Source organism: Anabrus simplex, chromosome 1 (genome assembly GCF_040414725.1).
Source record: "Anabrus simplex isolate iqAnaSimp1 chromosome 1, ASM4041472v1, whole genome shotgun sequence".
NCBI classification, from domain to species: domain Eukaryota; kingdom Metazoa; phylum Arthropoda; class Insecta; order Orthoptera; family Tettigoniidae; genus Anabrus; species Anabrus simplex.
In genome coordinates, this window is record NC_090265.1 from 589,107,242 (window position 1) to 589,239,934 (window position 132,693).

The 132,693-nt window shown below is 38.6% G+C and overlaps 1 protein-coding gene across 1 annotated transcript; it reads left to right on the top strand.

Annotated features, from left to right (window-relative positions):
- Positions 1-2,893: 2,893 nt before the first annotated feature.
- On the top strand, positions 2,894-109,638 carry LOC136857164 (sodium-coupled monocarboxylate transporter 2). The gene is made up of 14 exons (XM_067135595.2): positions 2,894-3,019; positions 34,275-34,488; positions 46,409-46,568; positions 50,654-50,719; positions 50,818-50,869; positions 66,679-66,746; positions 69,501-69,655; positions 71,800-71,940; positions 85,885-85,993; positions 87,045-87,154; positions 96,264-96,447; positions 103,437-103,523; positions 107,736-107,911; positions 109,293-109,638. The coding sequence occupies exons 2-14, from the start codon at positions 34,283-34,285 to the stop codon at positions 109,558-109,560; spliced, it is 1,782 nt and encodes a 593-aa protein (XP_066991696.2). The 5' UTR covers positions 2,894-3,019; positions 34,275-34,282; the 3' UTR covers positions 109,561-109,638.
- The last annotated feature ends 23,055 nt before the right edge of the window (positions 109,639-132,693 follow it).

Consider the following 132,693-nt stretch of genomic DNA (forward strand, 5'->3'; position numbering starts at 1 on the left):
AGAGAACAAATATTCTTTTATAGGAAGTGGAGTTAGAGATTGGAATAACTTACCAAAGGAGATGTTTAATACATTTCCAATTTCTTTACAATTATTTTCGAAAAAGCTAAGAAAACAACAGATAGGGAATCTGCCACCTGGGAGGCTGCCCTAAATGCAGATCAATGGTGATTGATTGATTGATTGATTGATTGATTGATTGATTGATTGATTGATTGATTGATTGATTGATTGATTGATTGATTGATTGAACGAAAAGAAACTTATAAACGGGATTACTTGTAAAATACAAATTTTCCTAAGACCGGCTCGAATTACACGGAACCTCGATCCATCTAGGATCTACTGTTGTAACTGTAATTTTGTCTGGTTGCCTCATACTTGATTCTTATATCGGATTAGGTATGTAAAAGTCGAAAGTAGGTTTCACCTGTTTGTTTGTTTGTTTGTTTGTTTGTTTGTTTGTTTGTTTGTTTGTTTGTTTGTTTGTTTGTTTGTTTGTTTGTTATGACAGCACAGGAATACGACAGAACACAATTTCTTGAAACTCAGAGTTCACTGTCAGCTGCTGGTGTCTCTCCAGAACGCACTCAGATAGCTTTTTACAGAGGGCAGCAGACTTAGTATCACAAGGCCGCACCTATATAACGAAACTGTGCTTGGGCCGGACTTTGCATAAGGAAGTTCTTTGGCCGTAACTATGAACTTTGCTATGTATAAACAACATTGAAATCCTGAAAATGTAAATAAAATCTGGAAGCTCAGGCAACCGCAATGTAATACATTAGTGTAGTCTTTTAAGTTTATGAGTGTTTAATAACGGTAAAGGGTTTAACCCTACACTCAGTATTTACGTTCAGGGTTGGCTGGGCTGTGCTCCACGCTAGGTATATTATTCGATTGTTAGTGGGATGTAAAAGCAGAAACATCATTATTATTATTATTATTATTATTATTATTATTATTATTATTATTATTATTATTAGTATTATTATTATTATTATTTATTATTATTATTATTATTATTATTATTATTATTATTATTATTATTATTATTATTATTATTTCTTTCTTTCTTTCTTTCTTTCTTTCTTTCTTTCTTTCTTTCTTTCTTTCTTTCTTTCTTTCTTAATCTGCTTACCCTCCAGGGTTGGTTTTTCGCTCGGACTCAGCGAGGGATCCCACCTCTGCCGCCTCAAGGGCAGTGTCCTGGAGCGTGAGACATTGAGTCGGGGGATACAACTGGGGAGAATGACCAGCAACTCGCCCAGGCGGGCTCACCTGCTATGCTGAACAGGGACCTTGCGGGGGATTGAAAGGGATAGACAAGGAAGAGGGAAGGAAACGGCTGTGGCCTTAAGTTAGGTACCATCCCAGCATTTGCCTCGAGGAGAAGTGGGGAAACCACGAAAAATCACTTCCAGGATGGCTGAGGTGGGAATCGACCCCCCTCTACTCAGTTGACCTCCCGAGGCTGAGCGGACCCCCTTCCAGCCCTCGTACCACTTTTCAAATTTCATGGTGGAGCCGGGAATCGAACTCGGGCCTCCAGGGGTGGCAGCTAGCCACTATACCACAGAGGCGGACATTATTATTATTATTATTATTATTATTATTATTATTATTATTATTATTATTATTATTATTATTATTATTATTATTATTATTATTATTATTATTATTATTATTAATTGGTTACTTTATGGTGACGTAGCAATATTAAGGGGCTCAAAAGAGATGTTACACTTCTCCGTTCATACTGACTTAATAGAAGAACTGTACATAATAAAAATGCAAATTTGAGTTTTTACTACCGATAAACTTTTGTCATGGGAGCAATGAAAACGGAATAGCCTCCGTGGCTCATGCAGCAGCGCATCGGCCTCTCGCCGCTGGGTTTCGTGGTTCAAATCCCGGTCATTCCATGGAGAAAGCGGAGGTGGGGCAGGTTTTTCTCCGGGTACTCCAGTTTTCCGTCATCTTTTATTCCAGAAACACTCTCCACTATCATTTCATTTCACCTGTCAGTCATCAATCATTGCCCCAGAGGAGTGCGACACGCTTCGGCAGCCGGCACAATTCCTATCCTCGCCGCAAGTTGAGGGCTTCATTCATTCCATCCCTGACCCGGTCACTGACTGGAAAACAGGTTGTAGGTTTTCATTCAGCAATGATAACGGAGATACTAACGATTTGTTTTTCTAAGACCCCAATGGTGAGCATCACTGACATGGATATATTGTTCAGAGGTAATGACGAGTTAACTGACGATGGTGGTGGATGATGTCGTTACTGTTTCTATAATGTGCAAAACCATGTGATCATCAGCTCTTTAGAAAGGTGATGAAGATGACTGTGGAAATCAGACAGAAAACATAATGAAACGTTCACTGGAAGAACGCGTGAGGAAAAAAATATGGAAGTGTAGAAACATGACAAACTCCGTAGGCCTCAGATGGATTAATATCGTCAAGAAGGTAGACATCACTGATGGGGGTGGGGGGCGTTAGAAAATATGACGGGAGAAAGTAGAAGCTAAGGCAGACCTTTCTTGATCCCTGTGGACAACGTTAACATTACGTTGACTACTGTAATTTGTGGTGTGCTCTGTTTCTCTTAGCACCACTCATCTCCGCTAGATTATAGTGCATTACTCTTGCAAATATTTAAAAAAAACTAACCCGTCAAGGGCGGGTATATTGTTAACGAGTCACGGTCACCTTGCCCTCTACAATGGCATCAGGCTTGTCTTAGACTGAACGTGTAAAGGCAACCGACGCCCAGCATGTTGACTTAACACAGACGACGTTCTTGTAAGATTTAGCTGCTGGTATGTAAAGGTATGAACTAGTTACCTTAAAGGTCCTTGTTACGAAGAGTAGTACTATAAATCATTTTGATAAAGACTAGAAGAAGTGGTGTTCTACGTATGGCATGGCCTTGTAATTTTCCATCTCATTTAAATGTAATCTTCCTCAGTGTCACAGTCACTGTTATCAGCGAGAGACACCTGCACCAGGTAAGGTCCATTTTCTAATGAATGAATAAAATTTAATATTGGTAGGGCTGTATAGTATAATGAGATTTATTTTATCTCCTTAAAATATTTTATTTGAGGAATGTTTTTTTTAAATTAATTAATTAATTCATTCATTCAAGTTACCTGTCATACGGGAATCTTCTCTTGAGGCAACAATTGCTTGCAATTCAGACGTTAAAGGTAACAAGACTGCATGCATTAACGAACCCTATGTACAGGTAAAATACATAGTATTGACTTTATGCAGATTACTTTAACTCACAGTCCCGATACTTGTCAAAGTGAATCCTTTTAACAGTTCACAAGACATCTATCTCGGAACAGAAAAGTCAAGTTTCAAGAGTATGACATTAGGGCACGATAGGTGGCTGAACTTCACTGTTGATTCCCAATTCCCTTCCACCTAGATTGATCTGCAATGGTCCAAAAAGTTGGATATCAGTCTATACCAGGTCAGGATTGGGTGTTACAGTTAACACTGCTTTAAATGAGTTAAATTCTTTGCTGGTACTCACCTTACTTTAGGATCCCTCATAAACTCTCTTAAGTATAGTCGCTACTTCGTCACTACTCCATTCATTCCAGTGAAAGACCTCTCGCATTCAAATGTAGAAATAGGAATTGTATGAATAACTTGCAGTTAAGTCCCCAAGTTGGTTTTTGTTGTTGTTGTTGTTGTTGTTGTTGTTATTGTTTGTGTTAATGAATTTCCTCAAATCATTAATGTGTTTTCGTTTCTTGGTTTGTTGGAAGATTTCACACAAGTTACTTACACTGCAGTCACCACGTGTCATGCTGGTTTCCGCTGGACATCCTTCAGTTAAAACTTTATATCCTCAAACAAATTTTCCGATTTGTGATCATTCTTGGCTACCGAACTTAGATGAGATGCCTCACTAACTCTCAACTAATCTAAGTTTCCGGTTTTCAGCCAGACTTCTAAGCGAACTGACCACGTTCGGATGTACAGTTTTACTATCAAAATCCGTACGTGATCAATAGGGAAAGGATTTTAAGGTGGAAAGTATTGTCAGAAAAGGGTGGAAAAAAGGTTCTGAAAATACAGTACATACAAAAAGGTTCAAAAAAGGTGTTGATGAAATCACGTTATTAAGGTTTAAACCAATTACACGAACCTTCCTTATCCCATTTATTGGATTCGAATTATTAATAAACTTGTTGTATTGGACTGTACACAACATTTCAATGTTTTTGACAGTAAGTCGCTGGCATTTTGAGCTCGGTAGTTTCTTATATATATATATATATAGAGAGAGAGAGAGAAAGAGAGAGAGAGAGAGAGACTCCACTCGACATCTACAGAAACCAATGGAGCATATCGTGTCAACACTCGTAAAGGGAGTTTCTTCAAATGTTATTCGAATTTGTCTTCAGCAAATTCATCAACGTTCTCCCAAACACTCATCAACTTCTTCCAAACTCTGAATCACATCAGGCAAATACTTGTAGCCATGCGCTGCAAAATGTTCCAACTCTAGGTCTTTGTTGTTGAGTAATTGTTGGGCCTGCCTGATGACTGTTAAGTCTAGGGCACAAATTAAGCATTCGATTCTATCAAAGTTTTCGCCCAAGCAAATGTGTTGAAGAAGAGAAAACCTATTCTGTATAATCTAAAAAAAAAACCGCAGATAAAAGTGTGTGTGTGTGGGGGGGAGGTGTTGATACATGAAATAGAAGGGAAAAGGTGGCAACATGTAGTAATCTCACAAAAAAAGGTGCAAAAGGTGCAACAAATTGTGTTTATTTCGCTTCTTCATATCCCCAAATGCATATATTGGCCTATCGGTATGAAAATAGCTATAGGCCTATATTTGGAAAGGTGCTGCACCTTAAAATCCTTTCACTAGTGAACAATATAGATAAAAGCGAAGATGCTGCACCTTAAAATCATTTCACTAGTGAACAATATAGATAAAAGTGAAGATGCTGCAGAAAAGAGAAATAAGATCGCCTTGAACAAGTATTTTAAATATTTTTTTGAAAATATACAAATGTACAAGTAGCCTGTATCCAGAATATTTTGAGATTCGATATGACGTAGCGGTGGGTATTTTGACCCTGTACTGTAAAGCAAAAATATGCTATATTTCCCGATACATCATACCGTTCCATATTGCTTCGCCTAAAGCGATGTATAGTAACTCCTAATAGTAGCGTGGCAGTAGGTCGTATGCTGTTAACTGTGTGGTATTCTATTATCGTGCGGCAGTACGACGCCTGTTCTCAACAACGTCTCTCGGTTTTTTCGACGTTTTCTGGTGTTGAGGTGTTATTTAAACGTAAAAATCTGATCACACTACGCATCTCAATGTCTGACAATTTCTTTGCCAGCATCGCCATCTTACTACTGATGTTGGGAAATAACTTGAAGATAACACAAGAAACTGCACCTATCAGCAGCAAAGCTATCAGAGAAGAACTCAGCAATAAAGACTGAAATTGAGTCATCCACCGAAGAAAGGCACAAATATCCATAATAACCAAGATATATTGAAAAATCTGGCCTTTCAACATCTGAGTGGATCGAAAGCATAAAAATGATGGCAGTACGAAGCTTGCACGGCAGGATCAAGAGGACAACCACTGCAGGCATGTGTGTAGTGAGGTTGAAACATTATCACATGTCCCCTCGGCCATTCGGCTCTCTGCTTAGACCATATCTTCTTCTATATCTATACAATCAAAAGTAAGTTCAACACTGATGCTTTCACGGCCCGTACTTGTAGACATGATATAGGCTTTTGGACTTATGCCGTGTCAAGAGAATCTCGCTCCGCGTCTCTGCGAAACGTAACGAGTTTCACCTTGTTTGGAAGATTTGGAGAAAAACGTGGAAAGTCCTTCTAAATTACTACTTTAAAAAATCATTTCACTTGCTTGTTGTGGGTTGCACAACGCTCGATAATCATGTTCAATTGGTGGGCGTAACAATGAACAAAGTGCGCATTTTTATACATCCTTCATTCTTGTCTGTACACCTGTGTGTTGCCCGCTTATCACATTCGAACCATCATAGCTCTGAGCTATTACTTTCCCAGGGGCCCGCTTATCGCATTCGAACCATCATACCTCTGAGCTATTACTTTCCCAGGGGGCCCGCTTATCGCATTCGAACCATCATACCTCTGAGCTATTACTTTCCCAGGGAGCCCACTTATCATATTCGAACCATCATACCTCTGAGCTATTACTTTTCCAGGAGGCCCACTTATCACATTCGAACCATCATACCTCTGAGCTATTACTTTCCCAGGGAGCCCACTTATCACATTCGAACCATCATAGTTCTGAGCTATTACTTTTCCAGGAGGCCCACTTATCACATTCGAACCATCATACCTCTGAGCTATTACTTTCCCAGGGAGCCCACTTATCACATTCGAACCATCATAGTTCTGAGCTATTACTTTTCCAGGAGGCCCACTTATCACATTCGAACCATCATACCTCTGAGCTATTACTTTCCCAGGGAGCCCACTTATCACATTCGAACCGTCATAGTTCTGAGCTATTACTTTCCCAGGGAGCCCACTTATCACATTCGAACCATCATAGCTCTGAGCTATTACTTTCCCAGGGGACCCACTTATCACATTCGAACCATCATAGCTCTGCGCTATTACTTTTCCAGGAGACTTATTTGTCTTCAGTGTATCTAGTTCGGCAAATAAAGCTTGACTAATTCCGTATATGCGTAATTTTCACATCAGATTCTCAGTGATGGAGCAAAGTTCTCTGCGAAACATAAAGAGTTTCACCTTGTTTTCTTGACCCGGCATAAGCCCAAAAGCCTACATCATGTCTAAAAGTAAGTTTGTTCATTCGTTATACAAATCTACACGCATCCACAGATCAGTACCAAAATTCGCACCAAGGTTCATGAGGCACTCGGAAGGGTCGTAGAGGCAGGTATGACTTTGAATGTTTAATAAAATAAAATGGATGATAGTATGTTATATACGGGTAAAAGGTTTTATGTGTTGACGCCATTTTTATACCAAAACTCTGAACGGATAAACGGGACAAGTAAAAAGCATGGAACTTAAAATAACAAAGAAATGAATATTGACCCACTGACAACTACACGGACCACATTCAGACAGAAAATCAGTTCACATAAGTTCACATCCAAGAACCCAGCAGCCAGGAACTTGAAACTCAAAAATGCTTGGACACAAGAGAGAAGACAAGCCCATAGTGAAAGGATGAGGAAGTTTTGGGAAGATAAGAAGAATAGGAAGACCAGTGTTAAATAATGGTTCTGCGAGCTCTTTAGAGGGCTAAACGCATTATACTCTATATTATCCTTTCACACCCATCATTCTCCTGGGTTTGGCTTTCTCTACTACTCAACAGACACTCTATGAAAATCCACAGCCTCTTTCTAGTCATTTGAGCGCCTCAGGAATGGAATGAATGAAGCCCCCATCTAGCGGCGAGGATTAGAATTGTGCCGGCTGCCGAAACCTGTCGTACTCCTCTGGGGTAATGATTAATGACTGATAGATGAAATGAAATGATATTGGAGAGTGTTGCTGGTATGAAAGATGACAGGGAAAACCGGAATACCTAGAGAAAAACCTGTCCCGCCTCCGCTTTGTCCAGCATAAATCTCACATGGAGTGACCGGGATTTGAACCACGGAACCCAGCGATGAGAGGCCGGCGCGCTGCCGTCTGAGCCACGGAGGCTTTCTTGGATTGTGAGTCCCTTTCCATATTCTTCTTTGATTTCCTTTACTGCCTGTTGAAACGGAGAGGGGACAAACTACACCCCTGCCTCACTCCTTTCTTTCTGGATTACTGGACTTTTCATAGCCCTCGGTGACTCCACGTGAGATTTGTGCTGGACAAAGCGGAGGCAGGACAGGTTTTTTCCGGGTACTCCGGTTTTCCCAGTCATCTTTCTTTCCAGCAACACTCTGCATTAAAATTTCATTTCATCTGTTAGTCATTAATCATTGCCCCGAGAGGAGTGCGAGAGGCTTCGGCAGCCGGCACAATTCCTATCCTCGCCGCTAGATGGGGCTTCATTCATTCAATTCCTGACCCGGTCCAATGACTGGAAACAGGCTGTGTATTTTCATTCACAATCCAAGAGAGGAAATCAAAACTCTGTGATTCGCCGATGATATTGTTATTGAATCTGATTCTGCAGAAGACTGCAGAAATAGCCGAATGGTATGGACACAGTCTTGGTGAAGAGTACAAGATGAAAATGAATAAATATTTTTAAAAAGTAATGGAGGGCAGTCGAACGAATTGGGGTGATGCAGGAAATATTAGATTAAGAAATGAAGTCTTAAAGGAAGTAACTTAATATTGTTATTTGGGTAGTAGAATAACTAACGATGGCAGAAGTAGTAGTAGTAGTAGTAATAATAATAATAATAATAATAATAATAATAATAATAATAATAATAATAATAATAATAATAATAATAATAATAATTGTACCGGAGGTACACCCACCCCGCTCATTTAAAAGAGCTCCTTTTAGAAGGCAAGTTATATCATAAACTTTGAAACTGCAATCGGAAGTAGTTTGAACGTTTTTCGGCAGAGGTCTCTACTGTCAGCCTAGGTACTCCCTCTGATGAATGGACGGACAATTAAAATTCAAGATAAATTTGGTATTCATTAGTTGGTAAAACTGAACTGTTTGTAAATTGTTTTTGGTGCTTTAAAGTTATCGACCCTTCTATCTCTTGTCGCCAACTTAATATTTCAGCCACCGAGCTCGATAGCTGCAGTCGCTTAAGTGCGGACAGTATCCAGTATTCGGGAGATTGTGGGTTCGAACCCCACTGTCGGCAGCCCTGAAAATGGTTTTCCGTGGTTTCCCATTTTCACACCAGGCAAATGCTGGAGCTGTACCTTAATTAAGGCCACGGCCGCTTCCTTCCCACTCCTAGCCCTTCCCTGTCCCATCGTCGCCGTAAGACCTATCTGTGTCGGTGCGACGTAAAGCAACTAGCAAAAAAATACATATATTTCAGCCAATAATAAATTTTGATCATTTATTTAAATAACCATCAGATTTTTGGTTATTTATTTGATTGTCCACTGAAAATTGGGGGTGTGTCAGGGTTTCGGCCCAGAGAAATCTGGAAACTTCCTCTCCGCTATAAAAGCTGGGATATTTCGGGCCATATTGTCTATGTGATCGCTCCAGTCAAGAGGTTTAGAGCGTGTTCGTAACGGAGTCATGGGGAAGGGTTGCCTCGTCCATCTCCGGGAGGTCCACCAGCTCAAGGTAATGGCAGACTATGTGTAAACATGTAATAGTCTCAGAAAGATAGTTTGAGAGGAAGGTTTCAAATTTTTTGTAATGTAACTTTTATTTTCTCAATGTAAATTTCAAATACGTCTGAGGACTCTAGTCTAACCAAGGGAATAAAGAGTAGTACCACTTGTATTCCCCTCTAACTTGATATTGAGGTGACTATGTTTTCATAAAACTTAAACTGATCTAGTCATCTCCGTAGTATAGGTCTAGCCTCTGTATAATCGGACTATGAGCCCAAATAGGGTTTTAATTATTTTCGTGTGAGTTTCAAGGAGTGCAAGAATTCCCCTCCTAACATTTTGATTTTCGACCAGTAAATTTAACCTTTTATTTTTAACAACGGCCACGTAGAATTGATACTTGTTACCTCTGTTAAAGTCAACTTCTTTGATTTCTTTTTAAGGTAAATTAGACTGTTGAGCATACAAGACAGTGCATACTGTTTGTTTTGTTAAAAGTAGGTTGTGCCTTTGATAGGTCTGAAACGTGAAAATTTTGGAGAATAGTCTCCTAAAGAGAAAATGTGTAGAGTAAAGACGCTCTTCTTTCTGATGTCAAATTTGGAGATCCGTCTCCTGGAGTGTGGGTTGAAGGGAGCAGCAGTGCTCTTGTTAAAGTTGTAACTAGGGAGCTTCAAGCTCAGGTTGTTAAATGGTTGTTATATTGATTGCAGCCTCCACCAATGCTATTGACGTCGCCCAATACTGGGCAAGCATCATCTAGCTCTCGAATATTGTTGCTCTATCTGTGATTGTATAATAGACTTGTATATTTGTATAGTAGGAATGTAGATATCTTGTTGCTTTTTGTTAAATATCTGTAAGTAAAGTTGATACTTCTGAGACGGATAAGGAAAGATCTCATTATTCGAGATTTTTCTAACATTGTTATTCAAACTCACGAACTAAACTTTGTACCTGATTTTGATATTTGCTTAAGCAAAGTGTAAAGGTCGAAAAGAAAAAGAAAAAAAAAAGGAGGAAGAAATATTATTATAAATTTGAAAGTTTTAAATTAACCTTCCGCCTTTCATATATCCACACATTCATGCCCGCACCTTCTTTCACCTCTGCGTTCCACAGAATCCCCGGAAATAATAATAATAATAATAATAATAATAATAATAATAATAATAATAATAATAATAATAATAATAATAATAATAATAATAATTACTTCTCGGTTTTCGGAGACGCCGAGGTGCCGGAATTTCGTCCCGCAGGATTTATTTTACTTGCCAGTAAATCTACCGACATAAGGCTGACGTATTTGAGCACCTTCAAATACCACCGGACTGAACCAGGATCGAACCTGTCAAGTTGGTGTTAGAAGGCCAGCGCCTCAACCGTCTGAGCCACTCAGCCCGGCATTGGAAGAAGTAAGGAGGACATAAGATGCAAACTAGCACAAGCAAGGAAGGCCTTTCTTAAGAAAAGAAATTTGCTCACTTCCAACACTGATATATATGAATTAGAAAATTTTTTCGAGACTTTCGTCTGGAGTGTGACACTGTATGGAGGTGAAACATGGAGAATAAGTAGCGAAGAAAGAAAGAAAGAAAGAAAGAAAGAAAGAAAGAAAAGAAAAGAAAAGAAAAGAAAGAAAGAACGAGAATGGAAGCTTTTGAAATGTGGTGTTACAGAAGAATGCTGAATGTGAGATGGGCAGATCGAATCACTAATGATGAGATACTAAATCGAATTGGTGAGAGAAAATTGATTTGGCTAAATTTGACGAGAAGAAGGGATAGAATGACAGAACACATCTTAAGACACCTAGGACTTGTTTTTTGAGGAACGTGCTTTTTTCTACAAGTTGCTGTATTTTGCAATGTCACAGATAGGTCTTATGGCAAACGATGGGATAGGAAAGGGCTAGGAGTGGGAAGAACGTTGTCGTGGCCTTAATTGAGGTGTAAACATGGGAAACCACGGAAAACAATTTTCACGCCTGCCGACTGTGGGTTTCGAACACACTCTCTCCCGAATGCAAGCTCACAGCTGCGCGCCCCTAACCTCACGGCCAACTCGCTCGGCGAGGGAAGTGTATACGGTAAGAACGGTAGACCAAGGCATAAACTTGACAAATCTATTAGAGTAGATGTAGGATGTGTCCGCCTCTGTGGTGTAGTGGTTAGCGTGATTAGCTGCCACCCCCAGAGGCCCGGGTTCGATTCCCGGCTATGCCACGAAATTTGAAAAGTGGTACGAGGGCTGGAACGGGGTCCACTCAGCCTCGGAAGGTCAACTGAGTAGAGGTGGGTTCGATTCCCACCTCGGCCATCCTGGAAGTGGTTTTCCGTGGTTTCCCACTTCTCCTCCAGGCAAATGCCGGGATGGTACCTAACTTAAGGCCGCGGCCGCTTCCTTCCCTCTTCCTTGTCTATCCCTTCCAATTTTCCCATCCCTGCACAAGGCCCCTGTTCAGCATAGCAGGTGAGGCCGCCTGGGCGAGGTACTGGTCATTCTCCCCAGTTGTATCCTCCGACCAAGAGTCTGAAGCTCCAGGACACTGCCCTTGAGGCGGTAGAGGTGGGATCCCTCGCTGAGTGCGAGGGAAAAAGCCGACCCTGGAGGGTAAACAGATGATGATGATGATGATGAAGATGAGATGTAATATGTAGTGGGTTACGTAAAAATGAAAAAGTTAAAACAGGATAGGGTTGCTTAAGAGATCTGCACCAAAGCAATCCATGAACTGATGACCCAACAGCAACAAGAATAGACGAACACGTCAAAACACTGCAGACAGATCTGGGTGGTGTTGCAGTATTGTGCTATGTAAATAAGATGACTCTGAATGTGAACAAAAGTAAATAAATAAGACTAAGTAGGACCAGACAGCCTTCTACACATGGCCCTTCACTGTGTGGCGGTCCAGCTCCTTCGGGTCCCGGGTTTGATTCCCAGCAGGGTTGGGAATTTTAACCATCATTGGTTAATGTCGCTGGCACGGGGGTTGGGTGTATGTGTCGTCTTCATCATCATTTCATCCTCATCACGACGCGCAGGTCGCTTGCTTACGGGCATCAAATCAAAAGACCTGCACGTGGCGAGCCAAAGTAGTTCTCGGACACTCCCGGCACTAAAAGCCATACGCCATTTCACACTGTGTGGCAAAATTCCACCTACGTGCAATTCACTGAGAATGCTGGGAATACACTTTTCTAGCAACTTGAAGTGGAAAGGATACTAGATCTTAAGTCTTTAGGATACGATAGGATTCATCTATCGTATTCTTCAAGGGTTTAGAAGCCGTGAACTTCGAGCGGTGAATATTTCAATGATACGATCCGTTCTACGAACTGGCCTCACTGCCTGGCATCCGACCAGTGAGCGCTGTCCAACATCGAACGGAGTGACTCATGTTCATAAATGGCAATGAAGATGCAACTAAACTATTAGCATCTATTGACGACGTATGTAACCAAACAGATCTACCCAATCTTTCTTCGAAAATGTCTGGCTGACACTGTTAAACCATCCCCTTTTCAACGTTTCCAGCTACCATATCGCTCAGTTTTGTTTTATCTTTCGCTAAATTACAGGGCCTCTCAGGGTGCATGCACCGGTGCGTTGCACGGCGCAAGGTGAGGGAGATCAATTCACTAGGTTGATCAGAGTACAAAGCTCCACTCCTCTTTCGCTACATTTGTCTCACCCGTTCGACCTGGCTCCCCCTCCTTCACCTTCCCCGCTGATTCTCCCGTCACTACGAAATGCTTACGTGTGGTGAGCGTAGACACTCTGTTGTATGGGACAATGTTACCGGTGTTAAGGTTAGTGTGCTGGCCTTTGGTCACAGTGGTCCCGGGTTCGATTCCCGGCAGGGTCAGGAATTTTAACCATAATTGGTTAATTTCGCTGGCACGGGGACTGGGTGTATATGTTCTCATCACCATTTCATCCTCATCACGACCCGATGTCGCCTACGGGTGTCGAATCAAAAGACCTGCGTCTGGCGAGCCGAACTTGTTCTTGCTTGGACACTCCCGGCACTAAAGCCATACGCCATTTCATTTTCACCAGTGTTAAAAAACTCTTCTTTCAATTCGGTTTGAGCAGACAATTTATTTTCTCTAGCTCTTCTTTTCCTTTTCCTTCGTAATTATACCAGTAATGCCTGGAAGAAGGGATCGGCTGACAGCAATTCTGAGAGCGTTCTTTAAATTACAATAAGAAGTACTCGCACGCAAACTAGTTTTCGTAAAAGTCAAAAAAGAAAAAAACTTTCACATATGCATGTGGAACCGAACATAGAAATAATCTTAGCTGCTTCTCGATGCAGCTTAGGAAAATCTTCCTTCGACAAATTCTCGTAGAATTTGAGCAAAGCCTTTGTATTGAAAAACATACATTTCTAATGATCACGTAATTATTGTCCCACAGGTTAAACGTTTCGATTTATCGTCTCGACTGAGAAAAAATACGAATGTTCCCAGTTCGATTGAAATGGACTTTCGGAAGTCTTTGCTTTCTTCGAAACAGGTTGCTCCATTATTATGTTGTTGTCTTGCGCTTATCTATTTCACAGATAAACACGCCGACTGTCACTGAACGCTTCGTCGCTCTCAGCACACTACACCATCCGAGTCAAGCCGAGTTTAGCCGAGTCGGACCGATGCACAGTGTACGGAGCCTCTGCGCCTTGGTTTGCACGCGTGAGATTTTGTGCATTTGAGAGGCCCTGCGCTAGAACAACAGGATACCAACCCAGGATTTACAATCGCTCTTGGCCATAGGACCCTCCAATAAAACCCATGGGACTGCTAAAGAAGCGTACTAAGTCAGGGGCTAAATAGAGCAAAATGACCAGTTCCTTCCAACTACGAGATGTATACGATAAAGTACCCTTATCTGACAAATGCTTTGAACAGGGTTGAATTACTTGGCAATATCAGCCAGGATGTCAATCAGAGGTCTATGAGTAATTATATTTTGAATAAATGAATAAATGAATGACGAAAAGTACCTAACGAAAATGAGAGGATAAATGTTTTTTTTTTTCTTTCTTTCTAGGTTTTAGAATGCTAATGTGCCCATGAAGTTTCCTTTTATCGCCCTTATTACTGTGGCCTTTAATGATAATAATAATAATAATAATAATAATAATAATAATAATAATAATAATAATAATAATAATAATACCCTTCCTGTTACGTAATGCTTTACAGAATGTATTTTTTTTATTTTTAAGTACAGTGAAGATATGGCCTTAGTAAATCTAAGAGGAATGATAGTATTATTTGCTGATGACTCTTCTCTGAATTACACAGGATTAAATAAGGAGCTTGGTAAGACATGATACCGATTTCCATGAAAAAATACTTAACTGGTAATGCTGTCTACATAGACAACATTACTATACACATGTTAAAGCGTGAGAGTTGAACATCCATTCCCTTTTTAATATCCCATAAATACAGTTCGTTATCCAACAAGAAAAGCAAATGTTATGAAATATCCTGACCCTGCTTTAGATAACGTAATAATCTCCTCTTGAACGATCGTAACTGTATAATAAATTCAAAGGAAACGATTATTGGTAATCATCATTTTCCCAAACATTGGTTAATTATTGATCTACTAGCAAAGCAGAGCAAACCAAAGTCATCTCCGTACAGGCCATGAATGCCCTGGCAGCTATGGAAGGTAAAGGCATCCACTATCCGTAACCTTTGCACTTCATGGGGTAGAGTGGTTAGCTCTACGCCAGGCCGCCTTTGCCTGATACATGGTACTCGTTTTTGGTGTAGGCTGAGTGTTACTCTACTACACAGTAATTATTGCTCTGCACTATGAAACACTAAAATGGGCCTGTTTACATAGTCTGTAATTAGTAGTTTTTATTATTATTATTATTATTATTATTATTATTATTATTATTATTATTATTATTATTATTATTGTCGGCAACCCTGGAGATGGTTTTCCGTGGTTTCTCATTTTCACACCAGGAAAATGCTGGGGCTGTACTTTTAGGCCACGGTCGCTTCCTTCCCATTCCTAGCCCTTTCCTACCCAATCATCGCCATAAGACCTATGTATGTCGGTGCGACGTAAAGCAAATTGTAATATATATCTATAATGTCCGCCTCCGTGGTGTAGTGGTTAGCGTGATTAGCTGGCACATCGGCTCTGCCACGAAATTTGAAAAGTGGTACGAGGGCTGGAACGGGGTGTACTCAGACTTGGGAGGTCAACTGAGTAGAGGGGGGGGGGGAGGTTGTCTATTCCCTCTTCAGCCATCCTAGAAGTGGTTTTCCGTGGTTTCCCACTTCTCCTCCAGGCAAAAGCTTGGATGATATCTGAGCCAGTGTGTCTTGTCTATTACCAATTAGTGATGAGATATTCGATTCATTTTACTGAATCGATTCATTTGATTCTGTTCATGTTAATGAATCGATACAGTGATCCGATTCACGACACATGGGAGTCATTATCACATCTGTGCAGACCGAGCTCGATAGCTGCAGTTGCTTAAGTGCGGCCAGTATCCAGTATTCGGGAGATCATGGGTTCGAACCCCACCGTCGGCAGCCCTGAAGATGGTTTTCCGTGGTTTCCCATTTTCACACCAGGCAAATGCTGGGGCTGTACCTTAATTAAGGCCACGGCCGCTTCCTTCCCACTCCTAGCCCCTTCCTGCCTCATCGTCGCCATAAGACCTATCTGTGTCGGTGCGACGTAAAGTCAATAACAAACAAACAAACATCTGTGCAGTATGTAACTGAAAAGACAGCAGCAACAATATTCAGTGCTTGCTGCTGCCATCTGGTCTTCTTTCAATGAACTGCTTTCCTATGCGTCATCTAGCTTCCTGTTCAGGTTTCTCCTGCAGCCTCCTCTTCACGTCAAGTTTTGATGTTACAAAGCCTTTCGTCCACAATGACAACTCCATTAAATAAGTATATAGAATTAGATAAAAAATATTCTGTACACAGAATCATCAATGATCTGCATTTAGAGCTGTCCCTATCAGTTGTTTTTCTAGTCTTTTCTTAAATGATTTCAAAGAACATGGAAATTTCATTGTACTCACGGTAAGTACATAATACAAAACAAATAAGTTAAAAATGAATTGCACGAAAAAATAGGTACTTGTGCTTATCATATCAGAGTATCAAACTTACATAGCTGTTAATAATAATAATAATAATAATAATAATAATAATAATAATAACTGTTCCGGGGATTTCGTGGAACGCAGAGGTGTAAGAAGGCGGGGGCGTGAATAAGTGGACAGAGAAAAGATGAGAGCATAATTTAAAACACTAAATTCTGATATTTTATTTCTTTCCTTTTTTTCTGGTTTTAAAATTTGATAGATAATTTGAATAATCAACAACAATAACAGTCCAGGAGCTCGTCAGCTCGTATAACAAGGTCGGACTATAAGTCCAAAATCATTTAAATAGGGAAAATTATTGGCACAACAATTTACAAAGAAAGAGCGTTGTACTTCTAAAGTTACACTATTTCAGACCGGGCGAGTTAGCCGTGCAGTTAGGGGCACGCGACTGTGAGTCTGCATCCGGGAGAGAGTGAGTTCGAATCCCACTGCTGGCAGCCCTGAATACGGTTTTCCGTGGTTTCCCATTTTCACACCAGGCAAATGCTGGGGCTGTACGTTAATTAAGGCCACAGCCACTTCCTTCCAACTCCTAGGCCTTTCCTATCCCATCGTCGTCATAAGACCTATCTGTGTCGGTGCGACGTAAAGCCACTAGCAAAAAAAACCACTATTTCAAAGACCATAATTGCTCCACTTAATTACACTTTAGGAGACTGAGCTCCAAAATTTACTACAACCCAGTCTCTCAAGGGCACAAGTTGATGCAAGTGTAATAGACCAGTGTAACTTGGAAACAATATTCCCTAACCCACGGGTAAATAATGGAAATATCTATTATTATTATTATTATTATTATTATTATTATTATTATTATTATTATTATTATTATTATTATTATTATTATTATTATTATTTGTGAGGTGTGGCTATGAAGTTGTTTACATCTATTAGTATTATACTCATTTACGTAGTTGTGTACGAACTTTATTTGGTATAAATCGTGGTCGTATCATTTGTGAGGTTATGTCATGAAACATCTGCGGTATGAATACATTAATATGAGTTTATTTAATTTAAGAACACGTAATAAATAGTTTATAATTTATTATTACCTGTATATATGATGTGTAATCCAATGCAATATTGTGCAACACACCGTAATAGTCTGGAACAACGCAATGTGCAACTGGAATTGTGTAGAAAATTCCTTACGTTGTAAATAGGCTATTGAAGACTCTCAAAATTACGAGAAAACATATTGTTGTCATATTCTTCTAGCCTGGCCAGGCAACGTATATAAAGAGGCAGTCTTGAGGGTAAAGTTGAGTTGTTGTTTATCAAGAGTTGTGAGTACAAATCATTAATTGAGTATGTGAATTAATTGGTAGTACGTTGACATGCTACTGTGGGAGTCTCCTTCTTCTACTTCTCCGTAGAAGTGTTTTGTTTCAAGATGGCAGTTTATTAGTGCATGTGTGTAGAATATGTGTAAATAACTTGTAAATAAAACAGTGTACATAACTGGCACAGGCCAGAATAAAGTGTAGCTTTCACCAAAGTCCCAGTCTCATCCATGGCTGTGACAATATGGAAGCTGCTGGGGTATGGGTGGTGCTAAGTAATGACATTCAGAGCACGGCTAGTGCATCTGAGTGTTATGAAAGGTGTTGCTCATAGGGTCAGTCGTGCTGCAATAGCACTTTCTGACCCAGTGAGGAAAGCAATGGCAAACTATCTCACTCCTCGTCTTGCCTAGTACGCCTCATTTTGGTGCTGCCATTGGTTTTTGCGGTTTCCTTATAACCGCATAACCTTTGGTGGTGCTATTTGAGGATCCAACCAGCCTCTGGGCTGATGACCTAACAGACAGACATAACTGAAAGCATTTTGTGTGTGTCATTGTGGATACATCTAAGTTTCATATCCAAATTTTACAGTAGATAAACTTCAAAAACAGTATTTACTGTCATTTCTTCTCTACAGTCTGATCCACACTTTTCTATAAATAACTAGAATTTAACCAGGGGTAATGAATGCCCATTCTAAATGGCCTAAATGTACAAACGAGAAGGTGTAAGAGAATCAGCCATGAACAAAATGCTAGGAGGCGAAAAACTGGCACTCCTTTTGAAATATACTTAAATCCTACATGGACTTATGGCCCGACGTTACAGAGGCTAAGCCTATACTACAGAGGGTGACTAGATGGCGAAATATTAAGTTCCAAAAAATAAAGTATAACTTAGAGTTTTAGGAAATCATAATCACCCCCATGCCAATTGAATGGGAATTAATAGAGGGTGAACACTATTTAATTATTTATTTATTTATTTATTTATTTATTTATTTATTTATTTATTTATTTATTTATTTATTTATTTATTTATTTATTTATTTATTTATTTATTGATGTCTTTATTTGTGGCGAAGTTAGGGCTCTTGGCCCTCTCTTACACTTAACCACCTTATGCGGCTTAATACTGAATCCAAACTTAATATTCTAACTTAACACAGTGTATATAATATAATATTAATATAACTTAATATAGTCTAATACTAAAAGATTACATCCTAAGTCTAAAATTAGAAAAATAATAAATAAATTCAATATTAACTACTCTAGGTGGAATTCATAAAAAATAACAGTAATTTATGTACACTTTTGGGAACTATTTACTCCAGACATTCACTCACATATTCACACATAACTACATGATATAGCCTACGTATTCAAGAGGAAATCTTTAGACTGTCTTTTGAAGGTAATTAATGAGGAACAATTTCTAATTTCAGGGGTTAAAGCATTCCATATTCTAGCGCCCGACACAAGGAAAGAATTACTGAAGGCAGATGTATGATGTGGAGGTATTGCAATTGTTGACCCAGATCGCGTGTCACGGTCATGAAAGGAGGATAGAAAACGGAAATTACTGGAGAGATATTCAGGTATATTTTCAGTCAAGAGTCGATAGATAAGGGTTGATACATGGTGATTCCTCTGCTGCTCTACTTTTAACCAAGAAAGTCGTGCATAAAAAGGGGATACATGCGAGGCAAAATTCAATGAAAAGATAAATCTAATGCAGGAGTTTAAAGCTCTCTGCAATTTCCTATTTTGTTCACTGGTAGCATCCAGCAACACAACATCACAATAGTTAAAAATTGGAAGTATCAATGTTTGAACCAGTTTTATTTTAAAGTTGAGAGGTAATACGGTCTGGTGAATCTTAAGGGGATGAAGTGATGAGTGAACTTTCCTGCATACGTTAGTGACATGCTCATCCCAGTTTAAAGTTTCATTTATAGTGACTCCAAGGCTTTTTACTGATTTACAGAGTGGGATAGCAACGCCATTTAGTTGAATGACTGGAATTTGTAGACTGTGTAGATGGGCAAGCAGTTTTCTCTGCCCTAATATGATAGCTTGTGTTTTCGTTGGGTTGATGGAGAGAGAATTCTCAGCTGCATAACAGCTGATCTGCTCTAAGTTTCGGTTCATATTTTCAATAGCTGCATTTATGTCATTCACTTTTGTGTGGCAGTAAATTTGAAGGTCGTCGGCATAGAGATGGTAGTTGCAGTTTTTCAACTTAGAAGAGATGTCATTCAAATATAAAATAAATAACAGGGGGCCGAGTATAGAACCTTGTGGCACACCATTAACTTTGTACTTCCACTCCGTTCTCTTATCATTCATGACAACACACTGTCGTCGGTTATGGAGGTAGGAAGCGAACAATTTGAGAGCAGCGTGGCTAAGATGGAAGGAATGCAATTTCGCTATTAATATGTCCGTACTGATAGTGTCAAAAGCACTGCTGAAGTCTAGGAGAATGAGCACGGTCACTTTACGTTCATCCATTGCTTTTCTTACGTCATCCGTAATTTTTAGAAGAGCAGTAGATGTACTATGTCCTTTTTTAAATCCAGATTGCAGGTGATCAAGTAACGAATGGTGCATCAAATATTGGAGCAGTTGTTCATGCATGAGTTTTTCTAAGACTTTCGAAAGTGAAGAAAGTATACAGACAGGTCGATAGTCAGATGGAGAATTTGCTAGAGATTTTTTTGGTACTGGGAAAATTAAGGCATCCTTCCAAACAGTTGGGAAGTAGCCTTCCGAAAGACACGAGTTACATATGTGGGTTAAAATTGGCAGTACTACATCTATCAAGGTAACGACGAAGGATATCGGGATGTCGTCCACTCCGATTGCTCGCGATTTGATTGATGTTAGTTTTCTTCTTACATCGTTTTCATTTACTTTACGAAATTCGAACAAAGGCCGTTGTGGCAACGGAGTAGACTGGAGAGAATTTATTGTTGTTTGTATAATATGAGGGTGGGTATTAACTATTTCTCTAGTAAAGTGGGCATTTAATTCATCTGGATTTATGTCATGCGTATTGGAGTTTGTAGTTTGCCTCCCAATACCTACGGATCTGAGTTGTTTCCAGGTACTTTTTGTGTTCAAGTTACTGGCTAATTGTTGGAAGTACGCATATTTTTTGTTTCTGATTATTTGTTTGACTTTATTTCTAAGCACACGGTACTTTTCAAAATCTTCAGTTGATAATGTCTGCTTGTAACATCTGTGTAGTGCATCTCGTTCAGCCATTGCGGACTTAATGTCATTAGATAACCATGGAGCAGCTTTGCGAGTCACCCTAGCAGTACGTTTAGGTACGTGTTTGTTATACAATCCCAACAATAACGTGTTAAACCTCTTTACTTTTTCGTCATTGTCAGTCAAGTGCAGTATTTCGTCCCACGGGCAGAGATTAGCATCTTGTATCAATTGTTGCGGATTTAACTTTATTTCCTAAGTTACACATTTCCCAGCAGGGGTTTGAATAGAGTTCTTAGAATTGCCTGATAATTTACATTTAAAAGGTGATTTAAACTTTAGAAATTTACATTAAGAAGGACTTTTGAAACCTTCCCCTCAAGTTAACTTTCTGGAGCTATCACATATTTAAAAGATGTCTGCCATTACCTTGAGCTGGTGGGCCTTCCCACGACGGGCAAGACTGCACCTTCCTCCACTTAAACCGTATGCACTCTAAGACCGGAGCGACGAAGGTGACAAAATGACCCAAAAGCGCCCAGCTTATATAGCAACTCAGGGGGAAGGTTCTCGAACTCTCTTGACCTAGCAGAATGCCTGTACACACCCCCAATTTTAATTGGCTACAAAAATATATACAAAAATTTCTGATTAGTTAATAACATAAGGAAGAAGAAAGACGAAGTAGTGCTGACTACCCCAGCACATAAAAAAACAATCTACAAACATTTAAGGTTTAGCGACTTATGTAATAGAAAATTCCCTTAAATTAATTGTATGTCCTCCCGCCAGAGGGGGCACATAAGTCGATAGTAGAGACATCTAAAGACTAAAGGTCCAAACTTCTTTAGATACACAGTTCAGGGTTTACATCACAGGTGGAATTCTAGAAGGTGCGCAGTTCCATTGAAAGGAGAAGGTGTATAATAATAATAATAATAATAATAATAATAATAATAATAATAATAATAATAATAATAATAATAATAATAATAATCTACACAACTCAAATTTTCTACACCGACTTGTAATTTTTCATAGTTCTCAGAAAGTAACAACTCCACAAAGTATAGTGAATTAGATGTAAAAATATCTGTGTTTACAATAAGTAGCCCACATATTAACATAAAACAAATGTTTAAAAATGAAATGCATGTAAAATTATCACTCCGGTAAGTCAATACTTCCTCATTAAGTTACAGTACAAAAAATTACGTATCGATTGATAATAATAATAATAATATTAATAATAATAATAATAATTGACATAACTCAAATTTTATACACTAACTTATGGTTTTCCACAGTTCTCTAAAGGTCACAACTCTTATATATATAGAATTAGATGTAAAAATACCTGTCTTCACAATAAGTAGCCTACATATTAAATATAAATCAAATAAGTTGCTTACGTCGCATCAACACAGATAGGTCTTATGGCGGCGATGGTATAGGGAAGGGCTAGGAGAGGGAAGGAAGTGGCCGTGGCCTTAAGATACAGCACCAGCATTTGCCTGGTGTGAAAATGAGAAACCACGGGAAACCATCTTAACGGCTGCCGACGGTAGGATTCGAACCCACCATGCCGCTAATGCAAGCTCATAGCTACGCGACTCCAACCGCATTGCCAACTCACTCGGTCATCTTTAAAAATATGCCTTATTCTATAAGCAGGGGGATTTTTTTAAATCGTCATATTTTGTACAGGCTACCCGAGATGTACAGAAGCCCTTCGGTTATCTAATTCAACATCTTTTTATTTAAGCTATTGCGTCAGTAGGCTCCCTTACTCAATGTCCACGTACACCGGTGATCTCGTGATTCGATTATTGAAGTCTTGACCAATGATGCGACATACAAACTGAGAAAATATTGAGCGGTTCTTCCCAGTATAAACGGATAATTTCGAGTGGTCATAAACATGACTCATAGTCATAAAGTAGCCTGGAGAGTTCAGTTGAATTAATTGTCGAATGTCAACTAAGGTATAATACTGATTCATCAAACTAATAAGTAGAATAACCTTAGCCTACCTTTTTACTAGCTAGATATTTGGGACTTATGTTTTCAATACCTTTTTAACACTGCAAATAAATAAATCTATTATTTAAACCTCCCTGTAAGAAGAGGACAGTGAATGCAAGTGGGTATTACTTTCAAAGGAGCTGAGAGCGGGAGTCCGTTATAGTGTACGATTCTTTCAGTGTGCCATTGCTCAGTATGTCTCGCTGCAGCGGTAGTTCGGCTCCCCGTCAGTGCCCAGTGTGCCGATAATGAACCGTGTGTGTGTGTATTCTGTCTCACTGATCCGTGATTGCGCCACTCAGCACTGTCTGCTGCGAGTCAGCCGAATCGTGTGCCGTGAGTTCGCCGTTCCTGTGAATTGATTCACTCGGACACTTGAATGAATCGATACACTACCTCGAATCATACACTAAGTAGCCAACGCTATTAGCAAGGATAATCTAGCCAAACGCCACTAATCGCGATCACTTCCGAGGTATTTACTTGTATGAGGTATTCCTGAAACACACATGACACCATCGATCGAGGAATCTTAAATAGCCACACTATTTCGCTATTGGAATGTTCTATCCATTTGGCCCCCATTATCATGCCCCGTTCGAAAGACGGTAATTTACGTTGCTTTACCACGACGAGCACAGACGGTGTTTACACTCAATCTCGAAATGTCAGATCACACCTGATACAGGTGATACTTTGAAGACGTCATGGTAGGGTGGCACCACCAACTATGACCTTTAAATATTGCTGTGCCATGACTTTTGGTATGCCAGTGTATATAACATACATCAACATCAGTTCACTTTCACAATTCCTCAAAAATGCACTGAGATGTTGCATTCTGCTGACATAGTCCCTTAGGAAAAGGTAGATTGACCAGACGTCCTCTTTTATCCGGAAAACCGGGCGAGTTGGCCGTGCGGTTAGGGGCGCGCAGCTGTGAGCTTGCATCCGGGAGATAGTGGGTTCGAATCCGACTGTCGGCAGCCCTGAAAATGGTTTTCCGTGGTTTCCCATCTTCATACCATGAAAATGCTGGGGTTGTACCTTAATTAAGGCCACGGCCGCTTCCTCCCCATCCCTAGCCCTTTCCTATCCCATCGTCGCCATGAAACCTATCTGTGTCGGTGCGACGTAAAGCAAGTTGTAAATAATAATAATAATAATTATTATTATTATTATTATTATTATTATTATTATTATCATTATTATTATTATTATTATTATCCGGACATGTTCTACTTTTTAGACCATTGTCCGGGGTCCGGTTGGATTATTTAACAAACCCGAAGCGTCCTCGTATTTTAGTGAATCTCCTTATTTTGGGGTAATTTGTTTTACTAATTCGTTTTTACAAGTAGTCTTCATTACGCGATGGCATCAATGATATCGTATCGATATATAGAAATGTGACTATGGATATACAGTGCATGCGATTATTCTGTGCATGCCTTGTATTGTGATAACACTGATAACAGACGCTATTTACCATTCTGTATACCGCATGTTTCTCTCTCAGCAATACCACGTCAGAACACTGCTATGTTAATGTGTGACTGCTGACAACGTGACAAGCGACAGGAGATAACCGGGATTTGAAGGAAGCCTATTTTAAACGGGTGGCGCTGAAAAGTTATATTAATTATTGTAATGATGAAAAATTGTATTCTGTATTTACAAGCTCAGTCTAAATCCTTTCAAACTGATGAAGTGAAATCTTTTGATCAGTTCTGCAATTTCGAACAATTCCTGAGTGAAAGTACGAGTGGTAATGGCCCTGAATTTAAGAAGTTACCTTGTAATCAGAAATGGGCAAAGTATTTCAATTAACCTATAGTTCAGAGTTATTCAAACTTGCAAAATACTTTTTTTTTCTATAGCAGGGCTCAATGCAAGTGAAGAAAGACTATCGTCATTAATCTCAGCACAAAATGTGGCGTAACTGTTAATAGGAACCGTTTCAAAGTAGAATCTTTGAAAATCCTCTTAATGGTTCAATATAATTTAAAGGAAATTACACGAGTACCTTTTCATAAGTATACGTTAGACACGCCCAAACTCCTAAAGGCAACTGAATCTTCAGAAAAGTACCAGCAAAGCATGTAAATTAGTTTCATTGTTTAAATTTTGTAAGAATTTACTGTATATAATGGAAATGTATAAATTTTGTTTATGTATGTGAAAATCAGAATATCTACTTCTAAATTCAAAGTCTCAACGGAGGATTTTTGTGTCCTCTTTTTTCCTGCATTGTCCCCCTTTTTAAATAGTCGTGTCCTCTTTTAATATATATATTTGCATTTGGTCACCCTAGGAAGAGGGTATATCATAGAGTCGACAATTCAGTCGTTCCTTGGAGTATGGAATCAACTGGTTAGACATATTATCTTCCCGTGAAACCCGTGTATGCTAAAGCGTGTGTATATGTGGCGTAACTTGCAGTTAGTCCCTCTCCAGATATTGATATTCACTATTTCCATGTTCAACTCTTCTGCAATCTGTTGAGAGAATTCATATTTAGACTTCAGGTCCTCCAAAGGCTCATGAGCAATTATTTATGCCATTAGGTTTTTAATTTCTTTTGAAACAATTGTTTCGGGTATTTAGGCTTTATGTCTTCCGGCCTTCTCAGGTGTGATATAGTCAATTTACGCCCTATCAACTGGTTAACATACTTTACAACTTGGGTAATTTTAAGTTTAGGCCTATATCATGCCATTGCTGTATCTAATGAGACGTCCTGGAGCTTTGGGATCTCATACATAGCTCTGATTGATGCTGTAATCTGAAGAATTTAAACGATCGTGTAATTACAAGTTGCTCACAGCCGCAATTGAACGTATCAGTTGCCTGTAGTCTTTCCCTCTCCTACATTTCTTCACATTTAACATCCATTCTAATTGCTTTGGCCTTAACAGATAAGAGAGTATTGCAGTTTTGCCCTACAGGAATTCTTTGCCGGGCCAGAAGCCAATGACACAAAGCTGTCACATTTAAATACCCTTAAATTTCTCTATATATGTCAATCATAGAACTTCAGAAAATGCTTCAACAATTCATCATCGGCATCGGAGGAGGGGGGCGGAAGTGAGAGAAGGGGTGAAAAAGAAAGTATCCAAAATGGCCGAGATTACGGATTTATGTGTGCATATTCCAGCATAGCTCTCAACCAAACTTGGTACACCTATCTGGAAAAATCTGGAAAAGTTACTGTGGGAGTAAGATAGCCCTAGCACCCCTAGGGAAGGAAATGGAGTATAAAAATAATCGAAAAAAACTATTTTAGTGTCGAATCCATAGTTTACGGTTTCGCTGTGATGAACTGTGACAATCTGGCTGTCGATAAAGTCATGGTTTAGCCCCAGACGGAATGGATGTATGTGTGTATGTTCCACTGTGCCTCTTAAACAAACTTGGTACACATATGAATTACTATATGTAAAAAAAATACTGTGGGGGTAAGGTACCCCGAACACCCCTAGGGGCGAGGATGTAAAATAATCGAAAACGACCAATATAAGTTTTTTTGAGTTGCTGAGATGAATAATGACACTCAGGATGACGTTTAAGTCCAAGTTCAGTCCCTGTCGACGTGGTGGTTGAGAAGAGATGAAACAGAATGTCCATAATTGCCGACATTATGGATGTATGTGTGGTTGTTCCAGCCGCATAGCTCTCAGTGGTGGTGGTGGTGGCGGTGGTGGTGATTGCTATTTGAAGAGGAAGTAATAATGGGCAACCGACCTCAATTAACACTAATCAGAGGAGAAAACTGGAAGGGTCCCGATACTTCGAAAAAATGAAGGTATCGGCCAACGAAAGATAAGGGCCGCGAAGGGCATGAGAATGACTCCCTAGGATTCACAAACCTAATGCCGTCGGGGTCGGGGAAGACCAAGAGAGGTCGGATAGGACAGATGAAAGTGAGGAGCTTAACACAAGCGAGTGGAAAAGATGTCAGGACTTAACTAAGGGCCCCGTGGTTGCCAACCCGCTCTCCCAAGTTGAGAACCGCAGGGGCCCCTTTTAGTCACCTGTTATTCTGCCGACCCCACCCGCAGAGGCAGCATAGATCTCAACCAAACTTGTTATAAATATGACTTTCTACCTGAAAAAAAAAATACTGTGGGGACAAGACACCCCTAGCACCGCTAGGGGAGGGGGCGAAATTTACAAATAACCGAAAACGACAGATATCAGTTTCGATCCATAGTTTTCGGGGTCGCTGAGATGAACTGTGGCACTCTGGATTTCATGAAAGTCAAAGTTCAGCCCCATTCAGAATGGGGGTTACAAAGGGTGAAAAAAGAATGTCCAAAATGACGGAGTTTATGGATGTATGTTCCAGCCTAGGGGCTGCCTGGACGAGGCGGTATAGGCGTGCTCGGTTCACCCGGAAGGACGTGGGCTCGAATCCCCGTCTGGAAGTCGTAAAATTTAGGAAACGATACTTCCACTTCCGGAGGTGCACATGGCCCTGAGGTTCACTCAGCCTACACCAAAAATGAGTACCAGGTTAATTCCTGGGGGTAAAGGCGGCCGGGCGTAGAGCTAACCACTCCACCCCATCACATGCCGAGATTACGAATGGTGGAAGCCTTTACCTTCCACCCCTCCAAGGACCTTCATGGGCTGTACGGAGATGACTTTTCTTTTTGCTTTGCTATATTCCAGCATAGCTTTCAACCAAACTTTCAAATCATATGACTTACTATCAGGAAAAAAGCAATACTGTGGGGGTAACACCCCTAAAATCCCTAGGAGTGGGAGTGGAAAGTGGGTGAAATATACAAATAATAGAACGACCACTATTAATGTATAATCCATACTTTCTGCGATCGATGAGATCTTGATGATGACGCTTGTTATTTAAAGGGACCTAACATAGACCATCGTCCCATGCTGAGATGAATAGTGAATGTCGTTTAAGTCTAAGTTCACCTCCCACTGGCATGAGGGGATGAGAAGGTGTGAAAAATAAAATGCAAAGAATGACTGAAATTTGTGTTGAATCCACAGTTTTCGGGCTGGCTAGGCTGATCGTGACAGTGGAATCGTGTACATCATATCTACAGCGCGGCACGTAAATACATACATATAGTTATAATTTACTTTTATTATGGGCTGCCACGAGGGTAAAGTTTAACGCGAAACTAAAGAATCTCAAACCAAAACTTGAAAATGAAGCATACAACAATCACTGTAAATCTTCAAAAGAGTTCGCCTATGCAATTCAATTTCGTTACTCCTACTGAAGTCACGTCACATATCAAGAGGCAGAAGGAGAGGAAAACTCCAAGCCTTGGTTGGGTTTCAGCAGCATTTTTAAAGAATGTTCCCAAGAAGCCTATCACTTTCTTTATTATTTAACTTTGTTTTCACTTCGTACATTCTGCGAAAGTGACTCTGTTACCCAAACCCCAGTCTGGCCGTTACGTTCCCACAGAACTACAGACCGACCAGCCTCTTATCCATCATTTCGAAGTTATTCTAAATGATACTCCTACTCCGTCTCCAGACGACTATTGACGACCCGAATCTGGAGCTAAATGAACAGTTCGGCTTCAGAAAAGAGCATGCCACTATTAATGAACTTGTAATACTAATAGAGAAATGATAACAGATACACACAGGATTTTTTTCTCTGAATATCCCACAAACCTTCGACGAGGTCTGACATAACAGACATATCTATGAAATGAAATGGTTCGCTTTTCCACCTCAGTTGACCCCTCTTATTTCGAACTACCTCTCCGAGAGGAAATTCTAAATGTCAGTGGAAAAGGCACTATTCACAGTCCGCACAATCACTGCAGGCGTGCCACAGAGCAGTTGGATCGCGCCTGATCTTTTCAAATGATTTATATCCGATATGCCAAAACCTCCGAAGTCTAAAGTATACCTATATGCTAACGATACGGCCCTGTCTGTTGCCTCATGGCAGGTACCCAGAGTCGAACGCTATCTCCAGGGCAACCTCTCCACACTCGAATTCTGTTTTCGAGCAGCGGAGAATCAAAATTGATGTAAGTAAGTCACGCGACACTATTTACGAACGGTAGGCTAAACTCGATGACGGTCTGAACTTCTTTAGAGAAGTTTTCAGATGTTATCCGAGTGCCAAGTACCTGGGTGCCACTCTGGACTGAGAACTAACGTATCGCCGGCATAGTTGCTCAAACGTCGGCCATTGTCCATAGAAGGGTGTCTCAGTTATTTCCGTTACTGAACGGCGAAAACAGTCTTTCTACAGGAAACAAAGTCTTTTTCTATACTACTATGATGAGGCTATTACTCGATTATGTCTGTCCCATATGGGACATTGCCGCCGATAGCCACCTGAATAGGGCGCAAGTTGTCCAGAACCGGGTACTTCGGCTTATCTCAGAGGTTGATCGGTACATACGAAATGCTGACATCCATGACGAATGTCAGGTCATCACATTAAGGGAGAGACGGGTGAAAATGGCTACCAAACCAAATAATAATTTGCCTAACTTAAGAAACTCCCTTATCAACCAACTAGGAAATTATGAGATTCGAAGTGTCAAACACAAGAAGGCAAAGGTCATGCTTATGTAATTAAGCGCCTAGTGCTAGGCTACACACTAGTCACGCATGACCTCACGTACTCGGATATTATCCCAGTCATCCAAGTTGTTTTACGCCGCACCGACACAGACAGGTCTTATGGCGACGATGGGAGAGGAAAGGGCTAGGAGTGGGAAGGAAGCGGCCGTGGCCTTAATTAAGGTACAGCCCCGGCATTTGCCTGGTGTGAAAATGGGAAACCACGGATAACCGTCTTCAGGGCTGCCGACAGTGGGATTCAAACCCACTATCTTCCGAATACTGGATACTGGCCGCACTTGCGACTCCAGCCATCGACCTCGTTCCCAGTCATCCAGTAAATAATGCAGGTCAGGGAATAAAATATTCAGATATGGTTCTCAAGGCCAGTACCGGTAGACAGGCCATAATTTTTGCCACTCTGCGGTTAGCGCCGCAACGTCTACGAAAGAACTGGGAGAGTGGTGGTGATCTCAACGACGCACTAGCCACCAGAGTCTTAGAAATGTGTGTTAATCCAACTGATGAGCCCACTGCCACTATGGGGCAAAATGCTGCGAATTTTACGATTAAAAAGCCTAAAGAGCTTGAATAATATAATACTTACAATTACCGAGCAAGTGGCCGCGCGGTCACGTAGCTATCAACTTGCATTCAGGAGATAGTGGGTTCGAACCGCACTGTCGGCAGGCCTGGTTTCCCATTTTCATATCAGGCAAATGCTGGGGCTGTAGGCTTACCTTAGTTAAGGCCACGGCCGCTTCCTTCCCACTCCTAGACCTTTCCTATCCCATCGTTGCCATAAGACCTATCTGTGTCGGTGCGACGTAAAGCAATGTCTAAAAGAAAACATACTTGCATTCGATGAAATAAAATTATCAATTCTTTCCGGAAACTTAATTTTGATCTTTGCAAGTTGTGTGTGAGTTACCTGTATTATCTAACATTTTCAGAAAGCGAGTAGGTCGTGGAAGTTGGTATACTAGTATGCTAGTATTTTAGATTTCGAAATATCGATTTCGTTCAAGTAAGTCCCGATTTAGTTCAGAAAACATCTTGTAACCCTGACAATGTCTATAGCCACTCAACGAGGCAAAACTAAAATAGAATAAACCGTGGTGACTATCATTATCATTCTGTAGTCCACCTGGTGGCCATGATCGTTAAGGCATGAAGTCTATAAGGCATGATACCTTGGTTAGCCGGTGCGAGTCCTGTTGGTGGAAAATTATTTCACCATCAGAACGTTGGCCGGCAGAGTAGGCGAGCCAGAGGTCTTCCTATTTGACTCCCATGAGCGAGTTGCGCGTCTGTGTGTAATTATAAGGTAGGGAGAAGGTTTACAATTGAATCTTGGCTTTTGGCACGCAATATAATCATTAGAAATTGTCACGACTTCTCCTATCTCGTGTATACTAGACTCATGTTCATAAAAACCAAAACATCTTGAAAGGCTAGAGATAGGAAGTTCATATTCACAGGACATGTGCATTAATAAGTTCTAAAGAAATGATTAGCATTTGAATCATGTCGGCCCTCAGACTCAAGGTCCACATCGATATCTCGGCGCACCACCACCGACTGGTAAAATTTCTCTGCGGCTCTCGTTATCGCTATAAACCGAAGGTAATGGATCAGTGTGACTTGTGCAGACGTGCAGGATTCCTCGCAGACGTATGTGAGAACCGTGCTGTCAAATGAGGGTGTTTGAAAGGGGGCGCATTATTGGCATGAGAGAACGTGATGTATACATCCGTGAAATTGCTGCTTGTGTGGGACAAAGTGTGTCGGCATTGCAACGGGTGTGTATAGAATTGTTCACACAAGGCTGCAGAACACGACGAGATGGGTCTGGTCGCACCACCCAGACCACCCCACGATAAGAACGACACCTCATCCGAATGGCATTGTAGGATAGATCTGCATCCTCCTCGGCTCTGGCGCAACAGTGGAACGGTGTAACACATCGTACACTATCAGGAGTGACAGTCCGTCAGCGTTTATTACGGTCTAGGTTACCGCCGCGTCGTTCACTTCTCCACCCACCTTTGACTAATGTACATAAACATGCTAGACTCAATGGTGTATGGAACGACGTCACTGGGGACAGGAATGGCAACAGATAGTGTTTTCGGACGAATCCAGGTTCGGTTTGTTTGAAAATGATGGTCGCATTTAGGTTCGCTAAGACAGGGGGAAAGGCATCACATTGACTGCATTCGCACAAGAAATACAGCGCCAACTCAATGCTTTATGGTATTGGGTGTTATTGGGTACAACTACAAATCACATTTGGTGCGTGTTCAGGGCACTGTGATCAGTCTGACGTACGTGAATGACATCCTGCGACCCGTAGCCATACCCTTTCTGCACGACAACCCGGACGCCATATTTCAGCACAACAATGCGCGACCACATGTTGCTGCACGAACACGTACCTTCTTGTTGTCACAGGATGTCAGAATTTTGCCCTGACCCGCCCGATCACCGGACTTGTCGCCAATCGATAATGTGTGGGATATGGTGAAACGACGGGTGCTACTCTGTGACCCAATGCCAACCACCAAAGATGAACTGTGGAACCAGGTTAATGCAGCGTGGATGGCTATACCCTAGGACACCATTCGCACCTTATAGGCGTCGATGCCATCACGCATGGAACAAGTTATCCGTGCCCATGGAGGCCCCAGTGCCTACTACGCAACAGGACACATGCTGAACCTGGGTGACCGAAATGCTAATCGTTTCTGCAGAACATACTAATGAACATGTCGTGCGAATATGAACTTCCTATCTCTAGTATTTTAAGGTGTTCTGTTCTTTAAGAACATGAGTGTAGTTTCGGACAAAACCAGAAAATATATCCCAGCTACGTACCTACAGTGATTATGGGTCATCCTGGTTGGGTCCCCACCAGCACATGAAATGACGTTATAAGTACCGATTGAAACCCGCTGCAGGCACATAGACTACAGCTGCTCAAAGATTAACGTCTCCATCTCCAACGGATGAATCACCATCAACCATAACCTCATAACCTAAACGCACCGATATTGTGCAAAGTTCGTCAATTTGAATCGCGCGCCCGCAATTAACAAAGTAATCTCATTTTCTCGTAAATACAAGTTTTCTCCGCCAATCCAATTGCACCATCGTTCTTAACGTAACACGAAGAGCATCCCTGGTATTTTGTCGGCATAGTTCTGATACACCCACGAAAACATCGTAGTCAGATAGGAAGAAAAGAATCCCAAACCCATGTCTTCGATCGTGTACACAACTGCTGTAGTATGTTTACGTTTAGCCATGTAAACACGGTGCCAGAATGTATTGGAGATGTAAACAAAGAGAAATTTGCAACGCACGACTAATGCGAAGCATTTCCCGCTCTCCGTGCAACTAAATTAATTCAAAATATCGGTAAAACAACATTACACATTACTTTTCTTTAGCTCTTAATGAATACCACTGACGCAAAAGCTGCCTGCCACATTGTATTGTAGCTATCATGTTATCACTAAACCTACGTATCATTTTCACGCATTCATTTTCCACTCCACAAAGACAAATAGGTTATAATTACATTATCACCTCTGTCTCTGCAGGATTTTCCCCTAGCTTCCTTACTGACTGGTTTGTGTTAGCAAGCTACGAACAGTAGACTCGCTCCTGACTGGACACTGGAGAGTAGAATGGAATGGAACAAACACTATCACAGAACTCAGGGAAGTACCGTGTTGCGAGCATTTTCATATCGTCGTCAATTACGTTGCCCTTGCAATCCAGCCTTTTAATTTAAAACCGTATATTCTTCTAATGGACAGTTAAAAGTAGAGACTAATAAGTTAGATGAAATATTGTCTGTTGGGTAATTGGAATTTTTACGAATTCCGACCGGCTTTACTCGGGAGTCGAGCTTTCACGAGGAAAATCGGAAGAATCTTGCCTAAATTGGGATACCTGGCAACCATGGTCATAGCGGGTTTTTTAAAGTAAGTAAACGCTTGAAATTGAAGAGAATTTTAATTCACGTACGGTTCATAAACTATAACAATTTAGATTGCCGTGTATAATGTTACTACAAAAAAAACGTGATGAATCATTGGAATATGAGAAAAGGTAGATTTGGAGTGGACGAAATTAGTTTTTCCTATCGTCAGTAGACGGGGGGAAATTAGTCGAATTCGCATAGTTGAAAAGTAAATGTGGACGAATTTGATGTGGACTAGAAAGGTACCGTAGACATACTATCAGTGGATGTAACAAAGTGGACGAAATGTTAGTGACCGAGACACGTCCTGGAAGCCAAATTTAAAACACTCTGTGCGGTCATTCTGAACTGCAAATTATTTGCTTAAAAACTGGAAATTCAAAAAAGGCATTCGCTTCTTATTCTGGACAGGACAGACAAAGAAATGCCAGTTTTTAAACATTCTGACTGCATTCTTATGGAAATCTGGAATAGCGGATATTAAGTGAAATAAAAAAAGAATAAATCAACTTAACTTTCAGTTTTACTTATCTCTTTCCCATCTGTATATACCGGTATTTCTCTGATTTCTCTTGTTTAAAACAAACCACCAATTTTGGCTGGTTTAGTTATTGATTTTGATATATTTGTATATTTACTGAATATATAAATTCTCAGGGAGGAAAATGACCATCAATATTTAATTTTCTTACTTTCAGGAGTGGCCATGACCTCAACAGTGAAGGATGCAGTCCCCACACAGCTCTTCTTCCAGTGGCTGGACTATCTCATGTTTGCTCTCATGTTGGCCGTGTCCGCCCTCATTGGAGTGTACTTCGGCTGCTTTGGATCACGTCAGAAAACTACATCTGAATATCTGATGGGAGGCAAGAAGATGAAGATCCTTCCTGTTGCTGTATCTCTAGTGGCAAGGTATGATCCCTGTTCTAAAGTACCGTATTCCTTAATAATAATAATAATAATAATAATAATAACAATAATAATAATAATAATAAATAATAACTTCAGATATAATAGCCTGCTTGAAAACTGGCAATTAAGGAAAGGAGGATTATCAAAAGAATTCTTGGTCCCAGCCTCAAAGATGGTGTTTATAGACTTCGGAGCAATTTAGAAATATACACCCACACCAAAAAGATATCAAGCATAATCCAAAAAGAACGATAACTTTCTACACTCATCTCTTCAGAATGCCAGCTGAAAGAATCTGTAAACGTTTGTTATCCTACTTCAGAAGTCTCAAAATAATTCCTCCTTGGTTGGTGGAGATCGATAAGGATCTTTTAAAGTATGCAATCACAGAAAGATGCATTCAGCTCCGAGCATCACTCAAACACAAACTTAGACAGGTTTGTCAAGAAGAAGTCCCAACTTGACTGAAGCATGTCCATTCTGATGCATGGAAGAAAGCACACTCTGAAAGGATGAAAACCTGGTGGGCCCACAAGAAGACAAACAGTTGAGATATCACGGTCCTTAGTGGCCCTAACGATGAATAATGATAATGATAATAATAATAATAATAATAATAATAATAATAATAATAATAATAATGGCTTTACATACCAGCAACTACTTTTATGCCAAGGTGCCAGAATTTTGTTCCGTAGGAGTTCTTTAACGTGCCAGTAACCAGCTTCAACATTTTAATCCTCTGACATTCAGACTTTCTAAGCACTTCCAGCACCTAACCTTCCGTAGTCCTTTGGTTAATACACTGTCATGCCAAAAGTCATGGGATAGGGGTCTGTTATCATGTAGGCCCTCCTCTAGCTCCGTCAAATGCAGCAACTCGTCATGGCATCGAAACCATAAGTGGAAGAAACACCTATGGAGAGATTCTGACCCTTGCTGTTTGGATAGCTACCCACAGCTTTCTGCTATTTCTAGGTGCAGGGTCTTGGTTGTGAATGGACCTCACCGCTACATCCCAAAAGGCAGTTGTTGAAACTCTTCAGAATGCTTCTCGAATGTATTCTGGACAACTTGGACCCCATGACATGGTGCATTATACTGCTGGAATATCTCATCGTTGTAGGGTTACGTGAAGTCCATGAAGAGCTGCAAGTGGTCGCAAGCCATCAACGTACCAGTCACTGGTCAATGAACTGTTCAGGTGGATAACCACATTAATATACCCCACACTGTTACGGAGCTACCACCAGCCTGTATGGTGCCTTGTTGACGACTGGGATCCATGACTTCATGGGGCCTGAACCATGTATGAACTCTACCATCAACTCAAAACAACTGAAACAATGACTCATCGGACCAAGCTACATGTTGCCAGTCCTCCAAGAGTCCAATTTAGCAATGTCGCACGGTATGTGATTGTTTAGTGCTGTGGTTTATAGTATAGTGGAGCCTATTAACGAGTGTGATTGTATCTTTTTCAGTAACCTTAATTTTAAATTAGGACACTTCCACCAAATCAACACTTTTAAAATTTATGTAGAATTTTATTCCATCTCATTTTTACAGTACCGTAGTTCCAGTCTCAGTCTCTTACTAAGACCATCCTCAGCTAGGCTACAATGTTTTCTGTCCCACAACTTTTATAAAAAAACAAAAGTAAATTTTTACAGTGTAAAGAATGAACATTTAAATGGTATTCCTAATTCAAGGAGATGTGTTGATATATCTTCATTCTTGCTCATTACACCGGTTTAGGTAATCAAAGTATACCATTGAAACACCAGCTTCATTCACACACATCCATTTATTACGAGCTGTTCACTACAACTGACTTTCACACATTTCAGGCAATTCAAATGTTCAAAGAATAAACAAGTGAAGATAAACCACTCCACTCAATTATCTGAGTTACCGACACATAACTTCAATGTTGCATATGTACAAGATATGACACGTGACATTTTATTTTTATTTTTATGAGAAAACCACAACATCCCAACACTCCCCCCTTTTCTCAAACAAAAATAAAAACTACATTTCAATCAACTGTCCTCTCATTGCAAATCTATAAGCTTATACAAACTCTTAAGCTTGTTGCCAGATAAATTCTTTGTGAACAAGTCTGCAGCATTTCTCTGTGATGCTACATATACAAACTCAATGAACTCTTTTTCTAATAGCTCTCTACATACATGGTACATGCTGTCAATATGTTTTGACCTTTCACTCACAAGATCGTTTTTATTCAATTTAATTGCTGCTGCATTGTCAGCAAAAACTTTACAAGGTATATTCATAAAGCTTTCTAGCCCTAGCTCTGATAGCAAATCTTTCATCCAAGTTACTTCTCGAGATACCTCTGCCATTGCTACGTATTCAGCATCCATGGTAGATCTAGCAATACAACATTATTTCTTACTATACCATGATACTGCTCCCCCTGCCACTGTGGTTACATACCCACTCACTGATCTTCTAGACTTAGTATCTCCTGCCCAATCTGCATCACAGAACACTTGTACTGAGTCCTCACAATTTTTGAAACACAACTTTAAATCTCTAGTACCACTTAGATATCTCTTGATATGCTTCACTTCTTTCCAATCTTTAATCTTAGGCTTTTGACAATTTCGACTAACTTTACTTACCGCAAATGCAATGTCAGGTCTAGTATTATTTGACAAATATAGCAAACTTCCTACTGCACTGTGATAAATGGTTCCTGCTCATCATTCTCAGCTGCTGAATACCCGCTTAGTAAAATAGTCTTACCCAGTTTACAGTGAATCATGGAAAAATCGGCAAGTAATTTGTCAATGTACAAACTTTGACTCAACATAACCCCTTCTTTTGTCTGGTCTATTTTTATTGACAGTAAGTTTGTTGCTTTCCCTAGATCTTTAATCTCTAACTCACCTGCCAACCTTATTTTAACCAACTTAACAACCTCTCTGTCACCTATTACAAGTATGGCGTCGACATACAAGCCAATAATACAACACTCCTTTACATACACACATGGTTCTTTGATACATTTCTTAAAATCTAGTCTTCTAATTATAGCATCAACACAAGCATTCCTGTCTTTACTCGAATTAGGTAGTCCATAGATGCTTTTCTTCAATTTACATGCATAACTTTGGACATCCTTTTCTACGAACAATTCTGATTGTTCCATGTATACAGTACAACTGATTTCACTGTTTAAGTAAGCACTAGTTACATCTAGATGTTCTACAGTCCAACCTTTACGTACTGTAATACCTAATAACAGTCTCATTGTTTTCCTCTTTATGACAGGACTAAATGTTTCATCAAAACTAAGGTTCATCTGTCTCTTAAAACCTTGAGCAATCAACCTGGCCTTACATTTCTGAATGTTACCCTCACTGTCATATTTCAATGAAAACACCCACTTAGAACTAATTATCTTGACATTTTCTGGTCTTTTTACAATTTCCCAAACATCCTTCTTTCTCATCTCTTTGATCTCAACTTTCATGGCTTCCACCCAGTTATCAGACTCTTGGCTTGACATAGCCTCCTCAACTGTTCTAGGTTCTACTACATTCGTATGTTTAACTTCCATCACTGCCTTACATCCAAATACTTTCAATCTACCTATTTCTTCCCCATCTAACTTCTCTGCTTTTTCCTGATACCTATTAAACACCTCCAACACTTCATCCTTATTTTGTACACATACAGCCACATTAAATCTGGAGTATTCATCAATCATAGTTACAACATATTGAGATTTCCCAAGTGATAGTGGACTAATTTTTCCAACTACATCAGTGTGCACAACATCAAGTGGTTTTTCTGCCTTACGCTCACAAGACTTAGTACTCCCTTGTTACTTAGTTTCCCCTGAATGCATACAGAACAAGTATTAATATCATTACTCCTTTTCAATTCTAACATAGGCAATTTAAATAAAGCTTCAGAATGTGCATGTACATATCTCTCATGCCACAACCTAACCTGCCCAACACTTTTAAATGATACATTGTTATTACATTCTTGATCTATTATTTGATCACAGTCACTCACAGCTACAATATCATTTCTCCCCTCTATTTGCACTACATACACATCATTCCTCCTGTTTGCATCAAACAATGTTTCATCTCCATTCTTATCTACAACCACTGCTTTCTCACCTGCAAATCCTACTTTGAAACCTTTGCTGGTTAACTTACCAACTGATATTAAATTTGCACCTAAGTACATACAACACGTCTGTAAATGTAATTGTCCATCCTGTGGACATTTTTACTTTCACCTTACCTATACCTTTGACATCCAGCTTACTGTTATCTCCTATTTCTACATTCCCGGTTACATTTGTTAACATGTCTATAAACATCTCCTTTGTTGGACACATATGATGGGATGCACCTGAATCGAACAGCCAATCTCTAATTTTCTCAGTTCCTACAGAAACTACCATGCTCATCGCCTTATCTACTACCGGTACATGTATAATTTCTGAGCTTACCGCTTTTCCACTCGCATTCACTGATCTACTCTCCTGCGATGATTCGTCACTCTTCATTGTTGGACATACTTTTGAATAATGTCCTGACTTACCACAATTGAAGCACTTTTGGGTACTGCGGCAATATTTAGATACATGTCCCTGTTTACCGCAATTGTAGCAACTATATTTTCCTCGTCCCACGTCTTCTTTCTTGATATCTCGCTTCTGTTGAACAACCATGGCTTGAGCTTCATCCTCCTCACGTTTTCCAGTGTCGTAAGCCTTTCCTCCATTTTGCTGAAGTTTTCTTCTGCTTTCCTCCGTGAGTAATCTCGCCTTCACCTTCGAGATGGTCAGTTTCGCCAAATCAGCTTCCAACGAAGGGATACAAGCTGCATATTCCTCTGTAAGATTTCCGATGATCATTCCTGCAACTTGTTGATCTGTGAACTCGTATCCAGCTTTGCTCGTTCTCCTCCACAGTTGATTTATTTTTGCGAAGTATTCTTGCACACTCATGTCCCTGGGCTTCACAAAATGAGTTAACTGTTTCAGGGCCATAGCACCATTCACTAGCCCTCCGTCATTACACAACTCGTCCAGTATTTCCCATGCCTTTCTCGCTGATTCAATATCTGCAAAGTCACTTTCAAAATCTTCTCCGACATATTTGAAAATAACCGCTAACGCGATCACTTTGTTTTGCGCTCGTCGTCTCGTTTCTATCTGAGACAATTGACAACCTGGAGTATCCTCATACACTATTACTGATCCCCATACATCTTACAACAACAGCTCTTGTTTCACGAAAAATAGTTTTCTACTGTAAGCTTGGCCATACTCCCATTCAGTGTTTCTTCACCGGTCCACGAGGTCGCCATTTTTCCCGTCAATAGTGTCACACCTTGCTTCGTCCAACGTTAATTCTCATTACTCCATTTCCACTTATATTGTCCGAAATTTACTGCGGCGTTTTGGCGCTCTGGAGCTCTGGGCCCATAACCTGTTGATATATCTTCATTCTTGCTCGTTACACCGGTTTAGGTAATCAAAGTATACCATTGAAACACCAGCTTCATTCACACACATCCATTTATTACGAGCTGTTCACTACAACTGACTTTCACACACTTCAGGCAATTCAAATATTCAAAGAATAAACAACTGAAGATAAACCACTCCACTCAATTATCTGAGTTACCGACACATAACCTCAATGTTGCATTCCTTAAAATATGTACAAGATATGATACATGACATTTTATTTTTATGAGAAAACCACAACATTCCAACAAGATGTAACATAAAAAGTTAGGATTGTAAATTTATAAAACAGAGCTTTTATCATTTATATAATTTGTAGTGATGCATAGTATTTAAGGTTATTCGTTGGAGCGATGGTCTTAGTAAGAGACTGAAAGTGATACTAGAAAAATGAGATAGAATAAAATTCTACATAAATTTTGAAAGTGTTGATTTGGTGGGAGTGTGCTAATTTATAATTAAAGTTACTCAAACTGGGAATTAAGAAAATCATAAATTATGATGTGATTGTATCTCTGACAGAAATTAATAAAATGCATTGTTACTTGTGCTACGGTATCAATATAGCAAGTGTACTTCATAAAGCATCCTGTTCATTTGTTTTAAAAACTATTATATTAAAATATACATTGTGATTAGTCACATGGCAAAATAAACCAGAATTTCCCCAAACATTATTCATTATCTTCTTACAAGTAATGCAAGGAGCATATCCAACAGATTTTTCTAAAGTTTATTCGATAACTCAACTAATTTGAGCATCAGTATTAATGTCTTTTTTGGTTACAATAAATTCTCCTGATTCCAATTTCTCCTTTACTTCATTAATCTTGTCCTCTGTCTTCCGTCCACATTCACAAGACACAAATTACTGGTTGAATGAATTTGTTTTCCACCTACAAGATAAAACATCCCTTCATTTCACTAGAGCAAGTGTACCAGACCTTGATTGCACTGCCCGGTTCAGAGAATGGTGGGATAGTTGCAGCAATAGATATTACTGCTTCCTCTTGAAGCAAGAAGGAAGGTGGCTGCTGTTTACCAAGAGAGGGGAGGCAAGCAGGAGTAAGGTGAAAATGTACACTACTGCGTTAATCCCCATCTCCTTGCCAGTTGTTGCAAGCGCATTGCCTCTTTTGAAGCTTCTCTCAGGGTCATATATTCGGCCTCTATCGAGGACAATGCCACTGTTCATTGTTTTCTGGATTCCCAAGCTATGACTCTGTCATAGGGGAGGGTGGTTCACAATGAGAAACTTTTTTTAAATATAATTTTTAGAATATTTATTTTTCATAAAACCCTTTGAAAATTTACATGAGATGATGTGATTAACTCTTATTCACATACAAGAAACATAATTACTTCTGATTTGCTAACAGAAAATTAATAAAAAATGAAAATCTCAGCCATGAGAAGTGTCTCACTGTACCCCACGGTGGTCCACAATGAGACAGTGTATGGTCCACAGTGAGACAACCTACTTTACATTCAGGTTGCCAAACTTAATCTCAAAACTTAAATAACTGTTTTGCCTTTTGGTTTTTCCAAACAATTTTGGTATAGGTAGGATCATTTTAATGTCTGTTTCGTCGACTGATGCAACATCTGGAGTCCCTGGATGTATAAATTTGTCTGTGTTTTTAAACCTTCTAAGGAATGATATCTCAGTATCACCATCTGTACCTCTCTCTTTCAAAACCTCTCCAATGTAGTATGATAAAGTTGTTTTACCTTGAAATTCAACCAAAACGTAACCTCCTACAACTGGGTGCCTATTAAGTTCTTCAAAACCTGAAAATGTTTCTTCATCATCCATAACTGAAGAAACAGAAGAGATTTCAATATTGTCATCTGAAGAATCTGAATCTGTGCCCATTTCCTCAAACAATCTTCGCTTCCTTGATTTCTTCCGTAATACAGTTGACTTGATTGTTTTAGGCTTATGCTTTAATGCATTCTCTTTCAGTTCATTCTTTTCCGGTGTGTCAGTAGCTATCATGCTTCTGTCTTTCCTTTTTGGATTTGATTTCCTAGGTTGAGCCTTCAGGAAGCTCCGAAACACATGTGGACTTACAATTTTACGATGTTCAGTCTCTGGCCATGAAATTACATCTTTACTAGCTGTATGAACACACGGTGAGTTGCTATTCTTCTCACCATGTGATGTGCCTTCATCTTTTGCTAATTCATGAATTTAATTTGACTCATCAATAGGCTTTATATTACTGTCACTTTGAGAATCACTATGGTTTGAACATTGTGAAAGTGGTGTGGATTCCTTTGCCTCAGCAGCCACATTCATCTCTGAGATGGATCTATCAGTGACGCTAGATGGAAGAAAATCATCGTCGGTGAAAATATTTCTGTCATAAGGAAATATCCCTGTTTTCCTAAATCCAGATGCAATGTTGGATGGTGTCATTGAATGCTGAAAAGCTACTTTGACACAGCTGGCAATATCATATATTATGAGCAGAGTTCCAGGATGGTTCACAAGCCAGAAATTGACTGCTGAATTGTAATGAGACTTGAAGGAGAAATAAACTCCTAAGTCGTGGGGTTGAAGTCTATGTGTACAGTGTGGGGGGAATGTTAGCATTGTAACCCCATTCTCTTTTGCTAGATGCAAATAGCCAACAGAAAGAAAGGAGCAACACTGGATTTTCTTTAGATGAGCATGTGTGTTTAATAAAATGTCTCATTACATCAACAAAAAGTTCTGCATTCATCCAGCCAGATGGAGCAGCTAAGCCAAGTGTACCTGGAGGTGCTTCACGGATCATGTGGTTTTTAAAATGTGTGCGAGGAAATACCATTGCTGGTGGAATAGTATTTCCTAGAGCATTAATGAAACAACAAGTTGTTACTAAAGTCCCCTTTTCACCACTTGTTGCTTGACTAACTTGCTTTGTACCCTTCCTGCCACTACCTTTTTTTTTTTTTTTTTTTGCTCAGTTGTTGTTGCAGTTTCATCTAAATTCCACATACGAGAACCATCTGCAAACGAATCATTCCTCTCCAAAACAATTTGAAGTTTGTCAAAAAAACTATCTACATTAAATCTGTTGAAAGAAGTAGTCCTAGAGAGACTACAACCCTCAGGTTGCCTTATACTGAGAGTTGGGTGCCTTTTCAAAAAAATTCGAAACCATTCTAAACCTCCCATTTTGTTCTCTTTCCACTGATCTGGAATACTAATATTGTTCTTCACAGCTGTCTCATATGCTAGACGGTGACAGTCTAATGTTGTCAAAGGATAATTCATTTTAGCACTCGCTAAAATATAGTCTTCCAAGACAGCTTCTTCCTCATCTGACATTATCTTGCGGCAGGTATAATTTGGACTCATACGAACAACACCTTCAGGGTTAGCATGTTTTTTCCGTACATATCTGGAAAGAAAGAAAGAGTCTTGACTAGGTATAGGTCTAGTACTGATGAAATCCTTGGTCTACCGTCTGTATTAATGAACAGGAATAACGATCTCACCTTGCCAATGTCTGAAAAGAAAGATTCTTTTGGTGAGCTGCTTGTCGAATACTGAAGCCTTGATTCACAACCAACTCAACTGCTTCTTTCATGCAATCAGAAGAAAATGCACCAATGTTCGTTTTTCTTTTTCAATTTCTAGCCATCTTCTGTAATAAAAAAGAAAAAACTTGTAGTCCTTTATTAGTCAAGTTGTTTTAAAGCCTCTATCATATTATAACATACAAAGTGGGGTTATATAAAAGGTTATTATTAACCTTAATTTGTTGTATGGGGTACAGTGAGACAGTCACTTTTAAGTTGTCCCATAGTACCCCACCTAGCTATGTCTCACTGAGACCCACATGTAGTGCTTTTGTAAACATCTGTTTTTCTAACCTAAAAACAACCGATAGCAAAGTTTCTTCTACAGCATTTTATACCTATTGCTAGCTATATTCTATTAGCAACATTTGAAAAGTAATTATATTTTACTATAAAAAGCTAGAACACACAAAGCAAACAACAAAAAATTTACTTTACTTACCTCAAAAGTAATCTGCTGGAATAACAAAGAAACTACTTCTTCAAGACTTCTAGGATCAGGATAGCCAACACTGATTCTAGTTCCTGTTTTAACCACCAGAGTTCTTCCTTCCACAGATAATTCAAAATATTTAAAATCAGCCATGTCTCACCGTGGACCATGTCTCACTGTGGACCACTCTCCCCTACATGGTAAAGGCAAAGTCAATGAATGATCTGTGATTGTTGGTACATGCAGCCCAATCACCATTTATGAATCAAACGTAAATTACTTGCATCGCTTTCAAAAGTGACTCCCAGTACCCTTCAGATATCTTAGTGCCCTCTTCACTGCTTGCTAGTGTTCTTTGACAACAACAACAACAAATTTTAAATGCATTGACAACACACTCAACCCATACAATATGTCTGGAAGCAATGCAACTGATAAGTACATTAGAGCACCTCTGTAAGGGGCATCTCACAATCATCACTGCACCAAGTACTTCAACTTGACAGCTAAACTCCACCTTCAGTAGCTGAGACTATGGGATTGCAATCAGAAATTCAAAAGCAATCAAAAATATCTATGACGTATTCTTTCTCTTTCAAAGCAAACCTGAGACAGTACTTAATGTCTGCTAGGTCCTTGGCTTCACCTGACTTGTAGAAATCATTAAACTTTGTTGATTTCTCTTGAGTTTTATGACAGAAGTATAATGCCATCGACATAAACAATAATCAGGGGAAGATCCACACAGACGCTCGAATCTCCAGATGTTGGTTTGACATTAAGCTTCGGCAGCCCCTCGTTGAAGCATCGGTACCAGCAGCTGCCAGCTTGCTTCAAACCGCACAGAAGATTTTTAATACAGCACACCCATTCTATCTTAAAATTCAACAATCTCCTGGCTTCAACTTCAATCTCGAATGTAGCGTGTCTTTCCTGTACAATGATTTAGAGGATCTCTCTGGTGAAATTTTGCTAAACCTTTCTGTTTATTATAACTATGATACCATAATATTAATTTGCTGTCCTTAAATCTGAAGTAGCAGTAGGATGCACATGTCAAAAGACCTCAGACTGGTCGACTGAATCCCCTTTCATTAATAATAAATAACAAACTTTCTCACATAATAATGGTGTCTAGAATAAGAATTGCAGGATATTGTACGTAACAATATTTCTAATATATCTTCATTCTTTCACTATGTTCCCTCCATCATTCTGTCATCTAGACAGATTTCCTTCACTTCTTCTTCTCTTTTTGCTGGACCCTCCTCCCAGACTTCTTAATCCTTTCTCTGAAAATGGCATTATTATTATTATTATTATTATTATTATTATTATTATTATTATTATTATTATTATTATTATTATTATTATTATTATTATTATTATTATTATTATTATTAAGCATTTCCCCTTGTTTTAAATATTTAGAAGGATATCATTGTCACTGATTGGCTCAAAATAATTTGTTCATGCTGAATATGGAATTCTCACCTACAGCATTGGCCTCGCAATTTACTTTAGCCCCAGGCCCCACTGATATGAAAAAGGCTAAATTGGCTCAAAATAATTTGTTCATGCTGAATATGGAATTCTCACCTACAGCATTGGCCTCGCAATTTACTTTAGCCCCAGGCCCCACAATTTGATGGAATGGCCCTGACTCCCAGTTTCTACCCCAAGTGCAGTTTTCTTCTTTACTAATTCCAAGGACAAGTCACATTAGTACTTTGGATGAAGTGTCTAAAATATTTCTCATCGATATCAGAAAAAAAGACAAACATTAGATTTACCTATTATGAGAAACAGTGTACAGATCACATCATCGGACTTCCCAAAATAAACGTGATTTGAGTAATACATTTCTATTTGTGCCTTCTCACGACGTAAGAAGTAAAAATTGGAAATTCAATTTGACTCAGGATAACTTCATTGCTCAATCTCAGCTTAGTTTATTAGTTTGTCTTCCTTTTGTCCTGAGATGGTTGTACACAGTACCCAAGTTCATGAATATTTCTCAGTAATAAAATTAATACCGAGTTGAGTGGCCATGGATGTTAACGCACTACAGCTATGGAGCCAAGCTCCGCATTCGAGAGACAAGTGTCCTGATAATGGCTTTCTGTGGTTTCCCATTTTTCTTCCAGGCAAATGCTGGGATAGTTCCTATTCATAGGCTACAGCTGATTCCTTCCACCTCCTTACCCAGTTTCATTCACTATCATCAATTTCATCTTCATTAGCTCCTCAATTGATGTTAGCATCAGGAGAGGCATCCAGCCATAAAATCATGTCATATGATTTCATGTCATCTTATACCCGAGCCTGTATCAGGAAACGGGTCTAAGAGGTAGATATACAATAAAACTATTATTCCTTTTCAGTCACATCTCAGCCATAACACTGCTTGGTCTACCCTCTGAGGTGTACACCTATGGCACTCAGTATACTGCAATGGCCTTTTGTTGTGTGATCACTGGTGGTCTCATTACGTGGCTGTATCTTCCTGTCTTTTATACACTGCAACTTACTTCTGTCTATGAGGTAAGTAATTATATAAATGAACACAATATCATTCATAACAGGGATGTGTTTTTCGGCTGGAAGTCTATCTACAGTAGAATTAGCATAGACAGTTTTGCGTCAACAATTTTCGAACACCGTGGTAATCATGGGAAGCAGTATATGTCATCTACTTATTCTAGGACAGGAAAAGAATGTATTCATGCTACTATACTTCTCCGCATAGCAGAGGAACTTATTTTTTAAATTTAATTCCTTTACAAATAGAGTTTATCGCTATCTTCACAAAGAATCCCTTCAGACTATGTTCAACTTTTTCTTTGTAGTTAATCAGAAATGTGGTCATCACTGTATGAATTTCTTCTAATAACAAGTTACAGATACAGGAACTGACTCCTAGGGGTTGGAGGGACCTAGACATCCTGAAAGATTTTGCAGAGGGTGGTGATTCCCCCTCCCCCTAGTGTTTCCGAAGAGTGATTATAGAATCAATATACATGATATTTCAGTAGTAGTATGCAAAAAAATTGAACAGGATATAGGGGATACTCTACTGAACATTAGAAGGTATAAACTTGTAGTCTGTGTCAGTGATATGGTATTGTACAGTAATAACTATAAATAATAAATTAAATAAATACATTTTAAAATTAGCTGTACATAGGCTGGAAAATAGTAATGAGTGGTGATAACAATTGGCTAACTTAAATACGGGTATAGAAAGACAGGAACAATGAAAGGAACACATAACAAGAAAAGGAAACAATAAAGAAATAATCTATATCTTTCAAGAAATGAAACTCAGTGTTATATCAAGGAGAGCTTGATTTGATCATATATGATATTTTTATTTTTATTTTTGTTTTGGTTTTACTAAGTGTTGGTAGAATGATATTATTGTGTATACTGTTGATGTACCTCTGTAAGTCTCCTTTGAAGCACAATGCACTGATACCAGTAGTGCACTGGCTACACATGCCTGCTTTTGCTTTCAAATCAAATGATTTGATATTCTCAATTGGTAAAATGAAATTATGGTTCCCATTTGGGAACTTATATTTTGATGACACATAACCAGGAGGAAAGCAAAGACAAATATGACCAAAGTTAAGATGGGAGGGAAGAATAAATGGGAATGAAGTAAGTGTTGGCTTCTGGTTATGCGCACAGCTGCCCAAAATACAGACAGATGGGAGAAACTCACAAGGAAATCAAAGTCCATCCTGAGCTGAAGTGTCAAGGGTAGAAAGGGAAAAAAGGAAAAGAAATAATCTACCAATGATAAATGAGAGATTGGACCATCAGAGTGTTTTGAGCAGTGGTGGTTCATACTAAAATTCAACTGTGTCCTATAATTTTGAAGTAAGAAACAGAACAAACAATAAATACACACACTAAAATGTTCACAAAAATATTGATGAAAAATGCTTTGCATTTTCTACTGCAGAACTTGTTGATGACTTTAGAGGTGAACCCTTTAATGTTGGCAACCATATTATTCTCAATTGAGAGTGTAACAAAGAGACTAAGCCATTGCTGTGACATGGTATTTTAAAGAAAAGTCATAATTCGGTTAATGGAAGAAAAACATCTTCCCACTTGAAGAGTTGTCATAGGTGTTGCGACTAATATTCTCAACAATCTGGTAATTTGAGAGAACATGTCTAGTAAATTGATGGTCAGGTACAGCACATTCAGTCTACCTTAAGTTTTGTCTTCGATGTAAGACTGAAAGCTCTGTCAATCTATGTTTTCTAGCATGCTGCAAGCCTGGGCAGCAACGTTAAGTTTTTCTCTCAGGAAAATGATTTGAATACTTAAATTAACGAGGCATGTTTTTTAAGTAAGGTCCATTTAGGAATAAGTACACAACGAAAGGTTATTTCAAAGAAGTAAATTTACTTTCAGAAAGTACATACTTCACTCTATTTTTTGACATAGTTGCCAAGTTTGTTCAAACACTTATCATACCTCGTAACCAATTTTAAAATACCCTCTTCATAGAAACTTGCCGCCTGCTCCGATAACCAAGAGTTCACTGCCGTTTTCATGTCATCGTCATCATTGTAATGGTTGCCACTGAGGTGATGTTTGAGGTGGAGGAACAAATGGTAATCGCTCGGCGCAAGATCAGGACTGTAGGGTGAGTGGTCTAAAACTTCCCAGCCAAAACTGTCCAATAAATCGCGGATCTGACCTGCAGTGTGAGGTCTTGCATTGTCATGGAGAAGGACTTGTCAGCATGCCGCGTCTTTTGTTTTGAATCACTCTGCATTGCTTTCTCAGGGTTTGGCTTCTGCATTGATAGTGGTTCCTCATTGCATGAAGTCAACCAACAAAACACCATGCCTATCCCAAAACACCGACGCCATGATTTTGCGCTGGGACAGAGTCTGTTTGGCCTTCACCTATACAGGCAAATGTGTGTGTCTCCATTCCATGTTCTGTTGCTTCGATTCGAGCGTGATATGCAAAACCCATGTTTTGTCTCCAGTTACGATCTGACTCAAGAAGCCGTCACCTTCTTTGTCATAAAGAGTCAAGAACTTCATCGCACACTCAAATCTTTGGTTTTTGTGGTCCTCTGTTAGAAGTTTCGGGACCCAATGAGAGCACAGTTTCCTAAACTTTAGGTGTTCAGAAACAATGTTGTAAAGCACTGATCTCGACACGTCAGGAAATTCGTTTGAGAGACCTGTTATTGTGAAGCGCCTGTTCTCACAAATCTTCGCTTCAACTGAAGCCAGCAAATCGTCTGTAATCAAAGTAGGGCGACCAGAGCGGTCCTTATCATGGACGTTGTCACGGCCATCTTTGAATTGTCGTACCCACTTACGCACTTTGCTTTCACTCATAACAGTATCACTGTACACTTTGCAAATATGTTGATGAATTTCTGCAGCAGACAGGTTCCTTGCTGACAAACACTGTATCACTGACCGAACCTCACACGCGGCGGACGAGTTGATAGTCTTAAACATTTTGAAAGCATAGAACAGAATTGTACAGGTTAGCTACAGAGCTGAAACTGAGCACAGTTGTTCCCGAGGCATGCTGGTACATGATGCATGCGCTCGTTGCGATATGCGCGTGAACTACTAGTGTCTACAACAAAACGGACCTTACTTTAAAAACACGCTTCGTAGAAGAACCCAATAGTTTTGCTGCCTCTGTGAGGAGTCAGTTTTATTGAGCTGGAGGGTGGTGATGGTCGTGATTATTGTTTTAAGAGGAAGTAAACTAGGCAACCATCCTCTATATAACACTAATCAGAGATGAAAAAAGGAAGGGATCTGACACTTAGCAAAATGAAGATATCAGCCAAAGGAAGACAAGGACCAGGAAGGGTGTGAAAATGAAAGACTTCTTAGGCCTTGCAACCTAATACAATCAGGGTTGAAAAAGAACAAGAGTTGACCAAGGGAGGTCAGAAGGGATACATGAAAGTGAGGAGACTGACACAACTAAGTGGAAGCAAAGTTAGGACTCAGCTCAGGGCCCCGTGGTCGCCAACCAAGTCTCCCAAGTTGAGACCCCCTCCCTCTTAGTTGCTTCTTACGACAGGCAGGGTGGGTGTTATTCTACTGCCTCCACCCACAGCCTGAGGGGGTAAGCAATCTGCAATATCTTGGTCACAAGTCTGGTAGCACATCATGTAATTTATTGTCACATGCACACATGGCATGTTTATAATCCTGTATGACATCATAGCTTCTCTCCAGAATTTCAGCATATGGTGATGCGGCTACTTCTTTGTGATTCCAAGCAAAGCCAGTATGTAAGAAATTTTTGTAGGCCTACATTTCTTTTATAAAATGGCACTGGAATGAAGAGAATCACATTTTTTTCTTTAAGATATCAGTGTTCTAATGCACATTAGCACATAGGAAGCTGCCACCACTGGTGTTAAGAAGGCCTGCTTTATACAGAGGAGAAATACAGATAATCCTTAAAAGTAGAATAGTGGCCTGACAGCCATGGATCAATGTGATAATTTCTCGTCTAATACATGAGTGCCCATACCTGCTCTTAACTCCTGTTACTATGCAGTTTTCCAACCTCGGCACTAACAAACTTCTTTCAGTACATTTCTCCTTCTGTTTCAGTACCTGGAGATTCGTTTCAGTAGAAGTGTTCGTTCTGTGGCATCATTGATCTTCCTGCTATCCTTGGTAAGACTTCCTTCTTGTATGGAATATTTTACTTTGCTTACAGAATTGATTATTAACACAGGACATTTGGTATGTACAACATTATTTCTCCTTTACAGATACTATATGTACCAATTGTGGTGTATCTACCAGCATTAGCCTTTAGTCAGGGTAAGTACCAAATGCATTAAAAAACATTTTGTTGATATATTTGTAATGACTAATATGAAATATCTAATATTATTTTACAAATCTTCTTCTTCTTCTGGTTCCAATTTCTTCAGGATGTTGGCAACCAATGTATCTGTATTTTTCCCACTGCCTGCTCTGTCATCGTCTACAATGTCCAAGTTCTCAGATTTTTAACCAGAGGTTCCTTCACCTCCTAGCATTTCACTTTCCTGGTATTTTCCTTTACTGTAGGTGGTATCTGCTTCTGTCCTTCTTAATGTGACTGAGGTATTTATCACTTTGGTCAGTGCTTCCTTATCTTTCTTCATTCTCCATAGAACTTTGTCATATGTGTCATGGTCTGTCCACAATATTATCAACATATTCCTATACAGACACATCTCAAAAGCCTCTGACTTCTTGCTAACTGCCTCTGTCAATATCCACGTTTCAATGTCATAAAATTCAGGCAGTCAAATGGACTGTATCACTATTGACTTAACCAAGGCTTTCAATAGGGTATGTAATGGAAGACTACTGATGAAAATGAGGGCTACTGACTAGACAAAAGAATGATTGAATGGGTGGCTAGAAATCAGATTTCAGAGAATTAGAGTAGGTGAAGCATTGTCTGATCCTGTAATTATTAAGAGGGGGTTTCTGTGGGGCAGTATATTGCCAAAAACAAAGGGCAAAGTCCTAAGAGCAGAGTACAGTATCTGAAAATTCTTGAAATCCTCCCTTTCTAATTAATAACATGATACTTATAGGAACATTTCCACTCAAGCTGTTGCTAATCCCCTAGAGTTAAGATTGTCATTGTGAGAGGTTTTCTTACATTTCTTTTCTATGACTGCATGTACTGTATCAGCTTCTATATGTGTGATCTTCTGAGAGAAATTTTTTCATTTCTTTCACCTGAGGTTTGTTGAGGATAAAATATAGGTACATAATAAGGTACAAGTTCTCATATTGCCCATAATAGTTGTCCAACCATATAGTAATAGTGTCAACGTCTGTTCCTGGTAAAGTAACCTCTCCCCATTTAAGAACTGCCAGTGCTATTTCATTGCCAACTTTCTTTGCCTTTGACTCAAATTGTCACATGAATCAAACACAGTATAATCTAGAGTCCAAATCCTTTTTTTAAAATAATTATTTATTCAATTTATCAAGAATAGAATTGGTAGGCACTTCTGCAGGTTGGCAGTAATTACTTTGGGCCTTGTAATTATCCTTGTATGACTTATATCAGTCAATGTACAAGGAACTGGGTTCCAGGGATGTTCTCAACTCATGAGTCAAATGTTACCCAATTGCAACAGTCAAGTTTAGGGAGGAAGGGGGTCTGAGATTGCTCTTGGTAAACTATCAGAGTGTAGTAAATAAACAATTAAAATTCGGTACATGATGGAATCTTATGAGACTGATGTGGTGATAGGAGTGGAATCGTGGTTGAGAGAAGGGGTGGGTAATAGAGAAATATTTCCAGAAGGGTATACAGTCTATCGCAGAGACCGAGGAGATAAAAAGGGAGGTGGGGTATTTATTCTGGTGAAGGAAACTTATTGTTCACATGAATGGTTTACCGATGAAAGGGATGAAATATTAGGGATAAAATTAGTTTGTGATAATATGAAGGAGGTGGAAATTATAGGAACATATAGGCCTGGAAGAGAGGAAAGAGACATGGAAATATTTGAGAAAATAATAGATTATACTCATAAAAACAATAATAATGATATGGTAATAATTGGGGGAGATCTAAACTTGCCTGAAGTTGAATGGAATGGAGCTGCAAGTGAAGCCCATGAACAGAAACTGGCAAATAAGTTAATTTGGGAGGGAGGATTTACACAAGTTGTACAAGAACTGACTTGTCTCAATAACTTGCTAGATGTATTCTTGGTTAAACCATGGGAAATTGTTGATAAAACTGAGGTAATTGAGGGAATAGGTGACCATAAGGCTGTAATAATGGATGTAGGAATCGTACCAAAAAAATGCTTAATAAGAGGGTCACACAAGACAAGAAATTATACAGAAAAACTAAAGTTGATGAATTTGGGACTTACCTTAAATCACAATTCAGTTGTTGGATAAGTGAAGGGAGTAATGTGGATACACTTCGTGCTAAATTTAAAGAAATCATTTGGGAAGGAGAGAAGAGATTTGTACCTGTTAAGAAGGGTAAAATGACTTCAGACCCTGTTTATTATACAAGGGAAATAAGAAAATTAAAAAGAAAATGTAGAGTAGTAAACAGGAAAATCAAAAAGGGTAGGGATAATAGAGAAACTAGAAAACAGCTAATGAGGGAACTGAATAGAGTGAAAAAGGAAATAAAAGAGAATTATATGAATGGCATACTTCAAAAGGGTAATGACCACAAATGGAAATGGAAAAAGCTGTATTCATATATTAGGAATCAAAAAGGAAAAGGAATCAAAATTCCTACAATGGTGGGAGAAGGGGTGAACACTATTTAACAGATACTGAGAAAGCAAATCTATTTAATAGGGAATTCAGAGATTCAGTAGAAGATTGTCAGGAGTTGGAAACAGTAACAGAAGATAGAGAGGGAGAGACACATAGGGAAACAAGAAGCTTCTCATTCACAAATGAAGATATTTTCAGAGAAATCCAACTGTTTCAGCAAGGAAAAGCAGCAAGAAGTGATCAAATTACTGGGGAGGTATTAAAGGCAATGGGGTGGTACATGGTGCCTTATTTAAAATTTCTCTTTGACTATATCATAAATAATAGTGTAATACCCAAAGAATGGAAGGAATCTTTAATAATACCAATTTATAAAGGAAAGGGTGATAAAAGGAAACCAGAGAACTACAGACCAATCAGCCTGACCAGTATAGTTTGTAAAATACTGGAGAGTTTAATCAAATACAGTAGAGACAATACACGACACTTACGGATATCGCCTTGCTAAAATGGGAGACAATTCGACGGTGGCGCTCCTAGTGACTTGACCTGAACAAATCGCGCTAAATTCAAATATCAATGGAAATGTATATACGGAAATGGATAAATAAATTACGTCTAGAAAGACAGTGGTATTGAGATATTAACTTCGAAGTTGCTAAAGCAATTCTGGATAAATGAATGAAGAATTATTTAAAAGGTTATTATTCAAAGACTGAAATTAGACATATAAACAAGGTGTAAAATGGACTGCTGTGAAATGGCTTGATCTTTCATTTATGCATTACTTTTTTAGCTTTAGCATACCTGCCTGAAATCTTACGGTTGGATTTGTCTTTTTTCCTCATTTAAAAACAATGTATCATCACATTAAGACATTTGTCAATAAAAATATCGGCACATTCCTTACACATATGATGCAATGAATTAACATTTAATAGCTGGACAATTTTCCTCTTAACATGAAGCCTACTAACAGAAAGAAAATCTATAAAATCCCGGCTTTAATCTGAGAAGAGGGATAAAAGAAAGAAAAGTTTGAAAATGTTGTCGATAGTGATGCTTTGAGGAATATTTACGTACAATTAGAGTAAAAATGTAACATACCCTTGGCTGTATAGTCGAGGATTTTTAAAGTCGCTGGCCTGGAAATGATCTGAACAGATCTTATAATTCTTATACAAGCGTAACGTCCTTTCTTTCTTGTACACTTTATCCAAATCGCTTCTGTGACATTTCAAAACCCACAGATCACACCTACAACAACACATCGGTATTGAAGGTTAACTGCTGCACTATACAATAAAATATGCATATTATATTTTAAGCCCGTTAAAACATGGGTCGAGCAGGTCAGAAGATTATGAAGTACTATAAAAATCTCTGTCACTGGAAGAATATATATGCAAACAGAATATTACTTACATGTTCTTGTCACGAGGGAACCTGAAAAAATGACCGCGCATTTTTCTCTACTTCGTAATTACTGCAGCCAAACACAGCATATACCTTTCCCCTCATGTTGAGAGGAGATATCAAGGAATGACACACGCTACTATTTAATTATGTCAACTCACTGAAAACTCATAAATAACACCAAAAACTTCACACAAAAATACACGTGCTCTTATGACAGAATCAGTACCGTTCAGGTCTATCCGCTAGAGTGAGCTCCAGTAGCTGTCCCTCGATATCTCGCTCAGTGTCGCGTATTGTCTCTACTGTATTTGGTTTAATAGCAAAGTACATCAGAGGAATACGTGATGATAAAAATTGGTTCATGAGGAGCTAGTATGGATTTAGAAAAAAATTTTCTTGTGAGGCACAACTGGTGGTATTTCAGCAGGACATATCAGATCAGTTGGATTCAGGAGGCCAGTTAGATTGCATAGCCATAGATCTTTCCAATGCCGGGCTGAGTGGCTCAGGCGCTGGCCTTCTGACCCCAACTTGGCAGGTTCGATCCTGGCTCAGTCCGGTGGTATTTGAAGGTGCTCAAATACGTCAGCCTCTTGTCGATAGATTTACTGGCACGTAAAAGAACTCCTGCGGGACTAAATTCCGGCACCTCGGCGTCTCCAAAAACCGTAAAAGAGTAGTTAGCGGGACGTAAAACAAATAACATTATTATTATTATTAGATCTTTCTAAAGCCTTTGATAGAGTGGAACATGGAATATTATTTAAGAAATTGGAGGGAATAGGATTGGGCGTACGGGTTACACGTTGGATAAGAACATTTCTAAATTCAAGGGTTCAGAAAGTCAAAGTAGGAAATAATATATCACAGGAAGAGAAAGTTTGGAAGGGAATTGCACAGGGTAGTATAATCGGTCCGTTACTTTTCTTAATATACACAAATGATTTAGGGAACAATATAACTTCAAAAATAAGATTGTATGCAGATGACATAATTGTTTATAGGGAAATAAATAACATTGAGGATTGTTCAGAATTACTAAGGGAACTTGAGAGTATCCAAGAATGGGTTGAAGAAAATAATATGAAGGTTAATGGAGGCAAATCAACTGTTACAACATTTACAAACAGGAGCTTTAAAACTGAATTTGAATATACTTTGGATGAGGTAGTTATCCCAAAAGATGGCAAGTGCAAATACTTAGGTGTGAAATTTGAAAGTAATTTGCACTGGAAGGGTCATGTTGATGACATTGTTGGGAAAGCATACAGATCGTTACATGTCATAATGGGGCTACTTAAAGGATGCAACAAAGTATTAAAAGAAAAAACTTACTTAAGTATGGTTCGTCCATTATTGGAATATGCAAACAGTGTTTGGGATCCTCACCAAGAATACCTAATAAAAGAAATAGATAGTGAGCAGAGGAAAGCACCAAGATTTGTAACAGGGAATTTCAGGAGAAACAGTAGTGTATCAGAAATGTTAGAGGAACTTGGGTGGGAAACTTTAAGTAAGAGAAGGGAGAAAACTAGACTTATAGGATTATATAGAGCCTATACAGGAGAAAAAGCATGGGGAGAAATCCGTAAGAGGTTTTAGTTGGGAAATAATTATCAGCAGAACTGACCACAAGTATAAAATTAGAAGGAATTTTAGCAGAAGCGATTGGGGTAAATTTTCATTCATTGGGAAGGGCGTGAAGGAGCGGAACAGTTTAACAGGGGTAGTGTTTGATCCTTTTCCAAAATCTGTACAGATATTCAAGAAGAGAATAAACAGCAACAGGGAAAATAAATGAAATGTTACAGGGAAAATTTAAAAAATGTGTGTGAAAAAATTAATTCCATCCCCTCGTCCATGGAGTTTGGACAGCCAAAGTAGGGGACTGCCTGTAGGGGTGAAGTACAGTGGGGACTTTGAGGGCCCTAGGACAGCTACAGTAGCTGTGAAGGCCCTTCAGGAACTCTGAAAAGTGGTGGCAAAAGGGACTCTGGTTAAGACGCAGCAGTTTGTTATGCTACTTAGGTTCCAAAATGGGTTTTAAAAAAAGTAAATAAATGCAATGTACATTTTAATCTTATACCAGTTGCATAGTATTATTTGAAGTAATTCCACATACTGTATATGAGTTGACTATGTTTGTAAGTATAGGAGATATTATAAGTACAATTTTGTAAACAATATAAAGTTATTAAGGATGATCTGTTTGTTTAACAGAAAAAAATGTTAGTGTAAATTGTATATTATTTTATTCTAGAAAAATGTTCTTCTTCTCTTGTTAATTTAAAAATTTAGTGCTTTACAATAATGTATTTTAGTGTACCATTTGCCACCGAGGTAGACACCTCATTTGCAAATAAAGAGATTTTGATTTGATTTAATTTGATTTGAAAACAAAGGGTAAAATCCTAAGAGCAGAGCAAAGTGTCTGAAAATTCTTGAAATCCTCCCTTTCTAATTAATAACATGATATTGAGAGTAACATTGCCACTCAAGCTTATAGCAAGTTCAATGCAGTTTCAATATTTTTCTTTTCCATCTAAGTCAATGTACAGTATGCGGTAGCGTAGCACGACATGAGTCACAGACATCACAAGTATCTGTTTCGGGAGGTTTAAATGATCAGTTAAGTTTAGTTTAGGAAACACGACACAGGCATAACTTGCAAACCATTATCCACATGATTCATATCGATGTGACATACAATTGATAGAAAACAAATCAATGATTCCACCTAATTGATAGATACTATTTATTTGCCTTGGGCAAACTAAAAACTGTAGTACTTATTTCATCTAGTGACTAGACATTATCAGCTACATCATGTTTAGGTGCAATAATTACAAGAAGTAAGGACATATTCATCTCTTCTTAACCTTAAAAAGACATTTCAAAAACCCTTAAAAATAAGTAACTTAGCTCAAACTAAAGAATGTGTTATGGAAAAAAGCTGGTGGAGAGAAAGGATGGGTGAAACTATCTAATTTTGGTTTAAACATTTTTAAGTTAAAATGGCTTATAGATAAAAAGATTTTGATGACATATTCAATACAATTTTAAAAGTTAAGTAGTACTTATGATAGCGTGAGTCTCAGATGTTCTGGGAATTTAATGAGATTTTGTTATCTTCTTATGACACTGGATCTTGTTTGAAATTTTTTTATTGTTTATTTTTAGTTATATTATACGTGTGTTGACGAGAATTATAACCACAGTGGAGTTGGCATTCCGTAGGAGAATCTTAAGGGTTGTTTTGCATTACATTAGACTGCGTTTATTAGCTGGATGGTGGCTTGCAACTCAATCCCTCCACATCCAGAGTGTTATTTTTTTGTTTACATTTCTAGGGAGTAGTACTGGGACCAGTATAATGCCAGATGGAAGTCCAAGGCAACAGCTGGGAGACTACTCCCCAGAAATGTAAAGAAAAATAACACTCTGGATGTTGAGGGATCGAGTTCTAAGCCACCAGCCAACTAATAAATGCAATCTAATGTAAAAAACCCTTAAGATTCTCCTATGGAATGCCAACTCCAATCTGGTTATAATTCTTGTCAAAACACACACATAATATAACTTAATTTTTTCAAACAAGATCCAGTGTCGTAAAAAGATAACTCATCACATTCCCAGATCATATGAGACTCACACTATCATAAGGACTACAACTTTTAATTATATTGAATATGTCATCAAAAGATTTTTAGCTATAAGCCATTTTAATTGTTAAAAAAAATTTAAACTGCAATTTGACAGTTTCACCTATCTCCCCCCCTGCCTTTTTCCATAACACATTCCTTTAGTTTGAGCTAAGTTACTTATTTTTAAGGTTTCTTAAAATGTCTTTTTAGGGTTAAGAAGAGATGAAAATGTCCTTACTTCTTGTAATTATTACACCTAAATATGATGTGCTGATAATGTCTAGTCACTAGATGAAATATGTAGGTCTACTACAGTTTTTAGTTTGCCTAAGGCAAATAAATAGTATCGATTAGGTGAAATCATTGATTTATTTTCCCTCAACACCACAACTTTACAGTATCTTCAGTAGAAATATTATTTTCCTTGGATTCATCTTTGTAGAGCTCATACATTCCTTGTACACTCAAGTCTGAACCTAGGTAATTCCATTTTGACCATTTATGGGTGTAGTGGCTTTCATAACTTGGCAAAGAGGAAATATGTGATACAACAGAATCAGTTACCAGTACATATTGTTTACTATCATTGTTGGGTATATGTTTATCTCTTTTGTCTTCTTGCATTAATCCTCCCTCCTGACATTTCTTCAAAGCTGTTTTTATTACAGTGGCGGGCCCATCCCCAGAATGAACACAGGACAGTCATTCTCTCCGAGGATAAACCTATAACTAGGAACACAGGAGGAATGATGTCGCTGGGTTCTACCAGAGAGTATTATAAAAGGTTCAAGAGAACCAGGTAACAGAATATATAGGATATATAGAAAGGATTTTAACCTATAATATTATACTCTATGTAATGTATTTCTTGTGAAAGAAGTAAGATTTCATTAAGAAAGGGTGTAGTCAACAAAGCAAGATTAATGCTCTCTAAGCCTATAGATTCAGCACAGAAGTATGTGCAAACAAGGGCACTGTTCAGTCTTGTCGAAACTAGCTGTGCTGGATTGGAAAGACACTGGATTCTGGCCACATGATTGGCTATCCAGGGATTGAGCATATTCTCATATGAACAGACTCGAAGTGGGAGCAAAGAAGAATTCCCAGAGTTTTGGGTGTGGCCTTGAGGTTTGCAAAAGCTGAGCACCCTGGAGAATTTTGATCTTTCATCAGGAGCTCTCACATCTGTTTCAGGGAATCTCTGCCAGTCTATAGAGGGATTATGCAATGATGATGGTGGTGATCTTCGCTATAACTTATTATAAGATTTAAGGGCTTAAGAGAAGACAGTAGAGATCACTGTCAGACTTAGTGTGTTAAGGAATATGGTCTTGCACACATTTGTACATGTCTGTGTACCTTGATTCATCACCTGTTCTCAACCTGGTTCTAGCTGTAGGTCTCCTTTCATTGCACAATGATATAAATTGTCTTTCCATATTATAGTCTTTTAATACATCCCAATAACACTGGTGTATCTCTTTCCTTTGAAGTGCAGACAATTTTGAATAACACTACACATGACATGTACACGAAGCTCTGACTGTTTTTCAAGGCCTTTCTTTATCCATTTTGTTGATGTATGCTTGTCCACCAGCATAATCTGTGTTTCTCTTATTTGCAAGCCATTCAGAAATATGTCAAGCCTGTTTCCTCCCCACTTGATCTGTAGGTGATTTTGAATGAACGTTTCTCTTCTTTAGTGTTGTTTCTCCACTGTGAGTGGCTTCTTTTCCTGGGATTACTTCATTCTTGGTAGGCATATCACAAGATGTGCTCAGTACACTTAATGGATGTGCCTGTAAGGTCCGATTATCATAATCTTCATGTGAATTGGATTGAGAAGAATTACTCGGGGCATAAATTTTGTCTTCAGTACTGTCATTTGAATTAAAATCACTCAAAGATAAGTTATCTTCTAAGTTACTGCATGTTAAGATTTGTTTGGTATGACAAGTCGCAGAAATTAGCAAATTAACATCTGAGTCTTGGTGGTTTATATCTATATTATGTACTTGTATTACTTCAAACACAAATTTCTGACTTGTATTGCCTTTCTCCGCATCTGAAAACAATAACATATTCTTTTTTTAGGCTATTATTGAGTGATGCTAGGTTTATTCCTTATGCTGTATTACCAGTATGGATATGCAGTGTACTTAACATTTTCAGTAACATAAAGAGATTTCATGATGAGGAAGACTATTTTACATGAATGAGCATTCATTATTTCCCTCTATTATATACTTATCTAAAAGTCACATTCCCAACTATAACCTCTCTACTATACTCATCTGTCTGAGTAACAACTGAATGTCATTATCTGGTGAAGTATAGAATACTAGGAAGACTTGCCGGCGAAGCAGACTCCTAGGCAGACTTGCCAGCAAAGCATAGGCTCCTAGATGGACTTAGGATGTGTTCAATTTCACCTTCATACAAAGTTACTAGGAGTAAGCATGTGTTAAATCCACTCAGGACAACATGCCTCAAAAAGACTATGGACTTAGAACAAAATCTTCCTTTATCTCACATTATATGCTGTTTTGGACTTAATTTAATGCACCTGTAAGAAGAGCACACAATAGTTATTATAACAAGGTACCGTATTAAAACTAAATTGGCTATAAATGGACTTAGGACACTTTGCTTCCAACGTGCAGATATATGACTTCAATTTTAAATTAAGCTGTCTACTCTTTTGCACAGTAACATTTGTTTCATGCAAGACCAAACTAGTCAAATTTCTCTTTATTTTCTACCAGCTTAGCTTACCATTTCCTACTGCCTCATTTTATTTCATTACATAATCTGCAAACACTATTACATTAGTTATTTTGTCTCTGTTCTTCAAATTTTTAGATTAATTGTAAACAATAATCAAGACTAGTAAAGTCCAGAAGTTCCCAACTTCCTGCATATCCTCACTCTGCACTCTACTTCTTGCTTTAAATCGGTCTGATCTACCGACTTGGTTCCGGACATGATTTTTACAAAGGTATATTTGTACTCTTAGTACTAGTAAGCCCCCTGTACTGTATAATGTTTCCCAATATGATGATTAACTTATAACTTCTTTAAACCAATAACGCAATATATACCAGTAGCAGGTTTCTTTCCTTTGCTATCACTTGCAGAACACCAAACAAGTTAGCTCAATGCATTGCAGCACGCCCAGTTAGGGCTGCTAGCTCGGTACTAGGGTGTGCTAGTTACCAACTGATGAACCCAAATTGGCACACTGGGGAAAAATGCGTGCTACAAGAATAAGTTAGATGGAAAAATTTAATTTCCAGTAATGGATCATTTATGTTGGAATTTTGAATTTACTCATTCATGACAAATATTTGTTTCCTATGGGAATCAAGACCTGTACCATTAAAATCCCCTATCAGCCATCCTTGAAATGGTTTTTCTGTGCTTTCCCATTTCAACTGTAGACAAATACTGGGATGGTACCTTCCTCAAGGCCATGGACACTTCCTTCCCATTCTTAGCCCACACAATTACACCTGCACTCACAGACAACACCCTTACACAGCGGTACATGTAGCTCATCTACCATGATGTGTACCAAGAAAAGTAAAGTTAATAGTTAATTTTAGAACTGAAGTTTCTACAGTCAGTTGAACCATTATCATGCTCTTTGTCCAGTTTGGACCAAGTCATTATTTTATGTAGGTACCTTATGAACAGGTCACCAACATTTCAAATAATTTCAATACACTTTATGTTCTTTGACTCAGTCTAAGATAACCAGTCAACTAGCAAAGATATATAACGTTCGTTTCCCTGTAGCCCTTAAGTTATCTTCCACATTTCACTCAGCGTTAGGATGAACAGTTTCCTTCTTTCAGTGAGATCAATGAGTTTCTTGGTATATTTAGCCAGTGACAAGGTACTGAGGGTTCTAGTTTTTCACCTCTGATCTAGAGTGTGGTCACTGGTGTAAGAAAATTTGACTTCATGTGCTATACCAGCATGAAACTTTCATTCCACTAACCTCACTCAAACCAACATGAAACTGCATCCCAGCAAGCCTCTACATCTAGCCAAATAAACCCTGAATTTGTAATAAAGTTAATAATCACCCTCATAACTGTTTTCTGAGCTGATTTGATAAAGCCTTGGAGTATTCACTGAATGCCTCCAAATTTTCAATTTGTGAGTTGCCCATAATGGGAAAAGAGGAACATAGTACAATCTTCACCAGAAAATGCAGTTTAAAAACTAAATCTCCTTGGTCTGTTTCCCAATATGAGGTCCAGGATGAGGTGAGATGAAATGATATGGCAAGTTTTACGGGTGGATGCCCTTTCTGCCGCCAACCTCAGTTGAGGAGTTATTGACGATAACATTAATAAAGGTGAATGAAATTGGTATGGAGTTGGAAGGAATCTTTTTTCTTTGTTTTTTTAGAATTGGCTTTACGTCGCACTGACACAGATAGGTCTTATGGTGACAATGGGATAGGAAAGGCCTAGGAATGGAAAGGAAGTGGCCATGGACTTAAATAAGGTACAGCCTCAGCATTTGCCAGGTGTGAAGATGGGAAACCACAGAAAACCATCTTCACGGCTGCCGACAGTGGGGCTCAAACCACTATATCCTGGATGCAAGCTCTCAGCTGTGCGCTCCTAACCACATGGCCATCTCACCCAGTGTGGAAGGAATTAGTTGTGGCCTATGGATAGGAACTGTCCTGGAATTTGCCTGGAAGTGCAAACGGGAAACTGCAGAAAACAATTCTCAGGACAGGTGACATGATGGTGGGGTTTGAACCCATTTGTCTCCCAAATGCAGAGCTTTGTTCCATGGCCATAGCACAAGCATGGTCCCTTTGCTCTATAATAATCACAACTTAATTTGCAAGATGGAAATGTCGCTGAAAGAAAGCACTACCCCAGGTGGCAGCACGGCAGAGAAATCCACCATTGCACTATGCAATGCAATGGGACCTAGGATTCTGGGGAGTCCCAAGATCTGCGAGAAAGACGAGTCAGAGCGTCTTGAATCACCTTCCAAACTCAAATTCAAGAAGAACTATTTCATTGGAACAATAAACATCAACTCACTTACCAGAGTCGGAAAACAAAAAGAACTAGAAAAGCTTTTGGAAACAAATCAAATCCAGATCCTAGCTGTACAAGAGACAAGATTCCTGGAAGAAAACATCATGGACATCAACCCATACAGAATATTCAAAGGAAAGCTGGTGATTAGAACAACCACCAACATGCCTCTGTTCAGAACCTGCGTCTACATAAACAAGAAGGTAGTAAACAATGTCACAGACTTCACATCAAAATCTGAAAGATTGTCTCTACTAAGTATTAATTGCAAGAATAAGAGGTACACTCTCATCAACTGTCATGCTCCTATCAACGAAGACAACAAGAAGAACCCACAGAAAGTTGATAACTTCTGGGATCTTCTGGAAACTGAAATCACCTGGATACCCAAGAGCAACATAAAAATCCTGCTGGGAGACTTCAACGCACAGATTGGGAAGGAACGAAAGTACAGAGACGTCGTAGGGGAATATCCAGCACATAAGAGGACAAACAAGAATAGGGAAAGGCTCATTGGACTCTGTAAAGGTTTTCAGTTGAAACTTATGTCAACACACTTCAAGAAACTCCTGAGAAAATTAAAAACATAGGTATCTCCGAATCCTGAACTAGGGGAATTCCAATTGGATCACGTAGCGATAACAAGGAAAAACTCAAAGGAAGTGATGAACGTCAAAGCGATTAGGAATGGTGAATTCGATTCAGACCACTATCTCTCCAAAGTTAAAATCTGTTTTCTCCCAGTAGGACAAAAGAGAGACCCACCTAAAATAATGAGATACAACACAAACAAAATGAACATCACTGAAGACATCATTAGAAACTTCAGGGACAAAATCCGGACCAGCAGAAAGGGGAACTGGCAAGAACTATGCACGGGAATCAATGAAGCCTCAAAGAAAACACTCGGACAGGCTAGGAGGAAAAGAGAAATATGGTGGAATGAAGAGTGTGAGGAAGCTCTCAGGGAGAGGTCCAAGAAATGGAGTAAATGGAAATGCTCCAGAGGAAAGGAACACATGGAACAATTCGGGCAACAGAGGAAAGAAACATCCAGGACTAAATGATCGTTTGAAAGAGCACAACTGGAAGAGATCCAGACCGACTTTGTCAAGAACAATTCCAGAGACTTTTATCAGACCTTCAACAAGAGAAAACTCAAAGGATACCAAGTGCCAAGTTTGAGCTTCAGAAACGAACAGGGTAAAATCGGATTGAACAAACAAGAAAACTGTTTGATATTAGCCAGATACTTCCACACTCTCTTGAATTGTCCTTCACCAACCTCCAAACTAGAATTTTTTCCAGGCATACCAGAGAACTCAGAAGATGATGATCCACCAATAAAGGAAGAAGTCAAGGAAGCTCTTGAAAACCTCAAAAACAACAGAGCAAGTGGAGAGGACTCAATAACGGCAGAAATGTTGAAATGGGCAGAACCGGAAATCTTAGATGATCTTCACCACATCGTCAAGGAAATCTGGGAGAAGGAGACAATCTCAGAAGAATGCAAAACAGCACTTATCCATCTGCTGCATAAGTCAGGGAACAAGCAGGATGTCAACAATTATAGGGGTGATTATAGGGGTATGTCCCTCCTCCCGATCGCCTATAAAATTCTCTCAGAACTGCTTCTTAATAGAATAGAAGCGAATCTGGACCAACAACTAGGGGAATACCAAGCAGGGTTTAGGAAAGGCCGCTCCCGTATCGAACAAATATTCAACCTGAAGTCGATACTCCGCCACAGAATGTTGAGTGGTAAGAAAATTGTGGTGTCATTTATAGACCTCAAAAAAGCCTTTGATTCGGTGGACAGAGAGACTTTGGATAAGATCATTAGGGAATTTGGAGTCAAAACCAAACTGGCAAATATAATCAAAGAGACCCTAACAGGCACAACCTCCAAGGTAAAATTCTTCGGGCATCTCTCACAATCATTTGAAATCAAGACAGGCGTGAGGCAAGGGGATGGATCCCCACTCCTATTCAACTGTGTCCTATAAAAGATAGTGAGAATATGGAACTCAGAACTTGAACATCAAGGGATAATTCCAATCTGTCTAGGGAGAATATCAGGTGGAAGATCGGATCTCAAAAATGGAGAGAGCATACGGCTTGACAAAAACATCTACAATAAGAAGTGCTTATCCTGGAATTCCAAATTAAAACATTACAACAACCGTGGTCAAAACAGAATGCCTGTATGCCAGTGAATGCCTGTCCATGAACTACAAGCTGGAGAAGCTAGAGGTCCTGGAAAGAAGAATCCTCAGAAAAATTATGGGAGCTGTCCAGATTGAAAGCAGATGGAAACTTCGGAGCAACAAGAAAGTTTACCAGAAGGTGGAAAGAATCTCAGAGACCATGAAGAAAAGGAGGCTGGCGTTTCTTGGACATCTGTACAGAATGAACACAAACAGACTTACCAAACAGATATTCGATTACTTCTGGAGAAAAAAGACCACTACAGTATGGATTAAGGAAATGAAGAAAGCTATGGAAAGGTTAAGCATCTTGGAAGACCAGCTGTTAGAAAGGAATATGTTTAGGAACACACTGAAGAATTTGGAAGGTGTTCAAGCTCAGGAAGAACTAGGAAGACTGGAAGAGCCTGGACAGATGAACAACGGAAGCAGGGCAACGAACGCATGAAGGAGTATTGGACACAGAGAAAACTCCACACGAAGAGAAAGAAATTAAGTTGTAGCGTGATCCTTAGTGGTCCATTTGTTTGTAAAAAAAAAAATTGTCGTCATCAATTGGTGTATTATAAGCAGCAACCCTGTTTTAAGATCCATGTGCATTTTATATTCATGAAATGATTACTTTGAAATTAAGTATGCTAAATTTCTAAAATAACCTTTTGAGAGAAATGGTCCATTTATTAATGATGATCATGTGACACACCTATATTGATAAGGTCCTTAATGAATTGTATGAGCTACTTGGTTTATTTTGCAGAAGTGACTCAGGAGTAATTGAACTTAACCTTAGGGATTAACATCACTTCCAGTGTGGAGGTAAACAACTGATAGGGAATCTGCCTCCTGGGCAAGTGCCCTAAATGCAGATCACTACTAAGTTTCACCTCTACCTCTTGAGATATTCATATGAAAAACTACTTCTGTCTGGGGCATCAGCTTTGTAAATCAGGATTTTATAGTACTGATACTGTTTAGTTAAATTTCACTTCATAGATACCGTACTTATATTGATGTTTCTCATGTTCCAGTGTCTGGAATGAGTCTCCATGCTGTCACTCCAATCGTAAGCTGTGTATGCATTTTCTATACAATGTTGGTGAGTTTTAGCTTTAAATCATGAAATACAGACATTTGTACTTTGTACCCATTCAGTGAACACAATATTTATTAGAAATAATTTTAGAGTTACTCAAGACTGAAGTGAAATATCCTCTAGTGTTAAGATGGATTTTGTTATAACTGCATGCCCTTCCTGACATCAACCTCATCAGGGAAGATACTAGGATGAAATGAACAACATGCCTATCCGATCCCACTAGAGACATATCAGTGCGCTCTCGCAGCAACTTTGTGAGGTATGCTCAAGGCTTTATGCCTCCATCCGATGGACAAATAACTATCAACACTCCTCCTCCTCCTCCTAAACTGCATCTCTAGTTAGTTGAGCACCTGTGCCGGAGTTGACTCAGTTTCAGGCCTTGTACCACTTTTCAAATTTTGTAACACATCAAAGATATTCAGCAATGCTAAAATAAGATTTGGAATCACAGATAAAGCTTTTTGCTGCTGATGTTATACTGTATGGAGCAAGAAATAAAACACAGGATTGTGAGCGACTGCAATAAGATCTTGAAACTGTTGTGTGACTGATACCAGACAACGGTATGATGGTAAATGAGGTGAAAAGTCAGGTTGTAAGTTTCACCAAGAGGAAAATTTCTCTCAGTTTTAATTGCTGTGTTGATGGAGTGAAAGTGCCTCATAAGGATTATGTCAGTACTTAGGTGTCAATATAAGGAAAGACCTTCATTGGGGGAATCTCAGAGAACAGGACTGTAAATACAGATTGTAAATACAGGATCTCTCTTCATATGGTTATGGAGATATTTAGAGGTTATAGTAAGGATGTAAAGGAGAGGGCATGTAAGTCACTGGTACTGGTAAGACCACAATTAGAGTATGGTTCCAGTATTTGGGGCCCTTACCAGGAATAGTTGACTGGAGAACTGGAAAGAAATCCAAAGGAAAGCAACACTATTTGTTATGGGCGATTTCTAACAAAACAGTAGTGTTATTAAAATGCTGCAAACTTTGGGATAGAAAGACTCGGGAGTAAGGAGACAAGCTGCTCAACTAAGCAATATGTTCTGAGCTGTCAGTGGAGAGATGGTGTGGAATGATGAATAAGGTTGACTGGTGTTTTTTTAAAAACTAATTTATTAAGCACAATGTGCATACATATTATAACGGAAGAGCTACACGAGCATCACAATATGTAATATCCATAGATACATAACGGGTCATACACATCATTCACAATTCTTCACCAGTCTTTAGCAAATATACTGAGAGGATGCATTCTATTGATGAAGTTCATTACATGATAATGAGGACAGGGCTTGCTGCAAAGTCAGCATACACAATTATCCCTTGGGGTGTGGAATCCATTGATTAGACATATATTCCTATGGAACCCATGGATGCCAAAACATATTGAGTAGCGCTTTTAAAAGTAGAAAAGATCAAAGATGAAGTTGGAATTTTGAGAGGACAAGTTGGGGTAAATATTTGCTTACTGGAAGAGGCATTACCGGGCGAGTTGGCCGTGCGTGTAGAGGCGCGCGGCTGTGAGCTTGCATCCGGGAGATAGTAGGTTCGAATCCCACTATCGGCAGCCCTGAAGATGGTTTTCCGTGGTTTCCCATTTTCACACCAGGCAAATGCTGGGGCTGTACCTTAATTAAGGCCACGGCCGCTTCCTTCCAACTCCTAGGCCTTTCCTATCCCATCGTCGCCATAAGACCTATCTGTGTCGGTGCGACGTAAAGCCCCTGGCAAAAAAAAAAAAAATGGAAGAGGCATTAGGGATTGGAATAATTCACCAAGGAAGATGTCCAATAAATTTCCAAGTTCTTTGAAATCATTTAAGAAGTCTAAGTAAACAACTAGTAAGGAATCTGGCACCTGGGCAACTCCCCTTAAATGCAGATCAGTGGTGATTCATAATTCATTTTAGAGATGAATCCATTTTGAATTTATGTTGAGCTGTCTGTACAAGTGTTATGGTCTTGCCTGAAACAAACAGTTTCAAGAGGCCACTTTTGTATAATTCTAAAAACAAATTTTTCATTTATTACTTAGCATCATTCAACTCTTCACAGACTTAGTTACATGGTATAACTTTGTTTAAGCTACAAATTGCATAAAGATACACAGTCTGAAGAACCCACTTTTCCATAATTCTAATAACAAATTTTTCATTTATTGTGTGCTATTGGCTTTACGTCGCACCGACACAGGTAGGTCTTATGGCGACGATGGGACAGGAAAAGGCTAGGACTGGGAAGGAAGCGGCCATGGCCTTAATTAAGGTACAGCCCCAGCATTTTCCTGGTGTGAAAATGGGAAACCACGGAAAACCATCTTCAGGGCTGCCGACAGTGGGATTCGAACCTACTATCTCCTGAATACTGGATACTGCCCGCAGTTAAGCGACTGTATCTATCGAGCTCGGTTTTTCATTTATTACTTAGCATCATTCATCTCTTCACAGCCTTAGTCATATGGTATAGCTTTGTTAAACTACAAATTGTATAAAGATAGACAATTTTTATCAACCCACTTATCCAGTATTCTAATAACAATTGATTGCATTTATGTGAAATCATTCACACTGAGTTCTTCAAGTAACAGTAATCATTACTTTCTTTCAAATAAGGGACTGTCAAGTATTACAAAACAAAATTTTTTGAATAACCTTCATTACCTCCTGTTACAAGGTAGATCAAAAACCACTTTGTGGACAAATGTTTTGATGTTTACTTCAATATTTCTTATTTCCCATTTGCAGGGTGGACTGAAAGCTGTGGTTTGGACAGATTTTGTACAACAAGTGGTGATGGTAGCAGCAACAATTATTGTTATCATCATTGGCCTCATTGATATTGGAGGATTCAGCAACATGTGGAGAATTAACGCAGAGGGACACCGCCTTGAGTTCTTCAAGTAAAATAATGATTATTTAGCATGGTTCAGCTCATCAGAGCTTCGGTTATGTGATATAGCTTTGTTAGGATACATAGTTTCAACAACCCACTTATCCAGAATTCTGATAACTGTTTAAAAGATTTATGCAAATACAAGTTCTCATGACCTTGTCATATCAACCAGACTATTTTTATATAGAGTGGGCAAATTAAACTGGTCCAGAAAATATTTATAAGACTGACGCAAAATTGACCCTTGTTAATGAGCAGGAGAACTGCCCATCACAGGAAATGCTGGAAACCGTGATTTCGATGCACCAAACAGTTGCTGTCACATATTTGCACATGTGCATCTCCCGAGTATGTTGCTGTGTCATTACGTGTGAGTGATTGAGAGGAGCAGATGCATTTAGTGACCAGTAGAATGCAATACAAAATGATGCTCACGATAAAACAGCGCGTATTGTTGAGTGTTACGTAAAGCACGATTTGTGGAAAACCTGTGTCAAATTGTTTCCGCATGAGTTTAGGAAGGATGTTTTTTGGCAAAACCTCTCACAAAGTCTGCAATGCAAAACTTAGTGACAAAATGGTGTGAAACAGGCTTTGTAGCAAATAAAAGCTGTAACTATCTGAAAATACGGACCAAAATATGAGAATCATAACATATAAGAATTCAAACACCGGAAAACATTGCTGGAGTGAAGGAAAGCCTGTAACGAAGTCCAACAAAATCTCAACGCCGTTTATCTGTGCAAGTGAGAATTAAGAGATGGTCATGTCAAAACATTATCAGAAAGAACCTGCATCTGTATCCTTACAAATTTACTGTTGTGCATACATTAAAATGTCCAGACGAATCTTCGCGTGTTGAATTTTGCCGGTGGAGTCAGGATTTTTTGATCTTCAGTTTTCATTTCTTCAGAAGAGACCATTTCCAGCATCTTCTGTGATGTTCATTAACAAGAGTCAATCCCGCATCAGTCTTATTGTAAATATTTTCCACGTCAGTTTTATTTTGCGCAACCGGCACACAGATAACTCTGAAAATATGAGTAAAGTGATGTAAATAAATTAACTGTTTCAAATCATTTTATGTATCAGCACTTAGCTAGAATAACCAAAGATGCTGACTTCTTTAAAGCACTGGGGAAAGGGGGCTAAAACTTGATTTTAACTGTAATATAAAATAAATCATATCTATCTACTATCATTACATCAGTCTGTTTTCAGACCAACTTTACAACACACAAGCTGGGTGAACACAGGATAAACTGGAAGTAATGGATATGAAAGTACCAAGAATGATTGCTGGTACAAACAGGCAGGAAAAATGGCAGCAAGGTACTGTACTTAGAATGAGGAGTTAGGAATAAACTCAATGGATAAAGCTGTATACATAAACTGGGCTTGATGTTGATGGTGGTGACAGCTGAAGCGAATGGAGGAGGGGAGGTTACTTACATTTTTACAATTTGCTTTACGTTGCAGTGACACAGATAGGTCTTATGGCAATGATGGGATAGGAATGGGATAGGAGTGGGAAAGAAGTGACTGTGGCCCTAATGAAGGTTCAGCCCCAGCATTTGCCTGGTGTGAAAATGGGGATCATGGAAAACCATCTTCAGGGCTGCTGACAGTGGGGTTCGAACCCTCTATCTCCTGAATGCAGAATGGAGAATAATGGACTTGACCATTGAGGGTAAGAGAAGCAGAGAGAAACCAAGGTGATGATATTTGGACTCAGTTTTTATTATTTAATAATAAGAGGCCACAGAGATAATTCACAGAGGCTTTCTGTTCAAATACTGATAGGTATAATAATAGCCTTCAATGTGTGTGTGTGTGTGTGTGTGTGTGTGTGTGTGTGTGTGCGTGCGTGAGCGTGAGCGTGCGCGTGCGTGCATGTGTAATCAGGGCAATTTCATTTTCTTTCTCCCTCAAGCAAACAGCTGGTAACGAAATTCTCCCCTTATGTTAACTCGTCGAATTGATCACCAAAATGCAAATGAGAGGTATTTGACTGATCTGTGTAAGAATACAGGTGTTTTATCAACACCATATAAGCTGTAGTATAATTAGACAATTTAGTATTAGTATAATTAGACAATTTAATGTTACCATTTAAGATAAGGATGACACCTCTTCGATATTTCATTCTAGCATGGATCCTGACCCATTTGCTCGGGCGACGTTCTTAACAATTACTATTGGTATATCCTTCAGCTGGCTGGCCCAAATGGGTGTAAATCAGGCAATGTGTCAACGTCTCCTTTCTGTTCCAACTATGAATGCTGCGCGATGGTAAGTTCTTCAAAAATTATATATCTATATATATATATAATAACATGTCCTGACTGACTGACTGACTGACTGACTGACTGACTGACTGACTGACTGACTGACTGACTGACTGACTGACTGACTGATTCATCATCGCCGAGCCAAAACTTCTGGACATAAAGAAATGAAATTTTGGGTATATATTTATATTAGGGTGTAGGTGCTCTCCAAAGGAGGATTTTTGGATATCCGTCGCTAAGGGGGTGAAAAGGGGGGTGAATTTTTACAATGAAGATATCTATATCACAAAAACTTAAAAGTTTACAGGCGTAAAAGCAGTGGCGGCTCGTGAAAAAATCGTCCTGCGTGCTACAAAAAACAAGCTAAATACGCTGTTTTAAATCTGCATATTGCCATGATGAACAACGCATACTTCAAACTTGGTACTACTACTACTACTACTACTACTACTACTACTACTACTACTACTACTACTACTACTACTAATAATAATAATAATAATAATAATAATACAACTTTTCTCACAATTTATAACTCAGAACAAACAAAAACGACATTAATTTGGAAGCAGATGAATTCTTCGACAACTGTCTTCTACGAGATAAATAATTCATTCGTGAAATATTGTTTTTACTAACCTAATGGCGCAACTTACATCAGTGCAAATAGAATCGTGGGAATATAGATCCCCACTAAGAACACTAATTTAATTTCACTTTTTATACACTGCAGTGGATAAATAATTTGATAAATCTTCGTATAAACTTTAACACTAACACAATGACAGAAAAAAAACGCACCAGTAATATAACCGCGAGATTAAAAACCGCACAAAGCAACTGAAAGAGCTGCCAACTGATTCATTGAGACCTCCCCTATTACCAGAGTAAATGTCCGGCTCCATAGCTAAATGGTTAGCGCGCTGGCCTTTGGTCACAGGGATCCCGGGTTCGATTCCCGGCAGGGTCTGGAATTTTAACCATCATTGGGTGTACGTGTTGTCATCATCATTTCATCCTCATCACGACTCGCAGGTCGCCTACGTGCGTCAAATCAAAAGATCTGCATCTGGCGAATCGAACATGTCCTCGGATACTTCCGGCACTAAAAGCCATAAGCTATTTCATTTCACCAGAGTAAATTACATTGTAATGCGGGATAACATTTAGGGTCAGTCAAAGATTCTTTGACTCACCTACTAATTCCTTATTTTTGACACAAAGGAAGATGGATATTTTAATAAGCATGTGTGAGATAGATTGCCTCCACTTACGCTTTACTTTAGAACCCAGACGATGCTACTCTCTAGTGGCAGATTCGCTTACCACGTTCAACATAAGCACGGCCGACTGGATCCCTCGCTGCGCTCTGGGTAGCAGGAGACATCGAGTAATTCTACCCCCTTGCGGGAGAGGAAGTAACTATAAACGGGATCAGTGAAAGTTGATCCCGGTTTACGGTATACTCCGCCGGCTAGGGGGAGTGTTGCAAGCTTGGCTGCGCCTGCGTATTGCTTCCTTCAGGCTACAGGCAAGGGCTCACTTCACATGAGCACGAGCCTTGTTCCCCGGGAGAACGGCGCTAGGAGTTCGACAAATCTCGTCCTGATTTTCACAAAACACAAATTCATATCGTACTCAAAACAATGAAAAGGCACCAGGATAATTGTACTGTACATAAATAATATTCCTTACAGTTCCAAGCTACGTGCTGGAGCCCGGTAGCACGTACTGACCGGCCGCCACTGCGTAAAAGAAACATGTAATTTTGTTTTTGGAAAATCATATTGGGGGGGATGAAAAAGGGGTTAAACACCTATTATGTGGAGACTTATATCTCAAAAACCGAAGATGTTACAGACATAAGAATTGGTATTTGTGTTTTTGGATAATCCAATGAATAGGGAATGAACAGGAGTGACAAACGGGGTGAATTTAAAAAAAGACTATATCTGCAAATTATCTAAGACATGTAACATATTATAGATTTGAAAACTGGTATTTGGAATTTCCTGTAAAAGTAAAGAAACATAATTTTTTTTTTTTTGGAAAATCCACTTAAGGGGTACTGAAAAACGGGGTGAACTTTTTAAATTAGCATATCTACAGTATATCTCAAAAACTTAACATGTTGCAGACGTGAAATTTGGTATTTGGAATCTCCATTAAAAATAAGGAAATGCGTGTTCTTTGGTTTTCGGAAAAAACCCTCAACAGGGGGAGGGGGTTTGGGGGAAAAAAGAATTGAAAAATTAGTTGAATTATTTGTATGATAATGTATGTATATATACCAAAAAATTCTAAAGATGTTACAAACATGAAAACTGGTATTTAGAATCTCCTTTAAAAATAAAAAAATAAAACCACGCATTTGGGGAGGAATCAACTTGGTAGGAGGGGGGGGGGGATGAACATGGTAAAGAATTCCTTTTACGAGGATACATATATCTCAAAAACTGAAGATGTTACAGTCATGATAATTGGTCTTTGGAAGCTCTTATAAAGAAATGGGTACTATTTGTTTTTAGAAAATTCACTTGAGTGGGGAGTGTGAAAGGAAGTAATAAAATGAATTCTTTTTCTGGAGAAACTTATATTTCAAAACTGGAGGTTACAGATGTGGAAATTGGTATTTGGAATTTCTTTTAAAAATAAAGAAACACGCATTTTTTGGGTAGGGGGGAAACCAAATTAACTGGCGGAGGTGGAGTGAAAAAGGAGTTGAATTCTTTTCATGAGGATACTTATATCTCAAGAACTGAAGAAGTTACAGACATAAAAATTTGTATTTGGAATTTTCCTTCAAAGTAAAGAAACTCATAATCTTTTGTGGTCGGAAAATCCGCTTAAGAGGGGTGAATTAATTGAAAAATTAGTTGAATTCTTTGTATGAGGATACTTTTATCTCAAAAACTAAAGACATTACAGATGTGAAAATTAGTATTTGGAATCTCTTTTAAAAATAAAGAAATGTGCATTTTCGGGGGGCAATCAACTTGGGGGCGGGGGTGGTGAAAAAGGAGTTTAATTCCTTTTTATGAGGATACATGTACCAGTATCTCAAAACTGAAGATGTCACAGTTGTGATAATTGGCATTTGGAAGCTCCTTTAAATATAAAGAAACAAGTATTTTTGGTTTTTGGAAAATTCATTTAAGGGGAAAGGGTGAAAAGAAGTGAAAATATTTAATTCTTTTTATGGAGAAACTTAGATCACCAAAACTTAAGATTACACACATGAAAATTTGTATTTGGAATCTCCTTTGAAAATAAAGAAACATGCATTTTTGGAGGGGGTGGGGGTGAATCAACTTAACGGGCTAGGGTGAAAAAGGACTTGAATTCTTTTTATGAGGATACTTATATCTCAAAACTGAAGATGTTAGAGGCATGAACATTTGTATTTGGAATCTTCTTCCAAAGTAAAGAAACACGTGTTCTTTTGTCTTTGGAAAATACACTTAATAGGGGTGAATGAATTGAACAATTTGTTGAATTCTTTCTATGAGGATACTTATATCACAAAAGCTAAAGATGTCAAAGATGTAAAAGTTGGGATTTGGAATCTCCTTTAAAAATAAAGATTCACGCACTTTAGGTGAAGGGGGAATCATCATATTGGGTAGGAAAGGGGGAAGGGTGAAAAAGGAGTTGAATTACTTTTAAGAGGATACTTATATCTCAAAAACTGAAGATGTTACTGACGTGAAAATTAGTATTCGGAATCTCCTTTAAAAATAAAGAAACACTTTTTTTTTTTTTTAAATTGACGTAAGGGGTGTGGGGTTGAAAATAAGGAAATAAGGGGTTGAAATATGTATATGAGGATACTTTATCTTAAAAACTGAAGGAGCAATGAGGGAATAACAGAGAGGATAAAGAAGATGCGATCAGCCTTCTGTATGACCAGAGATATATACAATAAAAAGTATATATCTACAGACGCAAAGATTAGACATTACAAGGCAACGATGAGAAATGCTGTATTATATGCTGCTGAGACAATAGCACTGGTGAAATAGAAATAGAAATGGTGCGGAACAACTAGAGAAAGAGAAGAGAAAAATATTGAGGAAAATACTAGGCCCTTAGAGAGGAGGTGAGAGATGGATGAGGAGACCCAGGGAAGAACTATACCGGAACATGAGGACAATCTCAGAAGAAATCAGACTGAAAAGAGCAAGGTTTGCGGGACATGTAATCAGGATAAATATGGATAGAATGACGAAAAGAGTATGGGAAACAACAGCGAGGACACGAGGAAAGACCAGGAGGTGAGAGATGGATGAGGAGACCCAGGGAAGAACTATACCGGAACATGAGGACAATCTCAGAAGAAATCAGACTGAAAAGAGCAAGGTTTGCGGGACATGTAATCAGGATGAATATGGATAGAATGACGAAAAGAGTATGGGAAACAACAGCGAGGACACGAGGAAAGACAGGAACCAAGTGGGTAGTTGAACTCCGGAAAGATTGGTCGGAATTGGGGATCAAGGTGGAAGAAAAGGAAAATTGGAGAAGCAAGTACATACCGACTAATATGCCAGAGATCAATGATAGAGATGGATACAGGAAAAGGATTGAGAGTCACCAGTGGAGCAGACAAGAGAAGAAGATACTGAATATCTCGGAAGAAGAGCGGGAGAGAAGAAGAGAAAGGATGAAGAGGTTCTGGGAGGAGAACAAGAAAATGCAATCCATGAAGGAGCTGTCCGTGGTCCTACAGAGGCCGTAACGCAAGAAGAAGAAGAAGATGTGAAAGTTGGTATTGTGAATTTATTTTCAAAATAAAGGAGCAAATTTTTAAGTCCACTTAAGGCAGGAGAGGGGTGGAAAGAAGTCAAGAAGAAGAAAAATTATTCTTATGAGTATACATTTATCTCAAAAACTGAAAATGTTACAGACGTACAGACATGAAAACTGGTATTTGGAATCTCCTTCAAAAATAATGAAACTTTTTTTTTTTTTAAATACACTTAGATTGGGGTGGAGTTGGGGAAAGGACTGATCAAGGAGTTGAATTCTTTTTGTGGGGATACTTATGTATATCTCTAAAACTGAAGATGTTACCAATGTGGGAATAGGTATTTGGAATCTTCTTTAAAAATAAAGAAACATGTATTTATTTTTTTGACTTGAGAGAAGATTGTTTCTCACATGTACATTTCTATGTCGCATGGTCATTTTAGCCCCAAAAGGTAATACCACAAACATGCTTTACAACGAATTTCTGGGGTAAATGAAACTCAGTTTTTGGGTGAGATTTTATACTTTAGGAATTTTCAGATAATGTCTTAGTACAATGCCGAGGAACGATTACTTTGATCAAATTACGAAATCCACGTGAGCGAAGCCGTGGCTAATTGCTAGTTTAATATAAAAACACTGTCAGTTATGGAATATTTAAGAAACTGGTATCGCGTGCTTGAACAGAATATTTTAAAAAATCTGTGCCTGCTTTCTTTTTTTACTTAATATGTGTGGATGTTATGTCAAATATTATAACTGAGAAGATCTCAGGAAAAAGGGCATAGGGGCTAAAAGTTGATTTTGAGAAAACTGAGGTGAAAGTTTCTCTATGTGTCAATTTTTGTTCCAAAAAATATATTTTGTTTTTAAGAAAATAATTATGTAAGATGATAATGGTTCATTTTATTCAGTAATATAATGAATGAAGTGTTGCTCAGAATTATTTCAAATGCAATTTTTAACTATAAGCATTATGGTCCCTTTTTGTACAGAAATATTTTAAGGCATAATGTTGAGAACAGAAACAGTCATAGCTATACTTTCAAATTTATTCAATAACATTGTATAGATGACTGAATATATCAAGTGGCTTTGCAGAATTATGGAAATATATGTTCTTCCCTTACTGTAGATTTCATTTTCTTTTGCCAAATTTTATCTGGTACTCCATACAACCATTATATGCCCAGCTCACAAAGTGCTTTGATGACATCTACACTGAGCCCATCCAGATCAGCAGACTTGTTTTTCATTTTATATATATTGCTGTCTCCATCCAGCCAGGTCAAACTTCCTGCATTACTGTTTATAGTGTTTGGAGAGTCATCATTTATGCTACAGTTCAGTAAGTGAATGAAATAAAGAAATATATGTGCTAACTGGATTAAAGCCACTATATACGAAGCGTGTTTTTTAAGTAAGGTCCGTTTTGTTGTAGACACTAGTAGTTCGCGCGCAAATCACAACGAGCGCGGCGTCATGTACCAGCATGCCTCAGGAACAACTGTGCTCAGTTTCAGCTCTGTAGCTAACCAGTACGGTTCTGTTCTGTGCTTTCAAGATGTTTAAGACTATCAACTCGCCCGCAGCGTGTGAGGTTCGGTCAGTGATACGGTTTTTGTCAGCAAGGAACCTGTCTGCTGCAGAAATTCATTGACAGATTTGCGAAGTGTACGGTGATACTGTTATGAGTGAAAGCAAAGTGCATAAGTGGGTACGACAATTCAAAGATGGCCGTGACAACGTCCATGATGAGGACCGCTCTGGTCGCCCTACTTTGATTACAGACGATTTGGTGGCTTCAGTTGAAGCGAAGATTCGTGAGAACAGGCGCTTCACAATAACAGGTCTCTCAAACAAATTTCCTGACGTGTCGAGATCAGTGCTTTACAACATTGTTTCTGAACACCTAAAGTTTAGGAAACTGTGCTCCTGTTGAATCCCGAAACTTCTAACAGAGGACCACAAAAACCAAAGATTTGAGTGTGCGATCAAGTTCTTGACTCGTTATGACAAAGAAGGTGACTGCTTCTTGAGTCAGATCGTAACTGGAGACGAAACATGGGTTTCGCATATCACACTCGAATCTAAACAACAGAGTATGGAATGGAGACACACACACTCACCTGTAAAGGTGAAGGCCAAACAGACTCTGTCCCAGCACAAAATCATGGCATCGGTGTTTTGGGATAGGCATGGTGTTTTGTTGGTCGACTTCATGCAACAAGGAACCACTATCAATGCAGAAGCATACTGCCAAACCCTGAGAAAGCTACGCAGAGCAATTCAAAACAAAAGATGTGGCATGCTGACAAAGGGAATTGTCCTTCTCCATGACAATGCAAGACCTCACACTGCAGGTCAGACCCGCGATTTATTGGACAGTTTTGGCTGGGAAGTCTTAGACCACCCACCCTACAATCCTGATCTTGCGTCGAGCGATTACCATCTGTTCCTCCACCTCAAACATAACCTCAGTGGCAACCATTACAATGATGACGACGATGCGAAAACGGCAGTGAACTCTTGGTTTTCGGAGCAGGTGGCAAGTCTCTATGAAGAGGGTACAGTAGAGTCTCGATTATCCGACTTAAACGGGACCTGGAGTACGTCAGATCACTGAAAATGTCGGATAATACAGAACAACTTTGAAAATGAACTAAACCAAACAGGAAGGCTATACTGTATTATGTACTTTTTATGGGACTCTATTTATTGACTTATTAATTCAATTGTACAGTAGATGCAGTACTCTTTTCTTACTACGCTTGTAGCCAGGTGCAGACGTCTTGGCTTGGGCTGCAAGAGTTTTGATGTCAGCATCGTGAAATTTGGCCCAGTCTCATCACACTTAAAAATCTGATCACCGGATAATCCTTCAGCAAGAATTATTTCTTGAAATTGTCTTTTAAATTTCACAACCTCATCGGATTTAGCTGACAGTTTTTCTCCACAGATATTAAGCTGCCCAATGCCGTACCGTTTTTTCCACCGATCAAGCCACCCAGCACTGGCAGTAAAATTAGGGTCCCTTTATTAAACTCCTGGATATACACCACCATTTCTTGCAAAATGTGGCCAGATATTGACAAGCTCTTTTCCTGGTTTTTAGTGAATCAAAGAAATAGTGCTTCACTTACTTTTTCGTACTCACATTTTTCATTGGTTTTTTCTAATTTTCAGGGCATCATTTGTTGCTCTGGTAGAGCACCACTTTTCAATTTATTCCCTCGTATATTTCCAGTCTCCCACTGTAACACGTCCAACACCATAATCTGAAGCCATTTTTTGGAGAGCTTCCCCTTTGTTCAGTCTCTTTAACCCACTCTACTTGTCTTCCACAGAAACAATCACTCTGTTACGTTTACTCGCCATACTCACAGAGGATATGAAAACTACAACATCCGCACCCAACCAATACTACATTGAACAATCCTACCGCATGACTGCCAGTGCTTGTCCTACAGTCGCACCCTCCACACCCTGTGTCCCAGAATTGCATCCACCTAAAGTTCAAATTAAGCCTACCAGTGTCGGATAACACAGAGTGTCGGATAAGCGAAGGTCGGTTAAGTGAGACTCTACTGTATTTTTAAATTGGTTTCGAGGTATGATAAGTGTTTGAACAAACTTGGCAACTATGTCGAAAACTAGAGTGAAGTACGTACTTTCTGAATATAAATTTACTTTTTTTGAAATAACTTTTCGTTGTGTACTTATTTTCAAACGGACCTTACTTAAAAAACACGCCTCTTATATTCATTTAACAAAGCCGAGCTTTCCGCCAAATTGCACTGGCCTTCATCAGGGCATGTGAAATATTTCTTTGCTCACTGTCAGAGGCAGACCTTCACATTTCTTTATTTTAACCCGCCATCGGTATCGTTGTCCGCGCTTACGCGAGAGGTAGCGTGTATAGGGGCTCCCTAACATCGGCTTGGTATATGATTTTAGTTCATATACGAGCTCTTCTCGGCAGTTTGAATAAATTATACTAGTATTTGGTTATTTAGTATATATACTTACATATTTGTATATATCCACAATTGTTTATTACCTAAGTACTTGCTACTACAATTTCGACTCATACACTGTCTTCGTTCTTTTAGAAGGTAATTATAATTTTGTTTTAACAGACTGGTTTTATGTTAACTATTTATATAAATTTACATAACTATTACTTAATATTATGAAAAGTAATAAAAATCCTTGGCATTACAAATACATATTACAGTACAAAACAAATGTTAACATGATTTGTAAACCTCATTATTTTGTATCATTGTCCTGTTCACTCATTTCTTTCAACTTCTTGCGAAAAACATTCACTGCATACTACTTTTGTTAGTCCAGTGTGCTCTTTGCACGTTGAGCGTTTGCACGCATCACAGCGAGCTGACGTAAATCGGTTTTTTCGAACTGGGAGTAGGCGCATCTTGGTTTCCGCCCGGGAACGTCTGAAAATATATACAGTAAACACCATAGCTTTTTTTGGTAATAATTATAAAAAGAAGTTTTACAAAGTGTTCAATTAGATACTTGTAAAATTGTAGAAGTGAGAACTGTTAGCAATACTTACCTGGGGCTGCTGGTGTCGCATTTCTGACGGGAAGTTCTTGACCAAAGATATTTTTGATGGAATTTCTGAGACCAATTGACAGAACATCGACTAAAGCACGTCTTCAACAGATGTGGCTTTACGATTTCCAGGGCAAGATTCTTCAATCCAGCTCAAAATAAGAGATTCACTAGGCCTGTTAGCCATTATAATTTCACTGTGATACTGTTTACTAAAACATTACACCAGCACGGAATGCGCAAAAACTGTGACGCCAAAGGTATCGAGGCTAGAATGCTCCTAACACTGCCTGTGACGCGACCGGTATCGTAGCGAGGCGCGGACTAACACTCCAGACAGAACGCACGTCCCCCACTCCTCCACGTGACACGTGTGCGTGAATCATCGTGTAACGAAGGAAAACATGTGACTCATAAACTCATTTGAGAATACCTGGAGTTTGAAAAGTTTGAGTCTTAAACCAAAAAACTTTTCTTAATAAGGAATGTTTTTGTTAGGGGCTACCTAACAACGATACCGATGGCGGGTTAATACAATGAGCAACGAAGCACCTACGTTCATTAATTAAGTGAATGAAATATCTACTGGACTCCTGTAACATTTCATTTCTACTTACCTCTCCATTTTGAAGCTCTATTGTGTTAATGGTATTATCATCATTTGTTTTGTTTTTAACAATGCTATACAGGAGGTTCTTGTGTTTGTCTCACCATATTCTGTTTGCAAGATCTTCTTGGCATTTTCAATGCCAATTATTCTTGTGACCTGTAATCTTGTTTCTTGGTAAAATGATATTTTAGTCTCAGTTTCACTTGGGTTTCCTACATTCTGGCATGGTAAAAAGCTCATCTTGGACCATTTCTGGCTTTGACAGCATCTTTTACATCAGCATTCCACCCTGTTGTTTCTTTGGATTTTCTTATTTGATTCTGCTGTCCACATAGTGACTCTGCTGTATTCACCACTGCTCTCTTCATGTTGTCCCATTCCTCAACTGACGATCTCAGTTTTTTTCAGCAACATTTTCCTAGGATTCTCTTGAAGCATTTCCTTCACGCTTGTTTCAGAAAGTCTCCAAGATTTTATTTTTGGTGATCTTTCATTGTGGACTTTAAGAGGTTTTCTCTTTGTGATATCTGCATATAACGGCTTGTGGTCTCCTTGCAGATGTTGACATTGTTTACAACCTTCCAAACTATTTGGTCATTGAGTATGTAATCAGTCACAGTTCCATATTTATTGTCCCTACTTATCTTTTGTAAGTCCCTTTTCTTGAACCAAGTGTTACTCACAACTCACAATCATATTATTTCTCAAACATAAATCTAGAAGATGTTTGCCCTCTGCAGTCCTATTCCCCATTCCATGAGGATCCATGGAGGATTCATAGCCCAATCTATCTGATCCAACCTCAAAGTTAAAAATCACAATACAACTTCTGGAAACTTATCGTCCACAAAACACTCACAAACCAACCCTACTTTATGGTAGGGATTATTATCATGTTGAAACATGTACAGTGAACATCTATGAACTAGTCTTCTACCACAGACAACACACCTTGTCATGAATTACTTATACCCATCTGACTGATGTGTTTTGTAGTACAGAGAGTATAGTTTAAGACTTCACACTTCTGATCAAAGGCTCATCAAAGCACAATATAGCTTGTGTCAAGCTTGACACAGTAACAAGTATTGACAGCTGACATATCAGTCAGCTAGTAACTTGGATTTTTAAGGTGTGTTGTGAGGTAATTATTGTGATGGTTAAGTACTCTAGAGCACAGAGAATGTTTTTGGCTGAGTGTTACTTGCACAAGAAGAAGTAACCAGTTAATAGGTGCCTTCAAATTCTGTAGACAGTTTCCTGGTTCTACAGTACCATCAAATTGTTACGTGCTACAACTCGTTTGCAAATGTCATAGTAACGGTGCCATAACTAATAAGAAAAAACAGAAAGGAGAACAGTTTTCACACAGGAGAGGTTAGAAGATACACAGACAAGACTGCAAGTTAGTCCACGTAAGTTGCTTCAGAGAGTAGCTCAGGAAACTGGTATTTCATATTCGTCAGCACGTAATGCAGAAAAATGATTACATTTACGATCTTAGCGAACTCATTCAGTCCATAACATACAGCCTACAGATTTCATTGCAAGAATTAGATTTTGCAATTGACTAATGACTAATGGTCTAGACGTAAGGTGTCTGCCTCTCACCTGGAGGCCCCGGTTTGATTCCCGGCCAGGTCAGAAAATTTTGCCTGTCCCTGAAGATTGGTTCAAGGTCCACTCAGCCTTCGTGATTACAACTGAGGAGCTATCTGATGGTGAGATGGTGACCTCGGTCCAGAAAACAGAGGATAACGACTGAGAGGATTCATTGCACTGAACATGCATCACCTCGTAATCTGCAGGCCTTTAGGCTGAGCAGAGGTCGCTTGGTAGGCCAAGGCCCATCAGGGCTGTAGTGCCATGGGGTTTTTGTTTAATGAATAATTTCCACAGTGGTATCATGGATCAGAACTTTCTTTTTATGCATGACGAAGAGCATGGTTTCATTTGACTGGATATGTCAGTTCACAGAACAATAGAATCTGGGATACAGGGAGCCTATACATTTAACAGCTGAGAATCTGCATGATGTGAAGGTGGGTGTATGGTGTGCTATTAGTGCCTGATGAATTATCGGTCAGATTTTTTTTTTTTTTTTTTCAGGACACTGACCATTATATTCACAGCATTCTTGAACCAATTTTTGCTGAACAGACTGAAGAAGAGAAAAGGTACAGTTATTCCAGCAGGATGCTGTGACAGCCCATACAGCATGTAGCTCTATGCAACGATAGCGGGAAGAGTTCGATGATGATCAGATCATAGTAAAGCACTATGGTCCCCTCATTCACCCGATTTGAGCGCATGTGAATTTTGGAAAAGTTTACAGGAATAATTCTGGAACTGCAGAAGAATTAAAAATCGAAATTAGGAACACTGTGCATTCCGTCAGTATTCGTGAACTGCAAAGTGCATTTTGAAAACTCATAAGATGTGAAACTTGCATCGCAGCTCAAGGAGATAACTTTCAACATCTTAGTAAATACTCGAGTTCAGTTTGTTTGTTTATTAATTAATAATAATGACAATATTTATTTATTTATTTATTTATTTATTTATTTATTTATTTATTTATTTATTTATTTATTTATTTATTCTGAGCATGTACATAGCTGGTGAATTCAATTTTGTTTAGCTTCTTTGAGATGACTACGTCCACTTGCCATTGCAGGTACTGCACTCGCTGTCACCTCTTCTCTGTACTCTTATGCCTCGGTACTCCACTATGAAGTCTTAAAAGTTATACTCCCTGTATTATCAAGTCCCTTCCTTGAGAAACACCCCTTGCTATCACCCCACCTCTACCAAATTTCATTATGACCAATACACAGGCTGGCATGTATCATTTACCTAGCATTAGCCACACACAAACCCTCCCATCTGACTGCCACATGGTATAACATTCTTTCTCACTCCTAATTACTTTTCCCCAATTGTCCATATACCAGCAATGGCTCTCCTTACACCATCGAACATAACACTTGATATTCACTTGCAATATATGCTGTTTGTTGCTGGGTGCCTGTGTCTTGAACTCCAGTCCTCTTTCCTCCCAGCACATAGCCATGGTGTTAGTTAAACAATCAGAGGTATTGTGGAATTCATGGATGATGATATCTCACAATGTCATGCAATTTTTCCATATCACCTTCAGTGCTTGACAATCTCTGCTGGTCAACACATATGACCTACCAAGTTGTGCTTTTTGTGGTTGTGTCTTCTCTTTACCACTTCACAATCACATCCCCATTAGTTGTTGACTTGGGCAACTTGAGGTGGAAATGGCACTGCTTACAGATGTGGCAACCAATAATCATAACATGTTTGAAGTCATTGAGCTCCCTTGCTGCACCCTTTCTGCAGATTGTAACACTGCACAAGATTGAGCTCTCACCTGCATTTTACTGCAGCAGCAACAGCAGCAGTTGTCATCTAGGCTCTAGTTTATGGGTACAAAGGTTGTCCAATACTTTTGATCAGAAAGTGTATTTATAAATACCTACCACTGTAACAGACATTTTTTTTTTTTTTACCATATCTCTAATGCAAGAGGATGGTTATCATGTTGAATTTTCCCTTTAAGAGTCGCCACCAGCAGATCCTTTACGATGATATATTTATTTTAAAGACACATATTTGCAAACCTTTACATTTTCATCCATTTATTTTCCTCTGTCAGTATTTTATCCCTATTCATTTTGTATTTTACCAAGCTCGATAGCTGCAGTCGCTTAAGTGTGGCCAGTATCCAGTAATCGGGAGATAGTGGCTTAGAGCCCCACTGTCAGCAGCCCTGAAGATGGTTTTCTGTGGTTTCCCATTTTCACACCAGGCAAATGCCGGGGCTGTACCTTAATTAAGGCCACAGCCGCTTCCTTCCAATTCCTAGGCCCTTCCTATCCCATCGTCGCCATAAGACATATCTGTGTCGGTGCGACGTAAAGCAAATAGCATTTTGTATTTCAAGCTACTTCTAAAGAGTCATACTTTATTTTCTAGGACAATGTTCCTCTACACAGTTGGCATGATCATCTGTAAATTACTGAGTATTCTGACTGGTATGCTCATCTATGCTCATTTCCATGACTGTGACCCAGCATTGACAGGGGTAGGTTCTGTATCTTTGACATTCTTATTATTTAATTAACAAACTAATTTATAGATATTATGTTGGTAAAAAACATAGAACAGTTATAACTATGTGAGTTAGCAAAAAAGTTTCCTGAAAAGTAGGCTAATTGTATTTTGAAGAAATTTATTGCCATAGGTGAAACATGCTGCTCATAAAATTAAAGCAGCATTCCAGCAGACTGAAAAGTGATAATAAGTCTATTCCTTTGCTCCTCTGTATAATAAATAAACATGAGTTGAAATGATGCTCACTCACATCATGTTCATTGTAGATTAGCAAAGAAATTTACATAATGAAGTCAGAATGCAATGCAATGGTAATGAGCTTTTGAAATAGCCTTTTCCATAACCTCTCAAACTAGACTCAACTAGACAGCAAGTTCACAGAGCAGGAATGAAAATATCTAGAAAAATACAGTCAGAATTGTTCCTCAGCATATGTTCTTTGAAATGCACCATAATTTATGCAATGAGGCATTCAAAAATTTATATTACACTCATAATTACTATTGCATTGTAACAAGTTTTTGAAATAGGTTTTTACATAGCCTTACAATACAATGTAAATATCTCAAAATAGCATCACTTTCTACTAAACATTAATTTCTTTGAGAAAGGTGGTTGAGCAAGTTGGTGTGTTAAAAAATGTTTCCACACACTTAATTTTTAAAAGAATAGAATGTGGAATCATTAGGACATTAATTTATTTAGATATTTGTTCTTTCTTATTTTTTAGTATTCCACTGCCAGCATTAAATCGTAGTTCTTGGAGAACATCACTTTTCTTGCCCAGAATGCACATGTTGGGAGAACACTTCTGATATACAAGAAAGACCTCATAAATGTCTAGTGACATCACCATTCCTTTTTCTCCTCCAGATTGATTGATCCCACTGAAATGCAGGGTAGCTGATATGGATCTGTCTCCATTCATTCCTCATTATTCCCCTCCTCAGAAAATGGTTGAAAATATATTTACCAGTTAACTATAATCTTAATTATCTTACTTCAAAAATGGTGTATTTCAGATCATCTCTCGACAAGATCAGCTGCTACCATACTATGTAATGAAAATTGCTGCATACATACCAGGACTCCCAGGCTTATTTGTGGCTGGAGTGTTCAGTGCTGCCCTGAGGTAATCCAATCACATTGCTTCTTATTATTAAATATTATAGATTTAATAGGTGATAACATACTTGGGGATGTGTGGGATCTGGTTACAGCAGCACAGGAGAAGTTTAAGGAAGCAGATATTGTTATCAGTGGGATACTGTGCAGGAGGGATACTGACTGGAGGGTGACTGGAGATTTAAATGAGACTATGGAGTGGATATGTGGGAAATCAGGAGTGAGATTTGTAAATCCTAATGCGTGGGTAGGAGATAGGGATATACATCCAGATAGTCTTCACTTGAACCACAATGGTACATATAAGCAAGGGGGTTTCTTTAGGAAGGTAACAGAAAGGTACATTCAGGGAAATGGGGTGAACTATGGAGCAGTGATGAGACTATAAAGAGCAGGAATTCAAGTAAGGATGACATAAAATTGTTAGTGTTAAACTGTAGAAGTACTACAAAAAATGAACAGAATTAATTTAATACTGTAGTTATTTATTTACCACATGCTGTAATAGGTGTTGAATTGTGGGTGAGAAGTGATAGTATGGATGTGGAAATTTTCTCACGGCACTGTAGTATTTAGCGTAGAGACAGGATAGGAATTGAATAAGGGTGGAGTATTCATACTAATGGAAGAAGAATTTGTAGGCTACGAAAATGTTAAGAATGAGAAACATGAAATTCTAGGTGCAAGGCTCATATGTTAAGATAATAGGCAACTTGAAGTTTCTAGGGTGTACAGACCAGACAAGGGTGGCGCTGATGCTGATGTGAAATTATTTGGTAAGATAATCTGCTATGTGGGGAATGACACAGAAAGGAACGTCATGTAGCGGGTGATCTTAATTTTTAATACCAATATAGTTGGTCCGTTATTGGACATTATAAATTTTCCAGCTAACTCATTCCCGGTTGCCAGCGTTTTGCCCCAGTGTGCTAAGTTGGGCTCATCAGTTGGTAAACAGCACACCTACTAAGATGCATGGCTAATGCATACCAGAAAAAATATTTCAGGTTACCTATGGGAATCAACATCTTTATGATCTTAATTTACCAAATGTTAACTGGGTGGGTAATGCGAATGACAGAAAGCATGACAAACAAATTGTGAAAAAGTTTATCCAGGAAGGACAGCTGCATCAGAAAGTGATGGAACCAACTAGAGGGGAAAGTATTCTAGATGTGGTGCTGATAAAACCAGATGAGCTCTATAGAGAAACTGAAGTGAAAGATGGTATAAGTGATCATGAAGCTGTGTTAGTCATGGTTAAAAGTATATGGAAAAGAAAGGAAGGTTGTAAGAGTAGGAGTGTTAGGAAATATCATGTTGTTGTTTGAGTCATCAGTCCATAGACTGGTTTGATGCAGCCCTCCAAGCCACCCTATCCTGTGCTAATCTTTTCATTTCTACGTAACTATTGCATCCTACATCTGCTCTAATCTGCCTGTCATATTCATACCTTGGTCTACCCCTACCGTTCTTACCACCTACACTTCCTTCAAAAACCAACTGAACAAGTCCTGGGTGTCTTAAGATGTGTCCTATCATTCTATCTCTTCTTCTCGTCAAATTTAGCCAAATCAATCTCCTCTCACCAATTCGATTCAGTATCTCTTCATTCGTGATTCGATCTATCCATCTCACCTTCAGCATTCTTCTGTAACACCACATTTCAAAAGCTTCTATTCTCTTTCTTTCTGAGCTAGTTATCGTCCATGTTTCACTTCCATACAATGCCACGCTCCACACAAAAGTCTTCAAAAACATCTTTCTAATTCCAATATCAATGTTTGAAGTGAGCAAATTTCTTTTCTTAAGAAAGCTCTTCCTTGCTTGTGCTAGTCTGCATTTTATGTCCTCCTTACTTCTGCCATCGTTAGTTATTTTACTACCCAAGTAACAATATTCATCTACTTCCTTTAAGACTTCGTTTCCTAATCTAATATTTCCTACATCATATGGCCAATAAAAGAGGTATGGGAGAGTTATTAAGAAGTAATTATGGCCAAAGGGAAAAGGTAAATTAAAATACAAATAGCCTATAGGATAGGTTTAAAGCAATATTGTTGAGGAGTGTGAAAACAGGTATGTAACCTTAAAGGTGGTAGGGAATGGTAAAGACCCCCTAAAATACAACAGAGAAATAAAGAGGTTAACAAGGAGGTGAAGGTTGTAACAAAATAGAATTAGGAATGGTTGTGCAAGTAACGGGAAATTGAAAGAACTTACAAGGAAATTGAATTTAGCGAAAAAAAGTCAGCTAATAATAACATTATGGAAACATAATTGGCAGCCATAAGGATTGTAGGGAAGAATGGAAGGACATGTAGAAGGACTTTAAGGAAGAAACAGGTTCCAGGAAGGATATTCCAGGGATCATTAATGGACAAGATGAGTGTATATCTGAAGATTTTTTTTAAAAACAATTTTCTTTATGTCACACCAACACATGTAGGTCTTTTGGTGATGATGGGATGGGAAATGGCTAGGAGTGGGAAGGAAGCGACTGTGGCCTTAATTGAGGTACGCCCAGCATTTGCCTGGTGTGAAAATGGGAACAAGGGAAAACCATTTTTAGGGCTGCTAACAGTGGGATTCAATCGCACTATCTCCCAAATGTAAGCTGACATCTACGTGACCCAAACCGCATAGGCACTTGCTCGGTCTGCAGAAGATTTCATTCAGCAGTACATTAAGATAGTTTGGTATAAGGATAAAGTACAGGCCACGTGGTTAGGGTCGCACGGCTGTGAACTTGCATCCGGGAGATAGTGGGTTTGAACCCCACTGTTGGCAGCCCTGAAAATGGTTTTCCATAGTTTCCCATTTTCATACCAGGCAAATGCTGGGGAAGTACCTTATTTAAGGCCATGGCTGTTTTCTTTCCACTCCTAGGCCTTTCCTAACCCATCGTCACCATAAGACCTATTTGTGTTGGTCTGACGTAAAGCAAATAGTGAGGAGGTGACTAATACTGGCAAAGTACTGAAATTTACCTATATAATAAAGATTTATTTTTTAAATACACAGGGTGAAAGGTAGAAAAGCAGCTGGGATTGATAATATTTCTGGGGATATACTAAGTCGTGAGAGGGACACCAGACAATGGTATGATGGTAAAAGGGATGAAAAGTCAGGTTGTAAGTTTTACCAAGAGGAGAAGTCCTCTCAGTTTTAATTACTGTGTTGATGGAGTGATAGTAACTGTAAGTACTTAGTTGCTGATATAAGGAAAGATCTTCAGTGTGGTAATCACATTAATGAGACTGTACAGGAAGGTTTCAGATCTCTTCATATAGTTATAAGGGTATTCAGAGTTAGAAGTAAGGATATAAAGGAGAGAGCATAGAAGTAAGACCCCAATTTAATGTATGGTTCCAGTTAGGGTTGCCATACGTCCTGAAAAAGCGGGATTGTTCTAAATTTGAGCATGTGTCCCGATGTCCTGACTGAATTTTTAAAAATCGCAAAATGTCCTGAAGTTTATAAATCAGAGCAAATTATTTTTAAAAGTTCTCAAATGCTTTTGAAAGAGAATGTCCCATCTGTTACTTAAAATCTATGCAAATAATATTGAATATTATATAATTTTGGAGTGGTCTGTAAAGAAGGTATTTTACTTAAAGTATGATTTCTCATTATTTCTCTATTTGAATTTTAATGTTAACATCATATACGAAGTGTGTCTTTTGGTAATGTATGGGAGAGTTCACATGGAATGACCCAAATACACTTGTGGAAACCATAGGCGCCAACTTTTGGTCTTGAGCACAGGGCAAGGACGAATAAATTGTGCCTATAGCATCTTGTTTCTTTCAAGCTTTCGCTGAGAACAAATCAGAAATGCTATAGTGGGTAAAATTACTCACTTAACAGTGTGTAAACCCTGGCACATAGCTTACCTGATCTCCTGATTTCCTCTTCTACAGCTCCAGGTAACTCAGCTGGTGATTTATGTGGGTTAAATAAGGGTGTCGAATAATTAACTTGAAGAGGAACAGGACAATTCGGGTTTAAACTATCTCAAACCTACACAATGATGTGAGTTGCACACAAATATTTACCAAATCAAATAACAAATTTTATTTAACAAATTTTGAGAGATGAAATTCCAATAATGTTTAATTGGCGATATAATCATGTGAATTCACATTTAACATACAGAAGGCCAAGAAGTGGCATCTTTGATCATCGTCAGCTCTCCAGCAAAAGAAGTCCTATGTATTCTCCTTTAAAGCCGTTTGCTGAATACGTTCTCATTCTGCTTTCACATGGTGCAGACAGATCCTACGAGGGTCTTTCGTATGTTAAATTCAACATTAAAAATATGAGTTAGAGGTGAATAACTTTGCACAAATGAACCTAACAATTCCCTATATTTAGAGGTATTTACATTACGCTACAGGACATTTTCAACTATAAATAAGAACTTATCCCTATACATGCAAACCTCGTCGCTTCACGTCCGAGACATGAACCTACGACTCATCATAGAGACAGGCAATACCTCAAAATAAATCGCAATCCTGAGCCAGTATAATGACAATATGCAGAGTAGTTCAGGTATCTCCACATTCCTGTAAATTAATATACAAAGAGAAAGGTGTTTTATTTCAACATTTAAAGAGTGCAGCAACCAGGTTAAACTGTTGGGAGACAACGACCTTCTTATCTGCTCGGTGAAAGAAACAGCGAACCCAAGCAAATGATGTCGGAACTCACTCCTCGACTTCTCCAGACAAGTGGTAGGGGTTTTTAGTGGCCATCATGCATTCCTGAGGTGATTTATGAGTCTATCTCGCTGGTAGGTTAGCAGTCCCGGCTAAAGGCAAAATTTCTTTCATACAACACAGGCCCGTACAATAATAATTAGATGAGCTAGCCCTTTCATAACATTGATCGCGTAAACTATCACTCTTATTTTCATTATTTATTGTGCGTATACTGGCATGCAAATTTATTCATCTATAGAGCATTTGTAACTCTTATTTCTTGTGCAATTTTCTGCATGCACATATTCTCATCTACAAAGCTTAATATAAGCCATTATACATCACACTAACATGCTTATTCTCGTGTTCCTTACCAAATTAGGGCTCCTTTTATCTTAGCATCATTGGGCTGATTAAACACATTCATCTCACCTGGGTCTTACTTCTCGGCATGCCTATTCTGCCATTCGACTCCCACTTATCGTCTGAAGATGCATTAAAGGGGGCTGTTGTGAAGATCTTACAGCTCATACAGCTGGCAACCAAAGGAAATTTATCTCTAACAGGCTCATGCATTTGTCTGGCTAATGCCTGAGACACATGGTCTGCCTATATAAATTTCTAGACTATACAGGTCCTTCTATTACGAACCTTACAAACAACCCCTCTTTTACTGAATGACAAATTTACATACAGCAATAAAGAAAACAACCTAGACTACAATCACTGGAAATAGCATGCAAACCAATAAACTACACTAACTGCACATGCCTGTCCTATGCATAAACTCTATTTACATATTCGCCTGAAGGGCATTACAACTTATTTTCATATTTGCGAAGCTATCCTACTCCATCCCATGCTTATAAGTTAGAATCTGTCTGACCTTCATTAGTTGCTAGACTTAATGATCCTCCATAGCGGACGGCCAGTTTAGTAACTCATGTTACTGACGTTGGCACTGGGCAGCAGTCCTCGGCTCAATACCAGCAACATCACCATGGTCTTCTTTCTTCTAACGGGAACCTCGTACTGGTGACTCATACGGATGTGATGATCAAATGCCGCTCAGTAATGGATCTTCTTCTCCCAGCTGCTTAATGTTGTCCCACTTTCAGCTTCTCGTTCAACAGGCATGCACCGTGATAGATTTGTACTGGTGGGAGAATGTTTGTGATCTAAGGCAACTGTAAGGAAATGCAGTGTTATCATACATAACTGATTAAATACATGTGTCCTTATCTCACATTTTTGTGCACTCCTTGTAGCTACTTGCCTAAAATTTAGACTGATACTTGTATAAGATAGCACACAGAATTCACTCACAAATAAAGTTCTGGCTTCCCGCTTTTTTACACTTATGCCACCCAAATGAACATATTTACAGTTATGGCATTTATTCAAGTTAAGTGCCTAATGTTTCTGCAACTAACTTTCTGCCCATGTGAAATAGTTCATTCTAATGCAATAGAATATTCTGTTCACTCTGAGCCTACACCGACTTAGAACAAATTAGCGTCAGGCTACCCCGCATTCACTTATTCGAAGAACCATTGTGACAAAGAAAAATTGTTTCTCACTGGTATCCTCTTAATCAATTCACTGTTCAAATTTAAGACACACAGTTAGGATATCTGCTGCTCGTTGGATGCACAGACAAAGAAAATTCTCTAACTTCAAATCACAAGTATGAATGCGTTGTTCTAAAAAGGAGCAATTGACACACCAGGCGTACCTCACAGACGGAGTTGAGCAGAAGGAGTGATCTCCACGTCCCCTCAGCTCAGTATTTATTGGAGTGACGTAATGTTTTTCCCCACGTTAACCACTTGAGTTCCTCTCCCGGGCTGGAATTCTTCTCATGGTACTTCAGATAAATGCCAATTAATTAGAAGAGATGATAATTAGGTTGTTGAGGCATATCAAATCACTGAGAAAATTGCTCTTACGAATCCTATCATTTTACAATTCTTATATTCCATCTGTGGATGGAGATATCTCTCAAGTTCTATTTCCTTCAGGCCTGGATTCTCCTGCTATTTCTTGCAAAGATACTGGCATCAAAATCCCCAAAGTGAAGAGCTTGGCGTAGCTTTATCTCCCTCTTTGTCTGGCTGAGAACTACACCCCAAACTGACGCTATGATTCTCTCAAAAATGGGCAATGTTGTGTTATGTTACACCATATTACCTAACATCATACCATCCCTTTGTAGTCTCATCTACATATCGCAATTACATTAATATTGCTTTGAATGGGCCATGAACAGAACGGCTCAATATCAAATATTTTTACGGGAGCAAAAACATACCATGGGGGAAAGTGCTGCTGTGGATTCGGCGTGGAACTTATCGATGTTGGTGTCCCGAATTTCATCCTGAACCTTATGGCAATCCTAGTTCCAGTGTGTGGGACCCACATCTGAATTACTTGGCACATGAACTGGAAAAGATTCAAAGGAAATCAGTATGATATTTCTGAGTGATTTCTGACAAAAGAGTAGCATTACAAAAATTTTCCAAAATTTTGAGCTGGAAAGAACTAGGTGTAAGGAGACGAGCTGCTCGAATAAGCAGTATGTTCCAATCAGTGGAGAGATGGCATGGAATGGCTTTTAAAGGTAGGAAAGACCATAATAGAAAGATAAAACTGGAATTCAAGAGGACAAATTAGGGCAAATATTAATTTACAGGAAGACAAATAAATTATTAGGGAATGGAATAATTTATCAAGAGAAATATTCAATAAATTTCCAAGTTATTTAAAATAATTTAAGAAAAGGTGGTAAGCAACTGATAGGATATCTGCCACCTGAGCAGCAACCCTAAATGCAGATCAATGAAGTTAGTTGGTTGGTTGGCTGCCACCTGAGCAGCAACCCTAAATGTAGATCAATGAAGTTAGTTGGTTGGTTGGTTGGTCGGTCGGTCGTAACAGAAAGATAAAGGGAAACCCACTTCTTCTCCAAATTTTCAATAATACTAAGTCTTTCCTGAGGAGTTTGCTATGAGATATGTGATTCAGAAAGTAAAAATGAATACCTAAAGTTTACATAAACATTCTGCATTTTTGGGATTTATGTAAATATGTACAGTATTATATTACAGTTTAGAAGTTAGTATATATTTTTAAACCTTAAGAGTGGATGGCAATGCACCCATACTTTCCTAGAAACATAAATACAAAGAGAGTTATAGAACCAGCAAAACTAATTTTTGGCTGCTAATGGTTAATTTAGATGGTAAGAAAAAAAAGAAACATAAGAATTTTCAATGATTCAATGATATATATATATATATATATATAAGAATATTACATGGAGAAAGAAGAAAAGATGTCCATCTCCTTGGCTAAATGGTCAGTGTTGAAATCTTCGGTTCAGAGGGTCCCAATCAGGTCAAGGAATAAACTAGTCTGTTAAATTTCTCTAGCTCAAGCACTGGATGTTTGTGTTTGCACTAATACATTCCTCTTTATATATACACGTCACAGGAACACCCAATAACGAATACATCCTTCTGCATAAGATTGTTGTCTGGAAGAACATTCAGCCGTAAAACTGGGCTAGGTCAACATGTTCTATACAGTTTGCACCAGCAGCCCCACCACGATGTGGGAGAAAGTGATAGAAGAAGAGAAAGGAGAAGAAATATGAAGTGAAAGGGAAGGATCAGAATTTTAAAAACTGAAACAGGGAAGGTAGGATATACAAAATGTTATCCGCATCCTCACCATATCCGCACTTCCTTTGTCCGAATGGTTATTCGCGGATATTGTAAATATTTAACTATAACACAACTATGGTTTTCAAACAAAATAAATGAGTTAACATAATACAACAGGCCTGTTGCTTGGCACCAGGCCCCATACAGTCACAGGTTTATGAGGCATTTTCTCTTTCGACAACTATCGACGTACTGAGACGTTCCCTTTCGGAATCTTTGTTCCTTCCTTCTACAAATGGCGGACAGGAACCAGTTAGGCTTAGGTCAGATTTACAACTTTATAGACTCAAGGCTATTTATACTGTATATCACCATTCTCCCATACCAATGTCAAGAGTTTACTAACCACAAGCAAGAATAAGAGTATATACCTGAGTGAGATTATTTAGAAATGATCAGCAAAATTATCCACACTGCCATATAGTTTGCAACTGCATATATATGCATCCGTGCAGGGCTCTACACATAGGGAGTCAAATGGAGAAACAGATATATGTAATATATAACAGATAATGGTCACTTCCTGCAAATCATGATTGTAGATGAACATTAAAATAATCTCATGATTTTAGGAAAATCTTAATAGTTTGTGGTCATGTTGCCTGAGGAAATTGTTCTGAATCATTTCCTTATAGAATCACATTGATTTTATTCTAAAATTCTGAATTTTATAATGTTGTTACAGCACCATGTCTACATGCCTGAACACAGTGTCAGGCACTGTCTATGAGGACTTCTTATCTCGATGCATGTCTCCTCGTACAAGAGAGAAGAGAGCCGGTCTCATCATGAGGATCATTGTACTGGTTGTGGGTGTCGTATGTGTTCTCATGGTATTCGTAATCGAGAAATTTGGGGGAGCAATGCAGGTAAAAAAGTACATTTGATGACTATTGATATGATTGTTCAAGGATATTATACATGATAAAATATGGTGTTACGGAAGAATGCTGAAAGTAAGATGGATAGATCAAATTACGAATGAAGAGATACTAAATCGAATTGGTGAGAGGAGATCGATTTGGCTAAATTTGATGATAAAGATGTTGATTCCTATAGGGATTATTATTATTGGCTAAATTTGACGAGAAGAAGAGATGGAATGATAGGGCACATCTTTAGACACCCAGGACGGTTTTCGAAGGAAGTGTAGGCGGTAAGAACGGTAGGGGTAGACCAAGGTATGAATATGACAAGCAGATTAGAGCAGATGTAGAATGCAATAGTTACGTAGAAATGAAAAGGTTAGCACAGGATAGGGTGGCATGGAAACTGCATCAAACCAGTCTATGGACTGATGACTCAAACAACAACAGATGTAGGGTGTGTGCTTTGTGAAACCAAAAGGCTATCATAACTAATCTTCTGGGCTGTGAGGATATAAATCAAAATATCGGGGATACCAGTACTGAGTATTTAGCTTTCATAACTGTATTGGTCTTCAAATACACTTTCAGTTTATTAGGTCATGTGGAGAACATAAAGTACACACTAAAGGGATGTTAACCTCTACATTGCTGCACCAGAGAATGACCACTACTCTGCTGCACCCATAATATTACAAGAGTGATTTACATACGAAGGAAGTTCAGTATATAATGCAAGACACTTTATTTCTAAAAGCATGTTGGTTTTATTGAGTATTCAAATACACCATATTATTCCCCAATTCTTTGGCTACAATACCCTATTTTTCAATATAATCTCCATTCACTGCTACAGCCTTACACCACCGTAATGTAAGGTATGCCTGCATGGTACCATTCAACTGGTCGATGTCAGAGCCAACGTTGTGCTGCTTCGATAACTTCCCCATCATCCACGTAGTGCTTAACGCAGAGTGCATCCTTCATTGGGCCAAACAGACGGAAGTCAGAAGGTGCGAGATCCAGGCTGTAGGGTGGATGAGGAACAACAGTCCATTGAAGTTTTGTGAGCTCCTGTTGGGTGCGCAGACTTATGTGAGATTTTGCTTCGTCATGGAGAAGGCTCATCCTGCTTTTGTCCACTGCCAGGTCTCCGTGGATATTTTACAAGTGCCTAGTAATGTCTTTGATGCCCTGGTTTTCCGCCAAAAGAAACACAATAACTGCTCTCTGTTTGGTATGCACTTCTGTTACAGACGCCATTGGAAGGGTAGTTATAGCGCTGCCACCTATTGGAAATTAACGAAACTCTATGAGACGAAGTGGGAATACCAATTTTTTTAAACCAAAATTGGCTGAGAAATAAAGTGTGTTGCATTTATGTATTGAACGCCCCTCGTACGATTGGAACTATGGAATACTCATGATACTGAGGTCACAAATCACCCAAACTTCTTGGAGGTACACAAATATCTCCCTGCAAATCATCAAAGATCATGTTATGGTTCTCTGCTGATTCACTTATAAGTTATTATGACACATACAACAATGTACTTTATAAAATGTGGAATCTGCAGATGAAGTTTATGTATGTTATTACTATTATTGTCATTTTGATTATGAGAAGAAGAAGAAGAATATCTACAGCCGTAGAAATATTGCATACATTAGTTGTTTTCTTTATTACCAATTTTTATTAATACATTTATTATTATTATTATTATTATTATTATTATTATTATTATTATTATTATTATTATTATTATTATTATTACACTTTTTAATGTTATAATTGTTATTTATGCTAGTTATTAAAAATAAGTCAGCACAGGTAGTTTTGCAACACAGACTTTGCTGCAGCAGTGAGAAGGCAAAATGGACCCCAATGGGAACTGAACTTACAAACCATCGTATTTTGTGTCTGACGCTCTACCATTGAGCTAAAGTGGCTTAGTCGTTGGCTGGAATCGGAGGTGCACATCTGGCAATATGGCCAGTACAACAGTGGAGTGTGATAGTCACCTACTGTGAGGCATTCACATTGAATATTCAGCTATTACTGCTCCACTGTTCTTCAGACACAAGGGCTGGAAAGAAAGTTGTGGCAAAGTAGTGAAACAATTTATTGTGGAACCACCATCTATTCAGATCTTTGATGTAATCCCCTGCAATATGTTGTATTCCAAATGTGTGCAAGGTGCAGGATACCAGTAGCAGTGCTGCCTCTGTTGGATTTCAAAAGATATCTTGAGACCTATAGCTTCAGCTACTTCTTGTAATGCTTTAACCTGGAGGCAGGGACATAACCAATGGGCCCACAGGGCCCTCCGTGTGGTGGGGCTTCCATGCTCAGGGGGCCCACAAAGCCATTCAATATTACAGTATACCTGAATATATGTAGTTTTGTTTACATTTGAAATAAAACCAGCGAGCCTATTCTGTGCCAAATTAAATTATGTAATGTAAAATAATTTTCTTGTTTTTTTGTACTGGTGTGACATTTACTGTAAACATCACCTACTTCAAAATATGAGTCACACTGTAGATGATAATGCAACTTTCTCTTAGATCATTGTGTATACTGACGCGACACAAGGTCAATGCAATTTGTTGAATACCCAAGCTGTGTATTAACTGACAGCTGAATTGGGCTGGCATGGGATGTGCACAAACAAGCACAAAAATATCAACACAGTGAATCTGATTGTCAGTCAGTGTTGCCTGGTCTTCTGAGGTACTTTTCCACAATCAGTGTAGGTTTTAGCCTCGGATTAGGTCATATCTCCCCTCTCCCCACGAAACTCACACTTGATCGCATTACACCATTCAAAGGGAAATTCCCAGCTCGCAATTCATCAGATCAGGATGGTAATTCGGAATAAGTTGTGGTCAGTTCAGTTTGTGACTTTGTGACATGTGTACAAGTTTACATTATAAGTTAAAATACTGGTACATCTAAGTGTTTAAGTGGTTTTCAAAAAAGGAAGAATCTGTTAAATGTTTGAAAAAATTGATCGTTCCTTTAAACATGTGGGTGGAGATTCTACAACAGGTTCTAGTACCGACAGTGTTACATATTGAGATAAATCCAAATCTGATGTGTTGGTTGAAAATTTAAGCGAGAATGCAGCATAAAGGTCAGAGGAATGCAATATTTGCATTAGTGACATTTCAGCATAGAATGGTTTTGAATTTTATACGATGCGCACTCATTCATTTAGTGGCAGGTTGTCGTGGTTACTGGTTGAGATTTAGACAATCGTGTACTACGTGGTCGAGGTGGTGATGGCGGTGATTATTGTTTTAAAAGGAAGTACAACTGAGCAACCGTCCTCTATTAACACTAATCAGAAGAAAAAATGGAAGAGGTCCGACACCTCGAAAAGTGAAGGTATCGCCAAAAGAAAGGGAGGGTCGCAAAGGCATGAAAATAAAAAGCACTCCCTAGGCCTCCAAAACCTAATACCGACAAGATCGGGAAAGTTCAATAGTTGGCCGAGAACACTGACACAAGTAAGTGGAAGCAATGCCAGACTCACTTAGCGAAACTGTAGTCGCCAGCCCACGCTCCGAAACTGAGAGTCCTTAGTTTCCCTTTTAGCCACCCTTTATGACAGACAGGGGATACCATAGATGTTATTTTACTGCCCTCACCCACAGGGTTTACATGGTCGAGAATTGAGATGAAATAAACATGTGACGGTGAAGGGGTTCCCATTCTTGAATAAATATTTTGAATTAGTTAACCTGAAAATAATTTCCCCCTGTGGGTGGGAGCGGTAGAATAACACCCATGGTATCCCCTGCCTGTCGTAAAAGGCGACTAAAAGGGGCCCCAGGGGCTCTGAACTTTGGAGCGTGGGTTGGCGACCGTGGGGCCCTTAGTTGAGTCCTGACATTGCTTCCACTTACTTGTGCTAGGCTCCTTACTTTCATCTATCCTATCCAACCTCCCTTGGTCAACTCTTGTTATTTTCATACCCCGACTCTATTAGGTTCCCGAGGCTAGGGAGTCTTTCATTTTCACGCCCTTCGTGGCCCTTGTCTTTCTTTGGCCAATACCTTTCATTTTTTGAAGTGTCGGATCCCTTCCATATTTTCTCTCTGATTAGTGTTAAAAAGAGGATGGTTGCCTAGTTGTATTTACTCTTAAAACAGCAATCACCACCACCACCACCACCTGAAAAAAATTAAAACAAAAAAGTGACATGCAAAAGTTTGCTTGAGAGTAATAATTTTGAAAATCTGATTAGTCTCACCTAGTAATGATAGCCCCTTATAGTACCTATGCTAAAAAAAAAAAAGCAAAATGAAGTAATGTATTTTTCCTTTCAGACTTTGGTATCATTCCATCGCCGTGAGAAAAATGTCAATGATTCCCTAAAGACTCTTATTCTGTGATTGTAATTGTAATTTTAATGATTACTTTTTGAAAAAGTAATATTAATTGTAATTGAGTAATTCTTTTCTCAGGTACCGGTACCTGTAATTGAGTCCAGTTACTTTTATTTTGTACTGAAAACAAAATTCTGGCACTATTTCAGAATTTGAGGTAGGGGGCCCAAAATAGTACCTTGGGGGGCATCCTTTCTTAGTTGAACTAATGCCTAGAGGCAGGCATTAGTACTAAAACTTCTGCAAAAGCAAGGCAGCCAATGTTCACTGCTTCAGATCCAGTGCCTAGCATAATAATGGGCAGTCTGTTTCTCCACGCAGGGATGATCTTTTCAAGGACACAGTTGAAAAGAATGAATGAGAGCCCATCATCTTGACAAACACCAGTCTTTATCTCAAAGAATCTACAGATTTCCTCCTTAAATTTCACTTATGAATAGGTGTTTGTCAGAGTTTGTTTGATAATGGAATTGGTCAATTGGCCTTCTTGATTTCCAAAAAGGTCAGTACAAGTGGTTTGACACAAAGAGATCTGATTTTGATGATACTTTTTAATGAAAAATTTTGTTTACTGCAGGAGAAGCAGGTTTGATATTTACCAATCTGTGGATCAACAATAGGTTCAGTGTGACTTTTGATAGGATTTGTTCAATAAATTTCCAATTTATTTGCAATCATTTAAGAAAAGGCTAGGAAAACAACAGATAGGGAATCTGCAACCTGGGCGACTGCCCTAAATGCAAATCAGTAGTGACTGATTGAAAGAATTCTTCCATTTTGACAACAAAATAGAGACCAGCCATTTTGAGAAGTTTGACAACTCTATGGAATCCTTGCTTCTGGGGAGAAATGCAAGGATATGGGTAATTTCTTCTCAATCAGGAGGAAGAGAATAAGGTGGAATGAAGTATGTACCAGAAATTGTAATATTTGATGCTGAAGGAGGGCAGTTGAATAAAGATTCAAAATTTTGAGGTAATTGTTCAAAATTGTCATGATTATCCAAAATACTGCTGCCATTCTTGTCCTGGAAACATAGCAAAGAGTCTTGGCAGCTGGTAAGTTCAGATTTGAAAGTATGGTAAAAATCACAAGAGATTCCTCCTGAAGGATTCTTTATTGGTCTCAAGCTGAATCTTTTCATAACATTTTGCTTTGTGGATCACTTTAGCAGTAAATTTACAATGAATGAGGAATTCTTCAATTTTTCCTATCTTATTCCAGTGAGTCCAGGCTTGAGACCATTTTTTTAGATCTTCATCACTTTTTTCAATTCATGACGGGTGCTTCTTTATTCCTGCTAAATTGATCATTAGAGTAGCAGTATCCTGAACCTTCTTGGAAATGTCTTCCCTCTTTTATCATTCTAGAGACTCAAACTCTTTCTCATTATCATGAATGATATTTTGATTTATCATGAAATTATTGATCCAAGAGAGCCTCCATGGCTCAGATGGCAGAGCGCTGGCTTCTCACTGCTGGGTTCCATGATTCAAATCCCACTCACGTCATGTGAGATTTGTGCTAGACAAAGTGGAGGCAGGGCAGATTTTTCTGTGGGTACTCTGGTTTTCTCTGTCTTCTTTCATTCTAACAACACTCTCCAATATCATTTCATTTCATCTGTCAGTCATTAATCATTACCCCAGAGGAGTAAGACAGCTTTTGGCAGCTGGCACAATTCTTATTCTCGCCGTTAGATGGGGGCTTCATTCATTCCATGCCTGACCTGGTCGAATGACTGGAAACAGGCTGTGGATTTTCATTTTCTCATTGATCCAAAATCTATGAATTGTCTTCATTTCAGGTCTGTGATAGGACTTTGGTTCAAAATGCACTCTAACCTTAGTTAGATAATGTTCTGAATCAATATTAGCACCTCTAGGCACTTTCACATTCCGTATCTCACAGAAATTGCAATGGGAAATGGCAACATGGTCTATGTGATGTTCACTAATCAGTTAATTAAGTGAATGACAAGTCATACATTTACAAGGATTCTTTCTGAAGTAGGTGGTCTTAATTTTAAGGTTCTTCTGCTTGCAGGTGTTGATGAAGCATTCCCCATTGTGGTTGGTTCATGCATGTCCTGGTTGTTCAACTATGGTGTATCCAAACTTTCTCTCCTTTCCCAACTGGGCACTGAAGTTGCCTAAAAGAATGATTGGAGTCTTAATTCCAGATAGGACATTATCAAGTTATCTCAGGATTGCTGGAGTTGTCTTGATTGATATAGAAGCATGAGCATTAATGTAAGCCTTGTTAGTGTACTTGATAGTAAGAGTTGACTGAGAAGAGTATGGCTTTAAAGTCCACTAAGTCCACTACGGAATCCACAATGGATGTATGAACCAAGATGATATCATCATCATCATCATCATCATCATTGTCATCATCATCATCATCATCCATTACTTTGTGATCTACGAAGTATTTGCTTGAATGATTATTAAATGAGTCTATTTTTCCTATTTTCATTTATATTATTGCATTTTACATTGGACATAAGCCTGGAATTGAGATTAAAACTTATTTCAATAATATCTTGAATGTAAAATCCAAAGTGGAGAGATAACTGAAATTCATTTTTCTTCCAGATGGCAATCAGTCTTAACAGCATCACTTTTGGGGCACTGCTTGGACTTTTCAGCCTTGGCATGTTCTGCCCTTGGGCAAACACAAAGGTAATTACCACCAGTACCTTTACAGCCCATGGTGTTCCTCAGCTTCATGTAGCACCTTCTTCAAGACTTCCTTAACCTTGGCAAGTGCTTGTCAGTTCTTTACACCAAGTCTCTTCACATCCTGCAAGACTACATCAATCTATCAATGTTTGGGGCTTCCATACTTCCTCCTTTTTTCTGGGGTATATTTCATTATGCTCTTAAGCACAGAATACAAAGCCTGTCTCTTTAGTACACAAATAGAATTTATGTATGTCTACCCACTAGTCCCATTCCTGATACAGAGCTGGGGAGGGGGCGATATTAAATTTATGGCATGTTTTTATAGCTGGGTACCCTTCCTGATGCCAACGTTGGTTCAGCAGCTAATGAAGAAGAAATGAATGAGCACGAAAATAAATGCAATACCTTGTAAAATGCATTAATACTAGCTGAAACCCACCAAGACATCAATAATTCTTGACAAAATCACACCTCTCTTTAGAAACATCATCATTGATGAGCAGCATGGATTCTTTTCAGGACGGTCAACCTGTAGCAATCTTCTTTTATTCTATCAGTTTCTCTTGGATGCAATAGAGAACCACTCCCAAGTGGACTGCATTTATACAGACTTCTCAAAAGCTTTTGACACTGTCGATCACGATATCTTGCTGCAAAAACTAACGGGCTACGGAATTAATGGGCCTCTCCTCTCATGGTTTGAATCATATCTTAAAAATCGCCTGCAGATTGTTAAAATAAGGAATCATTTTTCTGCGCCTATTATTGTTACCAGTGGAGTTCCTCAAGGGTCTCACCTTGCGCCCTTACTTTTTACTCTCTACATAAATGACATTAAAAATATACTTAAGAATTCTAAATTGCTTTTGTTTGCCGACGATGCAAAATTTTTTATGCCAATTAATTGTCCACTTGATTGTTTAAAACTTCAAGAAGATTTACATCATCTGGAAAAGTACTGTATTCAAAATGGGTTGAAACTTAATCATGAGAAATGTAAAATAATATCGTTTTTTAAAAACAAGAAGAAAATAGCATTTCTGTACAAATTTAGTAATAACAACATTCTAACTCCTGTTTCACAAGTTAATGACCTTGGTGTTTTATTCAGTTATAACCTATCATTTAATGAACATATTGAAAATATTTGTAAGAAAGCATTTCAAAGATTGGGTTGCATTACTAGATATTCTAGGGAATTTTCCAACTTAGCTACCTATCGATTGCTATATGTATCTATGGTACGCCCTATACTACAATACTGTACACCTGTTTGGAACCCTTCTCATCAGACCTCTATCCATAGATTAGATTCAGTACAACATAAATTTCTTCGTCTATATTCTTTTAGAGCCGGATTCTCATATGATAATGTTGATTATACATCCCTACAACAGTCCTTAAATCTGCATAGCCTGTCACAACGTCGTGAATTATTGGATACACTCTTCATTTTTAAATTGCTTCATTCCTTGGTGAATTGTCCACAACTCCTTGCAAAAATTAATGTACATGTACCAGACAGATGCACAAGGTTTAAGAATACATTGTCTACAAATTGGCATAGAGCTAACTATGCATTCAACGGGCCAATTGAACGAATGTCAAGATCTCTAAACAAAGTGGATATTGATATATTTAACTGCTCATTGTCAAAACTTAGAACTCATTTACATAATCTCCAGAATTGACTATTACTTTCCTGTGCTTACTTGTAATATAACCTGTGTATATATCTGTACATATGTTCTACTTATACTCCATTGAACTTTCTTTTTACTGTTTTGTATTACTTTCCTGTGCTTACTTGTAATATATCCTGTGTATATATCTGTACATATTTTTTCTACTTATACTCCATTGAACTTTCTTTTTACTGTGTTTTTTTCTATACTTCTCTACTGTTATGTAAAATGGTATTTCCGTTAATAAAGTATTATTAAGACATAATGGTCAATGGGGTAAATATTTATTCAAGGATTTCCTTATATACGACACTTTACAATTTTCTCTATGTCACACTGACACAGGTAGATCTTACAGCAATGATGGGATAGGAAATAGCTAGAAGTGGGATAATTCAGGTACAGCGCCCTCGCATTTACCTGGTGAGAAAAATGGGAAACCACGGAAAACCATCTTCAGGGTTGCTGACGGTGGGGTTCCAACCTACTATCTCCCAAAAGCAAGCTGATAGCTACAGGACCCAAACTGCACAGCCACTTGCTCGGTGCATTCCTTGTACAATTTACCTTTTGGCACTATTTCTACTTTAAAATATTGCTCTCTTGACATTGCAGCATTTAACAGGCCATGGCTGAAAACTGGCTGAGGTAAATAAAGACCTTCACATCGCTTGAAAGAAAATAGAAATGTTTTATCGGATGTTGTTAAGTCAATTTGAGGGATTAGAGTTCTCCCTCCACTTATTATTTCCAAATCTAACCCATTTTCATACATACTTTGTATAATTAGGCCCTAGTCTGGTTCCATTTATGAGCCATTGAGAAACATTCAGATTTCTGAGGAGCATAACTATGGCTCCAATTTTTAGAGAATAAGAATATGTGAAAGCAAACAATTAATTCCATGGAATTCAAGAATTATGTAGGAAATTGAAGTAACTAGCTTTCATCTTCAGTAATAATCTGCTGATGCTAGTATATTGTTTTGAACTACCCAGTATAAGCCCAATGACTTTCAAATTAATTAATTAAAATGGCAATTTTTGAGAAAATGATGACATCTTTTGCAGAAGTAAATGTTTTGCTATAAATTTCAATCACGATATCATCATTATATGATAAAATTCTGGCTGGTAGGTCAACAACATTTGATCCATCATGATATACTGAGTGGTAGTCACCGTTCCTCATTTCTTGTAAAAAAACAGCTAATTCCTTTTTTTTTTTTTTTTTCATGTGACAAAACAGGCAAAACATTTATGAAATCTTCCCCAAGAAAAATAATTTAAATTTAAGTTTAAATCTACCAGACAAAGTTGTGTTGCCACTATGAGTGAATGCTTTATTATCTATCCTGTACATCCTCTGCCCACCTTGACAACATAAAAGTAATGTGTAATAAAAATCCTTTCTCACAACTAATATTGAATGACAGAGGCAACTGATGCAAAGATCTTTAAATGAAAGGTCATTGTTTGGACAATATGAATTCTTTATACAAATTTTCAAAGGCTCCTCATAAAAATGTGCTCATTTTAGAGCTTCAGAATATTTGGGATACTCTTACACAGGAGTCCTGAAAATTTCATAATGATATCAGTAATAATTCCTGAGATAATGTTCCTTTTGCAGAAAAAATTTAACTTACAGGAAATCAGCTTCAAAGTTAATATCAGTGAATGCCTGGTCCATAGTTGGAACTATCTGTATCCTCTTCTAATTCATATAGGCCTATCTCCTTTTTCTTGTACTGTTCATGATACCTTCAATAGCATTTTCTGATGATCTTAGCATCTTCATGTCCGTAGAAAGCATAGCATTTACAGTTCGAAAGCCCACACACATCCCTAGTTTCTCCAGAACTTTGCATTTTGTAATGTTGCCCTGAGCTAAGTACTATTTTACCATAACAAACAAACAAACAAACAAACAAACAAACAAACAAATAAATTTCAACATTTGTACACCTAATCTGAGATAAAAGCAAAGTAAGAGACAAAAATATTTAAGTGTACAGAAAAATTTTTAAAATGATTTATACAGGCAGTAACATAAAAAACAACACACAGATGGGCTGACAAAGCTGGGAGGCAGATATGAGCTTGTTGGGGCAAGAAATGGATTGTGTAAAGAATTAGGATGGATGAAGAGAGATTCTATCTCAGTGAAGATGACAGTATATTAAAAGGTGGAAATTATCTTTGACCATTAGTGATTTTATGCTTGTCCTTCTTTCTATTGCTCTCTCTCTCTCTCTCTCCACATTGATGTGTCATTGTGTATATCCTATTTTGTGATCATTTATATGTTTCTGTCTTTCTATACATGACTCAAAGAGGCATTTACACTCTGTAACAATATATCTTTGGTGAGAGTTCAACAAGTTCAAATAAACTTCCCTGATTATCACCATATATGGCACAAAGATTCAAGTCCAGATATTGAATTCCAGTCCTATTTTTCCATTATTTCAATCATCTTTAACTTCATAAGTGCAGTTTTCAAGCTATATGACTGTTCACAGGGAGCTCTGGCTGGTGGCTTGGCCAGTCTACTGACAATGGGTGCTTTAGTCACTGGAGCTCAGATAGCAGTGACTACAGGCAAACTGGTTCATCCAAAAAAGCCAGTATCCCTGGAGGGCTGTCCTCACCTTGCAATGAATATTACAGATCTACTCACCCAACCAACCAATACTACGTAAGTATGTGTAAATTTGAAAATAGCAGTAGGTAACAAAACATAAATGAAAGTGATCCGGGATGGTGAATAAATCACTAGCTAATATTGCATTTTGTTAGTGAGCATGAGTTCATAGCTGGTTCCTTTGGTCTTCCTTCTGCTGACATTGTTGAACTGGATTAACTTATTATTATTATTAAATAATAATAATAATAATAATAATAATAATAATAATAATAGTAGTTTGTCCAACCCTTGTCCCATTTCTCTATGGGGTCGAATATGAGGTGAGGTGAGATGAATCTGTCGTGGTGGATTTTTATGACCGGATGCCCTTCCTGGCATCAACCTCATCAGAGGAGTTAATGAGATGAAGTGAATGACGTGATATATGACACTAGGAATGGAGAGGGTGAAACTTGGTGTTGGCACATAGCCTACTCCTGTCAAATGGCACCAAGGGGTCTGCTCAAGGCTAAACGTCTCCATCTGACGGACAAATCACTATCAACAGCGTCATATGCCCTCACTCCATATGAGCACTGTGGAGAGATTTGGAACTTAATCCAGGCTTTTGGCATGCAATCTAGTGATTAGAAATTGTATACCACCACTTCCCCTGCCCTACCAGCCAAAATTCTGATGGTGAAATGTTTTTCGACCAACAGGACTCAAACCAGTTAACCTCGGTGTCAGACTGTTTAGACTTCAATGTCTTAATGTTCATGGCCACCAGACAGGCTAATAATAATAATAATAATAATAATAATAATAATAATAATAATAATAATAATAATAATAATAATAATAATAATAATAATAATAATAATAATAATAATAATAATAATAATAATAATCGTATGGCCTCAGCTACCATGTGCAGACATTTCGATTTGACGCCATCTGGCTGTCTGCTCGTCAATTTCGACGTTCCGTTTTACTCTAGGTCCGCTAGATGGCAGACAGAGTAAACCGGATCTCTCTTGGGCGTCTATGGCTGAGATTTAATTAATTTTGTCTGGTAAATACCAAATGTATCACCAGAGATCTTTTACATGCCGACATCGTACGACATGGAGTGTCGAATGGACTTTTTTCCGCCCTTCAAAAATCCGACTACCTCTGCCGGGTTTGAACCCGCTATCTTGGGATCCGGAAGCCGACACTCTCCCACGGATCCACAGAGGCAGCTATAATAATAATAATAGACTGATTAAAGTGCTCCAACAAGGGAAAAAAATAATTAATAATAATATAAAGGGAAAGAAATAAATTTTACATCTACGTTTAACTATTATTTATGCTAATTGAGTATAGTTTCCATATTTAAAGAAAACCTTTCATATTAAAAGTCACTTATTTGTATATTAACCAGCAAATAATATTTATTTTTCAACAGAGCCTCAGAACCAGATGAATATGTCTTCGTTCTCTTCAGAATATCTTTCATGTACTTCATTGTGATTGGATTCTTCACTGCCATGGTTGTTGGTGTGGTAGTGAGTTTTTTGACTGGACCCCAGGACCCTAAAACACTGGACCGAGATTTAATTACTCCTTCCCTGCACCGCTGGTTACCATATGAATCATCATTAGCACACAAAGAGAAGAAGACTGTACAACCTCTCATTCTTAGCAAGGACACGAAGAATGGGATCAAGAAATGATTCAGCCAAATCTGTATATATTTATAATATGTGTATAAAATTAAATATTTACTAATAAAAATAGTATTTTTATTTTTATCATGAGCATTCATCATCACTATACAGGTTTAACAAAAATGTACAGCACAAATTGCAGGACACATTCCTTATACATAGGTGAAGAAATTATGTTATATGAACGTGGGTCCGGAAATGCTTCTTTCTTCCACCTAGGTCTCCATTATCCACTTCAGTATTGTTCCTTCTTTCATCCTCTAAACATGTCCAATCCATCTAAGTTTATTTTTCTCCATTCTGTTGTAAAGCTTTTCCACTCCAACTTTCTTCCTGATATCCTCTTTTCTTACTCTGTCCTTTCATGACTTTACGATCATACTTTTTAAAATTTCATTACACTGCCCTGGAATTTATTCTCCTGTCCTTTTTCAGTGTCCAGGTCTCTGCTGCATATGTAAGTACATCTTATACATCAGCTCTTTACACTTCATTGTTACTTCCTTCCTCCACACCAGGTTTCTCACACTCTGGTAGAGTGCATTTCCATGTTGAATTATTTTACTGATCTCTGTGTGTGCAGCCCTGCATCCTGCATCAGTTCACTTTCCAAGTACTTGAAACTCTCCATAATTACAATATTTTTTCCCCTAATTTTTATAATTCCTTACCCTTCCCGTTAATTTCTAATCAACATCATTGTCTTATTCTCTTCCATATTGATTTTCATTCCATAGTTTTCAATAATGTCACTCCACATGTCAAGTTGCTCTTGCACTTCCTCACTATTTCTTCCCCACACCACAATATCATCTGCTCCCTGTCCTCATATTTTCCTTTGTCTCCTTTATCATTTCATCTATAAATAAAAAATGGTGTATGGCTTTTAGGGCCGGGATGTGTCCGAGCACTTTGGCTTGCCAGGTGCAGGTCTTTTGATGTGACTCCCGTAGGCGACCTGCACATCGTGATGAGGATGAAATGATGATGAAAACGACACATACACCCAGTCCCCGTGCCAGGGAAATTAACCAATTATGGTTGAAATTCCCGACCCTGGCGGAAATCGAACCTGAGACCCCTGTGACCAAAGGCCAGCATGCTAACAATTTACCATGGAGCCGGACATTTCATCTTATAATCATTATGAAGAAGAGTGGTGGCAGTACCCTTCCATGTCGTGGTCCAAAATGCTCTGTCCTCCCCACATGCATTGTTCAAGAGAATGGGCACAGTTCACAGGTATGCAGGTGTAACATTGTCGGTCTCTCCTGACACTCGCAGAGATCTGAACCCTATAGACATCCTCATGTATGTAAATTAACTCTATATCCCCCCCACACTACTCCAAAGTCTGTTGAGTGATTGCCAGATTTCCCAGTGGCCTGCAGGAAGGCTTTCTTTGGCCTTCATTCACTCTGGTGGTATAATGAATTGCCATAGCTGTATCCTGGCTACCTCAAGTTTTGCACTGAGCCTTGTGTCTGCACATATTTTTGGTCTGATGGTAGGTAATAGGAAAAAATATCTTCCTACCTCCAAACAATTGCAAGTTGATTCAGCTAGCTGTGGGAATGAATACTGACAGAAATCTCTCCATAGAATATTTCTTCCATGGGCAAAAGTCTGCTTAGGACCCAATGATTATAAACATTAAAACTGGAATGCTACAAAGGACAAGAGAAATCAAAGTTGAGAGAGAGAGAGAGAGAGAGAGAGAGAGAGAGAGAATGAATTTAATACAGGTAGCAAAATTATCATTGCAAAGTTAGGGCTCACAACCCTCTCTTACACTTAACCACTTAATGACTATGAATCAATGAAAATCTACTGCCTGTTCCCAGTTATTTGACCAGGTCAGAAATGGAATGAATGAAGCTCCCATCTAGGAATGAGGATAGGAATTGTGCCGGCTGCCAAAGCCTGTCGTACTCCTCTGGGACAATGATTAATTGACTGACAGATGAAATGTTATTGAAGAGTGTTACTGGAATGAAAACTGGCAGGAAAAACCAGAGTACCCAGAGAAAACCCTGTCCCGCCTCTGCTTTGTCCAGCACAAATCTCACATGGAGTGACCAGAATTTGAACCACAGAACCCAGCAGTGAGAGGCCAGCATGCTGCTACCTGAGCCATGGATAATAATAATAATAATAATAATAATAATAATAATAATAATAATAATAATAATAATAATAATAATAATAATAATAATAATAACAACAACAAAAGTTGTGTGCAAAAGCAGCAAGGCTCAGGAGGTACAAAGAATCTCGAGCTAGGAAATTGCAAAACAACCTTTTCTCCAAGAATGGCGGCCAAATTCTACAGAACGCTCAAGCAAAACCGGCAAACTATGGCAGAAGAACCTCTAAGTATGTAAAACATGGAAGGCTCTTGGAAATGTATTTGGTGTACCAACACAGTCCACAATAGAAACAAAACATAGATTAAAGAAGAGAAAAACAACAATGCTTATGCAGAAATGAGTTTTGATACCATAGAAGAAAGCCATGTGAGTAATGCTGCCAGGAGCACTCAAAGTTGGAAAGCACTAGATGCAGACAAAATATAAAATTTTTGGCACAAACATTTTAATTGTGTGCACAAGAAAATAGCCCAACAATTCACTTACCTCGTGCATCATCCTCAAGAGTGTCCTGAATTTCTGATGTCAGGAATTACATACATAAGGAAGGTGGAAATGCTAAAGATCCATCAACTTACAGGCCAGTCACTTGTCTGCAAACTATTTACATCCACACTCACAGAAGAAATGTATAAATATATCAGCTACCATAACACTCTGACTGAGGAGCAGAAAGGATGCAAAAAGTCATCACTAGGGTGCAAAGAACAGATAATCATTAACTCCGTTGTAACACAACATGCAATACTGTACGCGCTCCTTTTTGTGATACATGCACACACTAGTGCTGAATCGGTCGACCTCGATTATCTTCGAGATTTTTATTGACAACCTTTGAAACACAAATTATGAATCGCTTATGCATCGCTGTGTGACATCTGGCGTACACTTTACGTACTAGTACTGTTGTTGTTTATACAGCAAAGGTGAACTATAGAATTCATGCTAGGCAAGATTCCCATCCAGAAATGTTATATAATGTTAAATAATGTATGTGTGACACAGTTGTTGGCGTAAGATAATAAATGTTTAGAAAATTCGTATTGATCAATCATATTATCGATTCAATTCAGATTTCATTTCCATTCAGTTGGCAGTAACTGCCGGAACCGGGAGAGCTCCCTCCTTACTCCTCACCCCAGTACAAAGTAATATCGCTAAAAGGTACGTGACCGGGCGAGTTGGCCGTGCGTGTAGAGGCGCGCGGCTGTGAGCTTGCATCCAGGAGATCGTGGGTTCGAGCCCCACAGTCGGCAGCCGTGAAGATGGTTTTCCGTGGTTTCCCATTTTCACACCAGGCAAATGCTGGGGCTGTACCTTAATTAAGGCCACGGCCGCTTCCTTCCAACTCCTAGGCCTTTCCTGTCCCATCGTCGCCATAAGACCTATCTATGTCGGTGCGACTTAAAGCAACCAGCAAAAAAAAAAAAAATGGTACGTGGACTATACACTCACAAAGGCTCACAAAGGAACCTGTACATGGCATATATAGATTATGAGAAAGCATTTGACTCAGTTCCCCACTCATGGTTAAAAGAAGTACTTCATTTGTACAAAATCGATCCTGCCATAATTCATTTTCGTGAGGTTACTATTAACAATTGGAAGACAGTGCTCTGCACTAAGACAGAAAATAAATGTATCATATCTGACACAATTAAAATAGAACGTGGTATATTTCAAGGAGATTCGTTAAGTCCTCAGTGGTTTTGCCTTGCAATGAATCCCCTACCCAATTTCTAAAAGCTACTGGTTTTGGATTTGATATTAAGAACAACAATAGGAAACACAGAATAGCCCATTTGTTTTATATGGATGATCTGAAAGTTTATGCCCACAACGAAATACAAATGAACGCCCTGCTGAATATAACAGGCTCCTACTCATCTAATGTGGGAATGTCATTGGGAGTAAAGAAGTGTAAGTTGCTAACAATTGAACATGTTTGGTATGCAAACTCCCAACCATATGAGCTTCATACTGGATCTTTAACTGAGGGAATGACACAAACAGAGACCTACAAGTACCTTGGATTTGCTCAGAATACAACTCTGGAGCACAAGAAAATCAAACAGGAACTCACTGACAAATATACATCGAGATTGCATCAGATTTTGCGTAGCTACCTAAACGCCAAGAACAAAATTAAAGCAATGAACATGTATGCTATTCCAACTATTGTTTATTCATTTGGAATTCTGAAATGGTCTGCTACATAAATAGACAACATACACAGAAAAACAAGAACACTGCTCACCACCTATAGACTACATCATCCAAATTCATGCACGGAAAGGGTTACCCTTCCATGAAAATCGGGAGGCCGAGGAGTACTGGATCTTCAAGTCATGCTCCTGAATCAGATAAAGAACCTAAGAAGATCTTTCCATAAAAAAGCAAGAAAACAGTCTTCTCCATAAAGTTGCAGTACTTGCTGACAAGTATACTGTACTGTATCCATATAATGCCTCTGACCCTCATACAAATCATCAGCATACAAATCACCAAGTATCCCTGCAGGAGAAAGAAAGGACCTGGAGAGAGAAGACCCTCCACAGAAAATACTACAGCAATCTAAACCAACAGAGCATAGACAAGAATGCATCATGCTTGTGGTTACAAAGTGGGCACTTATTTGGGGAGACAAAGAGATATGCAGTTGCTATACAAGACCAAGTAATAGTTACAAACAAATACAAAAAGTACATCATCAAAGACACCAGCATACTCTCCGACAAATGCAGACGATGCTCTGTTCATCTAAAGACCATCGACCATATGACTGCAGTCTGCCCAGTACTTGCCTCCATAGAATACATGAGACGGCATCATCATGTCTCAGGAATTATACACCGGGAACTTGCTCAGGAAAACCAATTAACTCAGGAGCGTATGCCTTATTACAAGTACCATCTAACACCACTCCTGGAGAATGAGTCAATTAAGCTTTATTGGGACACTGCTGTAGTGACAGACAAATCAGTCAACCATAACAGACCAGACTGGTAAACAAGAAAACCGAGACAACTTGCATTATTGACATCACAATCCCCAATGACACCAACATTGAAAGGAAGTACCATGAAAAAGTCTGCAAGTATAAAGAACTTGCAGAAGAGATAAAGAGGATCTGGAAGATGAAAGTACGGATATTCCCTGCGAATCTGTCAGTCAACGGCCTCATTCGACACACACTTCACAAAAGTCTGCAAGAACTGGGTCTTCCACCGAACATCTACAAAATTATGCAACATTCTGTTCTCCTGTCAACATGCAACATTGTGCGATCGTTCCTCTCGCAAGAATGAAGATCCCGTGATCTATTTTGTATATACAGTACCGGTACATCAATGTTCGCATAATAACATGTAAATACTTTCATTATTGTAAGACACTTGGTGCATCTCGTGCCCCGTTACTACCCATTTTTCCTGTGGAGAAGTGTGTGTATAATAATAATAATAATAATAATAATAATAATAATAATAATAATAATAATAGTAATTAATAATTTGTGTGGCTATTTCTAGCCGGGTGCAGCCCTTGCAAGGCAGACCCTCCGATGAGGGTGGGCGGCATCTGCCATGTGTAGGTAGCTGCGTGTTATTGTGGTGGAGGATAGTGTTATGTGTGGTGTGTGAGTTGCAGGGATGTTGGGGAGCCATGGGCGCCCGCAGGATCTTTTCCAGGAGGGGGCACATTAACAATTTTCTTGAACATAAAACCAATATAACGTCAGCAACATTAAATTGTTTATAGAAATTTCCAGTTATAACAGATGCTAGATGACTGTCAGTAAGTTCAGTTTATAAAATAATCTGGTATGATATTAAACAATTGAACATCAACATTTTTAGAATTCCAGGGGGGGGGCAAGTGCCCCACCTTGCCCCCCCTTGTGGGCGCCCATGTTGGGGACAGCACAAACACCCAGCCCCCGGGCCATTGGAATTAACCAATGAAGGTTAAAATCCCCGACCCGGCCGGGAATCGAACACAGGACCCTCTGAACCGAAGGCCAGTACGCTGACCATTCAGCCAACGAGTCGGACAATAATAATAATAATAATAATAATAATAATAATAATAATAATAATAATAATAATAATTAAAGCAATCTGTCCAAGATATTATGTTATTGTGAATTGTGATATTTTGAGGGCAGTAATGATGTTTGTCATGAATTTTGCTTTTCAAATGATATTTACAATCCTATTTTGGCTGCTTATTTCTGTTATTATTATTATTATTATTATTATTATTATTATTATTATTATTATTATTATTATTATTATTATTATTATTTCATTTCATAATTTATTCGTATAGGCCACTAATGGACTACATAAAGCGTCTACTTGATGTGAAGCTTCCTAAGGCGCCACACTTCTTTTATCTTCTCACTGTGTGCTTTTTTCCTTTCCTCAAACCAAGTTGTTCCAGTCTTCAATTTCTTGACCTCCCGGCCCACTTTCCACTTATGTACTTTTATCTGAATATTCGTCTGTCATGTCTGTCCAAGTTTGTGATGCCAGCATCCTTCAAGTCTTGTCTAACTTCGGCAATCCACTTCATGTTCTTTATGCTTTCGGTGTATTCCAAGATCTGTTTAGTCAGTCGGCTGTCCGGCATTCTCTTGATGTGACTATAGAATTTCAGTCGACATTTCATCATGTCGTGTACTATGTTGGGTATCTACTCAGTCTCCTGTCTACTCTGCAACCGGTATCCTTCTTGTGTCTTGCTGGGTCCTAGAATTTTTCTGACAATTCTTTTCTCTAGTTTCTTGATGTTTTCTAGTTCACATTTTTGATTCAAGACCAATGTTTCAGATGCGTACAGGGTTTCAGGTCTGATGACCATATTATAATATCTCACTTTGGTGTTACGTGATAGACATGATTTACTGTAGATGTTCCCATTCTTCCAGAATGCTCTGGTCATCTTTTGTCTTCTCTGCTCGTAAGTTGATTTCTCCATCCCATTGGCCTGTATCATCTCTCCGAAGTACTTGAATGTGTGAACCCTCTGGATATTCCCATTTTTGTAGTACTTTCCTCTGGTGCATCCTTCAGGTTCGACAGATATTGTGTTTTCTCGAAGGAAATCTGTAGTCCCACTTTCCCAGCTATCTCTTTCAGAATTTCGATTTGTTTTGTTGCTGTTTCTATGGTATCTGCAAATATTGCTAAACATCAGCAAATGCTAGACAACTGATATCTATTCCCTTGTTCTTTCTTCCTAACCTGATGGATTTGTGAAGTCCCTGTGCCTTCAGTTCCTTTTTCCATTCGCTGATCACTTTGCCCAGTATTATGTTGAAAAGAATAGGTGATAGACCATCACCTTCTCTTACTCCCGTTCTAATTCCAAATGGATGTGATAGCTCCCCCATGAATTTGATTTTGGATTTAGTGTCTGTTTAATGAGGTTATTATTATTATTTTTTTATTTATTATATTTTTTTACATCGTTATGCCCTACTCAGGAGCACGGTTGAACTTGCTTAGCTGATGTGTTGGCCTTCTTTTCCTCCCAAAATCTCTTCATCCTCTTGCTGAGCTTCTTCCTTCGTTCTTCTGTCTAAGTTAAAGCAGCTCTGGTGTTGGGTTTGTCTTCAAAGTGGTGATTGTCGATTTTGGTTCTGAATTTACATCTGTCCTGTACAATGTCTTCTGAGAGGTTGATTTCCTGGAGATTTCAATTTCACAAAGCCAGCTGTTCTTAGTTTTAGACGAAAGGGCCATGTTGAGAATTCTTTTAGTTAGCCTGTTAGTGTTCATTTTGATAATGTGTCCTAAAATTTCAACCGTCTTTTCCGAAAAGTGTGAGAAAGTTTTTCAGAATGACAATATATCTCCTGGGGTGATTTTTTCTCCATTTTCCTTCTATACAAACTGGGCCAAAAATTTTACGTAAAATTTTCCTTTCTTGTTTCTCAATATCTTTGGTTAAAGATCTGCCACCAATGATTAAGGTTTCTGAGGCATATAATGCTTAGGTTTGATCACTGTAATATAGTGTCTAAGTTTTGCATTCTGAGATATTGATTTTTTTATTATACCTGTCCCAAGTGATCCTGTATGCTTTCTGAAATTTGGAAATTCTTTCTTTATTTGCTTTGCGGTTTAAACCAGAGGGCTGAGTAATTTCTCCCAAATATTTAAATTGGTTCACTTGAACAATTTTGCCAAATTTAGTTATCATAGGTTGTCCACCTAAGTATTGTGAGGCTCCTTCCATGTACTGAGTTTTATTATTATTATTATTATTATTATTATTATTATTATTATTATTATTATTATTATTATTATTATTATTATTATTATTATTATTATTATTATTATTATTATTATTATTATTATTATTATTATTATTATTATTATTATTATTATTATCATTATCATTATCATTATCATTATCATTATTATTATTATTATTATTATTATTATTATTATTATTATTATTATTATTATTATTATTATTATTATTATTATTATTATTATTACTTCAGAAAACATAATCATTAAATAATCAAAAATTCCAACCACATTCATTCTTCCATTCATACTGACATTCACATGTAATCTTGGCAAGACAGCTTAAAGGAGGCTAAATAGGAGCAATTCTTAACAATAATTGGAAGAGAATTTCATTGCCTTGTACCAGACACTTGAAAGGAGTGGTTATATGTTGATGAATGATGCACGGGTATTGAGAGTGTAGAATCAATCAGTCACTACAGAACTGCATTTAGGGCAGTCGCACAGGTGACAGATTCCCTATCTGTTGTTTTCCTAGCCTTTTCTTAAATGATTTCAAAGAAATTGGAAATTTATTGAACATCTCCCTTGGTAAATTATTCCAATCTCTAACTCCCCTTCCTATAAACAAATATTTACCCCAATTTGTTCTTGAATTCCAACTTTATCTTCATATTGTGATTTTTCCAAAGACACCACTCAAACTTATTCGTCTACTAATGTCGTTCCACATCATCTCTCTAGTCATGCGTCTTGGTAGGTGTGTTATTTACCAACTGATGAGCCCAACTTAGCACACTGGGATGAAACGCTGGCAACCAGGAATGAGTTAGCTGGAAAATTTATAATGCCCAATAACGGACCAATTATATTGGTATTATATTGGTAACATGCCGCTTAGTGGAACGGCTTGTCTTCTTTCTTCCAAGTCTTCCCAGCCCAAAAATTGCAACATTTTTGTCCAAAATCACCTAGAACTAATCAAACTGCTTTTCTTTGGATTTTTTTCAGTTCTCGAATCAAGTAATCCTGGTGAGGTTCCCATGCACTGGAACCATACTCTATTGGGGGTCTTACCAGAGACTTATATGCCCTCTCCTTTACATCCTTACTACAACCCCTAAACACCCTCATAACCATGTTACTGTTTATGTTATTACCCCAATGAAGATCCTTTCCTTATATTAACACCTAGGTACTTACAATGATTCCCATAAGGAACTTTCATCTCATCAATGCATTAATTAAAGCTGAGAGGACTTTTCTCATTTGTTAAACTCTCAACCTGACTTTTAACACCGTTTATCATCACACCATTACCTACTGTCCATCTCATAACATTATCGAGGTCATTTTGCAGTTGCTCACAATCTTGTAAAGTTATTACTCTATACAGAATAACATCATATGCAAAAATCCTTATCTCTGATTCCACTTCTTTACTCATATCATTTATAAGAAAATATAAAGGTCCAATAATAGTGTCTTGAGGAATTCCCCTCTTAATTATTACAGGGTCAGATAAAGCTTTGCCTCCTCTAATTCTCCGAGATCTATTTTCTAGCAATATAACCACCCATTCAGTCACTCTTTTGTCTAGTCCAATTGCACTCATTTCTGCCAATTGATTGTGTGCTATGTTCACAAGAAAAGGAGAGTAAATTAACCTTTAAGGATAGATACTGGAGTTTTGATTGATTCAATAGATGAAATATGAGAGTTGCAATGTGAAGATATCGTAGTTTGTCAACTTTTAATCAGGACTGTATTTTATAATAGGGGGAGATGTGGCTCGAAAATTTATTTGAAAATATAAATCTAATACATGAGTTCATTGCCTTCTGTAATTTCAATGTTTGTTCCATGGCAGCATCAATCATTACAACATCTCCATAATTAAGTATGGGAAATATGAGAGTCTGGATAAGTTTAATTTTCATGCTGTGTGGGAGAAGTGATTGGCAAGTTTTGAGAAGGTGAAGTGACAAGTGAATTTTCCTACAGATGCTTGTTATATGCTCACTCCAGTCTAGTGTGTCACTTATGATAATCCCAAGATTTTTATGGACTTCTGAAATGGTGTAGCTACAACACAAAGCAATGCTATTCAGTATTTTGTCTCATAATGAAAATGAATTACATGTTCTGAAAACAAACTTTTTGAAATTGTCATTCATTATCCCCAATACTTCTTTCTAGTATTTTTCATAATATTTTGGCAACAAGTATTAGGTATAGTATACAACAGTCAAAAATGGGTTCAGTTCATTTTTTGTCTCTCTGTTTGTCCATCTGTCAGTCTGTCTATCTATCTGTCTGTCTGTCTGTCTGTCTGTCTGTCTGTCTGTCTGTCTGTCTGTCTGTCTGTCTGTCTGTCTGTCTGTCTGTCTGTCTGTCTGTCTGTCTGTCTGTCCGTCTGTCTGTCTGTGTGAACATTACGGGAAAACGGCTAGACAGAATTTCTTAACACTCAGCATTTATGCTCAGGGATATCCAGAGTGTGCACAAGGTTATAGTAATATTTGATTGGTATACAGTGACACAGCATTGTTAATCCTAGGACACAAAACCTATGTTAAGAATACATAAACACAAAACCTCTTAATATTTATGACTGCACTTTCCATTTATTATTTTGCAGCATTATTTTGCAGCATACACAACACACTATATTAAAAAATATCACACACAACAGCGTTTCCTTCAATTGGGAATAATCTGTCTACTGATTGTCATCATATTATTTTCAATTGGCCACCTTCTGAGACTAACTGCAACATGATATTACTCACCTCTTCATAATAGCGTGTTAGCCCTCTTCATGCTGGTAATTCCTCCTTAAGCTTGTGAAGGTCCACAAAAGCATTGTACATGACTGTTTCATTCAACGGGAGCAATTTTCACACTGATTTGCACAGTGTTCTTTGCAGTACACACATGAACACTGACTGCTGCAATGTGACGTCATTCACCTCCTTTTAGAAGGACATATGTGGCAAATTTCAAGTCTTTTCTCTAGCTGGATAATAATATTTGGATTTTTTCGGAAAGGATTCTATACACTCATCTTCACTGGCTTCTGGATCTTTGAAGGATTTTGTGTTGTTTTGTTCATTTGACTGCTCTACACACTCGTCACCAGTATCAATTGGTGCAATATTGTCTATTTCTATATTGCCTTCTTCGTCAGCACTCGGCTTATTACCATCACTTTATCTTGAAGCATTAGTGCAATTTTTGCTTTAAAACACCAGATTGTTTCCTCTTAGGATACTCACCTAAAACAATTAAAATGGGAAAAAGACTAGTTTTCACTGGTTGAGTTTTATATATGTGACTTGTTTACTTATGCCACAAATGTAGGTTACATTTCATTCTGCACCATGTGAACACAAAAGCTCATAAAATTTATGACTCAGTATTGAATTTTTTACTCATGAACGAGCAGATCACAGAATAGAAATCATCACGACAACTTTTATGAAGAGTTAGGAAAATACTTACTATAATGGACAGCAATGTGGCGCACAAAGACAGTACAAATAACTCATTTTTGCTAAATCACCATCGTAAAGATTATGAGGTTCTATGCTCTACGCTTAAGGGGACCAAAACAGAAAATGTCTTTCTCCATTAATATTAGCTGTTCTGAAAAAACTGTAATAATAATAATAATAATAATAATAATAATAATAATAATAATAATAATAATACATCGAACCTCCCTTCTGCGGATACTGTCGATTCCGTGGAAAAATGTCCATTATGAGAGGTGTCCACTAAAACAAGGTTGTACAAATTAATTGGACATTTTAACAACAAAGAACATACACTTTAAATATAAGCATACAGCTTTATTTTGATTATTCTAAATAATTTCTAACTAAATATTTTCCTGAGAGATATTACAAGTGATTTTATAGCCTTTACATTCATTACTGCTTCGGGGAGTAATCATTCAGCTTGGTGTACAAATTTTTCATTTTTTCTGCAATATTCTCAAAAGGAGAATAACAGCCCAGCATGACACAGAAATTCCTTATTCAATTAACCTCAACTTTCAGATTATTTGCTATTTTTCATGCTTTTTCTTATAACATTTGCCCACTCACTCACAGTTTTTTTCCTTTGAACCAATCAAATACCACAATGTTCACTTGTGCATAAACTGACTCCCTCTTTCATTTCATTCCTCAATTCCTATTTTCCTCTCACTCACTTAAAATATCATTTTTATTCTTCACAGTTGCGTTTTCCCATAATTTAATTTTTAACAGAGCTTTTCTCATTGAAAGTCCTTTTGCACTACATTTTTCTTGTCTTGAGATCTAAACACGCTCATCCTTACTCATGTTTGCTGGGCGATTGAAATATTACGGTATTTCTGCCTCAACAATCAGCACATGAATGTCTCTTCCTTGTCAAGTTTAACTGAACTACCTGACCTCTACCTTATCAGTGAAAATCTGAATTATGAATGAAATGATGTAAGATATGCTTGAAAATCCCTTGGTAACTTGTGGGTAAGCAGTCACTGGTAGCATTCCTGGTCAATTAGAATTCTCAGAATGTATACTAATTAGAACACAAGATGACCCTAACGAAAGGTTTGAAAAGAGCCCTGTGCAGAACAATATTAACTTCATGGCTACTTCAACATTCCAAGTACGTTCTGACTCTCTCTTCTTTGGACTCAAAATAGTACAAACTTTGAAAAGGAATTCCCATACGTCAGCAGAGTAATATTAAGAGAATGAATGACATAACCTTCTATAAAGAAAGTGTTCTGGAACATGGAAAGTGTCCGCTTAAGACAAGTGGACAAGACTAATGGCGATATCCACTGTCTGTGATTCGAGGTGTCTGTTTAAATGAGGCTTATTTAACATGGGTCTTATGTAAAATAAAATTGGTTTTGTGGAAAATGTCCATATAGAGAGGTGTCCACTGAATAAAGGTGTCCATTAGAGCAGGCTTGACTGTATTATTATTATTATTATTATTATTATTATTATTATTATTATTATTATTATTATTATTATTATTATTATTATTATTATTATTATTATTATTATTATTATTATTATTATTATTATTATTATTATTTTCCATTTATTATTTTGCAGCATACACAACACACTATATTAAAAATACCACACACAGCAGTGTTTCATTCAATTGGGAATAATCTGTCTATAATAACAATAATAATAATAATAATAATAATAATAATAATAATAATAATAATAATAATAATAATAATGATGATGATGGAAATATTAATGATTATTACATTTCTCACAAATTTCTATATATCTCCAGAAATGTTTATTCCATCTAAAACCTGTATGTAACAAAAGTTACAGAAACTACAATTTTGAATCATTTATGTGACATACAATTTTACTACATGGGCTATGAAAATCCTGTATTGACTTGTCTAAATCTATTAAAACTTGTCGATCAGACTTGATAACAATCTCCGCATTTGTCACTTAAATATCAAATCCATATCCCCACCAAAGAGTCAGTATCTGTCTCACCTTATGCTGGAGAACAACGTGGATTTGATAGCACTACAGGAAACACATACCAGTGACAGTGAAGATCTCTACAGAAGAGGAAAAATAGGTGGTTACAATCTCGCTGGGGCAATCAATAATGAACGTTATGGGATCGCAACTTACATCAGATCCCAGTTAACTGATTTTAAAGTTGTTTATGAAGACAACTCAATAGATATCTCTGTCCTGACAGTGGAAATCTCAGGCATTACTGTTGTGAATATCTATAAACCACCAGCAGTCAGTTGGTCCAGCCATTCATTAAAAGTTTTTGATCACCCTGTTTTGTACGTCAGAGAATTCAATAATCACAGCCCAGCATGGGGATACAAATTTGAAGATGACAATGGGTCCAACCTAAATAACTGGATTGAAGCAAACTCCCCACAACTCGTCCACAATGCTAAACATCCTGGCACATTTCATTCTGGCAGATGGCTAAAGGATTATTCTCCTGACCTGTGCATAGTGTCAGGTGGTGGTGGTGGTGATTAGTGTTTTAAGAGGAAGTACAACTAGGCAACCATCCTCTATATAACACTAATCAAAGGAAAAAATGGAAGGGATCCAACACTTCGAAAAATGAAGATATCGGCCAAAGGAAGACAAGGGCCATGAAGGGCGTGAAAATGAAAGACACCCTAGCCCTCGCAAACCTAATAGCGTCGGGGTCAGAAAAGAACAAGAGTTGACCAAGGGAGGTCAGATAGGATAGATGAAAGTGAGGAGCCTGGCACAAGTAAGTGGAAGCAATGCCAGGACTCAGCTAAGGGCCCCGTGGTCGCCAACCCACGCTCCAAAGTTCAGAGCCTCTGGGGCCCCTTTGAGTCACCTCTTATGACAGGCAGGGGATACCGTGGGTGTTGCATAGTGTCACAGTCAACTCCTGAGAATCAACACATGATACAACAAAAGGTCATCAGTTCCTTTCCTCACAGTCAACACAGACCAGTTATTATTTACTATGGCACTGAGATCCCTCTTGTGTCTTCAGTACCACAACCTCATTGGAATTTTCGACTAGCAAAGTGGGATAAATTTGCAGAAGGACTTGATAACACTGTACAGTGGATACGACCAGTTCCTGAAAATTACAATAGATTTGTCAATGCCATGAAAGCTAATGCTAGAAAGTTCATTCCCCGGGGATATCGCAAGACGTATATACCAGGATGGTCAGAAGAATGTAATCAGCTCTACACCGAATATCAGAACTCTCCTAATAAAACAACAGCTGATGAGTTGCTAAGGGCTCTAAATAAATCTAGGAGAGAGAAGTGGCACAGAACTACAGCAGAGATGGACTCCACACACTCTAGTCGTAAAGCCTGGAACCTCATAAGAAAACTTGGTAGTGACCCTACAACGAAACGCAGAAGTTCGCCAATGAACCCAAACACCATTGCCTCCAGACTGACACAAATCACTAGAGCAAAAATGGACAAGGTACACGCAAGGAGTGTTAAGAAGCAACTAAGAATGAGAAGATCACAGTTGACATCCCATCCGGAGTATTCCTGTGACTTCAGTACTGAAGAACTGGACAAGGCTCTATCCAAGATATAAATAAAGCTGCTGGTCTGGTTGAAATCTATCCTGAGTTTCTGAAGGCCATAGGCCCTGGTACAAAACAATGGCTAGTCAACTTCTTCAATGAAATTCTACGAACTGGTAAATTACCTAAGTTGTTAAAACAAGCCAAAGTAATTGCAGTCTTGAAACCAGGAAAGGAAGGAACTGATGCTTCACATTATCAACCAATTTCACTCCTTAGCGTAATCTACAAGATGCTTGAAAGAATTATACTTACCTGTATCCAGGAAGCAATAGAAAGAGTCATCCCAGTTGAGCAAGGGGGTTTCAGAAAGAATCGTAGTTGTTGTGATCAGGTGTTAACACTGACAACAGAGACTGAAGCAGGATTCCAGGAAAGACTGAAGACTGCTGCAGCTTTTCTCGACCTTACATCAGCCTATGACAAGGTCTGGAGAGAGAGACTGTTGCTCAAGTTTGTTCAAGTCATCCCTTGTCAGAAGCTAGCATGCTTACTAAACAACATGTTATCCAACCGTCGATTTGCTGTATTTCTGAATGGTGAAAGAAGCAGGTGGAGATCTCTAAATAATGGTTTACCCCAAGGGTCAGTTTTATCTCCCATTCTATTCAATCTTTACATCCATGACCTGCCAAGAACAACTTCAAAGAAGATACAGTTTGCAGATGATCTAGCTTTTATTACTCAGAGTACGGATTTGGCACACTGTGAGAATGTACTTACAGAGGACCTAGCTACCATGTGCGACTATTTTCACAAATGGAGACTCCAACCAAATCCTAGTAAAACGGAAGTAACAGCATTCCACTTGCATAACATGGAAGCTAATCGAAAGCTACATGTGCTTTTTAACGGAACAGAAGTCTCCCACAACTTCTTCCCAAAATATCTGGGTGTCACACTGGATCAGTCCTTGTCGTTCAAACAGCATTGCTTGAATCTGTCAAAGAAGCTGAGTACAAGAGTAAATCTACTGCATAAACTAGCGGGCAGCAACTGGGGTGCAGATGCAAACACTCTTCGCACTGCTTCACTTTCTCTAGTATACTCGGCTGGTGAGTACTGCGCTTCTGTGTGGGAAAACAGCGTACATTCGAGCAAGATTGACGTACAGCTCAATGAAACCATGAGAGTTGTTACTGGTACAGTGAGGTCCACTCCTACTCAGTGGCTGCCTGTTTTAGCAAACATTGCTCCTCCAGATCTGAGGAGAAAAGCAGCAAAAGTACAGTTGCTCAAGAAGACCTTTCACACAGGAACTCACTTTTGTTCAATGCCTTACGAGATCCACCTGTGATGAGGTTAAAATCCAGGAATCCACTCCGGACTGATCTACACTCCTATGAAAAATTCAGTGTAACAGCAGAATGGAGACAGCGATGGGAACAATGTCCACCCACCAACGCCTTTCTGGTTAAAGACCCAACGAAGAAAGTGCCAGGTTTCGTTCTTCCTCGACATGAGTGGTCAAAACTCAACCGTTTCAGAACAGGCCACGGCAGGTGCCGATATATGATGAAAAAGTGGGGATATTGTGAAAATGCTGTGTGTGAGTGTGGTGCTGAGAAGCAGACATTGCTTCATGTTGTTGAGAGCTCTCCACTGTCAGCATTTAAGGACGGTTTATGGACTCTGCATGAATTGACACCAAGTGCAGTGGACTGGTTGTTGAAGCTGGACATTCTAGTTTAATTACCTCTATATTTTAATTTATATGTTAATTGTATATTTTTACAGATTATGCTTGTAAATGCCATACGATAATAATAATAATAATAATAATAATAATAATAATAATAATAATAATAATAATAATAATAATAATAATAATAATAATAATAATAATAATAATAATAATAATAATAATAATAATAATAATAATCTATTAAAGAAACTATTTAAAATAGTTTGTGTTGGGTCCACCTTGTCAATACACTTTAAATGTTTGAAAGTTATTTATTTTATCATACATGTTTCAGGAACAATATGCATTCCCTTCAACAGTGAAGTCAAATCAAGGAATTCCTTGGAATAATGTCATTGCTGACATGGAAATATTGTTCAGTTGTCATGGCAACAAGTTAAATGGTGATGATGGTCGTTGCTGTGATTGTTTCTATAAGGTACAAAACAATGTGATATATCACACATATAATTAAGATAACCATCAAAATGACAAGGAAACATGAAGAAAAATAATATGAGAAAAGAGAGTCATGGAAGGAGATGGAAAAGAAAGATTTAATACAGCTTGCAGTGGTTCTTGACTACCGGCAACCGACCAACCGACCGACCACATTTAGAGCTGTCGTTCGAGTGGCAGAAATTCCAACTTTTATCTTCATGATCATGATCTTTCCTATTTAAAAAACCCCATTCAAGCTTATTCATCTACCAATGTCATTCCATGCCATCTCTCCAATTACAGCTCAAAATGTACTGCTTAGTCAAGCAACTCGTCTCCTTACCCCTAATCTTCCCAGCCTAAAATCACCTTTGATGCCGTAATAGCCCGAGCTGGAAGAAAACTAAATGTGGTGGCCTATAATGTCCTAAACACATAAAATTGATCAACAGTAACATTATACCATCCTCCCAATGGTATCACCACCTTGACAAAGGCAAAATACATTTTGCCAGGTGTTTTGGAGGCTTGCGTGTTCAAATGATCCTTAGAACTATGCCAGCAGGAGCATATGCTCCTGGTAGGGCCACCCAAGCTGGACAGGTCTAAGGTGATGATCCAGACTAAGAGTGATACCCTAGTCCTCCAGGTTGGGGGTTGGTGCATGGGGCTAACAACTCCACCACCACAAAACTACATTTTATTCAGAAACCAAATTGAGATAACTGGTCCCAAACTTATGACGACTAAAGCATGCTAAATGGCAACGATATGAATATATTGGAACATGGAATGTGAGAAGTATATTTCAGGCTGGGGCTAGTAGAAAAATGGAGGATAAATTACTTAAATATCAGATAGACTGGCAGCATTACAGGAGATAAGATGGAAGACAATCGAGGTGGCAGATCTACAGTGCTACATTTTGTTCAATAGTGGGGAGAAAGAATATGGAATAGGAACAGGGTTTATGGTCAAGAAATCGGTCAGTCATAATATGATTGAATATGAAGCAATAAGCCCCAGACTATGCCGGTTAAGATTGAAAAGGAGATTAGCCAACATGCCCCAACAGAGGATGCCAAAGAGGGCGAGAAACATCAGTTCTATGAATAAAAGGAGCAAGTATATGACAAGCTGCCCAAGTATGATGTTGTCCTAGGGGATTACAATGCCAAACTAGGCAAAGAGGAAGAAAACCACCCAGTGGCAGGATATCACAGTAAATACCAAGAATCCAATGAGAACAGATGGAAATTGATTGATTTTGCCTTTAGCAAAGAGCTGGTTATTATGACCACTTGTTTTTCCCATAAGGAGATCCATAAAGAGACATGGATACCACCGGATGGTCTGACAATGAACCAGAGAGACCCTGTGCTGATAGATGTGTGACATGCCTCCAATACGAGTGTTGGGGAAAAAGTCATGGCAACTTTTTTTTTTTTTTTTTTTTTTTTTGAAGATACCAGTCCGGTTGGAAAATGTGATGGAAGGACAAAGTGTTAACTACATATGTGGACAATGAATAGCACTGAAATATCGTAACACACTAATTTATTACGGTAGTATACAGGGCAATATGGCCTTCCCGGAGCAAAAGAATGACAACACAGTACACATAAAGTTGACATGACTAACCTGGGCCTAAAGGCCGTCAAAGTAGCCCCTACTACTGACACCACACGCTGCCAACGATGTGGGAGGCGCTGAATACCATCTGCCTCAGCATTTGCCGCACCATGTGTGAATCAGGTCACCTGTTGGCACACAGCATTAGCAATGTCCTCTCGTGTTGCAAACCGCCTACCATGTAGTGGTTCCTTAATCTTTTGAATGAGATCCAAGTCACAGGGCAAAATGTTGGGAGAGTATGGTGGGTGCTCCAATTCTTCCCATCCCCAACATCGCAGTAGCTGCCCTACACACTCTGCTTTATGTGGTTTTGCATTGTCGTGCAGGATTACTGCACTGTCCACAAGGTCCGGACGTTTCTCCTGAACGCCACCTCGTACCTGTCGCACCAGGAAATCCCTGTAGTACTGTGCGGTCACTGTTCTGCCATGTGGAACAAAGTGGCAAACAATGACACCCCTGACGTCATATGTGATGATCACCATCAATTTGACTGGGGAAGGATTCTGACGGACCTTCTGCCTCCTTGGTGATCCAGTATGTAGCCACTTCATGGACTGACGTTTCAGTTCTGGTTCGTATGCCCTGGCCAAAACTTCATCGATGGCGATTATTCATGACAAGAATTGATCGCTGTCCTGTTGCCAGCAAGCAAGGTGGTCGGAGCATATTGCACAGTGCACCCACCTATGAACTTCCGTCAGTGCATGCAGTATCCACCATGATGTGATTTTGCTCAGTTGCAGCACTCTACTCCATATCCTGTGGATGGTGCGTTTCTCGATGTCACTTACCCTCTCCAACTCCAGTAGCGTCCATCATCTGTCTTCATCCAGGAGCTGCTCGATGATGGCACGTGCCACATCGGTCCGCACACTGACAGGTCGTCCCGAACGTTGCTCATCACTGGTTGACACGCGTCCTTGCTGAAACTTTCCTACCCACCGTGCTACTGTACTGTATGGTAGGGCATTATTCCCAAGGGCTTCCACTAATTCACCGTGACATTCCATCGGAGAATGGCTGTTTTGATGTAAGCGCGCTGCTCAACACGGGTTACTTCCATCTCGCATGACACTCACCAACTGACTGATTTCACAGCCCTCGCTGTGCTACTACCAGCTATCACAGAGCCATCTGTTGTTCTGCATACACACTATGCCTACAGAAATGAAATGAAATGTCGTATGGCTTTTAGTGCCAGAAATATACCTGGACTTCCTCGAACACACCAAAATTGACAATGAATTTGGAAACATTCTCTTTTGGCCCAGATATGTTGACGATGTCTTCGTAATCATGAATGAGCAATCAATTAATGCCTCCACCGCCCTCTTAAAACTCAACACTATTGACTCTCATATCAAATTCACACTAGAATCCGAATCAAACCAAAAAATCAACTTCCTAGATTTAACTATCACTAGAAACTCAGATTCTTTCAGTTATAAAATATTCAGAAAATCTACTCAAACAGCCTCCACCATTCGCCAAGATTCAGTGCACCCCCAGTCCCACAAACGAGCCACATACAACAACCTAGTTCACCGAGCCTCCAGCATACCTATGTCCAAGAAAGATCTAAAAAAACGAACTTAACACAATTCGCGGAATTGCAAAATACAACGGCTTCAGCAACCATTTTATAGAAAGGATAATCAATAAACACAAACACCGCCCTAAAACTACCCTCAAAAAAGAAGTGACTAAACCTCTAACATTTTCCACCTTCACATTCAACAATGATATCTACAAGTTAACCAATATCTTCAAGAAACAAGGCGTTAAAATAGCCTTCAAAACCAACAATAAGAACATGAACGTCTTACACAATACTTCACACATCAACAAGACCAGCAGTTTTTTAAAATCAGGAGTTTACAGGATCAAATGCAACACCTGTGAAAAATCCTACATCGGACAAACCGGTAGAAACTTCAACGCCAGATACCACGAACACACTAATGGAATAAAATACAACAGGTTTTCAGCCATCGGCCAACACATGCATGATTATAACCATAATTTCACCAATATCGAACAGGACATGGACATCCTCGAATTAGCAAACAAGGGCCCTTTACTCAACATAATGGAAAATTACTACATACACCTAGACCAATACTTCAACGCCAGTCACAATCTCAATGAAATCTCAGAGAAACCCAACATACTCTTCGATCTATTCATCACTTTCCTCAGGAACAATAATGCAGCCAACCAAAACTCAATCCTAAGTCTAATCAAAGGTACTTTTCCGAGACAATTACCCTTTCTCCCGCACCATTCAGCCCCACCTTAAAATCTCCCCACCCCCACTCTTCCTAACCCCCTCCTAACCCGCACGCGCCTGCCCTCCTCTCTGCCCAAATTTCTCTCCCCGCCACCAATCGCACACCATCAGCTATACTACACACACCGCAGCGCGAGGTAAGCGTCCTTTCACTTTATGTTAACCTTTTCCTATCTCCATTTTTTTGTTTTTACCAACTTTCTCCATTTAAACAGGTCCAATTTGGTTTCCGCTAAGAACTGAGAATCAATATATCCACGCGCAGTTTCCACCTTCTTCTCAACCAGAAATTCAAAAATAACTTCACGTCCAACAATCAACAACGCAACCGATCAACACAGCTTTAATACACCAAATGCCTAATTTCTCCGCTTAAGTGATCAGTGTCAAGCCGACTCGACATTAAAAAGAGTCTCACTCTTTACTCTCCAGACTTTGTACATACTTGTATATATGTTTATATGTGTTATTTTACATTGATTCTTTAGTACGAGTACTACTGACATCCAGGAGGTTATATTTTTACAACTCTAAGCACCCCACTTGTACTTTGTTCCAAACTTGTTTGTATATATATTATTATTTACTACTCACCTGTACCATACTAACATTTCTCATCTCATTACCACACTTCACTTTATAAATTATAAATCCATACGATTATTACAGTTAAAAATAACATGTTTTAGGATTCAACAAAAACTTATGTATGCTTTAATATGGCTGATGATGACCCCTAGGTGGGTCGAAACTAGTTCCATGTAATTTATAACATTGTAAATACATATTAGTACTGAATAGGTGGAAACATTTACTGTGTTACTATTCATATGGGATATCCCAGGGCGGGTTCGGCTCGCCAGGTGCAGGTCTTTCTATTTGACTCCCGTAGGCGACCTGCGCGTCGTAATAAGGATGAAATGATGATGAAGACAACACGTACACCCAGCCCCCGTGCCAATGGAGTTAACCAATTAAGGTTAAAATCCCCGACCCGGCCGGGAATCGAACCCGGGACCCTCTGAACCGAAGGCCAGTACGCTGACCGTTCAGTCAACGAGTCGGACTATGCCTACAGAACTTCCACACGGCACATCTATGTTTGTGATCCATTCACATAACTACAAGAAAAAAAAATAGTTGCCATGGCTTTTGCCCCAATCCTCGTATAATGGATGTGAGAAGCATGAGTGGTGCAGACAGTGATTCAGGTCACATACTGGTGAGGATCAAGTTCCAAGAAAGACTGGCAATTAAACCCAGGGATAGAGCTGAGCAGAGCAAGGTCTACAATATAGAACTGTTATGGGATGTGAAGAAGGATAAAGAGCATAGAGACCGGCTGCAAAGAAAACTACAGATCGGCAGAAACAGGGATGTGGACATCAATACAGTGTGGGAAGAAACCAAGCTAGCAATAAATACAACAACGCAGGATGTACTTGGAGAGAGAAGGAAACAGAATAGAAATAAATGGTATGACGAAGAAGTGGGTAAGGTTCTGGAAGAGAGAGATCTGCCCCGACAAAGAATGCTACAGTGACCCACTCAAAA

Excerpts from the sequence above, each read along its gene's own strand:
- LOC136857164 (XM_067135595.2), top strand. The coding sequence starts at position 34,283 with ATGACCTCAACAGTGAAGGATGCAGTCCCCACACAGCTCTTCTTCCAG. Across the intron at positions 46,569-50,653 it reads AACTTACTTCTGTCTATGAG|TACCTGGAGATTCGTTTCAG; the intron begins GTAAGTAATTAT and ends CTTCTGTTTCAG. Across the intron at positions 50,720-50,817 it reads TGATCTTCCTGCTATCCTTG|ATACTATATGTACCAATTGT; the intron begins GTAAGACTTCCT and ends TCTCCTTTACAG.